The sequence below is a fragment of the Protopterus annectens genome, chromosome 9.part0 (genome assembly GCF_019279795.1).
Source record: "Protopterus annectens isolate FY-2018-M chromosome 9.part0, PAN1.0, whole genome shotgun sequence".
Classification (NCBI taxonomy): Eukaryota; Metazoa; Chordata; order Ceratodontiformes; family Protopteridae; genus Protopterus; species Protopterus annectens.
This window is the reverse complement of record NC_056743.1, coordinates 871354396-871498574: the sequence shown is the minus strand read 5'-3', so window position 1 is coordinate 871498574 and position 144179 is coordinate 871354396. Positions and strand designations below refer to the sequence as shown.

General features: G+C 38.5%; 1 protein-coding gene across 1 annotated transcript; it reads right to left on the bottom strand.

Annotated features, from left to right (window-relative positions):
* Positions 1 to 34702: 34702 nt before the first annotated feature.
* Positions 34703 to 122129, bottom strand: LOC122810915 (chymotrypsin-like elastase family member 2A). Its single transcript, XM_044082457.1, has 8 exons — positions 122043 to 122129; positions 51651 to 51739; positions 51259 to 51356; positions 49038 to 49166; positions 41660 to 41796; positions 40256 to 40401; positions 37057 to 37209; positions 34703 to 34846 (listed from the first exon to the last, which is right to left on the bottom strand). The coding sequence occupies exons 1-8, from the start codon at positions 122077 to 122079 to the stop codon at positions 34829 to 34831; spliced, it is 807 nt and encodes a 268-aa protein (XP_043938392.1). The 5' UTR covers positions 122080 to 122129; the 3' UTR covers positions 34703 to 34828.
* Positions 122130 to 144179: the final 22050 nt, after the last annotated feature.

Sequence of the window (144179 nt, the reverse complement as noted above, 5' to 3'; positions counted from 1 at the left end):
AGACTCACCTGACACAGTAAGCAGTGGTGAACATGCAGGTGTAATCAATAATTATTAAACCACAGGTGGAAAACCAGCTGCTGTCTTTGTAATACCATAGAAAACCCTGTAAAAAGAAACTTATCAAGATAATTTCAGAAATATAATGTATAGAACATTATTTCCAAGCAGAAAACAAGGCAAAGGTCACATTATACTACAATGTGGAAGTCTAACCTTTCTGTAGCTCCAAACATAAGAATTCAGAGACATTAGTCTGACCATCTATACAATATCTAACAATTAAAATAATTTCTTAAGTAACACTACCCATATATGACTATAAAATCCATTTGCAGCTTTAGCTAAGCATGGACATGACCAGGTATGCAACATCTATCTGTGCCAGAATGTATTCTTTTAATGGAATTTATTTATCTAGGAGCATCTTCCTGACATGTCTGCCAGCCATCAATCTCTGTCATAGGCCCAGCGTATTGATTCCTCTTCCTGACTATTTCCCAGTGAGGGAAAGGGGCAGCCATCTTATAGGCAGACATTGGAATATTTAAATCACTGTCAACATCCTGACCATGACTACATATTTATTTTGGCTCTAGTACTGCTGCTGCTGGCTGAAGCATGTATCTGCATCACCACAGGGCTATTCTTTGCCTTCACTCATGCACCGGCTCTTATTCAAACACCAAGGAAAAATACCATCACTGGCTTAGACTCTCCAAGCATATATCCCCCAGGTCCTTTTGCCACTTGTAACATGCAAGCTTCTACTTGTATAGAAGCAGACTGGTCTAACCATGGCAACCATCTCCATCACAGCAGGATGAGCAAGTCAATGTAAGCTGCACACTCCCATAATCCCTTGCCCAGATGTTCAAGCACATGGTTCATAGTCAGGGTTTCATCACCTGCAGTACGCAGATGGACTACATGTATTGTGGTTTATGATTATAGTTGCTTAAGTTCTTTTTGGTTAAATCCATCAGTTCAGCAGTTCATTAGCAGTGAAAAGGTGAACTGTCCAGAAATATACTTGAGGGGGACTACACTTGGGGCAGAAGAAACCTCACGTACACCAACCATTCTAAAGCACAGATCCTCTGTCAAAAAAACACAAAATACATAGCAGCACTACTTTGCAAGTGATCAAGGGGGCCATAAGATGCCTAGCCACATGAACCTTTATGTAAACACACTTGAAAGTTCTTATTTCCCTTTTCATGCAAGTGTTAGTGCTCGCCTCCCAAATCAAGTAGGAAGGTGCATGATAATTGTGGCTTCAGTTGGTGTCTACTCTTCCAATCATCAAGACTATCCTTAAAGGTAGACAAAGTAGTACTTTGTTTAATCCATAGGCTGGGAATAGGCTGAGATAGGAACGTATCCCTTCAGTAAGTCTTATTTATTTGTCAGTGTAGATTTAGGTCCACCACTGGCTTTCTAAAGAAATAGGACATTAAATAGCACCGGGGCATTCATGGCTTAAAAGTCAAGACAAGAAAAAGTAAGTATTACAGAAAAGCTTATGTCCACCGTGAACAGTAAGGCTAGCAGACAGCCATGTCAGTGGCATACAGCCCTTAGATAGGGTGAGGAACACTGTTTGTAAACATGCCCACCTCCTTACATTTGTGCAGAACCTGTCCCAACTTTTCAGTGGGGGAAGAAACTGTCTCAGTTATATAACAACTGATGAACCTCATCCCTTACATGAAAGAGTATATGTAATGTCACACTCCAACATAGTCCTGTAACATGCTAATATGTGTTATTATTGGTATACATTTCATACATGCCAGGGCTAACTGGTTGGTTTTGCTTTTGCTTCAACAACCCCACCAATTTGGGATCCATTAGGTGGACAGATGGGCACTCCAAAGAGAATGCTAAACAGAAACAAGTCAGTTCTTAGATTCCATGAGTGTTAGTACTTTTGTATATTAGTCAAGGTAGGAATTTACAAGATCTGCATGAACTTTTGTTTTTTTTTTGGCTTTTGAATTTAACAAATATAGATAAACAATTGGGTATAACTTGCTCGTTTTGTTTTTTAATAATGATGATAATATACATAATGGGGAGATATCAGTCTGACTAATTATTTACTTTGTAAATACATACATGGAAATGCAGAGTTGCTTATACACTCAGGTGTATCTATGGAGCTATGCATTATTGAACACTGGAAAATTTTATTTAATATTTATATGTTACTGGATTATGACTGATGTCTCAGTAGGCCTGATAAAGCCTAAGAAAGGTATGAAATAAATGTAAATAAAAATAAACAGACTAGCACCCTAAATGTTAGTACCATTTCAACACATCTGTAACTAAAATCTGTGCCTATAATGTAAGAGAAATACAGAGGAGATTCACAAGAAGGATAATGAAGTGCCCTTCCATACTGCAAATGAAATAAGATATCTCGCTTAGGCTCCTGGGGAGTGGGCCTTTAGTTGACAAGAGCCATTGTGTAGGTCTTCTACCTTCTCATACTCCAGTGGTAAAGGCCAGTATGACATTGGTATATGTAAGGAAAGGCAGCACTTTATGAAAGGTGGGGATGTGTTGCTATCACTACATAATGTCTTGTTCCTCTTTATAAATCATTCAGGATAATTTAAAGATAATGTTATACCTAGTCTTGTATGCTAACTCTCTCAAAGGGCACAGACCTGATAAAGGCTAGCCAAAGAAAGGTGAAAGATATGAAATATGTGCAGCATAAGCTAGGGTGTAGTCATGCATGTACCATGGCTTATGCTGTACATAAGCCAGGGTGTAGTCATACATGCACCATGGCTTATGCTGTACATAAGCCAGGGTGTAGTCATACATGCACAATGGCCTATGCTGTACATAAGCCAGGTTGTAGTCATACATGCGCCATGGCTTATGCTGTACATAAGCCAGGGTGTAGTCATACATGCGCCATGGCTTATGCTGTACATAAGGCAGGGTGTAGTCATACATGCACCATGGTATATGCTTTACCTAAGCCAGGGTGTAGTCATGCATGCATTATGGCTTATGCTGTACATAAGCCAGGGTGTAGTCATACATGCACAATGACTTATGCTGTACATAAGCCAGGGTGTAGTCATACATGCGCCATGACTTATGTTGTACATAAGGCAGGATGTAGTCATACATGCACCATGGTTTATGCTGCACATAAGCCAGGATGTAGTCATGCATGCACCATGTTGTTGCCTAGATAGGAAGAGTGATCCATGGACCCTTTTTGTCATGATCCAGGCCAAAGGCACTTCAATAGCACATATTTGTAGTACAAATGTATCAGCAACATATAGTTGTTATATATGTATATCTGCCACACATAGTTCCATTACAAGTGTATACCAGTCACATACAGTTCTTATACAAGTTTATGTTAATAGAATATAGTTCAAACACAACTGTACATCAGTCACATATATTTGTAATGCATGTGTACATCTGTCCTTTAGAGTTCGTACATCTGTTCTTTAGAGTTCTAATAAATGTGTACCTCAATTGCATACATGTCTTCTTTAAAACAACCTTTTATTACTTTTAAAACAAAATCTTTAAAAATGTCTTGCAAGACATTGCTTATTAAATAATAATTGGATGACTATACAATCTTGTAAAAATATGTTAGTGATAAAATCAAAATCTCCATGGATTTTCAAACAAAAACATTTTAAAGATAATTGCATGTATTTCTGATACAAGTGTACATAAGTCACATATAGTTTTAAAACAAGTATAATTTAGTCGTGCATATTACTTATAGAAGTCCATATCACTCATACATAGTTTTTATATGTGCACGACACATAATTCAAATGCAAGTGTATATCAGTGGTATACAGTTCTGAGATGTGTACATGTCAGAAATAGTTCTTATAGAAATTGTACATCTGTTACATACAGTTTTAATACAAGATCTTATCACTTTAACAATACTATGTGCCTTCCATGTTGAAGGCACATTAGGTCACAGGTGATAGGATAAGCATTCTGTAGGTTGTATAAAGACGAACAGTACCAGAGAAAAATATCTAGCTATCAACAGATTCACACTGAAGAGGAAAGAAATATATAATTTTGGAAATACAGTAACAGATAATGATAAATTGTAGCCAATGACAATAACTAGATAAATAACATAAATACATACTAGCAGAGCAGAGCAACTTCATAATGAGATTGGAAATAATTCATAAAGATGAATATTAGAGTTAAACAACCTCAGTTCATTTTCTAAATACAGCAGCCAGCCAATTAACCCCTTTCTCTAGAGCACTGATATTTGTATATTGAAGAGAGATATACCACAAAGTCTGAGATGTTTGAATTATTTTTGTTAAGGAACCAACCCTTTGCCTAGTAGAAGGATAGCAAATGTTGCAGGTTCAAGTTCAAATGTAAAACGAAAATGGCGCAGGGCAGCTAGCAATGAAGATCACCATATGCTTGTTTGTCGTATTGTTAGCTATCCAACTTAATCTTCTAATGTAATCATTTTAGTACATGTTGCACTTTCAAGTCCATATTTAGTGTACAAACCACAAAAAAGAGGGATGAGTTTGGTGTGCAGACCAGACATTTCTGGCTATCCCTACTGAAGGTCAGACAACAGTCTGAAAGGTGGTCTATAATTCATATAATCTTGACTACACCTTTGCCATAAGCTTACGGCTCATGAGCCTTAATACATACTACTGGAACAATGCAAAACTGGCAAATCTTAGAAGTATTTAAAGCCTTCAAGAATGTCAGATGCAAGAGTGAAGTGCCTTGAAAATGTTCAGTAAAGTGCTAGTATGCATAAACGGAGTAAGCTTGAAGCAAAAGTACAAAGATCTACACTATAAATGTGTTGTTTTCATTAAGCAGCCATCTGTGAAAGATGCAAGCATTAGCTTCAGTCAGAAATGTATGGAATAGACCTAAAGAATGCTTAAAGAAAAAAATGAGGTAAGATGAGAATCAAAAGAAAGCCCTGATTTGGCTATAGATGACCCAAGTGTAATTAGCAGGCCGAGTGTCTAAAGGAGCCATTGAGTGAGGATGGGAGTGAGTGACTACTGCCAACTCATCTGTCCTGGGGGAAAAGGAGGCAGTTCTGGAACTCTCCATGAGTGACACCTAATGAGAGTTTTAGGTGTTTACCTATTACAGGTATGAGCCAGTAAAGCCCACTATACCACATTGCATTAGTACTCGGCAGTTGAGGGGACATTTGCATGTAGAGGCATGATTCCCCATGGGAAGCAGCCATTGTGGGCTTTGAGGAGCCATGAGGGAGAATGGTGCCCCCAAGGAGAGAAGTTATGCTGCCTCCTAGAACCAGCAAGCTGGCCTGCTCACTACATCCCAGCTCTGACTGCAAAATGGAGGAACAAATAGGTTCATAGATAATTACTAGGCTAATATCCCCTGAGGTTCTTTTTAAGCCTAGCTATGCTTCCTCAATGTATCTGACAGGTTTTGATACCCTAGGATTATTTCAAGGGGTATATATAGCCTTGGGCATGGGTGGTCAAACATTTATAGGCTGCCTCTGTCTACTAGAGATATAAGTGCCTGACCGAATCTTAATTTCCAATTCCCAGTCCACTGGCCCAAGTGATGCTTGAATTGGGTTAGGGAAGAACTATGCTTCACATGGATGGGAAGCTTCTTCCAGAGAAGGAGTAGTCTCTGAGAAACATTCCCATCCCTCCAACATGTCCTCTTTATGTTGAAAAACAGATTTAGGTCCCTAGAATGTATAATTCTGATGCTGATTAATTTGCAGATGTGCAACAGGTCCATCAGAGCAAGATCAGAGGATGCCATAGGATTCTCATCTAACCTGTGAATGTCTGTCACCCATTCCACCAGAACACATTGGACGATTAGGTGAAGGTAGCGAAGGAATCAGATGGGGTCCCGGCGGGGGGAGGTGAAAAATAAAAAAGATCAAAGTCAAAGGAGTCTTTGTGTTTACACTAGAATTAAATGTAAGGCTTATATGATCGGCTAACCCTTTCCATTACCTGTTGCTGGTTGCTGAGCCTTTGCTGTAAACATTTTTAAGTATTTATTCCTATATTTTTTTGCATGAAACCTTATTTCTAGAAATCTATAAACAAACCATTCCGGCTCACTATACTCTAGTCTGAAGAATCAAGAATGGGTGTCATTAATTAGCAATAAGACACAATTATCAATTAAAAACACAGAAAATAGTTCTTGTATAATTTTTCTCAATATTTTATTTTCATTTCTACTTTTAATGCATTTTTTTAATTCTCAAATATCTTAATAAATTATTTTATATTAAAAGATATGTCTAACTTTAAATATTCACCACCAGCAATAACTCTGGGCATCTACCGATCATGGTGCCCCATTGATTCCTTGGATTTTATAGTGTTTGACAATGTGTGATGGTTTGTTTTTTCTATATCTCCTAGGATTATATGATCATAGGAGATTACTAGGTTAATGGCCCTGGGTCCCCTACAAGCCTAGCCAAGAGTTTATCCCCAAAAAAGAAAACCTCAATCAGCTCCTGTTGCCCTTGTCAGTGAGGGACACAGGTGGAACTCCTGGGACAATCCCATCCACTCACCACATTTGAGCTTGAAGAGGGTCAGCAATGTACTTTGTTTGACGTGTATGGGGAGTTTATTCCAGAGAGGGGGCAGCCTCTGGGAGACAAACCTATCTCTCCAGCAGGTTTTGTTAATATCACATATTAGATTTAGGTCTTTCGATCGGGTAATGCGTTAGGAGTTCGACTTATGGATATGAAGCATCTCTAGTAGAGCAGGGTCTGAGTTTGCCTTGTAGGCAAGACACGGATCACCTCTGAGCAATCTGTACAATACCGAGTAGAGTGATAGTGATTTGAGCCTGTCCACATAGGACAGGTGTTGGAGGCCATGGATTCTCTTTGTGAGGTATTTCTCTGGCCTTTCCAGTTGGTGCAGGTGTTTGGAGAGGTACATACCAAACAGAGCATTGTACTCAATTATTGGCCTAATGAGGGAGGAGTACAGAGAGGTAATAACCTCCTTTTTTTGGATGCAGTCCCTTTACTTATGAAATGAGCCAAGTAAAAGGCTTTTCTGACCACTGCCGCTACATAATGGTCAAATGTGAGATTATCAACCTATGTGCCCAGGTCTCTCACCACAGGTTGTGTGCTTAGGTGGTGTCCGTTGATGTGGTAAAAAGTAAGGGCCATGTTTTTGCTGAATGGTATGATAATACATTTTTTTGCATTTACCTTTAGGTGATAACTTTGGCACCAGTCATTTGTTGCTTTGAGACCCTCTTGTAGTATGTTAACATCATTTGGGGAGTCAATGACAGCACCCAACTTACAGTTGTCCACAAATGTGGTCAGCCACAGGCCTTTTGTATTTGCCTGGACCTCTGAGAAGTACATGTCAAACAGTAGGAGTCCCAGGATAGATCCCTGGGGAACACCACTAGTGACAGGTCTGCTGTCAGTGGTGGAGGCACCTGTTTTGACCTTGTGGGTCCTATCAGTTAGCCAGTTGGCCACCCACCTGATGAGATATGGATTTATGCTAAGTTGTGTTAGCTTTTCGATGATGCCCGAGTGGGGAATTGTGTCAAAGGCTTTGGCCAAGTCAAGGTAAGTTGTATATACTGACTTTCCCTCATCCAGTGCCTTGGTGATAGTCTCAAAAAAGTCAACCAGGTTCAACAGTCAAGATCTGCCCTTAACAAATCTGAACTGGGTGGGGTAAAGTGCTTGGAGATTGCCTGTGCCCTTGTTTATGAGGTCCATAATAATACATTCTATGGCTTTACAGATCAGACTTGTTAAGCTAATGGGGTGATAGTTTCCCAGGTCAGTAGTGGCACCACCTTTGTGCAAAGTAATGATAATGGCAGTTCTCCACTCTGCTGGAATAAAGCCTGTACTTAGGCTATGGTTGAAGAGGGTGCTTAATGGTGAGGCTAGTTCTTGCTGGAGATGGCGCAGAATACAGCCTGGCATACTATCAGTTCCCTTGGAAGCTGTGTTCTTTGCCTTGGATAGGGCCTTTAACACTTGATCTATGGAGGTGTGAGGTGCGGGATAAGTATAAAAGATATCAAAGGGGCCTTTGGGGGATGAAGATTGCCCTGAACCTACATGCTAGCAGGTTTGCTAAGTCAACAGGATCAGTGTAAGTGGTATGGTTATGAATTAATTCAGAACAAACCTGGGCTTTTCCATGGAGGTTCCTGACGTAACTGTTGGGTGAGTGTATTAGAGCAGGAATAGTTCACCCAGTCTATGGTGGGGTAGTTGAAGTCATCAAGGATCAGGGTGTTAGGGGGTACCTTGATGGAGTCAAGTAGGTCTAGGTAAAAGGAGTGGGTGTCCTGAGTCATGGAGGGGGGCCTATATCTCTGGCTATAACTTGGATGGGTGTCTTACCAATTGTCAGTTGCACCTGGAGTAGCTCCTGTGCATAATGCTGGCAAACCGGTCTGGAGGTGTGCTTGTCTTTAATGAAAATAGAAACTCCACCACCCTTAGTCTTCCCGGCCTCATTTTGGGGTTGGAATGTGTGGAATGAGGTATAGCCTGGTAAGGCAGGGGGTGCTCTCCGCAGCCTTGAACCAAGTTTCCGTGACTGCACAGATGTCGGCATCTTCCAGTGCGAGGAGAGCCTCCAGTGAGTGCATTTTCAGGTTAAGGTTCCTAGTGTTAAGCAGCATGACTTTCATTTTGCTTTTTGACAGATCTTTTATGTTGGAAGATTTGTCTTTGGGACATTGCCTAAAAAAGGCACAATGGGGAAGGCAAGAGCCTTGGCCAGAATCCGTAATCCCAGGAGTGACAAGTGAAGGCCATCTCTGGCAAAGCTTCAAGGCCTGTCAACCATGTGATCCCAGGAAGACAGATACAGGATCCCCTTGGAATGCCACCAAAAAATAAGCCAATTTTTAAAGTCAATTATTTTTTGTTGGTATTGTGGTATCATTCTTGGTGAAAGTAGGATGTTGCTTAAGGCTAGGGTCATACCTGCCTGGGATACATACTCTGAGAGCTCAATCATGTCTCTCTTCATATAGTCTAGGGAGGTACGTTTCAAGTCGTTCACAACAGCATGAACAATGACAGAGTCATACTTGTACCTGTTGTGGAGAGACTTAAGTGTGTGCATGATGTGGTGGATTCTGGCACCTGATAGACAACTGACTGTGATCTTCTTCTTGTTGAACCTTGTGAGGGGGACATCAGTGAGTCTCACAATTGAGTCACCAATGACTAGTATGTTTGGGTTATTGTTATGCGTTATGGGCTGTGTTTGTGAGACACTGGTGTGTTGTCTGCTGTCTGTGATGTGTTTGGCGTTGTGTGGAATATTTGTGTGTGTTTTGGAAGTCTCTGCTTTTTCGGTAAGTTTTTATTGAGGAACCCTGCATAGGTGAGTATGCATTGTGCTTGGCTGTGTGATGTGGGTGGTGTGGTGTCTGTGCTGGCAATCTCCTCTTTGTCAGGAGTACAGACTGTGGCATGAGAGAGCATGGATACCAGGTTATTGATATAGATGTATTTCTCGCAAGTAGAAGAATTATGTGCTAGGAGAAGAGGGTTGTCAGTGAACATGAGGCAGTTGCTACCCTGTCTCAGTATGCCCATGTCAACCAGGCTGGCAGGTGAAACTGATGGGAATTGTCCAGACATAGCGTTCTGAAACTTGGATGGACTTATGGAGAGAGGGTTTTGATAAGGGTTTATCCACAAGAGTGTAGACCATTAAAACCTTCTTAAATGTAAAATAACTGGCCTGAAGCCCCAGTGCTAAAACCAAAACTAAGAGGATTAGAATAACAGACAAATTTAATTGGGCTACTAACAAGCAGTAGTTAATACTGCAGAATAAAAGCACCTCAACACTGAAGAGCAAGCAGCAGCTACCCACATGCTCACTTCACACACCATCATGCCCCCTAATACCACCCACCCCCCACTGCATCTAGATTTATTCTAGGTACTAACCCCTGCCAATAACCAGCAACCAATCAAAACAATACTAGTAACCTATCTCCTCTGCCACCCACAGTACCCCACCCACTTCTAATCTAACTACTCATCTGACACAGTCATGCTACCTAATGTGCTTACAGTCCTTACCTGCACTCTTCTTGCACACCTTACATCCTACAAGTACTCCATAATAGACACACCCCACAACTATCACTGCACCCTTACTCTCATTCCTATTCATCACCCACCTATTAATTACACTTGTCATACCATCACAATCTCTATCCCAATACGCCCACCATACTAGCAGTCACCTGTTACATTCAAACAAAAAATATCCCTAAAATATGACAGGTTAATTACCAGATTTATAAAACATATGTTTACTGCCCTATCTAAATTAGCCCTCAGTAGTGATATCCACCCTAACCCTGGCCCTACCATTACCAACTCCCCACTTAAAAATCTGCCTAATAGCTGCTTCTTCTCATAACTAACATCCAACAGAAAGCCATCTGACTTCCTGTTCATGTGTCTAAATATCAGAAGTATAACTAATAAAACCCATGTCCTAATTGCCAACATAGCTTTATACTCTCCTGATATTCTCATCCTGACTGTAACCTGGATCAAACCTCACATCAAAAGTGAGGAAATACTCCCAACAGGTTATGACATTCTTCGAGTAGATAGACTATCTAAGAAAGGGGGTGGTGTGGCTCTAATGTTTAAACACCACCTCAACATCCAGATCCTAAACGGATCTGCCCCCACATTGGAAATTAAGAAATACTATATGCCAACCTCAAACTAAACCCAAATAAAACAATCAATATCATAGAATGCTACTTCCCACCTGGTCAAAACATCCCACCCCTGGAAAACCTCCTAACTGGGCTAACCATTCCCTACCCCAGGAAACCATAATCCTAGGTGATTTTAATATCATCTGGCTAACTTGTAGTAACAATCATCCAGCAAAGCACTTAAACCTTCATGGTTTCTCTCAACTAATACAGTCACCTACCCGGATAAATAAAAACTCTAACAAACATACTACTCCCGACTGGATATTAGTCATTAAAGACTCTCACTCATACTTAGCTGGCTGTCTGCCAGACAGCCTCAGTGACCACACTCCAACATTCCTTCTGAGACACCACTTAAATTGTGCTAAACCCATTATCTATAGGCAAATCCGAAAGAGGGTAAACTTTAACCCTCTCTCCTTTATCTCATCCCTTCAAAAATGTGATTGGATACCACTAAAGTACCTCAATCTGGATGAAGACGTCCACTTCTTCAATAGTACCTTCCTAAACATCCTAAACACACATGCCCCCATAACAAATGCCAGAATCAAAACACAGTACTCCCCTTGGCTACAAAAAAGCACCAGATGAAAATCAGAGATAAGGCCTGGAAGCACTGGCGCTTAAATAAAATAACCTCCTCTAGACAGTCATGCCACCCCCTCTTCTAGACAGTCATTCCTAGAGTTGCGCAACAAGGTCGAAAAGCAAATAAAAGATGATAAAACCCAATATTATTAGTCTGCCCTAAACTCCTCCAATCACAACCCTAAGCAGTTCTAGTCCACAATAAACTCCATTCTCCATCAAGTTAAAGTAGGCAACCCCCCACCTACCACTCCCCCTTCCTCCAGCAGTATTACTAACTCATTCAATAAACACTTTACTGAAACCATTCTGTCTTTGACTACCCACCCACTCTACATCAAAACCAAATACTCTGCCACAGTCTTTTCGTTTTCATCAGTGCCTAGCTCCTATATAACAAAAACTTCTGTTGAAACTTAAGCCTACAAAACGTGCAACTGACAATCTCCCCTCTGAATGCCTAAAAATTGCAGCAGAATCCCTAGCTTATCCAGTCTCTATCTTAATTAATCAGTCCTTATCAGAAAGGTATGTCCCTACACTGTGGAAAATATCCCACATCATTTCCCTCCATAAAGGTGACTCCTCCACTGAAGTTTCCAATTACCGCCCCAAAGCCATCCTTTCTCCACTTTCCAAGATACTTGAGAAATACATCCATTATCAAGTCTTAGACTACCTCTTAGCTAATAACTTCCTCTCCAGCACCCAGCATGGCTTCAGGCAGTACCACAGCACTACTACAGCCTTGCTCTCTTTCACTGAAAAAAAAAAAAAAAAAAAAAAATTCTAATTTTTAAGCTTGTTTCCTTGCCTTTCCTGCAAGTCGGCTAGTCCAGATACAGATTTGCTGTATCCAGGACTGTTTGTAAACTTCTGAGCCCCCCAAGCCTTTCTGTGTTGGAGGGAAGCCTTCTAGCTTATCAGTGGGAGTGGTAAGCACTAGGTAACCTATCTACCACAAGAGGAGTGGTTTCTGGCCCAGAAATTGTAGTATATTGGCTATTTGGGCAGTTTTTCCATTTCTTTCAACTTTCTGGTTTAAAAGCCCACGTTTGTACTTTCCCCCCTTTCCTGTAACTAGTCTACTCCAGATACAGATTTGCTGTATCCAGGACTTTATGTAAGCTTCCAAGCCCATCAAGCCTTTCTCTGTTGGAGGGAAGCCTTCTAGCTTATCAGTGGGAGTGGTAAGCACTAGTTAGCCTATCTACCACAAGATGAGTGATTTCTGGCCCAGAAATTGTAGTTTATTGGTCGTTTGGGCAGTTTTTCCATCTCTTTCAACTTTCTGGTTTAAAAGCCTGCATTTGTGCTTGTTACCCATCTTTCCTGTAACCAGTCTAGTCCAGATACAGATTTGCTGTATCCAGGACTGTTTGTAAGCTCCTGAGTGGTGTCATAGTCTGCTCTTCAATTTTTCCCTTAGATCTACTAGTTCCCTCATCTCCTGCACTTTTACTACCTTATTAATCTAGCAATTTACCAGACTTCTTTTTGCAATTATTGTAGCACACAAAAGTGCTATTGGCACTAAATGTTCTACAAGTAAACAGCTCTAGTACTTATTATTAATGCCCACCCCTCCAGGCATGTCTAAAGGTCAGTTCCTTGTGCTTTCTACTATTAACCTGGTGAACTTGGGCATCTTCAGGCAATGTAGCAACTGGCTCATGTACACTGACAACCCTCTCCTCTTACCTCCCAACACTCTGACTTGTGACATTTATATATCGAAATTGGAAGCCACATACTCTCCAGCCAAGACCGGAATAGCTGGTCAAGAGGAGAAGGTCAACACTTGCACCACACCACATGGAACACATAGCCCTCCAGAACACACACCAGCACTGCCTTTACATAAAAAATAAGCCACACACCCAACTTCGGGGAGGCTCTCAATAAAAATCTACCCAAACAGCAGAGACCGCCAAGGCAGAAACACACTCGACCACCACAACACAACACTAATCACGAGATACATAACTCTCCTAAACAGTGTGCCACTCAACCAAAGCCCCTAAGGAAAAACAACATGCCCAACACACTAGTCATAGGTGACTCCATAGTGAGGCACACTGATGTCCCACTCACTAGGCTGAATAAGGAGAAAATAACAGTCAGCTGCCTGTCAGGCACTAGGATCTGCCACATAATGCACGCACTCAGGTCCCTCAACAACAGGTACAAATATGACTCTGTCATTGTACGTGTGGGTGTAAATGACCTGAAATGTACCTCCATAGACTACATGAAAAGAAACATGGAGGAGCTCTCAGATTATGTAGCCCAGGTAGGTATGACCCTAGCCCTGAGCAGTGTCCTACTGTCACCTAGAATGATACCACAGTACAAGCAGAAAATGATTGATTTCAACAATTGGCTAAGTTTATGGTGTCATTCTAAGGGGATCCAGTATCTGTTTGCCTGGGATGACATGATTCACAGACCTCGATGCTTTGCCAGAGATGTTCTGCATTTGTCACCCCTGGGCTTTCGGATACTGGCCAAGGCTCTTGCCACCCCTATAGTGCCTTTTTAGGTGGTGTTCCAAAGACCAAATTACCACCGTAACAGCAACAAACAAATGCAATTTGAGGGTCATGATGCTCAATGTTAAAAGTCTAAATCTCAAAATGCACTCACTCGAAGCACTCCTTAAAATGGAGAACATCGACATTTGTGCTGTAACAGAGACCTGGTTCAAGGCAGCAGAAAGCACCCGTGCACTATCAGGCTATAACTTATTCCACACCTTTCACCCCAGAACTTGGACTGAAGCTTCAAAGGTGGTGGTGTTTCCATATTCATGAAGGATGCACACACCTCCAGACTGGTAGCTCAACATAACACATCTGAGATACTTCAGGTGCAGCTAATATTGGGTAAGACAACAATTCAGGTCATGGCCTGCTATAGGTCCCCAACCATGTCCCAAGACTCACACTCCTTGCTTCTAAGCACCCTGGAGTATATTAGGGTCCAACCTAACACTCTCATACTGGGTGACTTCAACTACCCCTCTATTAACTGGGAAAACTCATGTACCAATACACTTGCCCAATGTTTCCTGGAATTCATTAATTCCAATGCCCTGGACCAGCTCGTTCTTACCCCCACAAGAGGTAGCAACATCCTTGACCTGGTCATTACTAACATGGGCGACCGTTGCTTACACCAATACTCAACTCCTTCCTGGTTAGATCCGACCACAAACTAATCACCTTGGAAATCCACATCCCTCCCACCCCACCCCACCCCACCCCCCTCGCAAAGGTAACCACCATGAAAAACTTCTCGAAAGCTAACTTTGAGCTTCTAAAAACAGAGGTGGCTAAATTCACTACACCTATGCAAATAGAGAATAGTTGCATGACTGCCAAATCATACACCAATGCACTGTACAAACGTATACAAATGCATTTATCTCACCATACCCAATAGAACCAAGACACTCTCCTTCAAAAAAAGGAAGCCAATCTGGTGGTCCCCTGCCATAAACAAACTCTACAACAGAAGGAGGAAACTGATGAGGAATAAGGTGAAGTCCCAGGACTGAAAAATTCCCTTATCAGCCTCAACAAAAAGTTGAGATTCCTCATAAAATCTTCTAAAGCTAGCTATGAAAACAGAATTCCAGCTGATAGTATAAACAACCACAAGGCCTTCTATAGTAATGTAAAGAATCACCACGGCAATATCCATATTTGTTCTGAGCTACTGCACAATGGTACCTTCTATACTGAGCCAACAGATATTGGCAATATACTGGCCAACAGATTCAGTGGCAACTTTACTCCTCTCTCCCCCTTTAAGGGACCAGTCAAAATACCAGTAGATTGCCAGGCACACAGTATTACTGCTGCACAGGTTAAAACAGCAGTGCCCAAGGGCAAGAATACAGCTTCTATGGGACCTGACAATATCATTGGCTGTGTTCTACAGGAACTACAGAGTGAACTGGCACCTCACCTGTGTGCCCTGTTCAATCACAGCCTCATCTCAGGCTTTGTCCCTACCAAATGACATACTGCTACAGTCATCCCTCTCCACAAAGGAGGAGCGACTACACACCCTGGGAACTATCGCCCCATTAACCTGATTAGTCTGATATGCAAAGCTATGGAATGCATCATCATGGACCTAATAAACAAGGCTATAGGGAATCTCCAAACTCTGGATCCCACACAGTTTGGTTTTGTGAAGGGTAGATCATGCCTGCTCAACTTGGTCAACTTCTTTGAGTCACTCACCAGAGCTGTGGATGAAGGCAAGGTGGTTCATACAACCTACCTTGATCTGGCCAAGGCCTTTGTTACCATTCCCCACTCAGGAATCATAGAAAAATTCACTAAGCTAGTCATCAACCCCTATATCACTAGGTGGGTTGCAAACTGGCTCACAAGTAGAACCCACAGTGTGAAAGTAGCTGACTCCAAGTCAGAGTGCCGACCAGTCATGAGTGGAGTCCCACAGGGTTCGGTCCTGGGTCCTCTCCTGTTTGTTATCTACTTCTCTGACGTCCAGGTCAACACGAAGGGACTCTGGCTGACAAAGTTCACAGACGATTACAAGTTGGGAGCTATTATTAACTCCCCAAGTGATGTTGATATTCTACAGAAAGGCCTCATTGAGACCAACGAATGATGTCAGAACCATGGCCTTAAGCTCAATGCCAAAAAATGTTTTGTCATCCCCTTTGGGAAAAACCCAGTTCCCATGAATTACCACATCGATGGTAGTCCACTGAACACAGAAGGCATTATAAGAGATGTGGGAATACAGGTTGACAGCGACCTCTCTTTTGACCACCACATTGCCACTGTGGTCAGAAAGTCCTTCTATGTGGCACATCTCATTACTAAGGGTTTTGCATCCAGGAAGAAAGAGGTAATTGTCTCCCTCTACTCTTCCCTCATTAGGCCATGCATTGAGTACAATGTCCCATTTGTCATGTACCTCACTAAACACCTGCAACAACTGGAGAGGCCTCAAATGTACCTCACAAAGAGGATCCTAGGCTTTAAACATTGTTCCTATATGGACAGACTAAAAAAACTCCAACTATTCTCTCTCTAATATCGTCTATTAAGAGGCGATCTCTGCTTGACTTTCAAAGCCATGTCTGACCCAGCCCTGTTAGAAATGTTACACCTAAAGAAATCCCAATTCCTCCACACCACAGGCTCCAGGGACCTCAACCTCATTACCACAATCAACAGAACATGCTGGAGGGACAGGTTCATAACCTAGAGACTGCCCATGCTATGGAATAGACTTCCCATGCATGTCAAGCAGAGCACCTCACTGGCCTCTTCAAGAGAAATCTTGATGAGTGGATGGGAAATAGAAAATTGACCCCACGGATCACTCCAGTGGCTTTACTCAACAGAGGTTCTGGGAACTAAGGTCGGGTGACACAATGCCAGGGTAATCCTATGGGCTAGGCTTGTAAAGGCTCCAGGGCCTTTAGCTTAGTCCATACCTATGAACCTATGAACTAATGCTATCCTTCATCATAAAATAATGTCCTGTTCTCCTCTGCTATATTTCTGGATCTATCCAAGGCATTTGATATGGTCTCTCACAAACTACTAATGTCTGTTCTCACTAACATCCTTTTCCCAATCAGCTACTGATTGGTTTCATAGCTATCCAACTGGCTGCCAACAATCAGCTGTCTGGCATAATGACTTATCTCCTCGACTTCCTGTAACACTCGCTGTTCCCCAAGGCTCCATCCTTGGTCCCCTATTATTCTCACTCTTCATCAATGATCTATTCACAGTCACCAAGCATGCTTCTCTTATACAGTATGCAGATGACTCCACCCTCATCTGCTCAGCCCCAACTATACCTGAACTTCACAAGATCACACAGGAAGCCTTTTCATCTGTAGAAAGTTGGCTATCTAATGCCCAGTTATTACTCAACCCGAACAAGACTAAACTCCTTATCTTCCAACCCACTAAATTTAACCCAGTTATCCCCCACTTTAATATTATAGCCAAAGACAATACCGCCATCTCCCCAACAGAACTCACCAAACTACTTGGTGTTTTGAGATTGATAGCAATCATAGATTTGGCACTCTCATTTGTCTTACCATAAAAAAGGTTCACAAAAAACTAGGTGCATTGTAGAGAAACAAACAATTCCTCACCAAGACAGCCAGAATATATGCTGCCAATTCCCACCTAATCTCCACTTTATGCCTCTTCTCCTATACTTACATACCTTAGACAAACAGACCTAAACAGGCTCAAGGCTTGCTACAATAGAATTGCTAAATTTGCCACTGGTGCATCTTATAGCAACCACCACTGTATCTTACTTAGAGAACTTGACTGGTTTGAACTCCCTCAACTTCTTTACCTGAATCAACTCTCTCTCACCCACAAGTTAGTAAACCATCCTCTTAAAGTTCCATCCCTTCAAAACCTTCTCCAGCCCTACTGCTCCACAAGACCACTACACTACAGCAGCAAAAATCTACTTCTAGTGATCAAACTCAAGTACTCAGTGGGAGAAGCACTATTCTCCTGCATCATATCCAGATTATGGAACAATCCCCCCCCCCCTCTATAACCACACTACCTTCAATCACGTCAAGACTGCACTAAAACCTCACTTAAAAAGACTGGTTATGCCCACGCACTAATCCCAACTAGTACCCATCCTTTTTACCTCCCCTTCCTCTCCCTTCCCCTAGCCATCATGCCTCACACTGCCTGATCATTGTATTCCTTCCTCTGCAGGCTCTGGCTTACTCTTTACCCTTCCCTTCCCGCCTCACTCAATATCTCAGACCTGTTATAACATGCTTAACTACCTCACTTCATCTCAACTCCAAATACGTATCCAACTGACTTACACCTAGCTTCCTCTCACTACCACGTATACTACTCACTCAGTCCCCTGTCTTACTCCTCTATCTTCCCCTTCCATCCCTTTAGCCCTTCTGGCTTGTTTCAATTTCATGTGGAGCATCTGCTTTATATCTGCTTGAGTTTAGTCCAATATTTGTATATAAGATTTAGGTATATGACTTTAGAACAGTATCTGTTTGAGCTTAGTACTATCTGTATATACATCCTACCTTTATTCCTAGCATTTAGCTAGATATTGGTATATCTGTCCATTGCTATGTTTCATATTGTATGTACAGCTAATGTTTGCTGCAGTATGCGTTATTTGCTATTGTATGTATATTCAATTGTTCTTCATGTACTCTGCTGCTCATTTATTGTTCTGTGGAGCTTTTCTCCCTGGGCCTTCACTGAAAAAGGACCTGTGTCCAGTTGGAATTTCCCAGTAAACAAATGTAAATAAATAAAAAAATAAGAGCAAGCAGCAAGGCAAAATAAGGTAATAAAGTAGGAGCAACACAATTACAGTAAAAGCAGCTGAATAAAAAGTGTACATTTTTTTTAATGGAGACATAGCAGGCATTAGGCACTCACCAAACCGTGGACACAGGGGGCCCCCAGTTATTTCCCAGCATACAAGGTCCCCCATTAACAACGTGCAGCCAACATGCACACAAGCGGCCGTGGGATTCTCCTTCCTCCTTGCCTGGTTCTCACAGACTCATTAGTATGGCAGCATTGCGCGATTTGCTGCACCACCAAATCTTTTTTTAAATTGCCTTCCTGTAAGCTATGATGTCAGCTGAATGCTGCACTCCATCAGGTCCACTTCAGTGAATTAAGGACCCGATTGGTTGCAGCAGCCAAGGAAGTAAGTTGTGTGTTTTCTTTTCTGTTCATGGAAGTGGTCCTTGCAAAGCACTTCCTGTGTCAGTTGCCTTTAAAAAGGCACATGTATAGCAAGCATTCATTTCTCTTGTTCTTCAAGAGAAAAGTTTGCTTTCTACTTGGATTTTCAGGTGATCATTTATTGGATTACTGGTGGCGTGAGGAGGACAAGGACTTTGGAAGAAAGCCTTTCAGCAGCTATCATTGGGACAAGCCAAGGAGTTGCATTATCAACTGCCCTGGTAAGGGCAGTTTTTAAAAGGTCTGAAATATTGTCCTTTTAAGGACAGATTTAAAAAGGCTGAACTGGTCTGTGTGGTAGCAGCCAGGGGTCACTTTTTAATTTAGTGGGAGCAGAGGATTAGTAGCAATTTCCACTACAGTAAAAGTTAAGTTGCTGTGTTTTTTTTAACTTTTTATTTTTTGAGGGGGGGGGGGGACAGGGAGATGAGGATTGTAATATTTTTCCCCAGAATTTTTGGAGGATTGGGGGGGTGAGGGGGTGGAGAGGGGCTTTAGTTTAAATAGTTTCATTTTAGCTTTGTCCAGAATTATTGTGCTAAGAGATGGGGGGGCTTGTCTGTGATAATTAATGCCCAGATTCTAGTTTTTTTAGTCACTCCTATGAAAGAATAGTCATATTTTTTATTTATTTACTTTTGCTTTGTCCACAATTGTGTTGAAAGGTTCGTAGTGGGGTGATAGTGACTGTGTTCTTTGATTTTTTGCTTTGTCCAGAATTGTTGTGCTGAGAGGCTGGGATGGGAGTACGGGCTGTGAGAATGTTGTAGAATATCCTCAGGTCTGCTTGGTATTTTTTGCTCTCTTTCTTGAAAAAATTGAGTTCATGCAATGCAAGCTACTTCAAGACCTTTTCTAGCATCTTTATAAGTTTACTAGGTGAGTGTTTATATGCCTGATGTTAGCCTTTGCCCTACCATTTTTTTTTTTTTGCTTTGTCCAGAATTGCGCTGAATGGTTGTATTGATGGGATAGGAGCTGTGAGAATGTTGCAGAATGCACAAATATAATTTTAATGCAAACCCTGTTCTACAATTTTTTTCTGCATTTATAATAGCAATGTTTAAAACTATGCCTGATGTTCCTCCTTTGTTCTGCAATTATTTTTGGCTTTATCTAGAATTGTTATGCTCAGAGGTTAGGAGGATGGTAGGGGTTGTGACAATGTTGCATGGTGTTCTAATGTTTGTTTAGCATTTTTGGTCTGTTTTCCATTAAAATAATGGTTCAAGCAATGCATGCTACTACAAAATCTGTTATACTAGCATCTTTGTTGGTTCATAAGCCAAGTGTTTTAAATCCCTAATGTTATTCTTTTGTCTTGTTTTTTTTTTTTTTTAATAGGTTCATAGTTACTACTTGGCTAACTGTCGTTGTTGGCCATTTTAAGCCAAGCCAATTACCCCATGTGAGAATCAAACCCTGCACCTCATGTTTGTAAGGTAAACACCTTAACCATTATGCAAACCTCCCACCCAAATATACACAATATATTTTAGGCTCATGGGCCAGTTCTAGGCTAGCTGCCACTGTGGGCCATTTTAAGCCTAACCAGTTTCCCCTGGTGGGAATCAAACCCTATACCTCTTGCCTGTGAGGTAAACACGTTAACCATTATGCCAACCCCCACCTCAACTTATTCTTGCTTCATCCAGAATTATTGTGCTAAGAGATTGGTGGTGAGGGTATGGACATTGAAAAAGCTGTGGGACTGTTTTCTTGATATTTGTGATCTGTCTCTCAAAACAATTTGGTTTTCTAGCAAAACTTTGAGATTGAAGCAAAGTAATTCACCAAATTATGAGAAAACCCATTCAGTCATTTTTATAAGCATTTTTAAATGTTTTCCCTGATGTTTAGCTTTTGTCTTATGCTTTTGTGCTTTGTCCAGAGTTCTTGTTCCGAAGGGGTAGGGGTGGGGGTTGTGACAATGTAGAATGTACAGGAATTATTGTAATGCACTTTAATGGAAAACTTGTTTTATTATCTTTATAAGTTTAAAACAATTGTAAGTTTAAAACAATGTTTAAAACAAAATGCTTAAAGTATCACTAGCATATCTCAGCTCTGCAATTAATTTTGGCTTTAGCTTGAATTATTATGCAGAAACATTGGGAGGTAGGGGCTGTGAGAATTCTGCAGAATGCACTGATGTTTTAATTCAAACGAATGCATACTCTGTTATTCTCATACCTTTGTAAGTTTATAATAGCAATGTTATCTTTGTTATGCCTTTGTTCTGTGATTATTTATAGCTTTGTCTAGAAATGTGCTGAAACATTAGGCGGAGGGGTAGTGGCTATGAGAATGATGTCCAATGTTGAGATGTTGGACTAGTATTTTTGGTCTGTTACCCAGAAAAAAAATGTGGGTTCATGCAATGCATGCGACTGCAAAATCTGTTCTAACATCTTTATTAGCTCAGAAGCCCAGTGTTTTAAAGCCCTAATCTTATATGTGCTGAGAGGGTTGGTGGTAGAGAACATGAGCTTTGAGACTGTTTCAGACTATGCTTTATATTGTACTCTGCCCCTCAAAGCAATTTAGTTTTCAAGCAAACTATGAGTATTGAAGTAAAGGCGGGGGGGGGGGTATGGCCACACCTTACATCCTCCTAGGTAGGGCCCCAACATGAAACTTGCTGGAGGCCCCCAAAATGCTAGCACCGGCCCTGAGTGGAGAGGGAAGAAACCGAAGACAATTCAAGATTAAGAAACTAAATGGGTTGGCCTTCCCAAATGCTCTGTCTGTACACAGTAGAATGAGCTGATGATATGGGACTGGTCCAAAATCAAAGAAGCAAGGGGGTAGTCCTTCCCAAATTATCACACTGTACTCAATGCAGTAAGCAAATGAGATGGGAGTGGGAGGAGCGTCCAAAATCAAATTTACAGTAGGGGTGGGCAATTCCAAAAGCACAAAATTTAAGAATACAATAACACTTGAGCAGGAGGGTGGGGGAAAAACAAAATGTAACTCCTTACACCAGTAGTATAAAAGAAAACTTAAGAGCCTCTGGGAATCAGATAACACAAAAAGTTGTGCTAACACCTTGGATAGGCTGGCTTCAGCAGAAAGTAAACCAACCCCCACTATGAAACCCGCTGAACAGAATCCAGACAGTGACCAGAAATATCAAGCAAATAATTAAATGCAGTACAGTTTTGTGAACTATCAGTAAAACAGAAAAACAAAATGCAGCCACCAAGAAAAGCAATCTCAAACAAATAAATAAATGCAGCACGGTTTTGTTAATATCACTAAAACAGAAAACCAAAATGCAGACACAGAGACCAGCAATATCAAGCAAAAAAGTAAATGCAGCACAGTTTTGTTAACTATTACTGAAACAGATTAAGTGCAAAAAATATAGACACTTTCTGTATCCAGATGGCTATCGAATCAGTCACAGCCAGGCCACAAGGAGCAGATAATCTTGCCAGAGCAGTTGGCACAATTCATGGTACTTTAAACATGTCTAAATACTAAATAAATAAGTAGGCCATTCAATTCTTCAGTATCCAAGAAATTTTGGAACATTATTTATTTTGACCTTATAACAGAGCACCGAGATGGCTTGCAATATGTAGACTCACTTATCACATGCCATGTTCCAAGCCTTAATATTCATGTTACTAGGAAACTGTGTAATTCTATCCATGAGAAGCATGACTATTTTAAATGAGTTATGCAAAACTGCGGAAGAGAATCTGCACTCCATGCATATCGTTCCAGGCCTGACTTTGTTAAAATAAGACTGGCGTTATTTTTAGAAGGGGCCCCACAGTATATCTATATGTTTTCCTTCTACGTCATAATCTGTAATTAATGAAACAACAAAATATCTAGAAAGTTTATATAGAGGCTGCAGCTGGAATAACATGAAAGCAGAACACAGTACAAATGTATTTAGTGTTTTACTCTGCTTTTTTAGATCACATACAGCTAATAAACCCCTATGTCACTGCATAACAAAACTGAGAAGGATTGTCTTAAAATGATCTATTTTCAGCACTCACATTGGACTTCTGGGGGTACTCCAAAATGTACAATTTGGGACAACAGGATTTTTTCTTAGTTCTCAGCAATGCAGCTTTGAAGGTAGCTATGTGAAGAATGTGATGCAAAGATTATAGCCCACGGGAAATAACTTTCTGTTTTGAGGGGTTACAGAGCATGTTGGAATGTCAGTTTTCAGAAATTCTGGAACCTGAGGGCATAATAATTGAAGTATACCACTGAGTAATCTAAAATGTGACTGCCAAACACAGAACATTTTAAAAGGCAGCATTTCTTAATAAGTCTGCAACTGTTATGAGCAGCATTTTTCTAGCAAGCAAGTAGAGAAAACTTGCCTGTGACTATCTCCTGAGAAATAATATGGGTCTGGCATTGTGGTCCGTATCTCTTGAATTCTGTGAGATGACGTGGGAAATCTGAATATAGCTTGCTATGTGCATGGCTTTCAGTGGCTTTACTAGATAGGGCTGTCTGTAACTTCCTCTGAAGTGTATATTGTTGGTTCTTCACAAACTGTCGACTAAAGGTGTCTCAGTGTAGTGACTACTCTGAAGGTTACAGTAATTGCTAACTACTGGTAACTGCATGCATGCTCTCCTGTGAACTGTCCAGTGATTCATGATTGAAGGATCGTGTGTACTGTACCTTCTGTGAAGTGATAATGGTACATGGAATGCAGGCTTCTGTGTGCAGTGAACTTGTAAGTTGAAGGGAGAGAAATAAATACATAATCCACCCTCCTATGTGTAGGCAAAGGTGTGACAATGGATTGCAGAATAATTTAAATCCCTTGGCTAGTTATGGAGAATCTGGAGAAAAGTTTCAGAGAAAAAATGCTCATTTAAGTGCTTCAGGGAGCACACGCCTCAATGTTAGGTGGTGTTAATGGCAGGTATCATGTTTAATGATGTTTAAATCATGTTGGTAATGTATTTGAGTGAGCTTATTTTAATATATGTACGACAGGATGCTGATTGTAAGCATAAATTCTGATTACAGGTAAGGACTACCAGGCCTACACAGTGAGTCCATTGCTGCTCCTGTTCATGTAAACATAAATTCTGATTACAGGTAAGGACTACCGGGCCTACACTGTGAGTCCATTGCTGCTCCTGTTCATGTAAACATAAATTGTAATTACAGGTAAGGATTACCGGGCCTACACTGCAAGTCAATTGCACCAGGCCTACATGGTGAGTCCATTGCTGCTCCTGTTCATGTAAACATAAATTGTGATTACAGGTAAGGACTACCAGGCCTACACTGTGAGTCCATTGCTGCTCCTGTTCAATAAGGTGCTGATTTGTCAGCCATGACAGGACTTCCCTTACCTGTGTCCCATACAAGCTCAAGTTCTTTCTACTATTGTATTTCCTACGACATCTATGAGATACAGGCATACAGTACTGGGATGTTAACAAAGGCATAACTGCCTTCCATTAGCATAGATCCACTACTCCCACCTCAGCTATAGCCTTATTAAGGTCCTTAAATAACTCTTTGTGTATCAATCTAGTCAATCCCTCCTTGTGTACCTCTGCTCAGCATACAATCCCGTCATTCTATCCTAAATTGCACTCACAAATTCACATGCAAACCTACTTTCTTAATTTTCTGTCTTTATTACACTAACATATTCTCAGCGCATGAGTACTTGCTTGTCGACATACATGGTTTCGATGTAAAGGCCTCAGTATTTAGCATGTCAGCTATGGGTGTATTTGTATCGGATATACCCAGACATATATATATATATATATATATATATATATATATATATATACACACACACATATATATCACACAATAATGTGATATATATGTTTATCTATATATATTATATCTTATACTGATCATCTGAAATGTGCACAAAGTAGACCTATTGCTGGGGCTGTTGATGAAAATGTCAAGCTACCGTTGTTTGCTCATTATTCTGGATTTGTGATTTGTGTGAGGCAACTTGCAGTATGTAATGTGTGGGACTGCTTGTGTGGAACAAAAGTGAAACATGTTTTATGACTATCCTGTTTTCTCAGAATCAGACATCTAAACTGTACACTATACTGCTTGGTGTGGGTTGTCTGGATGAGAGAAAGTGACCCTTTTTCATTTGCTTAGTTTAAACATTCTCTCAAAATATAAGGCATAAAATGCATCATAGAACATAAAACTTCATAGCTTCTGTGAGCCTGATTGCCCCGTCACACCAAGGCTGTCTATGTAGATTTTGACATAGCCTTAACAGTGGCTTCTGCACTGAAAAATGAGTCCTTCTCTGAGGTGTGCACAGAAAATCACTCTAACTTGTGTGGGGAACTGGGGATATTGTCATTATTCCTTTAAGTTTCCGCCCAGTCCTCAGATTTGTGAACAACTCTCTTGTGTTCTCTGAGGTGTGCACAGAAAATCACTCTAACTTGTGTGGGGAACTGGGGATATTGTCATTATTCCTTTAAGTTTCCGCCCAGTCCTCAGATTTGTGAACAACTCTCTTGTGTTCTCTGAGGTGTGCACAGAAAATCACTCTAACTTGTGTGGGGAACTGGGGATATTGTCATTATTCCTTTAAGTTTCCTCCCAGTCCTTAGATTTGTGAACAACTCTCTTGTGTTGGGTTGGGCCATGATTTTTTTAATTTTTCTCAAAAAAGTCAGAGGTGTGCACAGAGGCTCACTATAGGTTGTAATTACTAGGAGTAACTTCATTTTTTTTCTTTACCATCAAACATCAGATGCATATACAACAGACTGTCTTTTAGGGAAAGGTTAGAACATGTGCTCTTTATATATGTCTGAAATTAAGATGTTGAAATGTGTTTTATCTTGTTTGGCTTTCCAGTTTCATTCCACTCTGACATCAGACGGGTGCACTGACAATGGCTTTCCTTTTGGGGGTAGAGGTGAAGCGGCGAACTGCAGCTTTGTTAGCTCTGCACATGAGTTAGAATTAGATACAATTTATTCTTCCTTGAAATAAAAAAAGTAATACTGAATTTCTTTCCTTACTCATGAGACCATCATTGGATCAGAAGATTGGAAAGATTGGAAAATTTAGGGAGGTAAAAAGGATACAGCAAAAAAAAAAAAAACAAAGTTAAAAGAGTAAGATTGATTTATTTCCTTTAATCATAATTTTTGTTTTGTCCATCATTGGATGAAAAGGATGTTTAAAATCTCTGAAATACACCTCAGATCATCTAGACCCCAATGGCTTTTGGGGGCCTAGCAGCCCCCAGACCCCTCGCATAATGTAGTTATTTCCTCCAAATTTATTAAATGTCTGTCTTAGTCATTTAGAATGTGTTAAAAAGATGCAGGAAAAGGCAAACGTGAAGAGTGGTGTTGAATTTATTTCAATAATCATGACATTTGTTTATAAGTTCATAGGTGATTGCTAGGCTAGTGGCACAAGAGCCTTTACAAGCCTAGTCAATAATACCCAGGATATGGCAATATTATATCTTAGTTCCACAGATATGGGATGGGATATTATCAGTGTTGTTGGTCTTTGGTGTTGGAGCGGAGACATTTTACAGACTGCCTCTGTCCATAATAGACATGGGCAGTATCCTGGGAGTGAATTTGCAATTTCCCATTCATTTATCCAAATTTTTTGAAGAGTGTGAGGAAAGGGCTTTGTTCTACAAATATGGGAAGTTTATTCCATAGAAGAGGCAGCCTTTGGGATACAAATCTGTCTCTCCAGAAAGATCTGTTATTCACAAATAAGGTTCAGATTCATGGAATACGTAACCCTCGTATAATTTTTCTTTCAAATATGTAACATTTTCATCAGGGCTGAATCAGAGAATGCGTTGTGGGTCGGGCATAAGTCCCCTCTCAATAAACGATATGAGACAGACTAAAGGGATAGGGCCTTTAGTTGGTCTGCGCAAGACACATATCTTACACTTTGTATTTTTTGTGAGATTCTGGGGCTGCTCCAACTGGTGTAAGTTACTTATAAGCTGAGCCACACAAAAGGATTTCCTCACTACTGTAGATACCCGGTTGTCAACATTAAGGTTACTATCTATCTGTGTTCCTAGGTCCCACACCACTGGGTCTATTTTTAAGGGTGTGCTACCAATATTATTTGCAGGGATATCTGATCTACTGAAATGCTATGATTATGCATTTTTTTAGCATATAATCTCAGACCATGATTTTGGCACCAGTCATTTGTCATTTTTAGGCCTGTTTGTAGGATGTAGGATCATCATCTGGGAATTCAATGATTGCTCCCAGCTTACAGTTATCACTGAACTTGATCAGCCAGAGGCCTCCAACATTGGCCTTTACTTCAGTGAAGTATATACCAAACAGTAAGATCTCAACACTGAGTACTGTGAGACACCACTAGTAACAGGTTTCTTATTAGAAGTAAATTCACCTATTGGCTATCCATTTGATGATGCAGGTGTTTATGCCTAACTAAGTTTGTCTATGATCCCAAAGTGGGGAATTGTGTCAAAAGCCTTAACCAGGTCTAGATAAGAGCTGTGTACTATTTTACCTTCATCCATGGCCCTGGTGACTTACTAAAAGAAGTACACCAGACTAAACAGGCAACACCTCTCTTTGACATAGCCAAATTGAGTCTGGTCCAGTTTTTGGAGAGTTCCTATGTTGTTCTTGATCAGGTCCATGATAATTCTCTCCATGGCCTTGCAGATAAGACTGGTCATGGTTATGGGTATGTAGTTCCCTAGGTCAGTTGATGGGCCCCTCTTCTACAGAGGGATGACTGTTGTAGTCCTCCATTACTCTGAGACAAAACCTGTCCAGAGGCTGTGGTTAAAGAGGGTTTCCAGTGGCCCTGATAAATTCTGTTTTATGTTATATAAGAAGTATCCTGGAATGTTGTTGAGAGCCATGGGGGCTGTGTTTTTGGCTTTAGCAAGTGTGTTCCCTGTAATGATCAGTAGGGAGATGATTGTGGGTATTTCTTTGGGTGTGGTAGGAGGCGATGGGGGGTTTGAACTGAACTTGTTGGCTAGCAGTTTTACTATAATTTCAGGTGGATGTAAGTGTTGCCATTAATGATTAACTTGACACACTGCTGAGTGTTTATCCTGAGGTTATGAACATTATGTTAAAAAGACTTATGGTTATCTTTCACCTGTGAGGCTATCTTTCTCTCAGTTTTCTTTGGTAGATTTGACCAGCTTTCTAATTTGTTTGTTTAGACTGGTTAGTATCATTTTGCAATTTTTTGTCTGTTCCTTCTTTGCTTTGGAAAGGATTTTTTTTCTTTTGTTGAATAGACTATTTATTTATGCTAGGGGTCCACCAGGGTAGTTTAATTTTGCCAGTAATAATAGGTTTGACTCTGACAGGTACTGCCTCCTCTATATAACTATGAATGTGGTTGTACACTACTTTTGTGTACATCTCAGAGAAAGCCTCAGTGTCATCCAGGTTCGGAGGGGCTTGGAAGTTTAATAAGCTGTCACTAAGTTTGAGGTAATTGGCCTTACCAAAGTTCTTAACAGGTTTTGAGTTTGGTGGGGGGGGTTCTGCATTGGTTTTAATACTAAAGGAGATAATTTTGTGCTCAGATCTTACCAGAGAGGACTGCTTGTGTGGAACACAAGTGAAATATGTTTTATGACTAACCTGTTTTCTCAGAATCAGACATCTAAACTCTACACTATACTGCTTGGTGTGGGTTGTCTGGATGAGAGTAAGTGACCCTTTTTCATTCCTCCCTCCATGTTTGTGAGTACTAGATCAAGGATATGTGTACCTCTAGTTAAAAAGATTGTTTAAAAACCTCTAACATGTACATCAGAGCCCCTAGCATCCCCATGGCTTATGTGAGGGCCTAATGGTTCCCAGATCTTCAGATTAATGCAGTTATGTCCTGCACAGTTACCAGACTACAGTCCTTAGTTAGGATGTGTTTACTAAATAAAAGAATAAATGAATGGATGCTTGAAAAAAAATCAAGAGTAAAACAAACTGAAAAAGGAAGAAAAAATGTGGATGGAGGGAACCGTGTGGGCTCCAGGTGAAGTGCATTGGGGGAGATATGCTCAGCAGTGGATGGAGGCTGTCATGGAGCATTTCACCTGTGGTGCCAATTTACGTAAGGCCAACTCTGCTTCTGCCTTGGTGATAAGTTATTTTGACTGAGAACTAATCAAGTACAGAGAAGATTTCCCCCACTTATAACTTCTCTATTAGCTTACTAAAGCATGTTACATTGATAACTATTTTATTTTGAATCTTCCTCATGTATGACTAAGACAGCAACTATTTGGTTGCCTTAAACTTCTAGATCATTGTTGTCTTATTATTTTTTAATTGGGCAAATTGGACCTATGTGGCCCATTTTCATTGTGATCTACTTATAAAAAGAGAAACATATATTTCATGTAATTCATGTACAAGGAGTTGTAAAGGACAGTGTATGCACTAATGTACAAAGATCAGTATAACATGACATAGAAATATGGAAAAGGATGCTTTGTACTGTAATACAAATGGCAATACAAATAGCAAAAATGACTATTGTGCAAGAAATAATAACATGCGGCTATTCATTCATTTATTTTCTGATTCCCACTTGATCCTTTTCAGATTAAGAAACTGAATACTGCCCCTCCAAGCAACATGGTAAGATGTGACACACGGAAGTAATCCTGGAGAAGAAGCCAGTTTATCAGAGAATGCATACACATGCACACACATGCGCGCACACACACACTGGCAACTTTGTGTTACCAGTTAGCTTACTGAAAGATAACCAGAAACCCCAGATAGAGGTCATGTGAACAAAGAAGGAACATGGAAGAAGATTCATTATCCTGAAATCAAACTGCTGAATTCTACGCACTGAACCAACAGTGCTAATTAGTACCATACCGTGAACCAGCAATGCTAACTAGCACCATACCGGGAACTAGCAATGCTACATAGTACCATACTGTGAACTAGCAATGCAAACTGGTACAGCACTGTGCCACTATAAAATGTACTAGTACCATACCATGAACCAGCAATGCAGACTGGTACAGCACTGTGCCGCTATAAAATGTACTAGAACCATACCATGAACCAGCAATGCAGACTGGTACAGCACTGTACCTCTATAAAATGTAGTATTAGTGCCATACTGTGAACCAGCAATGCAGACTGGTACAGCACTGTGCCGCTATAAAATGTGGCTATGGTGAGGACATACCATACCATGAACCAGCAATGCAGACTGGTACTGCACTGTGCCACTATAAAATGTGGCTACGGTGAAGATGTACCATACTGTAAACCAGCAATGCAGACTGGTACAGCACTGTGCTATAAAATGTACTAGTGCCATACCATGAACCAGCAATGCAGACTGGTGCAGCACTGTGCCACTATAAAATGTACTAGAACCATACCATGAACCAGCAATGCAGACTGGTACAGCACTGTACCTCTATAAAATGTAGTACTAATGCCATACTGTGAACCAGAAATGCAGACTAGTAAAGCACTGTACCACTATAAAATGTGGCTACAGTGAGGACATACCATCTGTGAACCAGCAATGCAGACTGGTACACCACTGTGCCACTATAAAATGTGGCTATGGTGAGGACATACCATACCATGAACCAGCAATGCAGACTGGTACAGCACTGTGCCACTATAAAATGTACTAGTACCATACCATGAACCAGCAATGCAGACTGGTACAGCACTGTGCCACTCTAAAATGTACTAGTACCATACCATGAACCAGCAATGCAGACTGATACAGCACTGTACCACTATAAAATGTACTAGTACTATACCATGAACCAGCAATGCAGACTGGTACAGCACTGTACCTCTATAAAATGTACTAGTACCATACCATGAACCAGCAATGCAGACTGGTACAGCACTGTCTTCTTCTTCTGGCTTTTCCCGGTTAGGGGTTGCCACAGCGGATCACCTGCCTACTCATGATTGGCAGTGGAGTTTTACAGTGTCGAGTTGCCAGCCCGGCGCCCAACCTTCCACTGAAGGTACACACATACACACACACACACACACACACACACACACACACACACACACACACACACACACACACACACACTCAAACCTAGGGCCAATTTGGAGTGTCCAATCCACCTACAGCATGTCTTTGGGATGTGGGAGGAAACCGGAGCACCTGGAGGAAACCCACGTGACTACAGGGAGGACATGCAGACTCCACACAGGAGGCACCCCAGCTGAGAATCGAACCGGAGAGCCTCTTGCTGTGAGGTGACAATGCTAACCACTGCACCACCGTGGCTGCCCAGACTTGTACAGCACTGTGCCACTATAAAATGTGGCTATGGTGAGGACATACCATCTGTGAACCAGCAATGCAGACTGGTGCAGCATTGTGCTGCTACAAAATGTATTATACCATACCGTGAACCAGCAATGCACACTGGTATAGCACTGTACCACTATAAAATGTGGCTATGGTGAGGATAAACAGTGAAATTAAAAACATATTGTAGAAGTCCTGTGGAAACCCCTGAAGAAATGAAAACTTTACTGTGTGCACATCAGGAGAGGAACTCATGTCTATACGTTTATATTTTTACAGGTAATTTGATATTTTATTTACTGCAAAATGATAGCTGCTGTTTTTATTATTTTCTTAAACCATTACACCTATTAATAGCTACTTATACTTTAGTGGCCTACTAATTTAGTGTCTCGTAACTGGTACCAGATTAACTTTTCTGCAGTCTGGTGAAGCTAATGTATTTGTACTGTATAGCTTATGCACATAGCCACTGTTCTCTTAACGCTTTTGTTCTGTAACATTAATCCATCACTTAGTCTATAATATTAAGTAACAAGTCAGTAATTACACAGGAGTAGTTAAAATATGTATTTGCACCTGGTTTACCCATATTCTATCCATTTTGCTACATCATTGTGCCATGTTGTCTTATATTGTTTTATTACTGTCATTGTATTTTCACAGTGTTGATGTTTCAGTTAATGAACTGTACTGAGTTTGTCTTAAACTTGCCATTCTTACATCTGCATCATTTAATTGCAGAGCAAACAGGAAAATGATTTAAATTTCTTGGACATGCAGCTAACATTTTGTATGGTGTAACAAGACAGAGTATCAATGTTACACACCTTGCACCAGGGGTTGTGTAGTCATGGTACTGGCTTACATTTTGATAATACTTTTGCAGATCTAGTAGCATGCTTAGATTTCTTCTTCTAGCTTTTGTTGTATTGCAAATAGTTTAAAATTCTGATTTTTTTTTCAGAAAGTAACAGATGATGCCAGGTTCTTGTTAGACAGTTATATAAATGAAGTATTAAAAATTATTTCACCAAGGTTTTTGACTTGGTCAGTCAATCTTTTCTACTGTAAGATCTTGCCTGCACAGAAATTGCAAATAAGCCATGTGAATGGTTTACCAGCTACCTGCTGAACCACAAATTCCGGGCCTGTAAATGGAGGTTCCCAAAGTCCTACTACTTGAATCACTGTTACATTTCGTTTTTCTTAACAGTCTTACATCATCATTAATAAATCCAGCATGATAACTTCTGTAGCCTTCCAGGTGGGACTGCAGTAAAATGACATTTTATTCTTATTGCTAAAATCAAGAAGATACCATTTGGCACACATTGTAGGCTTTGCAGAATGCTTATGGACCTCGATAGTTGTGCCACCAGCAGTACCAGGCTAGAAAGAGAGCAAGCATTTCGGACCCTGGGGTTTCCATGCAACTTCTCCCTTAGATTCAGTTGTCACATTCAGAACCTCCATGGTAACATGAAGGTGCAGCACTGTCAGTGCAAGGTATGTCGTGACTGCCACTGAACGTACAGCACTGTCAGTGCAAGGTATATCATGACCGTCACCGAAGGTACAACACTGTCAGTGAGAAGTATATCGTGACTGTCACTGAAGGTACAGCACTGTCAGTGCGAGGTATGTCATGACTGTCACAGAAGGTACAGTACCATCAGTGCGAGGTATGTCGTGACTGTCACTGAAGGTACAGCATTGTCAGTGCGAGGTATGTCATGACTGTCACTGAAGGTACAGTACTGTCAGTGTGAGGTATGTCGTGACTATCACTGAAGGTACAGCACTGTCAGTGTGAGGTATGTCGTGACTGTCACTGAAGGTACAGCATTGTTAGTGTGAGGTATGTCGTAACTGTCACTGAACGTACAGCATTGTCAGTGCGAGGTATGTCGTGACTGTCACTGAAGGTACAGCACTGTCAGTGCAAGGTATGTCGTGACTGTCACCCTGGCAGCAAGGGAGGGAACTGGGAAAGAAATGTTTAAGTTTCAGACTGAATAAAGTCTTCAACTTATCCATACCTCCTTTTTTTGTAACATTACTTTTATGGACGTTAAGTCCTTCAGAATGAGATATGTAGGTTTATAGTGCACCTCTGTGTGCGCCTTGCTAGAAAAAAATGGTTAAAAAATTAGGTTTGAGTTGATATGGTTAGTTTACCTCCTGACTTTGGGGTAATGTCTTATGCTAGCTACTTTGCTCAGTTCCAGGGTACCATATTGCATTAGTGGTAAGGTAACTGGCTTACAGTCGCCCATCACTAGGTTGAGACATGAAGACACTGTTCTAGCTATCATAAGATCCTGGGCTTGGACAGTATGCCTCTTGATCTTCAAAATATGTCTGAGCTCTGTGATTTCAGTACAAAACTCATTCTTATCATACAGGAAATGTCAATATGTGAACACAAGGTGTACAGCTGCCAATGCTGAGTTTGGCTAATGATTTTAAACAAATATCTCTTGTGTTAGCTTTATGTCTTTTGTTTAAGCTTGCCTTCTACGCCTATCCACTTCTCTTTCCTAATCCTTCTCTCTAATGTTAACTTCTTCACTCAGCAGTTTTTCTCACTTCCCCTCTACCCCATCACCTGTATAACATGCTGTTGATTCTAATATTGAAGTAGTTTAGTATTTCTATTACTTATATTTCTGTTAATAATTTCTAAACTTTACTGAATATATGTTCTGTTATATGACAGCACACATTGTTCAAGATCTGTCAGTGTACAGATTTATTTTCTCCTTCCCATTTTTTGGTTGTGGTTGAAAACAATCCTTTAGATTAGTGTATTCTGTATCCAGTTAGCAAACAAACAAACAACATTGCTGTTAATCACCTTACTAACACAAATCATCCGACAAAACACAGGTAATACCTTTTGCTGTTGGAACTAATGTTAAGCTTAGCACTGGTACAGATTTCACTAAATACTGAAAAAGTTACCTTTCAGTCTGTCACCTGCACTACTCAGACATAAAATATGGCAATTTTGTACAACTCTCATAATCTGCCTAATATATTCCTTCACTGACCGAAGCATGTGATCCAGTGCAGAAATGTAACAGTTAAGCAAGTCTTAGCTTTGAGAATTTACTAGAAAGAAGAATGAATTTTAATTTGCACTGCAATTCAATATTTATACATAAGAAATAAGCATTGCAACACTAATTTCATGGTTTGTTTTTAATTCACTTTATTATAACATATAACTGCTCAGTTTCCACTGAATACATACAGCACAGCACTAAATATTTAATTTTCAAAAAGATGGCAGTATTGATGAAGATTCTTTTCAGACTACATTCCTTTCAGTTGCTTGCCATAATCTGTGGAAATAAATTTTAGAAGTGTTAGAAATTCAGTAGTTTGTATAAAAAAAATCATTGTTTTTCACAAAGCATCATTTTGTCTGAATAAATGCAACATTCTCCGTTGTTCGTTGTGTATAATAACCGGAAAACTGAGGAATGTAAGCAGTGAAGTGTAGATGGCATTTTATGAGCTGAACGCATGGTACATTTTGTAAAGATGAGTTTAATTCTTATTGATTTTCTTACACATCACAGCTTCAAGCAAGTCATTCAGTCAGTACAACTGAGTAACTGTTGAGCAGAAGGATTTCAGTTAGCAAGTCTTATCCAGTCACCAAAGATCAAATGCAGTTATCTTATGCTATAAAAAGATTAACATTCTCTATCACTTAAGAATAACACGCGCAAGTGGCGATTTATGAAGGGGACACACTGTAAGAGATGATACATCCTATGACAGCAAATTCCTGTCAGTTTATATTTTTTGTCACTGACTGATTCTATGTAGTTCAAATAATTTTTCGAATATATCTAATGCTGTCAGCCATATAAACCATTTCAAGAATGAATAGGCAATTTCATTTGAATATCATACTCTCAAGACATTTTTCTATATTCACCTTAAGGTGTTTATATTATGACTTTGACAACACAATTAAATATGCTAGGTGAAGGGCAGGGTCCTTGGCATGCTGCTAACCAAGATGCCACTGACAACAAAATTAAATATGCTAGGTGAAGGGCAGGGTCCTTGGCATGCTGCTAACCAAGATGGCCACTGACAACACAATTAAATATGCTAGGTGAAGGGCAGGGTCCTTGGCATGCTGCTAACCAAGATGGCCACAGACAACACAATTAAATATGCTAGGTGAAGGGCAGGGTCCTTGGCATGCTGCTAACCAAGATGGCCACTGACAACACAATTAAATATGCTAGGTGAAGGGCAGGGTCCTTGGCATTCTGCTAAACAAGATGCCACTAACAACACAACTAAATATGCTAGGTGAAGGGCAGGGTCCTTGGCATTCTGCTAACCAAGATGGCCACAGTCTCTGCCAGCTGGAAAGTAGGTGCCATAGGAGAGTATTGCCACAACACTATATTTGAAAAATGGATTTTAGAATTACATTGGGAAACTGCAACAAAGCACATCTCAGTCTTCTTACACCTTTATTTATTTGTACTCTACATAACATTAAGGTTTTGTCTTAATTATATGGAAAAGATATGAGCTCTGTATGACATTGTGCATGTGTTATGTACATATACCCTCCAGTTATTCTCTTGCAGTAATTCCAATAGAAAATATATCTTAAACCTATGGATGCTTACGTCCAGATGGGTCTAACTACATAAAATGTCAAGAAAGGGAAATAAGCAGTATAGAATATTCAATATACAATAAAAAGACATCCCTTCAATAAACAAACTAGTAAATAAACAAACTGAACGTTTTGTAGGAGATAAGCTTACAGCTATACAAATAACTATGAACATTGTGATTACTCAGTTACATTTATACTATAATTTAAGACGTGGTACCAGGAAAAAATGTACCCTTTACATGCGGTTATTCCTGATGTGTTCTAAAAACAGATGCTCAGAGCTGTAGATGCTTGTTTCTAGCTGTATCCTGCAGAGTCTATAGTGTATGACCTAGAAATGTAAAGACTTGTTTTCTGGTGCAGCAGTAATTCATGCAGCACATGATATGCTCAAATACATGTATTCTACAGCAGGAATGATAAGCAGGTTCTCCAAATTAAATACCATGAAGGAGAGTTCAACAAACAGCTTAGTACTTTTACTCTCCCTTAAAACAATGCTGAGGATGATGAAGCACCACAACAACACTGTATGCATATGCCAGACTGCGTGCTTTTAGTAATACACTGTTACATGGCACACTGCCAAAGGTTTGAGCTAATAGCAATTAAAAAGATAGCGGGACAAGCTGCAAAATATTGATCCATGTGATTAACGGTTTTATATGTGGTGTTTGCCTTGGTGTTATTTACTGACAGCAGGAATATCTGTGTTAGTAAACAAGAAAGGGGTAAAAAGAACTGTGACATATAGAACATGGGCTTAGAGGGTACTGTAGACTTGGAAAAGATCTGTGACAAAGAGGGGACATAAAAAGGATGATAATTCAGTCCATAGAACATTCCAGAAATCTGCATACAAAAAACTTAAAAATGAGGCAATTATCATCCCCTTACCTGGCTAATCCAGCTGTTGTATGCAGAGACCCTTGTGAAGACGGATGGTTTCTTTGGATAGTTGCAGCCTAGAGAGGAACCAAAGCTGACAATACCATGAACTTCCCACCTGCCACTGGAGTTTTTGCAGTTCAGGGGTCCACCAGAGTCACCCTGCAATGAAAATATTTGCTATCAGTTATTGCCACTCAACATTACTGCAATAGTTAAAATGACAAACAAATTACACATAGGATATTAGATAGAAGCCAGTGCAGTCAGAGATCCTAAGTTAGCTTATATACTAATTAAAACAGCTGTATTAAAGGATCATTGTGTTGGGACTTAATAATAAATAGCTTTTGCTTAGAAATGTAATACGTTTCCATATTAATGTTTTACAAGTCTGAGAAAGAAAGAACTCCTAGACACATCATGTCACTGTGTCAGTTCTAGACAGAAGATATCTTACGGCATAAGTCATGATTTCTCTGGATTTTCTAAACCATAAATGAAAAATATCTTCCTTTAATTATTAGGTATAACAAAATACTATATTATGCTTGTTTTATCCTTTAGGGAGTTTAAAATATCCATTAAATTTTCAGTGGCCAACATGAACTACTATTTTAAACAAAGCTTTGAGGAGTACATTCAGACTTCCTGGTATATGCATATGTCTTCACTAAGTTAAATTAATAAAACATCTTGTGTTTCTGCGTATGAGAGGGCATTGCATGGACCATTATTCCAGCTTCACTGTTTTAGTTTTGCCTCCCTCACTGTCAGTAACCATCCATCAGATAATGTTGTTTCTTGCCTTTCATCAGTTTCTATATATAACAGGGTGCTGTGTGGACCACTGTTATGAATTTTTGTACTTTTTGCCTTCCTGGCTGTTTGACTGTGTCTCCCCTTATCTTTTCTTCCTTAATGGAGAGGCAGTACGAATGAGGTTTTTTTGGGCAAGTGATCACATTATATTCATGTGTGAGTCGTCCTAATGTTTGTGTCATACTCAGTCTCTAGGTCTGGTATCCTAGCATTAAGGTATGGCTGTTCCCACACCAGCACACCTCGCAGGAAGGTATGTTATGGAACTCATCTGCTAAGATTGGACATATTACCTCCAGCTATTGTAAAAGGTCAGGCATCAAGAAGAAGGACATATACACCTTAACATACCGGTCTTGAACCTGCAGTACCTGTAAGCCACCATTCTCTTCTCACTGTATCTCACCTGTCCCTCCCACCATTATCCTTTACAGCTAGTTAAGCTCCCCACATCCTGTTTCCCAATTTATTTCCCACTATTACTGTTGCATATACATATCTTTTACCTAATGTCACACTATTTCATCATACCTGCTATGCTCTTAATTGCCTCTGTCCGTGTTCTCACTGTTTCCTTTTAGTCCATTTCTGCATGTATGTATTCCACCTTTGTAGAACCTTAGCATGGTCTGCATCCGTACTAGTCTGACCAATTCTACTCTTTATGCTCTCAATCTGTGTTTTTCTTTAAATTTTGTTTCTTTTTTCTCTTCTGTAGTTTGAATTTATAATTTATATTTATATTTAAAGGTCAAAAAGTGACTGGCATATTCAGAAACACCAACCATATTACTAAAGTTATTGGTCGTATAGTAATCAGATTAGAAATGTACTGCGGACCTTGTACTCAAACAGCATAAGACGCTTTCTGCCATTATTTATATTACACTGTGCAATGCACTTCTGTTATTTTCTCCTTCTTCCTTGCATGTAGAATTCTTAACTGCCTGTACATTGCTCTGTGTTTAAAAGAATATTTTCTTCATGAAAAATGTTTTATTGCCCAGCAATGCACTGTGTTAAATGTGCATATTGAAAGTGAGTCTTTTTCCGCAGGTACTCATTAGAAATGGACATTTGCCCAGTAGTGAGTAGCCTGGTCTGGTACGTACTGCTTCTTTTCACATACCTGCTAAAGTTAAATGCTCACTGTTGTTCTTCTTGGAGTTATCAAGTGCTAACACACTAGTGTCACTAATCTGCAATACCCAGGTTTCATAATATCTGCTGTGCAGCCCTCTGGGGTATCAATGACTGATGCTTCGTGGTACCTTCTTATACTATCTGCCACAGCCCTCAGATGATCCACATACAACATTTATAATAAAGGCCTGCTTTCATGTCTTTTAGTCTATGGTGTTACCAACATGTGCTATGTATGTGCTTCCCTTTAAGCTTAAAACTTACCTGTTTTGCTGTTTCCTCTAGCTATGTATCCTCCTGGTCAGAACCCATACATTATGTGGTCTGCTGTCCCAATTCTGGATCAGTCAGAATCTCCATTCTTTAGTATATTATTGTATCTCCCAAAACCTGTCCCCCACATTATTGTCCAAATCTTGTACAGCCACTGCTTTTATTGTTGTACCCAGCCAGAATGATTAAGTATGCAGTAGGAATAATACCCCCACCTCCATCCCTTTACTCCACTTCTAAGGCTACTTAATCTGAATTGCTTTAATCCTGCTGTTGTCTAGAATTTAATACTCACTCATGCTCTCCTGTTAAAAGGTTACACAGTACTAAGCTCTAGAGAGATGGACATCTGTTCATCCACCGCAAAGACCCTTCCACATTAACTCAAATTATTATTGCCTGGAATTATCACATTGACAATTTTGTACATTATCCCAAGAATAATCCAATTTATACCACAGCAAATCCATGCATTTTGTAACCCCTTCTGAGAGTTATAGTAACACTGAGAGTGATCATCATACCCCTCAAAGGTCCAGACTTTTGCCTCATAATTTTGGTGTGTTCCTAATAATGTTTTGGTTTTCTGTTAAATTATTAGGAAATCACTGAGGATGGAGATCAGAAAATGACGACAGGCAATTGAGTTTGAGATTTCATACCCTTCAGACAATTCATGCTAATGGAAAAGTTGTTATTCTATCAACTTTCTAACTTTATAAGAGCAATATTTAAAAATTATCCTACTGTGGGGCCTTTGACCCCCCCCCCTTATTTATGACTTTGTCCAGATTTTTTGCTCTAAGAGGTTGAGAGTTATGGTGGTCATATCATCCAGAAATGTGTTGCACATGCTTATTAGCTTTTATTGAATGCATGCCTCCCCACTTGTAACATTCCCTTTTACATATTAGACTTTTGAAGGCAATTATATATATATGCAAATAAAAAAAATTGAAACTGCACTAACATTGCATGTTGAATAAACTCCATCCCCACCAGCGCAGACCATGGTGCTTTTTACGGTGCTGCCCCACCAGTCTGATCGTGAACAGTTTGCATAATCCACAATGAGTAAACGGACCTGCTGAAGTCTGTCAGGAGAAGAACCGCCAGCTGTGATGGGTTAAAAGGAAAAAGACAAACAATAAGCACAATTTATTATCATGTCTTAGGTGAAATACTTCATATATTTGACCTTTCATTTGCTGTTGTAACTTTCTTACTCTTTATGACAAATGCAAATGTGATGCAAACATAACTTAATAATAAGAACCTGCTCTATGTAATTTTGAAACCATAAGGATGAGCCCTTTATTGTGATGATTTTATTTTGAGTTTTTTTTTTCTTTTTTTCCCCTCGACACACCCCAAACTGGAATATCATCCTAGAAATATGTTTTGGAAGATGTGATATAGATTGCCAAAATAGAAAACAAAGCTAACAAAAAAATATTTTGAAAAATTGTGACATTTGAAAATGGGATCCAGTTTTCCAGTAAATCATGGACCTTGAAAATATCGCTAAACAATAAGACAATGGCTATATCAACACAGAAAAATATGTATATGAACACAAACACACACTTTGAATGTGACTGACTTATTTAATTGTAAACTACATAAGCAAATATTGTTTGGCCGATGCCAGCTGATTAAATGGAACTTTGTTGACAATATTTTTCCTGTGCTGGGCTTTGCCCCACCCATGTAGGGGGGATACCTCCTCTTTAATACAGCTTAATCTGTAGTCAACAAAGTTTGGGCAAATTGCACTATGACTATAGCTCTGTCCAGCTGTCGAGGCAACCAAACAGCCTTTGCTATCTATCTATCTATCTATCTATCTATCTATCTATCTATCTATCTATCTATCTATATCTGTGTGTGTGTGTGTGTGTGTGTGTGTGTGTGTGTGTGTGTGTGTGTGTGTGTGTGTGTGTGTGTGTGTGTTTGTGTGTGTGTGTGTGTGTATATGAAAGAACTAAGATTCTCATAAATGTGAATGTTTCTAACACAGTAAAAGGTTTATTAAATGGAGTCCATTACACCAGTCCTCACATTTTTCATTGTTGTTTGATCAGTTTCTTCCCCGTTGTTGTATATTATTTTTGACACTTTTAAATATTTTTAATCATTATTTCACCAAAAGTCTGGGTTGCTAAAGACAACATGGGCAACCTACTGGTACAGTTAAAAATTATCACCTTTTAAAAAGGACTGCACACCTAATAGGATACCACCTTTTGAGTTCTCCCTAAGTCATACCCAAGTAACTAACGCCATGGAACACAGACATCAGTAAACATAGTGATATCAAACTGCCTAAAGCAGATTGTATTGCATTTTTTTGGCAAGTCCTTCATGCACTTACTTGAAAGTCTTCCCCAGCCTGTAGCATAGCAGCCATAGCCATTTGCCAAAATAGCACCTGATGCTGGGAGACAGATGGTCTGGATTTTGTCGTTCAGTGTCACAGCCTGTGAAAGCTTGATTAAGGCAATGTCATACCTGAAACAAAATGGCAGAAAGTTTTTAAATGTTCTCATATCCTAGTCTGAGTATTATGTTCACATTATTCCTCCTAGCCCTTCCCCACCACACCTAATTTCACTACATCCTGATCACTGATGGCTGATATGATGGGGCCTTAACTAAACAGTTACCAGATGGAAAATATTTACTGATACACCCCACAAAGTCAATATTTCTAGACAGCCACATTTTATTTTCTGAATCAAATAACTTTTTATACTAGTGATTTAAGGAAGTTAATAATGTTGATAAGACTGCACACAGGAGACAAGGCAACATTTAATTTCTTTCAGCTTCTGTGAAGGTTAGCCCTGTTTCTGAAACACAGAGAAGACTTCACTATCCATCACCCTCTCATCCATTTCCAGTTTAGTGTTATTATTTTACTGCACAGTGCTTTTTCCTGTCATTCAACTGGACTGATTATATCACATGATTGGATTTGTTAGCAATGGCTACCAACAAGCAGATCCATATGACTTGTGCTTACAGTTAGCCTTGTATATAGATATCCGGAAGTGGAACATATATGTTGTATGTATGTATTAGCATGTCTGACTTAACTGCTCTCCTCTGCATTTACCCACATCATGGCTGGCTTCATCATCAATGTTACACTCTCCACAGAGCAAACAAGGCAGGCAACAGCACAGCCTTCCTCTTATTTATATGTTCAGTCACCAGCTGGAGGTATACAGATTAGAGCATGTCCAAAAACTAATGCTAAACATAAGATCATAGAAGATTACTAGGTTATCGACCCGGAGGTCATTTTAAGCCTAGCAGTTTCAATCCAATGTAATACCACATAGGTACTAGTCAATACCCAAGATTGCATTTAGTGATGACAGCCCATGTCCAGGAGGGTTGTGGGTGCTATCCATGGTTGTGGGCTCTATCCATGGTAAGAATTTACAGTGCCCCATCCACTCATCCAGATTCCTGTTGAACAGTGTCATAGAGGTGCTCTGTTTTACATGAATTGGTAGCCTGTTCCAAAGATGTGGCAGTTGCTGGGAGATAAATCTGTCCCTCCAGCATGTCCTATTTAAGTTGCAGGCCATACTTAAGTCCCTCGAACGGTAGCCCTAGATCCATTTGATTTATGGATATGCAGTACGTTCAATAGGTTTGGGTCTGGGTTTCTCTATAGGCCAGGCATAAGTCTCCCCTAAGAAGTCTGTATGATACAGAGTATAGTGACACTGATTTTAATTGGACCATGTAAGGCACATGTTGGAGGCCCTTGATCTTCTTTGTTAGAAACCTCTGAGGTCTCTCTAATTGCTGTAGATGCTTAGTATGGTACATACTGAATGGGGCATTATACTCAATTATGTGCCAGATAAGTGCCGAGTATAGGGGGACTATAACTTCTTTTGCTCTCAAGGTGATGCCTTTACTAATCAAGTGAGCTAAGGTGATGCCTTTACTAATCAAGTGAGCTACATGGAAAGCTTTCTTTACAAAGGTAGACACGTGGTGGTCGAAGTTAAGGTTGTAATCAACCTGTGATCCCAGGTCCCCTACCATTTCATGGGTACTTTGGGTATTGTTATTGATGTGATGGTGTGAAGGGACACTGTTTGTGCTGAAGGGAATGATGATGCATTTCTTTGCATTCAGTTTGAGACCATGACTAATACAGCAGTTGTTGGTCTGTGTGAGACCATCCTGGAGTATACTGGCATCATTTGGGGATTCAATGATTGCACCTGGTTTGCAGTCATCTGCAAACTTGGTCAGCCACAACCCTTTAATTTTGACTTCTGAGAAGTATATACCACACAGTAAGGGGCCCAGCACTTACCCCTGTGGCACCCCGCTGGTAACAGGTTTGCTGGTTTATGTGTAGTCACCCACTTTTCTAGTGTCTATCTGGTTTGTGAGCCAGTTGACAACCCATCTTACAATGAAGGGGTTTACATTCAGTTTTCTAAGTTTATCGGTAATGCCTGAATGTGGGATGGTATCGAAAACCTTTGCCAAGTCAAGGTATGCTGTGTGCACAGATTTTCCCTCATCAATGGCCTTGGCCACACTTTCAAACAAATCCACCAGATTTAACAAGCAGTATCTGCCATTTAGAAAGCCGAATTGGGTAGGGTCCAGGGTTTGACGGTCACATATGTCTTTATTTATGAGGTCCATAATGATACATTCCATAGCCTGATAGATGAGGCTGGTCAGGCTTATTGGTCTGTAATTCCCCAGGTCTGTTGCTAGGCCACCTTTGTGGAGGGGAATAACTATAGCTATTCTCCATTCTCCAGGAACAAACTCTGTGGTTAGGCTATGATTGAAAAGGGTACTTACTGATGATGCTAGTTCCTGTTTTAGCCTGTTTAGAAGATAGCCTGGGATGTCATCTGGTCCCATAGAGGCCATGTTCTTTGTCTTGGACAGGTCTATAAGGACCTGCTCTTCAAATATGTAAGGTGGGGTGGGGGTTGGGGAGGGTTTGTTGTATGTTAGGAGGGGATAAGGGAGTGGAATTTTCATCAAACCTATTTGCTATCAGGTCGCTATCTCTGTGGGGTCAGTGTGTATAATACCATTGGTCACCACTTCTGCACATGCTTGGGTCCTACCCTTTAGGTTATGTACATAGCTGTAAAAGGCCTTATGGTTATCTTTGGTAGTACTTGCTCAGTTTCTCTCAAAGGAGGTCTTGGACGATTTGACAAGTTGTCTTATTTGCCTGTTAAGGCTGAGTTGGGTGCTTTACCATTGTTGGGTCCTTGTCTTTGGTTTCTTAGACAGCAACCTTTTGCATTTATCGCAGAGTTTGTTGATGCTGGAAGTCCACCATGGCAGCTTGGTTTTACTTGGGGCTCTGGACTTGATTCTGTCTGATACAGCCGAGTTTATACACTTATGCAAGTGATTGTACAAGGCTTTAGTGTAATCCTCAGTGTAGTTACCACTTTTAGCTTGGTGTGGGGCTTGGAATGCATTTATACCTTCACCTAGGAATATATAGCGTGCCTTGGTGAAGTTTTTTAGTCTGATTTCACCCTTTGTGAGTTCTGGTGTTAGTGTCAGTTCGAAAGTAACTGATTTGTGGTCAGTTTTAGGTCCAACAGTTCAAGCAGTGCACCTATTTGACATGTTGGTGAGAACCAGATCTAGAATGTTTGTTCCTCTTTTCGGGATATGGACAATTTGCTTCAGGGCATTTGAATTCACAAAGTCAAGGAACTTTAGTGCAAGTGAGTTTGGGCTAGAGTAGGTTTCCCAGTTGATGGTGGGATAATTGAAATCCCCCATAACCAGTGTGTTCGGTAAAATATGAATTGTCTTCAGTTTGGATAAGTAGACTTTGTGGGTGTTTTGATCCATGGAGAGGATTTATCACTGGCTAGTACTTGAATGGGGGTCTTACCCACTCCAACCTGGACCTGGAGTAACACCATGGAGTTGTCCAGTCTAAGTAGATGTGAGGTGAATTTATCTCTAACATAGATTGAAACACCACCTCCTTTGGTTTTCGCATGTTCCTTTTGTGGTCTAAAGGTGTAGACGGCATTGTAGCCTTGCAGGGCTGGGGTACTTGGAGGCCTTAAACAAGGGTTCTGTGACTGCACAAACATCTGCATCTTCTAGTGATGGAAGTGCTTCCAGGGAGTGCAGTTTTTGGTTTAAGCTCCTAGAAGTGAGCAGAATGACCTTAATTTTGTTCTGATTGGTTAATTTCACACTGGTAATGTTGTTTTTGAGACCTTGCCTAAAAAAGGCACTATGGGCAGCCAAAAGCCTAGGGGTGCCAGGTGCAAACTGTCTCTGGCAAAGCAGTGAGATTTCTCAACCATGGCTTCCCAGGCAGAGAGGAATTGGATCCCCTTGGAATGACTCATTTGTGTGGGGTGACTACTTGTTCTCCATGTTCACTGTTTCAACATGAAATCCTTAGCAAAACATGGCTCAATGGTAGAGAGAGAGTGCTCTGAATGCAGCACCGGTGACCTGGGGTTACATAGCCAGCCATGGTGCTTAACAAGATGGCCTGAAGTCAAAGTGAGCTTATTCATCCCAGGGTCAGAGGTTACAACTGAAGTTCATCACATGCATGAGACCTGGTGGTGTGCAGGAAGAACCAGGAGCATAGCCCCTGCTAGAGAATCCATGGAGCTGTGGAAGAGTTCACCTAAATTTTGCACTGGGCCATGTTGGCAATGTCTGCATAAAAAGGAAAAGAAAAATTCAGCACAAGGACACAAATTTAAATTGTAAGATGATGGCCAGGAGCACTGAGGTCATCACCTACCCAGTCTGCTTAAATATGGGTCCTCCTTCCAAAATGGGGACCTTGTGGCTAATATGAAGTGCTTACATCAGAAAGGATCGGGGATTGAGTGACCATAGTGGAAGCAAACAAGTACTGATATTCAGTAGGTAGTCAAGACCAAAACTATTATTTAAAAAAAAAAAACAATTCTTAACAGCTGTGGAATACTGTTTGTAAAATAAGCTATTTAAAAAGGTAGTAAAATTAAGTTAAAATATGGTTATACATGTATTACAAATATACCTACTATAAAACCACGTGAAGTTGTGCCAGGGTATGGGTTATAGGTGTCTCATCTAGCGCTTACACAAGTACATCATTTGGCTAAATTAGAGAGAACATGCCATGAGCAGTGGTATCTCCGCAGTGATTAACACTCTGTTATGGATTACTTTATCCCCCCTTTTTATTTTTATAATCCCTAGCAATCTCTTCATATCCATTCATAGATTTTGCTAACGTATCCTTACAGAAAGCAGTCATAGATTGGAGTTGGCATGGTTTGAAGTCCCACAAACCATAGTTTCAGATGTGAAACTGAAGAGAATCCTGAGAACATTCTATACCACTGGCCCTCTTCTTCTTTTGGCTTTTCCCGGTTAGGGGTCACCACAGCAGATCACCTGTCCGCTCATGATTGGCAGTGCATTTTTTTGCGGTGTTGAGTTGGCAGCCCGGCGCCCAACCTTCCACAGAAGGCACACACATGCAAACAATCACGCCTAGGGCCAATTTAGAGTGCCCAATCCACCTGCAGCATGTCTTTGGGATGTGGGAGGAAACTGGAGCACCAAGAGGAAACCCACATGACCACAGGGAGGACATGCAGACTCTGCACAGAAGGCACCCCAGCTGAAGATCGAACCAGAGAACCTCTTGCTGTGAGGCGACAACGCTAACTGCTGCACCACCATGGCCACCCTATACCACTGCCCCTCTGCTTTTGCATTAAGGCAACAGCACTGGGAGTTGGGGAGGCTGGACCCCATACTTCACATTGGCTGTGTTTAGAAGCAGACATTGGCTGATTAAAAGACAGCTTTACCATATAATACAGTTAACCACATCTCAGAGCTACTTTTTCCTACCTTATGATGAAGTTTATTACCTCCTGCACTTTAGTACCTCTTAATTTCTACAAATCCATTTTTTTCTGCAACAGCTGTTAAAGGTCTTGAATTTGTTCCCCTATTCTGAACTGGTATCTTTCCAGAAAGGATTTTTTAAGTCTGTATAACATACAGGAGACTATATCCTCCCTATAAAGTTAAAGAGGTGACTACCTACAATCCTTTGTGTGTGTCTTGTTAAGGTCAGTAAAGTGTTGTAACATCCATTGCTAAAGTAAAACTGTTTTAAACAGTTATTTGAGAAATCATTATATGCAGAGGAGGGGGTCATTTCTACATCACTGCACAAACTTTTAAGAACTCTCATTACTGGCATCCATATAATTAATGGTAAAAACATAAGAACTGTATCCAATGCATCTTGCAGCATGAAAGCAGAACTTAAAACAAGCAAAAGTAATGCATCCATCTGCAGATATACAGTGAGCAGTGATGTTTCCTGACCATCTGCAGCTATACAGTGACCATCTGCAGATATACAGTGAGCAGTGATGTTTCCTGACCATCTACAGATATGCAGTGACATTTCCTGACCATCTGCAGATATACAGTGACCATCTGCAGATATACAGTGAACAGTGACGTTTCCTGACCATCTGCAGATATACAGTGAGCAGTGACGTTTCCTGACCATCTGCAGATATACAGTGAGCAGTGACATTTCCTGACCATCTGCAGATATACAGTAAGCAGTGACGTTTCCTGACCATCTGCAGATATATAGTAAGCAGTGACATTTCCTGACCATCTGCAGATATACAGTAAGCAGTGACGTTTCCTGACCATCTGCAGATATACAGTGAGCAGTGACGTTTCCTGACCATCTGCAGTTATACAGTAAGCAGTGATGTTTCCTGACCATCTGCAGATATACAGTAAGCAGTGACGTTTCCTGACCATCTGCAGATATACAGTAAGCAGTGACGTTTCCTGACCATCTGCAGATATACAGTGAGCAGTGATGTTTCCTGACCATCTGCAGATATACAGTGAGCAGTGACGTTTCCTGACCATCTGCAGATATACAGTGAACAGTGATGTTTCCTGACCATCTGCAGATATACAGTGAGCAGTAACGTTTCCTGACTGACGTACAGTGATAGAGTGATAGATATAGTAGCCTATGATATCACTCAAGTTGAGTGACGCCCCCCTACTAAATTGTTAAACACTAAAATATTTTCAGTCTACTACAATATCACTGTCAGCATCTCATCTGGGACATGCTTTTCTCTTCTTGTATATATATATATATATATATATATATATATATATATATATATATATATATATATATATATACCCCTTTTTGTATTAACCAATCTTCTCTCTCATATCTGACACTGTCAGTTTATTAATTTCTCAACTACCCACTGTCTCTCTTTATCTGAGTTCATGTATTTTCCCTGTTTATCTTACCTTTATTTTTGACTTTCTCTGTTCACATCTTCCAATTTAAACTAATTAACCTTAGTTCTCTCACTAGGCAATATTATTTCTTTGCTTACTCCATATTAGATTTTATTGTGTAAAACTGCAAAAATGACAAAACTTTACAACTCTGTTGTATTATATTGTACTTGTAAATATGTTAATGCATATTGAATGCTTATATTTGCTGCATTCTACTATTTGCCTTTTGTATAATATTTTGGAGCTTTTCTCCCTAGGTCTCTGTTAAAAACAAGTTATTGCCAACTCAAATTTTGCCAGTAAAGTTATGTCAATAAATACATCAATTAATACATTTATAAATGCCATACAGACATTCATGTAGACAGTACAACAACCTGACTTACCCACTTGCAACACTGTTATTGTTCCAGTTTGAATGGACTAAGATTTTTGAGGCACTAATAAAAGCTGAGTTTGCTTCAGACGAGCTCAGACTGTGTTTTCCAAGTCCAACTCTATAGGATCGGCCAGAACTGAGAGGACAAAGAAGAAACCAGAGCTTATGAGTTAAATGTTTTACAGTATGGCAGACAAAAACAGTTTTCAAATCATATGAAAATGAGTATATTTTGAAAATAAGTAAATCACAATTGAACACCATGTGGCACACCTGTTTTTTTTTTTTAATGGAAGTAGAAAGTTTGTGTAAAACTACTTTTTCAGTGAATAATACTGCTTCCCTTAGCACAGTTCTTAAAAGTGAACCATTTGCGTTTCATATTTTTTTTTTTTGGGAGGGGGTGGAACTTTGCAATCTAAAGGTAATTTTAACAAGATAATTAGATGTACTGTGATTCAACCAATCCTGTTTTCCAAGCATGAGCATAACCATTTTAAACACAGCGTCAGAGTTTAAAACTTGGGATGTACTATATATGTATAATTGCATTCTGCTGTGTATTAAATAAATGGCCAGTATTACGTTATTATATTAGTTTCTGTAAAGTGAATTTCAAATGAATGTGTGAATGTTTGCCAGAAAAAAAGTTGGTTGCATTTTTGTACTTTGTTCAGTAAAAGGTAATCTCAAATTAATGGTTTCAGTTTGCAATGAAATAATGCATTTAAATATAGCAAGCAGACCACATTAAAATCTGGTAGACGTCTTAAGGCTAAGTAAGCTTTAGATATATATAAATCTGCAGAGTCTATAATAAATCATGATTGTTTGTGCAAGGTGCTTTGCAGCTGCATATGAAATTATATTTACAACAGTGTGCTGCTTGTATAACCTTTTGTATACTTTTATATTTGTGTTTTGTATCTGTGTTGAGTTGCCACATTCCTGTTCCAGGACATACCTGAAATTGTTTTCTTGGCTAAGGTTATATACCCAGCTAAGAAATAAAATATTTTGGAAACAAACTTTGTGTAATGTGCCACTGGTATACTTGACTCATAAAGTACAAAATAACAGTGATCACATTTATAGTTTGTGTGGAATTGGCCTAGTTTTCACAGGGAAAATTCACCAAGTGCAAATGAAAAGTTTCCATGGCGACAGGAAGGTATCATAGAGTGATTCATGGAAGACGTACTTACCCCCACCATAACTCTCTTAAGCAACAATAGAATATGACAAATGCACAATAAGAAGACTAGATATAAGTTAAGTGCAGGTCAGGCCAATGATATGGGACAGGGACAATTAGCCAAATACAACTCATTCATTAGACAGCAGAAGAAAGCAACCACATCACGTGATAATTCAACCACTGTTAGCACCAAATACCTGGCACTGCACAAAATAATATATTAATTGAGATGTATGTATGAGCTGAGTATGTGTATAAAATATAGCAGGCTCTTTTACATCTACAAAAGGACTGTGGCCACACTTGCAACATGCTTGGACACATCTAAACATCCATTCTGTTGTCTCCTATAGATGTAACAGCTACTGTGAATCTGAAAAAATACACACACACACACATACACTCACTTTACTTTATCTTCTTCTTCCTCTTTCGGCTTTTCCCATTAGGGGTTGCCACAGTGGATCATCAGTCCACACAACAATTGGCAGTGGAGGTTTTATGGTGTCGAGTTGCCAGCCCACAGCCCAGTCTTCACAGAAGGCATGCATATGTACACATTGACACCCATGGCCAGTTTGAGAAAGTCCAATAATGAAAGAAGTGCATATTATTTGTTGATGAACCCGCAAACTTAATATCCTATGAGTAAGCTCCTGCAAATAAGTTTTATTGTTTAATTGATTAATTAGATGATTGATTTAAATTATTTTGAGTTTCAATCCTGTTAGATTGATGTTTTGCTGTACCTATTTTTGTACATATATGTGTGTTTATGTGTGTGTGTCTGTGTGTTATCATGCCAGGTATCCCAAAAAGCAAGTAATCCTCTAAGCTTTCTAATACTTTTTCACCTGAAACAAGTCTTTTTTGTTTGTTTGTTTCATCGATCCATTGCTTTAAACAAATAGATCAATACAAGAACAAAAAATAAAATGAAACTGCTATTTGTTTTAGTTGATAAATGTATTCATTTTATGACTATTTCCCAGGATCAACAGGTGACCATGACAGTTTTTTGCAGACTCACCTGATGCAGTGAGCAGCGGTGAGCACCCAGGAACGATCGATAAGTATTGCACCACAGGTGTGAAACCAGCTGCTGCCTGTGTAGTACTGAAGGGAGACCTGTAAACGAAAAACAAATATCAAGTCAAAGTGAGAAATAAGAAAAGAAGCAGCCATGATTCACAAATGTAAGTAAAGGTTTCTTTCAAAATGCTGCATGCACGAGCCTAAACTTCTTACAGAAGCTAGTCTGTTTGTACACTGCTTTACTACTGGAAAACCTTTGCATGTGTGCCCATAAATTCATGATTCCCCTGTGTGTATTGAGTCTTTCTTTCCTGCACCGGCATGTACACTAACCATTTTGCAACTCTACTACCAACTTACACGTTGTAATACTGTTGGTTTTCTTACCTGCCAGGGCCAGCTATTTGGCCTTGCTTCGACACCCCCAACTATTTTGGATGCATTAGGTGGGTAGGTGGGCACTCCACAAGAGAATGCTAAACAGAAATAAGAAAGTTCATTGTTAATAAATTTGTGAGTGCTATAATCTGTCAGAATTAAAATGCAACAATGTGCTTTTACGTGAAATAAACAAACTGTTGAGTCTTCCTTGTTATTTTTGAGTGGGCAGTTCTGATAATCTGAATGCCAGCAGGTTTCTTCTTAACAATGGGTACAATACACAGATGTCAAAGACAGGCATGTAGATATATTAGGATGTATACATTTGCACATATGGTTTAGTGAACAATGGTTTATTCTATTTATAACCGAGCTTTAAGTTTGTTGTATGAGTAATGCCTTATCAGGCCTTTTTGAAACCTAAGGAAAATATCAGACATTCAAACAGAATAAACCGAATGTCTCTAGTTATTTGCAAAAAGGAAGAGAGAAACCAACTTGACATATTTTAACTAAAGCTTTTCTGCTCGTAATGTAAGTACAAGAATTCTAGCTAGCTGGATTGGAAATTGTGTATTTGGAATGAGGTCATTCAACTTTATTTGTGGAACATCAGCTGGTTACATTTCTGAACTATTCTTACACTATATAAAACTTTCATGAGAATTCACCGAAGATGTTGCACCTGGTCTTAGATGCTTACCTTCTAGAAGAAAAGAAATAAAAAGAGGTTGTCCAGAAGAATGTGACAGAACATTTTAAAGGATCTATAACACAACCTGTATGAAGTCCAGCAGAGTGACTTTAATGCGCACTAATAAGGACAAAGAGAAAACAGAAACATGCTAGAAATATTTAAATACTCAAGAGTGTCAGTGAGATATGTAGCGGAAATGCTGAACAAAATGTCTGCATGTGAAAATGAAATATGTTCACATTAAGCAGACTGATGATGTTCTTAACTGGAAGGTTGATGTTGTATGAAGCAGTCCTCTGCGCTCCAAATACACATATTAGTTTAATTCAAACATTCCTGGCATAAGCCTAATGGATCCTGAAAGTCAAATATTGATCGCGTGCATAGTAGAACATTCCCATTACCTGCCATTTCTTTCTATATGTTTTGCTGTACCCTTTCTTAATTGTGAATTATTGTACATCTTTCAAATTAATAATTCATTCACAGAAAAATGAACATGGAGAATTTTGTGTCAGATTGTAGTATTCAGTATGCAGTATCCAAAATGGGACTAACTAGCCAGCATGAAGTAACACTTATCAATGACCAGTAAAGGAATATTAGATTTAATTATTTTTTCAGAATTTTCAGTTTTCCATTTTCAGATATAGTTTTTATCAATTCTCAAATTTCTTGGTACATTTTGCTATAATCAGAGACATGTTTAGTTTTAAATACTCACCACCAGCGATGAGAACTGCAGCTACAATGAGTCTGAGCATTTTGCCGATTGTGGCTCCCTGTTGATGCCTTCAGTATTTATAGTGTCTGACAAGATGTGGTGGCTTGATTTCCCACTATCAAGCACAATAAATCATGTCAGTGCTGTTGGCACAAGGCATGGTACATTACATTGATGTTGTAGCATTTACCTGCTAATTGTGTGAATTTGCCATTCGTTTCTCCAGTATCTCACTAATTTTGGAACACTACCTTGACCTTATAATAGAGCTTGCTTGGTGATAAATATACCAACTTATTGCACTGTATTTTCAAAACTTAAATATTAATGTACAGCAAGTGACTATTCAGTGCTGTCCTGAAGAGACCTATCCATATAAAACCATTTATCCAACCTAATGCAACTGTGCATATTATACAAATTATTTATTTTTACTCCACTATTTACTCAAAATTTTGTTATATTCTTGGGGATGTGTAGTCCACTTATTTTATAAATCATTTTTTTTTAAATATCCTTCATATTTTGTTCTCATAACTTGTAGTCTCACAATACTGAAGCACGGAAAACATCTAATTTCCTTTAAAAGAAGACAGAATCAGAATAATATGGGTAGATAACACAATATTGAGTATTTATATCAAATGCACAGATATAGCAAGGTGAGGAAGGGAATAATGGATTCTGGGGTGTACTGCAGAAGTTACACTTTGAGATAAGTGAGATCCTGCTTATCTGTCAACAGCCATGCAACTCCTTGGAAGCACCTGGTTAGAGTGCGGGGTATACAAAGAGCCCCGCATGTGAAGTAAATCTGTGATTTGGGGATATGAAGGTATGCTAGTGGTTTGGATTTTCAAGAATGTTGGGGTTGAGAATTTCTGTCATCTAATTAAGGACAGCTGACAGCACTTTCCTTTTTGTAGTTCCCTGGTGAATGCTGACTGCAGGCTTCTGTTTACAGTGACACGTATGTGATTACTATGGAAGTGCGACCGCAGACTCCTGTGTTCAATTAATGCTTAAGGATTAAGTGGATACACTTACACTGGCTGCTTTGTGTGAATCTGAATAAATGATTTGGATATAGCTCGTTTGGCTTCAGTTTCATCTCAAGCACTCTTTATTATTTAAGTGGATACCTTATTTCATCCACCACTGACTTTCCTATGAATACTTAGGATAGGGAGGCCTAACAGTGGGTTTTAGCATGTTTAAAGCTAAAAGCCTGTGGCTTTAATTTTAAATTGGACTGACGTTCTTATGTATAGATAGGATAGGGAGGTCTGAGAGTGGATTTCTAGCATGTTTCAGTTGTGTAATTATATTAACTTGTCCTGACCTTATGGATAGACAGGACAGAGAGGTTACACAATGGGTGTTCACATGTTACAGTGCAAGGTGCAGCTACAGTTAATGGCTCATGCAAGTGGTGCAGGGAGCACAGGTCCCACTGTAATGTGGAAGTAGAAGTGGTTGCTATGGTGGTCAGAATAGAAAAGCATAGTATCAGATAACGAAGGTGTTCTATCAAAATAATATAATGAAAAGTGATTTCAGTGGGTGTATTACAGAAAGATGATTAGAAAGAAAATAGATTTTTAAGGCAGATAATGATTGCTTTGCCTACCATGCTGACCCATTTCCCTCCCTTTTTGATGGGGTGCTGCTGTACTTAACTCAGAGTTTATTTATTTTTGCACCCCTAAAATGAATCACCTTATATTCCATGCATTCTAGAATTATGCTACCATTTTGACACTCCTGTCTCTGGAAAGATTGTTCTACTTATTCACCACTGCTCTGTAAAACATCCCCATTATTCTTACGTAATACAGAAAGTGTCTTCAGATTATGGTAACTTCTAGACATACATTACTTTTTTGAGAGATGGCACCCACTTGAACAGTTCCTATTTTCTCACCTTTCATGTGTTGTTTCTTCAAAATTATTTATGTTAAACTCCAGTATGTTTTCATGTGACTTTTACTACAAATCCCACAACCAGGGTTTGGGGTTCATACAATGGTTAAGGCGTTTACCTATATAGATACAAGATACAGGGTTTCATTATCATCCTTGAAAGGGAAAATGGCTAGGCTTTAAATGTCCCACAATGGTAACTAGCCTAGTACTTACCTATGAACCTATGCTTTTGTTAATCTCTGGATTACCTCCAATATCCATTTCAGCTATGATCTTTGAAAATACTGTGCCCAAAAAAGGGCACGGTGCTCTATATGGTGATCTTACTACTTGTCTAAACAGTGCAAAATAATGTCTCATTTTCAATAATACTGTGCCCAAAAAAGGGCACGGTGCTCTATATGGTGATCTTACTACTTGTCTAAACAGTGGAAAATAATGTCTCATTTTCTAGTAATACTGTGCCCAAAAAAGGGCACGGTGCTCTATATGGTGATCTTACTACTTGTCTAAACAGTGCAAAATAATGTCTCATTTTCTAGTAATACTGTGCCCAAAAAAGGGCACGGTGCTCTATATGGTGATCTTACTACTTGTCTAAACAGTGCAAAATAATGTCTCATTTTCAATAATACTGTGCCCAAAAAAGGGCACAGTGCTCTATATGGTGATCTTACTACTTGTCTAAACAGTGGAAAATAATATCTCATTTTCAGTAATATTGTGCCCAAAAAAGGGCACGGTGCTCTATATGGTGATCTTACTACTTGTCTAAACAGTGGAAAATAATGTCTCATTTTCTAGTAATGAAAGCTCTTAGCTGTATCACTTTTCTGACAGACGTCCCAGCTCACTCACATTATTTGCTTCCTTTTAGATCATTTAATGCAAGAACCGCCACATCCCTTTCTTCATTTAGTGTTGCATCTGTTTCCTTCAACATATGTACTCCCTTCCTAGAATTTTTCTTTTTATTTACATTAGTTTGCAACTTTTCTCAATTAATTTAAGCTACCATTCCTCAGTCTTGACAATTTTCTGGTTTTATTTCTGCACTGTCTTATCTATCCGTTCCGTAATGACTTAACACAGTACCGAGTACTCGATTACTTATCCTTTCATGTAGATGGACTCCCTTTATTATGAATATCTATCTTCTACTGCCTTGCCAATGTCTTAGCCACCTTACCACCTACTCAAAGTTTTTTATCCACTAGCCTGCTGTGTGCACTGTACAAAATGTCCAGCTATACTCAAAGGCCACATCTACACCCCCTTCCATACTCACTCCGCATGTAAAGAAATAATGTGTGATCTGTAATTAGAAGACTATTCAGCACTTGTTACAAGACTCAGTTATGAGCTTTCTTATTCAGGGATAATTCTGCACCAGTTAGTTGTGTTCAAAAAAGGGCACTAGGGTCATTTAATAAAGGAAAGGAACTGAAAAATAAGTAGGGTAGTTTGATGTTTTGTTATGAATAATAGCATTCTGGAACAGTCATCACTGACTGCTACTACAAACTCATCAGGAAGGTTGAATTTTACTGGTTAATTAGTTATTTTGTTAGTGACAACTATGGTTTCCAGTGACTATGCTGGAAAAGTCAGGTGCTGTTAGAAAAGACTTGAATAAGGGAAAATCTAGAGAGCATGTTTCCATTTGAGTACTAAAGAAATAATTAAATGGCGATTATTCTCAAATGTTATGTTTTTCTCCTTGCAATATGTTTAGCATTCCCTTTAAGCTATGCAAAGAAAATTAAGTATTGATGCTTCTGTTTCCTCTTAAAATCTTTTCCTGCATTGTTTCTCCAAGTCATTTTGGATTTTTGTGAAGTTGTGTGTTATTCTAATAAAGTGTTTGCCATAACACATTTTACATCATGTATTTGTTCAGTCTGAATATGGGAGGGGTAGTTACATCTAAGAAATGTTCTGCTTCAAGAAAAAAAGTAATTAGGTATGTCACTGATTCAATTCCAATAAATGGTGTGATAAAATTTCATAAATGTAAGTGAAGTCTGCAAAGTCAGATTTTTCTTTGCTGTGGTGTTGTCATATGGTGTTGTCATATTGTCAGGCACAGATGACCAGCTTTACCCCACAGCTATAAAGTAAGACCTGGAGTTACAGTTCTACTCCTGAACAAAAGCAAATCCATTAGTAACTGCTTCAAGCTTAGCATTCAGCAATAACTGAAAAAGGTTCAAAGGATATGGTAGCAAAAAGAAATAAAGGGGTTTAGTGAAGTAGAACAAATGGCACTTGCCAGATGCAGCTAAAACAGCAAGAAGCCGCAGTAAACACACTCTAAGTGAACAGAGGTAAAAGACTGCAGAAAGTTTTTTTTTCTCTGTCACTTTGTGGGGACAGATAGGGAGTACTGAAATCTTGTCAGCATAACAGCTTCTATAGGGCCATTTTTGTGGGTCTAACAAATAAAAAAAAAACTTAAATAGTGTAAGGACGTAAGTAAGTCAACAAAGATTAAGATAACATAAAAAATGTTTTTATTACTTTTTCAGTTTGGTTGTCCTTTTTTTAGTCTCCCAGTATAATGGCATATTTCATCAGAAGGAGCTCAGTACTGTGACATGTGGCAAATGCAGAGGTTTCCATCATCAAATTGTCAAAGCCGCAATGATCAAGCTATGAATTTTCAAGCTTGGCAATCAGTAGAAGATCATTGGATTTGCCCCTTCCAGACTCGTGGTAAAGTGCATCCAGGAAGTGATTGCAAGTTGAATGTGAGCGATGTTACCCTGCAGAATCCCTGACAAAGCCTGGCTTGGAGATGTGACAGATTGTGGTTTGATCATATGCCTTTTATCACTTGCAGTTCAATCAAATGATATATAGTATACTCAAATGCAGAACGTGAAGCTGGGCAAGTGGCTTGAAGAGCATCTCCTCTATGAACTTGTGATGATCACCAATTATGTACTTCGAAACGATCCAGTTATATTTGATCTCAGTAGGATTAGGTGAGACAGCAGCAAAATAACATTTTTATGATGTGACAGACACAACGCAGTCACCTGAATGAATGCTCGGCCTATCATTTTAGGACATAAATAAAAAATATAGTTAAATAAAAGAGAATGGTGCTTTAGCCAGGATTCTAAGATGTGCTCAATTTGAGGTTTGTACAGTGAACACTAAGTTTTCATCTCAACTTTCGAGTGAATTTCTTGTAGAGCTGCCTGTCAAAAGTAGGACATTTTTATGGTAACATGATATTTTGTAGGGCAAACCATACCTACAATTAGTGCAAAGGACTGGAATTTACATTTTTGCAAAAATAAAATCTAATTCTTATAGAATGTCAGTTGTCTGCTGTTTCACACAATAGTTTGGCATTTCAGGTACAAAATAACCTTTCAGAGGAAATTAAATCTCATAGCATTTGCCTTTTTTCAAGTTTTTTTTTCATGGGACACATCGGCCCACATAGGAACTGTCCCACTTAGAGAGGGACAGGTGGTAACCCTAATTTCCTGGGCTTATGTGCCAAATGTCTGTGCAAAGTATTCTCTCTTCCTGTAGAAGAAGGATACGGTGTCTAAGGGGGGTGGCCATCTTACTTGGACTTACTTGGAGAATGACTCATGTCTGAAGAAGCAGGACTGAAAATAATATTTTCCTGAATCTCAGCCCCTGGACAGTTAGTTGTTTTTGGATTTCTGTACTGTGTAAATCATGGATTGAGCAATGATTTTTTCCTGGCATTATGATTAGGTGAGACTGCAGATAAAAAAAACATTTTATAATGGGACAGCAATGGCAGAACACCATTTTTAAACACAAGGAGACTCATAAGTGCGCATAGTGTTGCTATATATATTGCCGAAGGTCACTTTCTAAACTTTGTTATTATGTTGTTAGTCCTGAGGATGTTTGGTTTTTATACTCAGGTGAAGAAAGGGGAAGATATTTTAATTGATCACCTGTTGGTGGTGATTTGGATTTTCCAAATGGAGCATGACCCATATAGAGCAAGAAAACCCATAATTAGTTGTTTGTTTCTATTAGGCATGCTGGTGGAAATCTCTTGGTGAGATGAGCTTCTACGTTTGTGAAGACTTAGGTTATGCTTGCAGTAAGACTGGGCAAGACCTCAGTCATTCAAGTGGCAGCCTGTAGCAGAAGGAAGTTGGTGTTTATCTTTTTGGTGGTACAAAAGTCTGCTGGTGAATACCCATGGTAAGAAAAAAACTGTTAAGATGAAACAGATGATCTTCTGAGTAATGTTTACATAGGGATCTCCTGATTTAACTGATAGGTCAGTATTTATGACCTACTGATTTATCTCTGGCAGCCTATGTTTAGGGTACAAAGCAAGAGATGACCAGTGCTGAGAACAAAACTGGGATCAATGTTATATATGAAAATGGAAAACTCCTTAGAAATAGCAATCGCTGTTTTTAGTTAATGCAACTAGGAGGAGGGGGAAGTTTGTTTTCCAGCTTCATAGTCAGTTATTGTAACAACTCCCTCTATCCATTGGGTGTTCACAATTAGTTACCTGTTTGCAGCAAGTTAAACTCATAGATTTGTCCAGAGGTCTTTTCTACAAGAAGGATGAAAACACTCTTTCACGTTGGCCATTTGGCCAGAACAGAGTTTGTTTTTAAACAATTCAGCTATGAAAAATGCTGCAGTGACGGCAAGTGCTGAAGTAAAAGCCTGAACATGGTAGGACTTTGATGAGGATGCAGAGAAGAATTATCAGCTGGTTTGGGAAAGAATTTGGAAAACAGTTTTGTACTTCAGAGAGGGAAGGTGGGGGATTAATCAGTTGTGTTAAACTAGTGTAAGAAGTGTTAAAGGAACTTTTGAGCAATTCTCTAGCCTAGTAAACATTCCATCCTATCAAAAGGCAGGGCCTGAAATTTCTGGTGGGCTTGGTTCTGTTGCTGTAGATTAAATCATTATACACAAGGACCTAGCCAGTTCTAGCACTGCAGGTGTGTACAAAATGCATCTGAAGATATTCAAGGCACTGGACAGGACTGGGTAAGGGGTGAACACACCACTTTAATGTTGTCTGCAAGGTACATCTGGACTGCTGAACTAGAGTAGAATGCCCTTTCTTTATGAAAGAAGATCATTAGGTGTGTTCCAACTGCAGGAAAATAAGGCTTTTCAACACCCTTAGAAAGTCTATACTAGGCTGCTGGAGAAGGGGGTCAGGAAGGAATTATTGAGGGAATAGTCAAATCTTAGAATGAGGAGCGATAATTCATTTGCCAACTTGGCTGTAGAACACTCAACCAGCTTACAATTTTGCATAGTTATGTGATGGGTTATTATAGCTTGCAAATCCAGTCTATATATCCTTTGTTAGCTTACAGAAGAATAGTGTTTCCATACCCTGCCACTTACTGTGGACATTCTGAAGCAGTATGGGATACCAGGCCATTGCACCACACCAACTAGCCCCTTGTAGAATTGATTTTCTTCACCCATTAAATCTCCATACAAACCCTCCATATCACTTGATCTCAGCCTTGTTTACTCTTAGTACCTGTGTGATTCTGATACTAAGATATCTTACTCTTGACTACTTGTACCACCACTTACAATTTACCTTTATCCCCTTTACACTCTGTCCTTTCATCCTTTACTACCTCAAACATTCATAGCATCCAGTTCAACCCTGGACAGTCACCATACACCTGCCCCCATATTTCCCAAATAACCTCCCACCTATGCTTTTATATTCCCACCACATATGCCTGTAATCTTCTCCATTTATCGTCTACACTTCATATCTCCTCAAATACCCTTCTAGATGCTCTACAACACCCAAGCAACTCTTTCCAACAATGCATATGCCAACCCCACTACTGTTAAACTCTTAAGCAAATTCCAAGAATCCTTCCAGACATCCTCCAACTCCTCCTGTCTTTCATCTTCCTTAATCCACCTACTGTATAATCTCTTGAAAATCTTAACAGCATTCCTTCTCCCACACTCTTGTAAATCTTCCCAGTTTGCCTGTAATCTTTTTCCAGCCACACTCTAATAAATTACCCATTAATTTCCCCTTTACCTTTTCCACCCCCACCATACTTACCATAAACATTCCCCCATACAACATTAATCACACTTTACAATAGCTAACTCTTTCATATATCATAGTTTCCTTTAATCTGTTGTTTTCCCTGGAATATCTCACTCTGTATTATCAAATATCAGATACTCAACCAATTGTAATTCCCATATCCTTTCAACACTTCCCCAAACTTCTTCCTAATATTCTCACTTAACGTTTCCCTTAATCTCCAGCTCTTCCTGACCTCATATTCCGCATTCCACCTCATCAACTGCTTCACCTTTCACTATTCTTCTGTTCTCTAGCCATCACTAGTCTTCAGTTCTCTAGCCACCATCTCCTGACTGTCCTCTTCTATATTGACCTCCCAGTTCACCCTGATTAACTCTTCATTCTTAATCCTCCATGTCATATCAATAATAACCACTACAGTATACAAGCAAAAATCAGGCATACCTTAACCTTCTGTCTCATCATCTTCCCTAAATCTATCCTTCCCTTTTTTATCCCTTTTCCCATCTCATACTAATTCTTAGCATCTATTCTATTCTTTTCTTCATTCGTGCAAACATAAACATATGCTTCTAATTACCGAAGGGAGAACCATCATCCTAATCACCCTGGGCCTCACTCCCAAGGTCTGGACCATACCTGAGTGTGTATCCAATATACTATTTTATCTAATCTTCTATTGCAATATATACCTTTGGCAATGTTATACAAGCTTCTTAATTCTGTATTGTAGTTCCCTAGACGTTGTGGAAATTAGTCCACAATGGATCAGCTGTTTCCTCTTCACAGGGGGAGAAAGAAAAATTAAGTGAAAACACTTTTTAAATCAGTATGACAAGGACATGGGATGCCTTGATCGCTATGATGGCTTTAACCCTTATCTAAGAAAGTCAGGAGACGGTCAGGAGGAGATACGTAGACCAGTGAATGAGGAGAGGCAGAAGGTCCACTGATAGTCAGCTGAGGCAGAGAAAAAAAATAGGAAAAAATGCTACCACTACTTTCTACTTTCCCTTTACCTTCTAGAGTTTATCTTATCTATGTCAACATTTCTGTCACCAAAATAAAAGTACCTGGTAAGAGATGGAACCTCTGCCATGTAGTCTTTTTTAACCAGACCCTCTACGACAGTCCTCTATTCACAGCTGTGCATGCAGATTAATCTTTATATAATGCATTCACCAGATCAAAGAACTCTTCCCTTTTCTAGAATATGCTCTCCATTAAGCTATTACAATTACAGTAGAGAGTCGATTATCTGAATGTTGATTACTCGAACGCAGCCTTCCAAAGTTTTCGGGTAGGAAAATCATAAAGTCTGAATATGTAAACATTATAAGTATTTGTTTTTTGAGCTTGTATTACAATAATACTCTATCATTTTGTAATTAAAGTATTTTTTTTTATTTTCTTGTTTAATGTTCATAAAAAACATTTTTAGAAAATTTTTATCCAGTTCAATTATATGTTTGATTACCTGAACAGTTTGATTATCTGAACTACCCTAGGTCCCAATTAATTGATTTTCTACTGTAACCATAGCAAATGCTTTTGGATTATGTAGTAATATCATTCCTGCCTTCCCCTTCCCATTTCTCTTCCTCCTTTTATGCCCCAGCTACTAAATTGAATAACACCTTCCAATGATCCCCTGATGACCTTCCCGTTACAATTTCAATCTCTACCTGCTGTAATACCTGAAGAATATTCTCTCCATTTTAACTGCCATAACCCTCACTAATACCTTGGCATCAGCATTACAGAGGAAAATGAGGCAAAACTTTACAGGGTGCTCAGGATCCCCCTTTTTTGAAAGCACCATTGTTGAGGTCTCGCTCATAGATTCTGGTAATACCTCATCTGTTATGCTGTTAAGTATTGCAGTCATCTTACTGGCCATCTCAAAGCCTAAAAGTTTATAGAAGTCAGTAGGAAAACTATCTGATTGTCACTGATTCTATCTCTTCATGTGCTTATCAGCTGATACCACTTTGCAAAATGCTGCTTCTTTAAACTCCTCTTTCCTTCAACCATAGACTGAAGGCATTCATTTTCTAAATTTCCTACCCTGTCTCCCCATTCTAGCATATAGCTCATTATAAAAAGACCTAAACAGTTCTGTTATCACCTCACTTCTGCATATCCTATTATCCTCTGCATCTTTAATCTCTAAAATCCAAATCCTTTTCCTCATGTCTTTTGGCCTACAAGCAATATATTTAAAATCACATCTGCTTTCCCCTACCACTGTGCCGTCATCTGAGTGCTAACCTCTTAGAACTGTCCTCTAAATTTCTTACCTGCGTCACCCTTCCTACATCCTCCTCCACAAAATCCTCCTGGAATTGCCTCAACATCTTCTCTGATTGTATCTTTCCTCAGCCTTTTCCTTCTCCCTAGTTAAAACATATTTCTTCTCTCCATACCACCTTTACTCTATCGCACTCTTTTATGACGTTAAAAAACACCGTCTCCCACATTTTCACTGACCACCGGTCCTACCACACCCTTTAACCATCTAACTCAGACCATTTCCACTTTCCCAGGGTACATTTCCTTCCTTTCCTCTCTATCTTTCACCCTCCACTCTACTACCATAGCATGATCAGAGATTGCCCTCTCTAATACGTCCATTGCACCAGGGAAGTAAACTATTCAGCCATGACCTAAGTCACAAGCAAATACAAAAGAGGCATATCAGAGACACACATGTAATTATATATTCCTCAACGAATACTATAACATCATTAAAAGTAGTACATAATCCAAATATCAGTACAGACATAACACTAAACTGTCATAAATGTCATTACCAACAATATCATTTTAATCTACTGATAATCAGCCAGAGTAAGACTAAGTAATGTCTGTCACCATTTAACAGGAAGGAGACTTTAATGTAAAAGATGAAAACCATAATTTTATTACGTAATAGTACTTAGCAGCTCATATGGGAGTTGTTAGTTAAATTATACTATCAAACAATGCTGAAATGTTAACCCCAATACTAACAAATGAAAGATCTACACGTGATTACAAACTAACAGAAGTAGCAAACATATGTTTATATACAAAAAGAAGGATAAAAAGAATGCTCTTAAGTGAATTGCAAGCGATCTGAAAAAAAACTCTCTGTACTCTGAAATTATAACAAGCTGCCACAAATGTGACAAACAGCTTACTACAGTTATATCACCATACAGTGAGCACTTCAGCTGTGACCACATATGCCAGAACTGCACTTTTGCACTATTGTCATTTGCCAATCATGCTCCCTAGCAGCTTGTACTCTGGGCAGCTGCACTTTTTACCCATATCTATCTGCAGCTTTTATCTTCAGTTTTTTCTTGAAGCTGCTTAGTCTCCTTCTCATTCAAATAATCTCTGAGATAGTGCTATGATGATGATGATGATTACTATTTATTATTATTATTATTACTATTATTATTGTTGTTATTTTCTTGACCAGGTTAGTCCCACTATGTCAGTTTCCTCTTTTCAAAAGACACTCAAGGTAGTATTTGTACAAATTAGGGGAAATTTGACCATGGCACTGGAGAACTTTCCCTACTCTGTTAGCGTATGGGAACGTCTTTTCTGGTTGTACTTCTTGCTTCCCTTATGGGAGTGGAGACAGCTCAGAGAAGCAGGGAGACAACATTGAAATAATAACAAAGAAAGATGGAAGTAGTAGTGAGGCATGAATTAAGTGAATATGGAGTCAACAACATGGTTGTTGATACAAATGAGGTTGTTGTGGTGGAAGTGTGCAAGGATGGTGAGTCTTTCATAAAGTGAGTTGATGGTGTTGCTGAATTGGAAAAGGCTGTCAATCATTTTCAAGAGCAAGAGATGGATGTACAAAGAAAGGCAGTAATGCCTTTATGTGTTTCGGAAGATCATCTTTCAGCAAAACCTCTTTATTGAAGCCGTGGAATTAATTCTTATGGCTATGGTAGAACTGAGTGAACCTGAGAGTGGCAAAGATATATCATGGGCAAGCTAATGGACAAAATTCAGAGAGAAGAGTTTCAACAAAAAGAAAAAATAGTGGTGAAAGGAAAATCATTTGAGGAGATGGTTGAGGTTAATTGTTTACTGTATGACTTGAAAATAAGGAAGACTCTGAAGTGGAAAAATATAAGGTATGCAACAAAGTAGTTACACCATTAGGAGTTAAAGCAAGCAAGGTAAGAGCTTTTATACATATAAGTAGAGAGACATTTTGTGATATTATTTTTGAGACTGGTTAAGTAATTCTTATAAGAATATGAAAAAAAGAAAAACTGTATGTCATGGTATTTATACGTATTTAAAACTTTTTATAGAGAGACAAAGAAAGATTAATATACAATTTAGGACTTAAGTTAATAAAAATACTTTAAAAGGACATTTATTAAAGTTGTGTAAAGATGGACATGTCAAAAGTATATGATAGACGTTTGTGGACTGGGGTGTGGAACTGCAATGTGATTTTGAAAATTGAAAATGAGAGTATTGTACATATTTCTAGCATTATAAGTATTGAAGGGGACAAAGGCATTGTAAAATATTGGGGGCAGCTGAAAATGTTTTCTATGTGGAAAAACTGATTATTTGATTAATAATTGTGTTGAAAGATGGTGTTTTTTTATGTGGAAAGACAGGGCATTATATGAGGAATTGTGAATTGAAATGTTATGAATGTAATAAAAAGGGTCATTTAGGTATGGAATGTGAGGAAAATGCAAATGAGATAGAGTCAGGAATAATAGAGAATTCAATGGATTTAAATCAAAACACAGATAATTTAGAGAAAGTATTATTAATAGGGGATATACAAGGTGAACAGGAAAAATCAAGTACAATAAACAGAGCAAGAATCTCAAAAAGGATTTGATATAGAGAAAAAAGGTGAGGAAAAAGGAAAGGTTGAGTGATAGGATTTGAAATGGAATTTAGTCAAACAAAAGAGGAATACTATTGGTAAAAGGGTGCAAGAGAGAAAAAAAAAGAAAATGTATAGAAGGGTACAAAAAAGAAAGAGAATGGTTGAATATGTTGGTAATTATGCAGCATTAAATGTAAAATCTTAGCATTAAATTTTAGTAGTTTGAAAAAGTTAGTAAGAAGAATAGGAGGTTTAGAATAGTGTAAAAAGCAGGAAAGTGATATTATATTAGAAGACATTAGATTTTTAACATGAAGAGAAATGTCAAACAGAAGTATGGTGGAGAAAATGTGGTTTGGAATTTAGGAGGAGATTTGCTCTGGGATACTTATTCTTTTTAGAGCTACAACAACAATTTAGATACTATACTTGTTATAGTAGGTAGAGCAGCAGTTTTTGATGTAACATGGAAAAAAACAAATTTTTAGAATAATCACAATTTATGCATATGTGACAAAAAGACAGAAATGTTTAGAAACATTATTTAATATGTTGCAATAAATATGGAAATAGTTGTAGAAGGGGATTTTAACTGTAATTTAAGAATGCAGAAAAAGAGGGTGTATGATGGTTAAGTTGGTGTGGGACATTATAAAATATGAACAATTAAGAATTTAGAAGAAAAATACCTGGACATATAGCAGAGGTTAGGAAAAAAAATGGGAAAATATTATTTTTTTAATTTCATTTGGTAATTAATAATACAAGAAGGAGTGTTGATGATGTTTTTTTTTTCCAGATCACAAGGCAATTTGGATTGTGTTAAAAGGAAATTCTGAGTATAAATGAATAGTGAATGGGGTTAAAAAGAGTAAATAAGGTGAAATGGAATGATAAATGGAAATCTGATGTAGTAGATCTATGGCAGGATCATCTAGAAATGAGAGAATTTTATAAGGATTGGTATGAATGGTGGTTGAGCTTTAAACAGAAGTATAAAATGAGTTATTTAATTTGGAAGAAAAGAAAACTAAGAAGTGGTAAAATAAAATATAAGATATTAAGTAATGATACTATGTATAGTTTAGAAAAAATGACATTTTTTGTCAAAGAACAAGAGTTATACGAGTTAAATAAAAAATTGAATATTTGCTACATAAGTAAATATATTTTTTGCAGAGAAAAAAGAGGAAACAGCTCCATATTTGAGTAAAATAATTAAAGAGAATAATACTGTTATGACAAATATAAAAGCCACATCATACAATATACACAAGAATAATTTATGGGAATTGTAAAAGAATATATTATGACAACATTTAAGAAATAGAAAATAGGTACATTTTTGGATAACAATAATGAAGAGCTAGAAAAGAAAATTGGGATAGAAAACCTAGAGTATATATTAAGAACAGTTAATTTAGAATTGGCAGCAGGTCCAGATGGAATAGAATATGGATTGTATAAAAATGTATTACATTTAAAAATGGTTCCTAAGGGTGTTAAATGAATGGCTAGACATATGTGATAAATGTGAGATAAATAATTGGAGACCAATAGTATTGAATAATATGTAGTATAAAATGTTATGACAATTATTAAAAAAAGAATGCAAGAGAAAGTATGTAAAGTTATAAATTAGTGCATATATCATATAAAAGGGAAAAAAGTCCAAGACTTATTATTGGCAATAAGAGACTTAGTAGATTGTCTATTATATAGAACCATCCAAGCTAAAATGATTGTAAGCAGTTTAAGTAAAGCTTTTGATTCAATTCAGCATAAGATTTTATATGAAATATTTGAAGCATATAATATAAGTAAAAAGACAAAACATATTTGTATTATAGCATGTTGGTTTAATATACTCAAGGCATTAGTAAATGGTTGGTTAAGTGAAGATGTATTACTTGAGAAAGGTATAATGCAAGGGTGTCTATTAAGTGGTATAATATTTGTGTTTGTAATGAATGTTATTTCAATACTTGTTAATGAAGAAATGGGGAGTATGAGTTATATTTCTAATGAAGGAATAAGGATGTCAATCTTGTTAAATTATGTGGATTAAGTCATTCTTGTTACTAAAGATAAGATAGGAATGAGGAAAGCAATAAAATATTTACATGAGGTTATACAAGTAATATGATTTTCTATAAATAAAGGAAAAAAGCAAGGGTTAGGTTTTGAAGGTGTGATAGAAGGCATTCAATTTACTATGACAAAGATAAAGGTACTTGGAATAAGTTTTCAGAAACAAGAAAATACAGAGATGATATGGAAAGAAAAGCTAAAAATAGCTGTTTATTTTGGAAATCTTTTAGATTGCCATTTAAGAAAAATATATAATTGAGTAATTCAATTGTATTGTCTACAACTGCTTTGTTTAGCAAGTGTGTTCAGTATTCCAGAAAGAAGTATATAGTATACTGTCTTCCTTTCCTTGGGGGGGGGGTCTAGATTGAACCCTCTTAAAAGACGAGGTTTGCATGTTAATAAGGAAGAAAGACGTTTAAGTTTAATAAACCCTATAGTTTATGCAGCCTCTTTAAATTAATATAGAGTGATAAAATGTTTAAGGGGATGATGGGTCCATTTTAACAAAGATATTATATTTAAAATATGAAAAGAAATGGTTGAATTTTTAACTTAAAAATAAAAAGAGAATGTTATAATAATGAAATACAAAATTATCAAAATAAAATTATACTTTGGAAAATAAACATGAATGAGATTGAAAGTGACAGGAAATTCTTGCATAATAATATTATAGAAATGTATTTTCAGATATATCCATGGAAAGAGTTAAACAAAGGAAAAAAGATTGCAATTAAAGCAAGAATAGAAAGATGTAAAGATACATTGGAATGTTGAGATGTTTATGAAGATTGTCAATACAGAAATTCTCAGTGAAGGTGAATATGCCTTATGAAAGTAAAAAGGATAGATATTGTATTTTTTGTAAAAACTGAAAGTAGTGAGCATGTATTTTTGAGGTGTAAAAGAGTTAATACTTTATGGAAAAATATTTTTGAGTTAAATTATTTGGAGGGTGTCATATAGGTAAACTGAATATGGATATCACTGAATTTAATTATAAGAACAAAGGTTGACATTATATAAAAATAATTTATAACAAACATTGTTTTGTATAATATGGTTGATTTGGAATCAAAGAGTAAAAAAAACATGTTCAATGAAAGATGGGATTGGGCTAACATATTAAAAAAATAAGGTTTTGGTTGTGGAAGTTGGAGTGGGCATCAGACAGAAAGAAAAGATTAATGTTATTCATTTTTGAAGTTGTTGAAAAAGGTAATTGTTGCAATATGTAAAACGTGTAAATAATGTAAGTATTGTATATTGTGCACATTGTGTATATGGATTGTAAATAAGTGTTATAAAATAAAGGACCCCTACTATTTTCAAGTAAAGGAAGTAAATCACTGTTTGGAGCTACTACTACAACTAGATTCTTCTAACCCAACTTGAGTACTTGCCTTCCTCTTGTATCATCTGCATCCAAAAGAAACTCTACTACCATCCAAACAATCTCCAACTCTATCTGCTGCTTCATTATCCTTTCCATGAAGTATGAATACCACTATCTTACACTTGTCAAAGCCAGTTGGCTGCTTATTCAGCTATGAGCCAATCTACTCCTTGGCTATCAACTTTAATGGCTCATGATAGAAAACTCCTACCCTTCTTTTTCTTCTAGCTAACTTAGATAGCCTTCCTCATATAATCTTAGATCTCTTAGCCATTCCAGGCATCAAAAACCAGACTACAGTCATTTAACCATTCCCTTTCGGCCCTAAGACCCAAGCTCTGGAGGGATCTTCCCTCAAATCTTAAAAACCTCTCTAACTACTACTCTTACATTTCACAGTGCAAGTTGCTTGTAAATGCTCTGCTTCAAGTCAAATAACCCAATCTTCATAATCTGCCTATCATTTTCACTACAGCATCTCTTCTATAAATCCTAAGATGTCTCTACTCTAACTTCTATTGTATGTACCTTTGCTTTTAGTATGATTTTTTTTATTGTATTAATTATTTTTATTTTTTTCCACTTGATGTATTTATCATTTTCGGCTGAGACTGAAATTGTTACAATGGGATCAGTTCTTCGCTCCAGATAAAAAATGTATAAATAAATGCACTGTATTACACAAATACGTTGGAAACAAAATCTGGTAGTAACATGTGTGAAGCCACTGAAGACCATGGGAGCAGAGATCACATAAAACAAAAAAACTTTTCTAATGCCTATAGGTACAGCCATGGAGGGTTAAATTTCATGTTTTGAAGATGTACATAGTTTTGTGTGTTTGTTCCAAGTTAATAGCGGTTGGGGTTTTGCATTTAGCCTTTTGTTTGAGAGTTTTCATTAAAACAAAAAGTCTTGAAAATGTGACATAGGTACAAATGGAGATAAGTAGAAGCAACTGTACAAAAGTTCAGCCTGCCAAACATTACCATATACAGTACTTGAAACATAAATGCTGGACTTGCACATTAAAAAAAAAGTCATGTAATTTGTGGGAAACAATAGCTTTTTATCATGATGTCCATAGTATCATGGAATGTGAATGACATGATAAAAAGGAAATAGTATTGAATTATATTAAGAAATGCAGAGTGCAAATAACAATTCTGCGGGAGACGCATTTGGAAAGAAATGAGCATGTGAATTTGACTAAGAAAGGATTTCAGAATGGATATTCAGCAGAATATCAGGGACAAAGAAAAGGGGGGTATTTATACTAATTAGTTGATGGGCTCCAATAGTGATAGATGAGGGGGGAAAAAGACAAAAATGGTAGATTTGTTGTAATAAGGGACTGTTGGCAAGGGAGCAAGATTACAATGGCATGTATTTATTTTCCACCCAAATCTGCTATTATGGAGCTTAAGAAAATGTTGGGAGAAATAATTAGCTTTCAGCAGGGAATATTATTTATAGGTGGGGTCTAGAATTTGATTTTCAATATTGCCAGGGGCCCTAGAAGGGACAATATAATAAAAGAGAGTAGATTTTTGAAGAACGTTATGAAAACATTTGGTATGTAAGATGTGAATTTAGCAGTTTATCGGACAGAATTTGCATATTATTCCCCATGATGCAATAACTGGGCTAGACTAAATAGAAATTGTATTTCTCAGGAACATGCACATTTAGTTGAAAACTTTGACACATATCCAATAACTATCTCTGATCATGCACCAATAGAAACTAAGATAAAAATGCCGGGTAATGAAATAAAAATCAGACACTAGCAGTTTCCCACCTACCTGTTAAAAAGAGAGGAATTTAAGGAATGGTTAGTGGAAATTATTCAAGAGTTATTAGAGAACATAGAAATATCTTCAAAAGTTATAGCTAGTGACTTGGATAAAATGAAAATGGAAATTAAAATAGGTTTGAAATATAAGACAAAGAGATATGGTTAAAAAATAATAGATACCACAAAGAGGGGCTGACAAAGGTTAAAGTATTGCAGAATAAGGGGAATCTCCCAGAACAAGAGGAGGATCAAATGCAGAGTACTAAGGAGAAAATAAGGGAGTATCTGAATAGTATGCATGAGTTTAGAATGATTGCAGTTAAGCAACTATTTATTTTATAACAACTCCAGAGCACAAACATTTCAGCACGACTTAAGCAAAAGAAAGTTTAGAGGGTTGTTACCAAACTTAGGGAACCTATAACAAGAAAAATAACTTGAGATCATGTAGAGGTTTTAGAGATATTTCATAATTTTTATAAACCTTTGTATAAAGCAGAAAACTGTAAAAATCAAGAAAGAGTACAAATGGAAATATTTTATGGAAGACTTAATTATGCCAAGGTTAGAGGTCGATGATGCTCAACAGTTAACAGTTAAGATAGGAGATGATGAGCTAAAAACAGTGATGTATAATGGCTCTTCAAGAAAGCCTCAGGAACAGAATGGAATTCCTGTTGAACTTTGAAAATTAGAAGGGAAGAAAGTGATAAAGATTTGGAAATTTTTATTTAACACAATTTTAAAAGGAAGGAAAACACCAACAACTTGGAAGATGGTTGTGGTATCTGTGTTACCTAAAGATGAAAAAAAAGCTTCAGACCCAGCTTCATACAGTTCCATTAAACTTTTAAATGAATGATTATAATTTTTATGTCAGTATTAGATAAAAGAATGGCAAATGTGTTGCCAAAATTGATAGATATGGATCACTATGAGTTTGTGGAGGGGAAGGAAACATTTGACAAAATTAATAGAACAATGATGATCCAGAGGGAAGCAGAATGTAAAAAAAAAATATCTCTGCTGTTGGTGAGTCTTGATGCAGAGAAAGCATTTCACACAGTAAGCTGGAGTTTTATGAGTAGGGCAATGGAAGCAGTTGCATTCCCTGTTACAATACTAAGGTTAATTAGAAGGATATATGAAGGATCAGAGGCAAGAATTAAAGTGGGAAGATTCCTCTCAAATAAGCTGTGTTTGAACAGGAACCAGGCGGGGATTCTTTCCCCTTTGTTATTTGCTTTATATTTAGAGCCATTAGCAAAGAAAAGAAGGATTTAGAAATATAAGGATATAATTGGTATAGTAATTAAGAAAAATATGCTTTATTTACAGATGATATTATTTCGCAGCTGATTAATCCAGAAAAGGACGCCTCAGTGTTGTGAAACATTTTGAGATAGTTTCAAGTCTTTTCAGGATATAAAATTAATGAAGAAAAAACAAAGGCTATAGCCATAAATTATATATCCACACACAAAACTGGTTCAGCAATACACATATTTATGGGGACACAAGAAGATGAAGTATTTAGGAGTAGTAGGGTTGCCACCTTTCGGTGTGGCTAAAACCAGAGTAAAGCCATACCCCTCGCATCACCAGTAGCCCTGCCCACCCCACCTCTCTCCTTACCATATTCCACCCATTGTGTGATACAATGATGACATCACATGCCAGGGAACACCCTCTTTTTCCATTCCTGCTGCCTGTTTTCAGCGGATTTACTATGCTTTTCTGTAAAAAAGCATAGTAAATCAGCCAATTTACAAACTCCAATAGTCTGTTTCCTTTTTTGAAACAGAATACCGAAGTTTGTACAGTGTTTTCCAGACTACCGGAGAATCAGTTTGATTTCTGGATAGCCCAGAAAGAAAAAACAGAGGGGTGGAAACCTGAAGGAGTATGGACTAATAAGGCTTCTGTTATGGCAGCTAAAGATATCTGGGAAGAGACTAAAATGATAATACAAAAATTTAGAAAATGGAAACTCTTATTTATGGATATGAATAGTAAGATAGAAGCAGTGAAACTGTTTTTAGTCTTGTAGACAGGTCAGGCATGCTTTTATCAACTTGAAAAGAAGTTGTGGACAAGTATTAATAAATAATCAAAGGAATTTACCTGGGAGGGGAAGAGGGCAAGCGATAAGTTGGATAAGTTGATCCTTCCAATACAACAAGGTGGTTTAAGTTTACCTGATTTAAAGGGATATTTTAAAGCTACACAATTAAGGCTCACATATGTAATATAAGGAGAAGGTTATAATTCAAAGTGAAAAGGAATGACGATGAAGCAAGGGGGAAGCTCAAGAAATATATAGAGAGAGTGATTTTGGACGCATGTTTTTAAGGAAAACAAGAACTATACACAATATTATATTCATAAAGTAGGAGAAAGTATTCTAAAAACTAAGTCAGTACAAGAATGGAGAAAGGAGATTTTGCCAATAGAGGTGACTGCAAGTAGGGGTAGAGAAAATAGGCAACAGGGGGCTGGAAATTACTGGAGAAACCTGGCAAAGGGACCAAGATGCTGGGGGCAAAATGACTCAAACAAGAAAGGTAACAGAGTGTGATGAGGTCAAAAAGACATTTCACTGTCTAGAGGAAAACAGTTTCTAGTACTTAACAAATAAGCACCTATCCAGGTATGTCTAAGGGTCAGCTCCTAGTGTTTTCTCCTGTCTACCTGATGAATCTGGGCATCTTGGGGCAATGCAGTAATTGCCTCATGTACACAGACAAACCTCTCCTCCTACCACCCAACACTACAACCTGTCAGAGATGCACTTATATAGCCAAACTGGAAGCAAAACTCTCTTCACCCAAGCCTGGACTAGACAGTGAAGAGGAGAATGTAAACACTTGCACCACACCACACTCAGCACATAGTCCCTCAAAACCTACACCACCAAAACACACACATAGAAACACAAAACACACACCTACATTCACGGAGGCTCTCAGTAAAAACCTGCCCAAGCAACAGGGACCTCCAAAGCAGAAACACAAGCAACCTCCACACCCCCAATGCAACCCAAATGATACATAGCCCACAAACTCAGTGTGCCACTCAACCACAGCCCATAAGGCATAACAATGTACCCAACACTCTAGTCATAGGTGACTCTATAGTCAGGCACACTGATGTTCCACTCACCAGGCTAAACAAGGAGAAAGTTACTGTCAGCTGCCTGTCAGGTGCCAGGATCCGCCACATAACACATGCACTCATGTCACTCCACAACATGTACAAATATGACTCTGTCATTGTCCATATTGGTGTGAATGACCTGAGACGTATCTCCTTGGACTACATGAAAAGGGACATGGAGGAGCTGTCCGATCTTATAGCCCAGGCAAGTATGACCCTAGCCCTGAGTAGCATCCTGCCATCACCCAGAATGATACCACAGTACAAGGACAAAATTATTGACTTCAACAATTGGCTAAGCTTCTGGTGTCATTCTAAAGGGATCCAGTATCTGTCTGCCTGGGATGACATGATTGACAAGCCACAATGCTTTACCAGAGATGGCCTGCACCTGTCACCCCTGGGATTCCGGGTACTGGCTAAGGCTCTAGCCACCCCTATAGTGCCTTTTTTAGGCAAGGTTCAAATGACAAATTCACCACCCTAACAGGTACAGGTAAGAAGAATCTGAGGGTATTGCTACTCAATGCTAGAAGTCTAAACCTCAAAATGCACTCTCCTGAGGCACTCCTTAAAATGGAGAACACCAACATCTGTGCAGTGATAGAGACCTGGTTCAAGGCTCCAGAGAGTACCCATGCATTACCAGGCTATAATTCATACCACACCTTTCGGCCACCTAACCTGGACTGAAACACTAAAGGCGGAGGCATGTCCATATTCATTAAGGATATCCACACATCCAGGCTAGTTGCTCAGCATAATGCATCCAAGATTATCCAAGTGCAACTAACTCTGAGCAAGACCGCAATCCAAATTGTAGATTGCTACAGATCCCCCACCATGCCCCAGGATTCCCACTCCTCATTTCTTAATACACTGGAAAATATTAGGGTACAACTTAACACCCTAATAACGGGTGATTTCAACTACCCTACCATTAACTGGGAAAACTACTCGTGTACCAACTCTTGCGCTCAATGTTTTCTGGAATTCATAAATTCCAGTGCCATGGATCAACTTATCCACACCCACACCAGGGGCAGCAATATCCTAGACCTGGTTATTACCAACATGGGCAACCGGTGCTCCACACCAGAGGTCAATTCCTCGTTGGTCAGATCCGACCACAAGCTAATCACCCTAGACATCCACATCCCTCCCCCACCCCCCATTAGGGAAACCACAGTAAAAAATTTCTCCAAAGCCAACTTAACGCTTCTTAAGACAGAAGTGGCAAACTTCACGACACCCATGCTGACGGACAATAGAGGTATGACTGCTGAATCCTACACAAATGCACTTTATAAGCACTTACACAAGTGCATGGATCATGCAATCCCTAACAGAACCAAGATGCTATCCTCCAAAAAAAGGAAGCCAATCTGGTGGTCCCCTGCCGTAAACAAACTCTACAACAGAAGAAAGAACCTGTTTCAAAAAAGAGTAAAATCCCATGATTGGAGAAACTCCCTGGTCAGCCTCAGTAAGAAACTGAGATCCCTCATAAAATCCTCCAAAGCTAGTTATGAAAACAAAATTGCCACTGACTCTAAAGACAACCACAAAGCATTCTATAGCTATGTCAAGAATCTCAGTGGCAACACTCAGATCTGCTCTGAGTTACAGAACAATGGCACTAAATATACAGAACCAACTGATATTGCCAACATCCTGGCAAATGTTCAATGCTAACTTTACCCCCCTGTCATCCCCTAAAGGGCCCATCTCTATACCAGAAGAATGCAAAGTTCCTGTAATCATAGCTGCACAGGTAAAAAACACACTATCCAAAGCCAAGAACACAGCATCTATGGGACCTGATGACATCCCAGGCTGTGTTCTACATGAACTACAGAACAAACTTGCACCCCACCTAAATACCATGTTCAATCATAGCCACACCTCAGGCTATGTGCCCACTGAATGGTGCACAGCGACAGTTATCCCACTCCACAAAGGGGGAGCCACCACAGACCCTGGAAGCTACCACCCCATTAGCCTAACGAGCCTGGTCTGCAAGGCTATGGAGCGTATCATCATGGAACTTATAATCAATGACATTTGTAATCTCCAAAATCAGGACCCTACCCAGTTCAGGTTTGTAAAAGGCAGATCATGTCTCCTAAACCTGATATACTTCTTTGAAGCAGTCACCAAAGCCGTAGATGAGGGTGAGATGGTTCACACAGCCTATCTAGATCTCGCCAAGGCTTTTGACACCATCCCCCACTCTGGAATTATAGATAAACTCACTAAACTAGGTAAAAATCCATATGTCACAAGATGGGTTGCCAGCTGGCTCACTGACAGAACCCACACTGTGAAGGTAGCAGACTCCAAATCTAACTTCAGACCAGTGACAAGTGGAGTACCACAGGGTTCAGTCCTGGGTCCTCTCCTGTTTGCTATCTACTTCTCTGAAGAACAGGCCAACACAGAAGGTCTTTGGCTAACGAAGTTCGCAGATGACTGCAAACTAGGATCCATAATCAAAACTCCAAAAGATGTGGACATCCTACATAAGGGCCTCACTGATACAGATGCCTGGTATAAAAGCCATGGCCTCAAGCTCAATGCCAAAAAGTGCACTGTCATCCCTTTTGGTAAAAACTCAGTACCCATGAACTACCACATAGGTGGTAGTCTACTTAACACTGAAAGTGTGATAAGAGACCTTGGGACACAGGTGGACAGTAGTCTCTCCTTTGATAATCACATCGCCACAGTAGTCAGGAAATCCTTCTATGTGGCACACCTCATCGCAAAAGGTTTCTCATCCAGGAAAAAAAGAGGTCATTGTTCCCCTCTACTCGTCACTCATTAGACCCATTATAGAGTACAATACCCCTTTTGGTATGTACCTCACAAGACATCTACAACTGGAAAGGCCACAAAAATACCTCACAAAGAGGATTACCGGCCTCAAAGAGATGCCCTATGCAAACCATCTCAAAAAACTGCAGCTTTACCCCTTTTCATATCGCCTACTCAGAGGCGATCTCTGCCTAACACACAAAGCTATGTCAAACCCAGAGCTTTTAGACATGCTCCACTTAAAGAAATCCCAATCTCTACGAGCTACACGCTCTAGGGACCTAAACCTCATCACCACAATAAACAGAACATGCTGGAGGGATTGATTCCTGTCCCAGAGACTTCCCATACTCTGGAACAAACTACCTATCTATATCAAACAAAGCTCCTCATTAGCACTCTTCAAGAAAAATCTTGATGATTGGATGGGAGATAGGAAATTCACCCCGGGGATCACTTCTGTGACTCTGCTTGACAGGGGCTCAGGAAAATAATTTTCTTGGGTGGTGAAAGCCAGGGTACCTTTGGCTAGGCTTATATAGGCCCCAGGGCCAATAGCCTAGTACCTACCTATGAACCTATGAACCTATAAGACATATGTGTGGCTCCTAAGTATGCAGCCTAGTCCAGAAGGTTTAGGATCTTGGATTGGAAGTATATGCATGGGTATATGTATATCGCAAGTAGACTTCAAAGATTTTTTTTCCTCAGGTAGCCAGGAAATGTTGGAGGTATGATGGAGAAAAAAGAGGTAACTGGGAACATATGTTTTGGGAGTGCAATGAGTTGGTGGAGTTTAAAAATTCTCCACAGAGTGCTCTTTCAGAAATAGTGGGTAAGCAAGGATCTGATTCTTTTGAACTGGGATACAGGATCTGAATTGCCTAAACATAGTTAGGCCTTATTAAGTTTATTTCTGTTTGCTACCAAGAAAGCAATTACTAGAAAATGGAAATCAGTCTATACCAGCAGTATAGAAGGTATTAAATGTTATAGAAGAGATAAAATGACTATTTTAGGGATATTTAGAAAAGAGGAGAAAATTACCTAGAAGTAAATGGAAACTGTGGGAACAATACATTCATAATAATGGTCAGGAGGAGGAGGAGTGAAGTTTAAGGGAAGGCAGGATTTTTTTTGTAATGTGGGACTGATGATAGTACCAAAGAAAATATATGTGATGTATATTGTATTGAAATGGAAAAAATGTTTAAATGGTTTGCTTTCTTTTCTTTTAATGTATGTTTGCCTATGTCTTAAGTGATAATTTAATAAGGGTATTAAAAAAATAATAATAATTTGACACATGGCTCTTTACATTGAATAGCATATAACAATGAGTTATGAATACACATTTATACATTTAATGTGTATAGTGATAGATCTAAAAAATGTCACTGTTATCCTTTTTTAAACTCCTAGTCACTAAATTTCATTGCTAATTGCTGGTTTATCTGACAAATGTAAAACAAGTAACTACAGAGCATTAGATTTTTCCTTCAGCTGTGCTATTTTTATTTGCACACAGCAAACATAATGTTAATGTGTTACAGAAGCTGAAGCTATAGGTTACCTACAGACAGCTCAAACAGCTGTTTTTGACTGGCAACTTCTCAAATCTAGTATTTGGTTTCTTTCCCTCAGCATGACTATCGATATGTGATATAGTTATACCTACACAATTTCCCTAAATTTCTGTTAAAATACTATGATGTGAGTCATAAATGGTTTAGATTTTTATAAAATGGCACTGATAAAGTTCAGTTTTGTGTTTTATTTCAATAATGTAAGGACAAAAATATTTCCATATAACAGCTACATTTGGAAAGAAATTAAATTTTTGAGATTGGTTTATGATGAAATTGCTTTGTAGTGCTTTGGCTGTGACCACATTCTTTTCACAAGAATGATTTGTGACAAAACAGCCCATTACTTTATTATATCCCTGAAACAAGATTTACAGCAATGTGTTGCACAAAGGCATCAGAGAGAGCACCAGAACCACAAGTGAAATGAGCTCCTTTATTCAGCAGCCTATGAGTGCATGTGTGTGTGTTTGTGTTTGTATGTGTACATGCTCTTCTTTGTGTCAGTGACATTCCCTAAGTTATCAGCCCATAGCATATTCTGTGGTTGCACGTGTCCGTGTGTGTATGACATAGAATGTGTGTGCGTGTGTGTGTGTGTGTGTGTGTGTGTGTGTGTGTGTGTGTGTATATACATTTGTGTATCATTGAATTGATTATCAGCTTATAACATGTTCTACAGAACATTTAGAAAATATTTGCACTTTATGGCAATAACTCAGAATTTCTACTGCAGTCATCTCTTTTGACATAGACAGATAAAACCGTGGCTACCAAACTCCAGCAACCTGAGCTCAATTAGGTAATCAGGGGTATCCTGGAGATGGCTGGGGATGGACCATCTTGCATCTCTCATGGTGGAGGTTGTGGAGACATGTGCCCGGGGTACACCATTCTATTCTCCCCACTGGAGACCAGAGACCACATGGGAGTGCTGGATCCTAGGAGGAGCATGACAGTCTTGAGAAGTTACATCACTATCATAAGTGACATCATGGCATCACCAATGCCAACTGCATACCAAACCCTGTAGCGTATAGCATATGCCATAGGATTATGGTTAAAATAAGAAAATCCCTGATGGTTGCCTGAATGCTGGTTCCTCACCATCAGATCTTGAGTCTGGTGAATTCACAATTAATGAACCAGTTTGGCTTAGTGCAGTAGGGCGCTGAATGACAACAAGCAGTGGGGGAGAAAAAAACTGACGGAAAAAATAACTGAAATAACAGAAAAAAAGAACATATACTGCTGACATACAAATAAAGAAAAATAAAAGCTAAATTAAACCAATAAATAACTTTAAATAATTCCATTTTACTGATTAAAATTCAAGCTTTTGTGCCTTCTGGAACTCTGTCAGGCAAAACTCAGAGGTAGATTGTTTCCATAAATTGCCAACTGATTTAAATAATCTGATCATAAACTGCTGTCTGCCTATATTAAATCTGAAAATGAGAAGCAGCAGATTTCCTTCAGTAAGTCTCAAATAATGACGTGTATCTGTGAAAGGTAAATTAGCTCTTTCCTTCCAGAAAAGATTTTCCAGGCTTACCAATCAGTATAATTATCTATTTGATAAAATACCTAGTATATGAGAAAACACAATTTTGTACACACAGTTTCTAAAAATAATGCAACTTTGCTATGTACTTGCCTTTATTAAATCTACATTGCATTCTTTTGAGTTTGATTGGGAAGAAGGTCTTTGATGCAGAGCAAGTAAAGTGGAGATTTCTGTCAAAGCTGATTGTTGTTGTGTCAGTATTCCAGAGAGACTCAATAAGCTTTAGAAAAAAACATTTTTAGAGTTCTTTGATTGAAAGGGCGGCCACAGTGGTGCAGTGGTTTGCATTGTTGCCTCACAGCAAGAGGTTCTCCGGTTCGATCCTCGGCTGGGGTGCCTTCTGTGTGGAGTCTGCATGTCCTCCCTGTGGTTGCGTGGGTTTCCTCCGGGTGCTCCGAATTCCGCCCACATCCCAAAGACATGAGTGCGTGTGTGTGCCTTCTGTGGAAGGTTGGGCGCCGTGCTGGCAACTCGTCACTGTAAAACTTCACTGCCAATCATGAGCGGACAGGTGATCCGCTGTGGCGACCTCTAACCGGGAAAAGCCGAAAGAAGAAGAGTTCTTTGATTGAAAAATGCAGAAAGATTTTTACCTTTACGAAATGAAAAGAGGCATCTATCCCCCAGCAGTTCATTTAGTCTGGAATCACATGTCAAAATATTCCAGTTTTGTTGGACAATATTCATTAATGGTTTGGTGTTGTGCCCATAGGTGGTGATTAGTCTGGGTGGGCCCACCTGTTATCTGATTCTTTTCTTTGTAGAGAAGGAGGTTGTCCCACTCCATGTTGTCCACTACATGTCTGGTATGTAAGACCTGACCCATTTTATAACCTGTCCCTGAATCTAAGAACCAAATCATCTCTGAATGTTTGTAAGTATTGTTATCAGAACAAATGTGTTTCATTCGCATAAATTGAGATTTAGGAATGTTCTTAAAAATATGGGGTGGATGGAAGCTGGTGGCATGGAGAAGCAAATTGTTTTCGGGAAATTTCCGATATACTTCAGTTGTCAACATATGGTCAGATGCACGGGAAACCAAAACATCCAAAAAAATTATTTTATTTTTGTCATAGTTGACAGTAAATTCAATTCCCCATTTGTTTTCATTTAAATATGTAATGAATTCCAAAAGGTATTCCGTATCCGCTCTCCATACCAACCAGCAGTCGTCCAAATATCTTCTCCAGATATCCATTTCATCTATGTATATGTTATGGGAGTTATCATAAATAGTCTGTTCTTCAATGTATGCCATAAATAAATCTGCATATATTGGTGCAAAACATAGCTGTGCCCTTTATTTGTAAGAAGCATTTGTCCTGATAAAAGAAGATGTTCTTTGTAAGAACATGTTCGGTCAGGCACAATAAAAGTGTTGAAACCAGGTTTGTACATTTCTGTCTTGTTTAATCAATATTCCAAGGCTTCTAATCCTGCCCAATGTGGAATATTGGTGTAGAGAGATGTAACATCTAGTGTGCACAGCAACCAATCTGATTCTAATTGTACCTCAGAGATAATCTGAAGGAATTCTGTGGTGTCCCTGATGCGTGCTCTGACACATTTTAGAAGAGGTTGCAAGTATTTGGTTAGAAAGAGGGATAGAGGTTCAGTAAGTGAATTTCTGCCAGAGACAATGGGTCTGCATGGTGGGTTCTTGAGATCATTATGAATTTTGGGCAAAAAGTATAAATATTGTGGACATGGGTTGGTTATAATTAGTTGTATTCTAGTGTTGTTACTGATGATACCCTCTTCTACTGCTAAAGAAAGAAATTCATCAATTTTTTGTTTAAAGAAAGGGGTGGGGTCGATACTTAGGTGGGTGTAGTAGCGTGTGTCAGACAACTGTCTGTTAGCTTCTTTGTCGTACTGTTCCCAATCCTGTATAACTACAGCTCCACCCTTATCGGCCCCAATTATGACTAACTCATGGTTATTAGCTAGGTTAATAATATTGTCCATAGATGTTTTAGATATATTATTAGCCATGGGGTTATATGTCCTAAACTGAAAATGAAGATATTTGATAATGGCATTTTGAAACATAGATACATTCTGATTCATAGGGGGCATAAAGGAAGATTTATGGTATTTGAAGTCATTAGTGATCTTTGAGGGTGTCTGTTCCTGAAAAAATAATTTTAAATTAAGACTCCTGCAAAATGAAAGAATATCATTAACAAAATTTTCTTCAGAAATAAAAAAAACAGGCATGAATGATAAACCTTTATTTAGGATTTCAGTATCAAAGCAGGAGAGGGCATAAGAAGAAATTATGGTTATGTTTACATTTGTTCTTTATGTACAAACATTTGTAGTAAGCTCTTCATATTGTCTACCTCTACGATGTTTCCTGCCCCCCTCCCCTCCTCCTTGGTGTAAATCCTGTAAGGCTATGGAATTCCTTCTTTTCATGGCTGGTGAGCCTGTGGCACCCACTGAATCTGTATCTAAGCCTGAGGATGATTCCTCACCTGATGTGTCAGTACTATGTATGGCTCCCTTTTTTAAAATAGATTTTGTGCGTTTCCTTTTGAAAGGTGTCCGATTTTGTTGGGTAAATCGGACATGTTTTTCTTTACCAAAGTTAAATTTATTGTAGTCCCCTAAATCCCTAAGGAACTTCTTTTTCTTTCTTTTCTTCAGCTGTGTTTCTAGAGTCAACAGTTCCTTACTTAGATTTTTAATACTACTGCGGTATGTGGGTTGTCCTTCATACTTTTTTGCCATATCACTTAGCTGGGTAATGGATTCTATCTCTTGATCTATAATCCTGTTGTGGTGATTAGCTAATATCTCTACAAATTTGAGAGATGTTTCCTGTTGTATTTCACCCCATTGTTTCAATAAAAGGTCGTCAGGATTACTGACAAGTGGTTGTGTGCGAACATGTAAACCACGTGGAGTGATACCTTTAGTTAAGTCAGCCCAGAAAAGCTTATAATGCCAAACATTGTTACGTAATGAGCGCATATGTTTATTTAAATTCAGAAAAATTGTCTCACAACTTTCAAATTTGGGTACGGCATCAGTGCTTTCCACATTCTCTCCAAGTTTTCCAAATCCAAAGACTGATAGGTCCTCCCTATCAGACGCAAGGCCCTTTAATAAATTGCCCAATTCCATATTGTATCTGGAATGTAAGTGACTGGCTAAAAGGCCCAAAATTAAATCAAAAAGGTTAATGAGCTAAGTGTACCACTAATGAATGAATGGTTTTAAAAACTGCTAAAGATTTACATCTATCTTTCTGAGCGTGGCAGCAATAAAGAAAACACCAGAACATTGCTACTTCATTTGTAGCAGCATTGTTTAAGTCATGCCTTATATTTCAGAAAGCCAACTTACATTTCAGGGATGTCACTATCACAATTCAGCTTGGAAAAGTTCAGAACATATATAGTTTGATAAAAAAATCATCTAGATTATTCTTCTCATGCGAGTGTGCTTCTGTTTGTGTGTGTGTGTGTGTGTGTGTGTGTGTGTGTGTGTGTGTGTGTGTGTGTGTGTGTGTGTGTGTGTGTGTGTGCTGTTGGGGTGTTGGGGGCGTTGGCGGTAAGTATGCATTTTTTAAAGCAGCCACGACATTTATTTGCATGCCTTAGTCATATTGTGACTGCATTGAAATGTCACTATCCATTACTCAATGCCTACCGTAAGTACTACCCATATGATTATGTGTTTCTTTGTCTTTCTTTGTGGAAGGTAATATTATGATTTGGAACCATACTACCATTAAATCACTGATACACTGAAAGATGGAAAATATAATAAACATGTCTGTGAAAGCAGCAAACATTGCTAGGAAAAATTTTACAAGCGGATTATGAATAGGGAATGGATGGTCAAATAAATCTTTTGGCTTTTCACGATTAGGGGTCACCACAGCAGAATTCCAGTCTGCTCATGATTGGCAGTGGATTTTACGGTGCCGAGTTGCCAGCCCGATGCCCAACCTTCAACGAAGGCACGCCCATTCACGCTCGCACCTACTTGCATGCCTTTAATGTCACTCGACCACAGGGAGGGCATGCAAACTCCACACTCGACCACAGGGAGGGCATGCAAACTCCACACAGAAGGCGCTCCAGCCGAGAATGAAACAGAAGAACCTCTTGCTGTGAGGCGACAATGCTAACCACTGCACCACCGTGATAGTCAAAGAGAAATGATAACTGAAATTTTGTTGATAAGGGTAAAACTGCAGATGGTGAGTCCTTACTGGCAGTATATACTGAAAACGGGAATGCTTGAGGAAAATTAGAGTCTGGATTAATCCTATACTGAATCATGCTAGTCAAAACAAGAATGCTATAGCCAAAGCAAATAAAACATTGAGATTACTGAAAGGAAATACTGATGTGAAAGATAATTACACAATGTTTTCGTTTAACATATCAGTACTATACTTAGTTCCGTATCCCTTTTAAACATTGCTTGACCACCCCCACCTCTGTTATACAGCTGAGTTTCTAGCATTAACATCTTTGCAGAAGGCCAACCTTTTTCATGTCATATTAAAAACTGACAGTTTTCTATCTAGTATGACTGTCATTCATTACATTCTGCAGCAAGAATTGGAAATGTCATGGGTACAAGGAATAAATTGCAATGTGTGGTTCTCCCAAGGTCATTACTCAGTCCACATCAGTTTTACTGGTCTGTTGTCATCTTGGAATACCAATTAAGTATGTGGACAACTTAAAAGTAGTGGTCACATAGTGGTTCAGCCAAAGATTATAGTTTGGAACTTGTTTATTTACTAACATTTGGTGATGGGGAAAGTCCGACTGGGTCAGGAACCCATCTTTAGCAGTGGCCCGGGGAGAAAAGCTCCAAAAACAATGCATGCATAAATGATTTAACCGTTAAAGCTAAATATTGTATAGATTCTAACACAAATTCAAACATTAGCAGTTTTTACAGTTAACATAAGCATACATATATCTCTAGACAGAATGTACTTTGTAATGAAGATAGGTAACAAGTGCAGCAAATTATAGAAGTTCAGTCTAAAATTTTGCTCTGAGATGAGCATTACAGGCAGAGCAGATTTATTTCTATAAAAGACATAAAATATATTAGTTTTGCTTTGAGTGTATGAGGGCAGAAGTTAAGTAATGATGGAAGGAAGACACAGGGAGGAGAAAATGATTGTATAAAGATAGTAGTAGTAGTAGACGTAAGTTAGTTTAGTTAGTTTCAGTCTTTCATATTGTAGCAAAGATTCAGGTTCTCAAGACTGATAACTCAAGATCTGAAGCAGTACAGGAGAGCTGGATAAACAAGAGATCGGCACATGCCAGGACTTACAAATGAGATAGCAGTAGAATGGATGCTGTCATACACACAGGCAGCATTGTCTTCAAAGCTTGTAAAACCTTTGCAGCTCTGCACCTCTGAGATACTGGTTCCAGTGTATGCCAGTTTAAGATTAAAGCTACACTATAAAATAAAGTGTGTATATAAAAGAAAAACTAGAAAGTATCTGAAGGAAATTCAAGGAGAGATTTCAGGATATCAATTATTTTCACAGAATGAAACATTTAAATTACTTCATCTTTTCAGTCCAAACTACTTTAGACTACATGGTCTCATTTAATTATATAGGGCTTTCAGAAATAACTACAGCCTTCCCAATCTGGGGTTGTAATGAGCAGGTGTGAGGAGTGTGACATTAGACTACTAGGTCAGCAATGGATCTTTCCAGAAACACTATAATGGAATAGTATTAACCAAGTGGCATATTTAAAGAGGTATATATTTAAAAGGCTGGCAATTTAAACTGTTTTAAGAAGTCATTTGATGATTACATTGGACTGAGGAAGTATGATTATAGGTAACACTATGATCATAGTGGATTTTATTGCCTTTTGCTTTAATATACAACTCTCAGAAAGTTCTGGCTGGGTAATAAGTTCATAGGTGTATGCTAGGCTAACAACTATTATAGCCTTTACTAGGCAACTCAAATGCATCCCACAAGTTTCTGAGGTTACGTTAAGGGGTGTATGTCAGTTAGGGCATGTTTTGATAACTACATCTGTGCATCAGAGACATATGTGTCACACCAGGGCAAATTTCTGATTTCCCATCCACTGGTTCTGGTTGCACTTGAATACGTTTAGGGAAGGGCTCTGCTTCAAATGGATGGGAAGTCCTTTACAGACAATAGACATTCTCTGAGATTCGTATTTGTCCCTCCAGTATGTCCTATTTAAGTTGCAAGCAAAGTTTAAATCCTTAGATTGAATAGTTCTGATGCTGTTCTTTTTGTGGAAATGCAAAAGGTCCATCAGAGTGGAACACAATGGTGCCTTGGATGCCAGACGTAACTCACTTGTCAGCCCTCAAACAGACTACAGAGTTAGGGCCTTGAGGTGATCCGCACAAGACATTGTGTTTACTCTCTGTATTCTCTTTATGAGGAACCTCTGTGGATGTTCCAGTTGTTGCATGTGCCTGCTCAGGCACATGCCAAAGGGGCATTATACTCAATAATAGGTCTGATGAGGGCTGAGTACAGTGGCAAAATGACTTCCCTGGACCTAAATGCCATGAAATTATTTATAAGTTGGGTGACATAGAATGAGTTTCTCTCAACCTTAGACACATGTTGGTTGAATGACAGGTTACTTTCTACATGAATCCCCAAATCCCTGACTACTGGGTCTATTTTTAGGGGTGTTTTATCAATGAGGTAGTTTCCCTTGGTGGCTGACTTCCCAAAATGCACTATTATACATCTGTTGGCATTGAGTTTAAAGTTGTGGCTTTGACACCAATCTTTGGTGGTTTCTATGATTGCTCTTAGCTTGCAATCATTTGCAAGCTTGGTAAGCCAGAGGCCCTTGACATTGGCCTTGACTTCTGAAAAATAAATGCCAAAGAGGAGTGGACCCAGCACAGAGCTCTGGGGAATTCAGTGGTGATCAGCTACTTTGTGGAGGTGTTTTTTCCAATACTTACTTCCTGAGTCCTGTGTTTGAAATGGCTGGCTATCCAACAAGTTACTTAAGGGGTTTATACCTAATTCTTTGAGTTTGTTTACAATGCCAGCATGGGGTATTGTATCAAATGCCTTAGCTAGGTGAAGATAGGCAGTATGTACCATTTTGTCCTCATCCATTGCCTTGGTGACCTTCTCAAAGAAGTCCACCAACTTCAGTAAGCATGACCTGCCTTTGACAAAACTAAACTGGGTTGGGTCCATTGTCTGAAGGTCTCCTGTGTCATTCTTAATCATTTCCATGATAATTCTTTCCATGGCTTTGCTTATGAGATTAGCCTGACTAATGTATCTGTAGTTCCCTGGATCTGTTGGTAGTCCACCCTTGTGTGCCTCTTCCAGTCCTCCGTTCACGTGGTATGAAGCCTGTGAAAAGACTATGGGTGAATATTGGCCCCAGTGGCTCTGACAAGGAATACTTCAGGCTATTTAGGGCACATCCTGAAATATTATCAGGGCCCATTGAAGCTATATTCTTGGTCTAAGACAGAGCATCTAAAACTTGCTCCCTTCTGATAGTTGGAGGGATTATGTTAGGTGGTATTTCCTGGGGGATGGCTGGGAAGGTAAAGTTGGAGCTAAATTTGTCAGTCAGAAGATTTGCTATATCTCCTGGCTCTGTAAACATGGCTGCATTTTCCACTAGTTCAACATACTGTTGTTTACTGCCTTTGACATTTCCAACATAGGTAAAGAAGACCTTATGGTTGTCCTTGGCCTATATATTATTTTGCCTCAAAATTTGCTTTGCTGAGCATAATTACTCCTCTTTGTTTTATGTGACAGTTTTTATCTTTTTTTTTTTGTGTTACACATTCATTTTATCCATGATTTTTTTTCTGTTTTTATACAACCTGTTTAATTTTGAGTTAGTTTTGGGCTTACTTGTTGTAGCCACAGCAGCCTAAATGCAATCACTGACATGGTTGTACAGACCTTCATCCAAGTAATTCCACATAGGCTGCTATGTTGTCTGAGTTTGAAGGGGCTTGAAATTTGGCAGGTTATCACTTAATAAAAGCTAACTTAACTTGGAGTAGTTTCTAACTGCTACAAGGTTTGCTGGATTACAGAACTGATTCTTATTTCAAAGGAGTCTGCTTTGTAGTCTGAGCTTGCCAGAAAGGACACAACACTAGGGGAACTGCAGTGTTTTCCCATATTTGTGAGTACCAGCTCCAGTATGTTTATACCTATATCAGGCATATGCACTAAGTGGTCCAGGGTATTTGTTTTTATAAAGGCTTGGGGTCATGTGGGATTCCCAGTTTATACAGGGGTAATTAAAGTCCCCCATGAGTATGGTATTTGCTTGAATGGTGAGTGTCACCAATGGGTCTAGATATGAGCTATGGGTTTCATTGGACATAGGGGGTGGTGTATAGCTTGCTAGGATATGGTGTGGGACTTTATGGTAACCTGGATGAGGAGGAGCTCCAGTGTGTCATCCTGTTTAACCAATCAAGAGGTATGCTTGTTGTTGATGTTGTAGATACAGACACCTCCACCAGTATTCCCTGTCTGTGCAATTGCTGGTCTAAATGAGTGGAAGGCACTGAAGTTTTGTACTGCTGGTGTACTCCCTGCGGCTTTAAAACATGTCTCAGTAACCGCATAAATGTCTGCATTCTCCAAGGTGAGGGAAGCTTGGAGGGAGTGAAACTTCTTGTTTAAACTTCTGGAATTTAGCAGTAACACCTTTAGACCTCCTTGGGTAGATTTTGCTGTGTTGGAAGATTTGACAGCTTGGCATTTCCTAAAAATGTTCTATGGGACAGGACAATGTTTTAGCCAATATCTGAAAGCCTAGATGGAAAAGGGGAAGACCATCCTTGACAAAGCTTGTACACCCAGAGTTACAGACAAAGCAGAGACAAATACATAAATCAAACAAAATAATTAGGGAAAAGGTCCCAAATTCTGGACACTTTTTTAATGTTTAGAACTTTTTAAAAGAATGCTTAATCTTAGGAGAGAGAGAGTAAAAGTGTGAAAGCAAATTAAAGGTGTCCGACTCCCTCCAAAATCTAGAAAATTGAGAGGTATGTCTGGATGTAAGAAAGGATAAACTTCTTCTTAACCAATATTTTGTTTTCAATTTCTTGTGCTCAAATGTATCAGATTAATGCAGATGGTTTTCCTGTAAATGTATAACAATAGGACCACACTTACTTCTTTCCCTTAGCAGTGTATATTAGTTAATAGACTCTTCAGACCATTTATACTGCATGAGGACATTATACGTCATTGTTTTTGTCTATTAATTTATAGACATCAGCCAGATAAGTGAATGCTATGAATCTTATTGTGTAATTTATTTCTTTATCACAGCTCCCATGATTCTACACTGTTTCCATATCAAGTGAAATATACTTGAAATGTTTGCCTCTTTCCTGCCGAGTGAGTGCCAAAATGATCATGTTCATACCCCATCTAATGAAGTAACATGTTTCATGAACTACATGATATATGCCTGTATCCACAACACAGCTAAATATACTGCACTGATAAACACAACATTATTTATACAAAACTGATTTGCATAATGAGTTTGCATTCCTATAGTAGAAGAATAAATGCAATACCTACCATATCTCCCTGCATATTAGATGTGGGAGGGTAATAACTCCAAATAAACTATCCATATGGTTTTACATCATAGTATATAATATTCATTGTATATTATGAGAGTCACCAGCCTGTTGTCTCTTCCTATATTAGTTACTGTGACTCTAAATGAAACAGCATATGCACACTATGACATTGTTTTCAAGTTCTGTTTTTAAGGAGCAATGCATCTGTATCATTCCCATCAATATAGTTTGACCATCATTTCTCCTTTTTTTAAACATTCTAACCCCCACACACACACACACACACACACACACACACACACACACATTTTTCTTTTTAAGTTTGGTCTGCCCTTATGCTTCAGAAGTTCCATCCCAGAAACCAGTGCGGCTAAGAAAATGTCCCTTCATACCCCAAGCTACTGGTCTGTGGCACATTTTCTAGCTCCCACTGATGTTATTACAAAGGCACTGTGATGATGTGATTGGAGTGGTTTCCTAGGAGACTGATCAGTAATCATCCTTTTAAGTGTTACCTTTTAAGTCATTCAGTCACTCTAAATGGTGTGCAGTTCTGCTCACTGATGTTATTACAAAGGCACTATGATCACGTGACTGGAATGGTTTCCTAGTAAAGTAATCGATGATCATACTGTAAGTGTTACGCCCTCAGTCATTCAGTCACTCTAAATGGTGTGCAGTTCTGCTCATTAATGTTATGTAACACTTAACAGGATGATTACTGATCACTTTACTAGGAAACCGTTCCAGTCATGTAGTCACAGTGCATTTATAACATCAATAAGCAGAACTGTACAACATTTAGCGTGACTGAGGGTGTAACATTTACAGAATGATCACTGATTACTTTATTATGAAACCATTACAATCATGTGATCAAAGAGCATTTGGATAGTACAGTGGTGCAGCGGTAGCATTGTCGCCTCACAGCAAGAAGTTCTCCAGTTCGATTCTCGGCTGGGGTGCTTTCTGTGTGGAGTCTGCATGTCCTCCCTGCGTTCTTCTGGGTTTCCTCCGGGTGGTCCGGTTTCCTCCCACATTATAAAGACTCGCGTCTGGAGTGTTTCTCCCTGGCCCTCCACTGAAAATTGGCTTTGTTCCAAGTCAGACTTTCCCCAGTTAACAAATGTTAAATAAATAAATATGTCTTTCTTTTATTAAGTCTAGATCTAAATATCTTGGGTCTTTTGAAGGTAATATTTCCTGTCTCCAAAACAGCATTAATCTGGCCAGGTAGAACATTCTGACTGTAGTCATCACTATCCTTATTGCATAGATTGCTGATAGCAGTATATGTTATTGTAGGGAAATCAATATCTAAGGAGTCATAGTCAGAAAACAATTTGGCTGTTTAGAAAGTAGGCATCTTCTTTGTATGAACAACATGTAAAATCAACATTTTATTTTCGTAGTGGGCTAATTTTTGCAGAGACAGAGTTGGGCATTATGCAGAAAATGTTGGCCTCAGAAGGAATGCCATGCAGTACCATTCTACTTCGTTCAGCGCACTATTCCATGATGTTTTTATTATGGGAGTAACACATTTGCAAGTGCCCCCTGATTCTTATCCCTCAAGAAAGCAATAAGTGTAAATGTTTTCTCTCTGTCTCTAGAAATGCACCTCTGATACAAACCAGACACTTTGTAAGAAGGATCATTATACAGTCCTTTTAATTTCTATCAGCTGGATCTTATCTTAGATCTTATCTTTGTTCCATGCAAATGCCAACCTCATATATTATTAAGGTCACTCATTTTAGTTTATCATCTGTATTACTTTATATCCTGTATTATATGCTCAAATTAGTTACTCTTAAACTTTGAATTCTAAAAAAATCTGTAGTCATCTCTGAATGGAACACACTAACCAGGAATTTTGTCTCTCAAAGAGCTCTTCTGGCTGTAAGTAATAGTTTTTCATCTAAGGTTGCTGAAGTCTATAAAAGACTTTTATGACTCTGCCTTTCTCTTGTTTATGCTGCTGACATATTGTGGGTTCTAGAAATTATTTGGGGTGATTTGGGAGAACATAATCTGTTGAAGAATCGGAGTTACCCTCAGAATTTGAGCATGAAAAGTCCTTCAAAAATCATAATGAGTAACTCATTCTTATGTTGTTTCAGAATGGATAATCTTAAGATAAAATATCCCATACATTTGATGATATGGAAATCAATCAGCGCTATACCTAAATCATAGCACTTGAGAAGTCACCAAGAAATCCTGCATCTCTTTCAGTGATGTTAAATTAAAAAGAGAAACAGTATGGTGCTGTATTAAGGCAGATGGAGGCTTTAGGAATATTTTATTTTACTACCTGCTGGGTTTTGAATCTTGTAAGACCAAGGATGTTCACTTAGTGTGACGATACATTGACAGAGATCAATAAACTTAAAAATCATAATAAAATGAGGTCAAACAAGAAACAAACAGCCTTCACTGCAAGTATAGTTTCAAATGACAAGCAACAGCTTTTTCATTTTTTCTGTAGGGATATTGTAGGAACTACAGAAAAACAATACCACTTGTAATTAATATTTTATGCTATAAAAATAAGTACTTTCTTTAAATAACTTTTTGAAGCACTAAACATAAACATCACCACCCCTTTTATAAATGTGTGTGTTATTGTTACTTTTTTTCCACCAGAAAATTAAACCATAATTAAACATCATTAAAATTTAAAAGGGGTGTATATTTTTTAACACAGGTGTATGAAAAGAATGACTCAGTTTTGAAATTTGGGCAGTACTCTTACCTTGATTAAAAAAAAAACGGCTTCAGAAAGCAACCAGTTGTTTTAAAGTGCATAAAGCGCTTTTCGTTTAATAAAATCAAACTTCTTCAGATGCAAACTTTCAAGGTACAAGTTTCAGTTAAATAAAATAACAGGAAGTGCTTGAGCCTGTCAGTTCACATGCTGTGATGACATCAGCAACAATAGTTAACCCATCCTGTTCCACACACTATGAAAAAATACTGTTTAAAACTAAAATGTTGTTTAATGGATGTTTAAGTGTGAATCCTGCAACTTTTGTAAATTCATTGAGGTAGGAAACACATTTGAGGTGAACGAACATGTCTTTAAATTAAAAGACCGATATAACTGTAATACCAAATTAGTAGTATGTTTAGCAAATTGCCAGTCTTGCCCAGTATTTTATTTAGGAAAGACTGAGCGTAAGCTCCGGGAGCGAGTGTACGAACACCAGTATGCTATAATTAAAAAGAAAATGGAGAATGCATTGGCTAAACATACAGGAATATTTCCAAACCTTAAATTTAAGTTCAAGATTATTGACCATGTCAAATCCGACATTAGGGGTGGTCCGATCTCCCTTAGACTTGAGGAACATGAACTTTACTGGCAAATTCACCTCAATGCATACTATTACCCAGGTATGAATGACATGTGCTCGATTAGATGACAGAATCTCCCTTCTGGCTATGTAACACAAAAAATAATTTTTATAATAATTTTTATATTAATTTTATATTAATATCATGAATAATATTCATCTCTAATAGTAACTTATGTTAGTAAACATGATACCAGGATATTCAGCCTTAATTCTCCTTAAGGTCATAGTTATATTGTGTATATATATATATATATATATATATATATATATATATATATATATATATATATATATATATATATTTTTTTTTTTAAATATTATTTTTATATAATGAATGCCATATTGTGGAATTAAGTGCATGGCATAGCATAGTATGAATGCTATAGATTTAGTAATATGGTCATCATAGTTAGTTAAAATTATGTACTAACATCAAGTTAATTTCTTGCATGGCAATTTTAGTCACTGTTAATGGTGCCCAGATTTATTTCTCGAACTGCCAGCTGAGTTATATTTTTGGGCTAGGCGATTAGCTATGAACCAGTATGAAATGCTGTAGTAAAAAAAGTTCGTAGTGTAGAATTTCAACAGTGTAATAGTAATTCCTTATAGGTAACCTTATTTTATATACTTATTTGATCTTGTTGTTTAAAGTACACCCATCGGCATACTTTATTTTTAAACCTTAGCTTCAATCTTCCTTGTTCATGGTTGTCAGCATTGTTTTAGTTTTAAACAGTATTTTTTCATAGTGTGTAGAACAGGATGGGTTAACGATTATTGCTGATGCCATCACAGCATGTGAGCTGACAGGCTCAAGCACTTCCCATCAGAAATATCTGCTCTGCTGGCAAACAACTTATAAACATACCCAAACCCAATAAAAGAGCTGGCCAGTGTCTCTACTCCTATACCATAGCTAAACTATGGAACAGACTACCAAGCAATATTACAATTATATGTAATACCAAAAAGTTCAAGCATACTCTAAAAACTACATATTCAACTCATGGATCTGCTCAGCCCCTCAACAAATATCTAACCCCCACCTTCCTATTTTTCTTTGACTCTCTCCACTCATCTTTCTCTCTACCCTCCTAGTTGCACTACTAACTTTTTTCTCCTTTCACCCCCTCATATCTGTCTCTCTCTCTCTCTACTTTTCCCTTCCCACTAATGCCTAACTTCTTAAGATAATGCATTCAAAATCTCCCTAACAACTTAACCTTACAGTAAATATCACTTTTACTTCCATCCTTCGACTCATTTTGCTTCACCAGTTTTCCTTAAGATTAACACCTTCCCTCTAAAACTAACACATCTGTGCTTATTCTAGTGCCTACTATCCAACTTATTTGTTATATAAAAGACTTTCGGATTTTCACGGTTAGGGGTCACCACAGCAGAACCAGTCCGCTCATGATTGACAGTGAATTTTTACGGTGCCGAGTTACCAGCCAACCGCCCAACCTTCAACGAAGGCATGCCCATTCACACTCGCACCTACCTGCATGTCTTTAATGTCACTTGACCACGGGGAGGACATGCAGATGCCACACAGAAGGCACTCCAGCTGAAAATCGAATGGGAGAACCTCTTTCTGTGAGGTGGCAACACTAACCTCTGCACCACTGTGGCTTAAATATATTAGTGATGTTATTTTTTTTATCCAAAATGTTAATTTATATGTACTGTCTTAGTGATATTAAGTTTATCTAACCTAAATGTTAATTATATATGTACTTTTTAACCTCCTATTGTACCTCATACATCTACCCAGTGCTATTTTAATTTTTAATTTAATGTAAATGTTTTACTGCTTGGATTCATTTTTCTAATGACTGCTGGAACTTTTCTCCGCGGGCCTCCGTGAAAATGAGTCTCTGACCCAGTCGGACTTTACCGACTACCAATATATACACACTAAGAGAAATAGAATAAGGCAACACCCACAAATAAAAATAGAAGCACGTTAAAACCTAATATTTGGCATTTTTTTTTTTATATTTTTGGGTTACACTGCATTTATCTAGTAACAAATGGCAGCAGTAATCATATTAAGTTTTCCCTTTAAACACTTTCAAAAAGTCTATCTTCTCTCTACCTCTTATTCCCCATCACCCTATCTATACCTGTCCCATGCATTCTTGACTGCCCCCATGGATGGCTTCTGTGCCACCCACTCAGCTAGTCCATTCAGTGGATCCATTCTACAACTCTCTCTCTCTGGACAACAACGTTGCCATTCTTTTCATGCTTTTTCTCTATCATGCATTAGCATTCTACTCTTTTTGGACAGCCAAATCACAGTATTTGTTTTCATTCTCTTCCTTCTTGGAGGTGCAAGGCTATTTAGGACATTTAGAAAAGTTGTACTGAATTCAATTACAGCATTGTCTAAGGGAAGGATTTTTAGAAAGTTACACTTAGATGATAGTGTAGTGACAAACATGTCTGGCTTAAGCTTGTTAAGTTTATGTGTTGTTTTATAACTATGTTGTTTAACTGGATGTGTGAGATGTCTAGGCATATAGACTGGGAGGTGATTACTGAGAGAGTCTGACATACCTCTGATGGAATATTTGCTAGGGTCTGATACTAGGATCTAGTCTAATAGAGAATTTGATGCCTTGCTATAATGTGTGTGGCTATTAATTACTTGTGTGAAATCATATATGTTCATCCAGTATAGCTTTATGGTCACCAGGAGGGATATAAAGGACAGTAAAACGTATTTATTTATAATTGTTTATTTTGAGGAAAGCGATAAGAAGCTCTGCTGAACTGGATTTTGGTACTGGTTTGCTGTAAGGGAAATGTGGTAGGTACTGGTAAATATTAAAGCAATACCACCATTTTTCCTCTTTATGTGGTCATTACGGGTGACATTATAGCTGGAGGTATAACTTCAGAGTTCTTTATGCTGTGTTTAAGCCAAGTTTCAGTTACACCGGGAACATCAGGATTATGTTGGGTAATCCAGACATGAACTTCAGCAGTTTTATTTCTTATGATTCTAACGTTTATTGCAGCACAAATTAGATCAACAGAGTTGGGGATTGGCTGCTGTTGGGTTAGAAAAGTGTGTGAGAGAGAATTATATTTGTTCATTGTAATAGGTGGGGCCAGAATTAGGGTGTATATCTCCTCCTAGAAGGATTTTGGTATATCAGGAAATTATGCATACTTGTTTTTGGAGAGATTTCTTGCACTTGATTTTGTTTTGGTTTGAGTTGAAGTGTAATTAAACATCCTATATTTGAAGTAAAGGTGAGGGGCAATATTAAATAGGATTGGTGAAATGAGTGGCGAGTGTAAAGAGGAAGTATGGATAGGTGGTTGAGACAGAGCTGGAAAGATGCTGTGGTGTATTATTGAATTGTGGCAGGATGAAAGATGGCACAGTAGGAGGAATAGAACAGAGGATAAGCTGAAGAGTAGCACAATTAAGTACAGGAAGTAGCAATAAGAAGGAAACAAGGAGTTTCAGGACAGCAGGATAGTCAGTGATGGTGGATGCTGAAAGAGGATAGGCAAGGCGAGAAGTATTTTCTCTAAAAGAAGAGGTACGTTGCCCTGATAACTTCTCTGAAATGTAAGGAAAAGAGGGGTATTAAAGGCTATAATATAATAATGTAGTCGATATAAGAAGAAATGAGGGTTTATTTGGGAAAAGAAAGAACTACAATGTGGAATAGATAGGTACTATTAGAGAGGGTTGTGATTATAAATGGATGTAGTGCAAAGCAGTATGGAAGGGAGAAGAATAGTTGGAAATGGGCCTAAAAATTAAATAGAGATTGGGAAATAGGAAATAAGAAACAGAAGTATATGTATAGAGAATTAGTAAAGTCATTTGGGGAGGGTTTTGGAATAAGAGTCACTACTACGGTTGCCACCCCTCCATTTTTTCCGGACTATCCTGAAATCAAACTGATTCTCCGGTAGTCTGGAAACACTGTACAAACTCTGGTATTCTGTTTCAAAAAAGGAAACAAACTATCGGAGGTTGTAAATTGGCTGATTTACTATGCTTTTCCATAAAAAAAGCATAGTAAATCAGCCAAAAACAGGCAGCAGAAGCAGGAAAAGGGGGTACTTCCCACTAAGTGATGTCACCATGATGTCACAAAATGGGCGGAATGTGGGCGGGAGAGTGCTTGGGTGGGCGGGGTTACTGGTGATGCGTGGGGTTTGGCTTTACTCCGGTTTTAGCCACAACGAAAAGTGGCAACCCTAGTCACAACTGGAATATGTATGTAGGAAGTATATTACAGTAAGAGGGGGTGGGTGGAAACTGGAGGAGGTAGTGAAGTGAAATGAAGCCATGCATAGTGGGTTTCCCACCCTCAGGTCACTTTATAACTCCGAGCAATCAATTTATAGCCAGAACAAAGCAATTAACAAAGAGATGCAAGTAAAACAGGTTGTCTGTCATTTCCTGAAAGTAAATAACAGGCATATGTAGAAAAGTCTACTGGTCAAGCAAAAGGGGACACTAGCCAACTTAGTGAGAGGTCCTTAGCATGCACAGATTATTTCACAGAGACTTTCAATCACAAAGCAGGCATGTATTTAACGGATTAAAGTTAATGCACAACAAGGTTCTTCATGATAAATATGCTTGTATTAAACACTGACAAATTTCTTAGTAAACTTGTAGGTATAGGGCCTTGTTGCAGAGCTCCTGCAATATCAAGGTCAGATGTAGTGACTGCAGGATATTAAACACTGACACATTTCTCAGCAAACTTGTAGGTATAGGGCCTTGTGGCAGAGCTCCTGAAATATTGAGGTCAGATGTAGTGACTGCAGGCTCTGTTCTATGAAGGAAGATAGTGACTGAGTGTAAGAGGAGACAACACTTCCTAATAAATACAAATGTTAAATGTGATTGCATACTCCATTAATACATGTATACGTAACAACTTAACAGGCTGTGCCTTAGTCCCATAGCTGTAGTGTTGACCTGTCTTGCACTATCAAAAAACATTGCAGTGAACACAGTTTGCTGGAAAAACATTCAACAAAAAACATACAACCAGAATCCCACCATGCCCAAAGGCAGAACTCTGTCCTCTCTAATATAATCAGCACTGTTGTCTCTGCATTGTAGAAAACAATAGTATTTACTTAAGGGGTACATTAAGATACTTTTTTTTCTGTCACGTTCAGTGACATGTATATCATCCAACTAATGACTACTCACAAACTTTTGATTTTGTTTTGGATAAATTAATCTTCATGTCCAAGACACTATTTAAATAACAGTGCATACATTGTTTCCTTGTGTCACTGATAATTTGCTTCCTTCTCATGCAAAATGACTGGTATTGCTTAAGTAAAGTGTCTGTATGCCAAAGTTATTGCATGTAAATCATAGTGTAAGAATGACCTGTAAAATCAACACATAGTCCAGAAATCATAATACAATTGCATAATTTTCTCTGTATAATCATATTTATGCTAAACTAGCACTGCATACATTGCTTCTTATATAATCAGTAATTTATTATGGGAGAATTCATTTGGTGCTGCTTTTAAGTAAATGCAATTATTTCTTTGAGTCCACTATGAAAATTGTGTCTCATTTAATTGACAAATAATTGTTTGACCCCAAAACATATAAAACCTTGGGAGGTCACTAGTTAAATCAGCAACACTCCCAAGATTGCAAAATATAAAAAAATATATTTTTACAAGGGTACAAGCCCCCACTCCCCAGACTATAAGGGAGGAAACACCCATACCCCAAACTCTCTAAGTTAGTATATATAATTAGCAGGTGGTGTCAGGAGTGAAGGGGGATTGCCCCTGCAAAAACTAATGTTTAATTGCTCAGTGCATGCATTGCAGCGTTTCAACACTGGCGGTTCGGACTTTTTGAGATTTGGGTGGTGCATTCATTTTAAATAGATACATACATATAGATAGATAGATAGATAGATAGATAGATAGATAGATAGATAGATAGAGATATTACAACTCTGAGATCACACAGACTTCCACAGGAGAGAGAAAAAGAGGGAAATGCACTCTCTTGTTCTTGTTCTTCCCAAGTCTAGCCCCAGTGACAGGATGCCATCGATCATTTAGGTTCAACATTCTGAACACTGGAAACTTCTCTGACCAGTCCTTTAGTTTTCAGAAATTCTCTTCTCTCTAGTGTGTGTGTGTGTGTGTGTGTGTGTGTGTGTGTGTGTGTGTGTGTGTGTGTGTGTGTGTGTGTGTGTATGAGTATGAGATAATGGAGCTGATGTATGTAAATCTGATAGTGTGGGGAGCTTGGGCCTGACCAAAAAAGAAAATAAAAATAAACTTAACATTAAATATTTTTTTTGTTAAGCCAAGTTCCTGATGAGATGAACTTGATGAGTTGAAACATCATCAAATTATATCAAGGATTCATAAGTGAAACATGTCTGTGTCTAGATATCTATATATATTTTACACAGCCTTTCACTATGTGAAAATTTAATGACAAACCAGTTTTATATTAATCATTTGTGTACCTAAATCACTTTATGCAAAAGGTTTTATTTATTTATTATGTATTTATTTGTCTTCATTTACTGGGAAAGTCTGACTGAGTAATATCCATTTTCAGTAAATGCTTGGGGAGAAAAGCTCTATTTGCTTACATTGCATTATACTAACTTTCAGTTAAACACAGTAGTTGCATTTATATTTACATTTATGTACAAACAGTAGTTATATTTATACAGTCTAAGATTTTTTGGAGGTGGAAGTTATGAAAGAGAAAGCCTATGTGCAACTTAATGGATAGTACAGACAGCAGTTATGTATAAAAATTGTTTTGTCATTTCATTGAGAGGTTGAGAATATTATGTTTAAGTAGAGAATTTGGAGAGAATTGTACTTTGAACACAAAGTCTTATCCTTATGATGAACATGTGCATGACCAGGAATGGTTAAGATGTTGTTTAAGCAGTGGTTTAAAACTACTGAGTTTGCCAGAGAATTTAATTTGTGTGGGGATACTATTCCAGAGTTTAGCAACATATTGGGAGAAGTGTGAGTCTCCTGCAACATTATTTGACTTATTTGTTATAAGAATTTGATAATAGAGTGAAGGTCCCTTGCTGGACACTAAGTAGTACTCATAAATCACGTTTAGTACGTAGCCTCCTAAAACTCAGTTTGTGATATTTCTACATAAATTATTTTATGTCTCAAATTTCTTTGCATAAATCATTCCTTAACATTATTGTTGATTAGCCTTTTACTATTCAAAAATCACTTTTTGGCCTTAATTCTTGGTTCCCTACAGAACCACACACTTCTACCATCATGAAGTTATCATTGTTCCATTTTTTTTCTACTCATTTTGTTGTTAGGAGCCCTGGAACTATTTCTGCACACATAAGCCAGCCTCATTGCTAAGTGATGTATCTATACTTTTATAGTTACACCTCTCGTTATTTAAGGAATAATACAAGGAACCAGATTTAGCCTATGCGGTTACTTGCTGTTCAACATGGTATGACCAGGAAGGCATACTCATTCCAGGCACATACCTGGTGTAAGCCAGATCCATTACATGAAGCCCAGAGCAAAGTGCTGTACCTGCAATGCAGTCACATGGTGGCATAACAACCAGTGTCCTCCTTCCTGCCATCTGATATTACTACACCCAGATATCTGAACTGCGTACATGATTCTCTAAACACTCTCACATTATATATCACATATATGCAGTCACATGGTGGCATAACAACCAGTGTCCTCCTTCCTGCCATCTGATATTACTACACCCAGATATCTGAACTATGCATGATTCTCTAAACACTCTCACATTATATATCACATATATGCAGTCACATGGTGGCATAACAACCAGTGTCCTCCTTCCTGCCATCTGATATTACTACACCCAGATATCTGAACTGCGTACATGATTCTCTAAACACTCTCACATTATATATCACATATGTGCAGTCACATGGTGGCATAACAACCAGTGTCCTCCTTCCTGCCATCTGATATTACTACACCCAGATATCTGAACTGCGTACATGATTCTCTAAACACTCTCACATTATATATCACATATATGCAGTCACATGGTGGCATAACAACCAGTGTCCTCCTTCCTGCCATCTGATATTACTACACCCAGATATCTGAACTGCGTACATGATTCTCTAAACACTCTCACATTATATATCACATATGTGCAGTCACATGGTGGCATAACAACCAGTGTCCTCCTTCCTGCCATCTGATATTACTACACCCAGATATCTGAACTGCGTACATGATTCTCTAAACACTCTCACATTATATATCATCTTGACTTTTAAGACTCTAGTCCTCAGTGGGTAAGCACACATTAATACCTGATATGAATTGTCATGCCTGACATCACTGCAAAGATTTATAAACTAAATTCCAGCCTGCCAAAAATTTAGCTCAGATTAGATTTAATAGAGTTCATACATGAAACCACTTGCCACCAGTTTTAGTTAACTTACTATTTATTTTATATATAAAATTTTAATAAAGCTTCAGAATTTTAAGTATGTTGCTTATGTTTTATTTAAATGGCCATTGTAGATGATCTTACAGCCAGTATATACATCAGTCATAGATGTATTTGAAGACTGACTTTCACAGGACGATATCTAAATGTCATCTCTGCTAATGTAGTGTTTTAATTTCCCGTTCCTCATACTCTGCAGTTCCTGGGTTTCTTTTCTGAGCCCCACTTATATACAATTAGTAATGGAACCTCCATTACTAATCACATGTTCACTTCCTATGGATTATTTCATGATGTCCTTTGCCCTGAGGGAGCCTCTCTTCCCTTTAACCATTTTCTGACTGTCCACTTGCACAGTATACTGACAACATTTCCCTCTCATCTCTCACAATCAGGAATAGCTGCCCCAGGCCACTTCCTCTCTCAACACACTTGGTATTTTGCTTAATGGGTTTGACCTTGTGCTGTCTTCTTAACATAGTGCTCTAGCTGCTTGGTTTTTCACACCCCTTCCCTTTCACCATGAGTTGATCTTGATACCATTTTTTTTGCATAATTTTTAATAGGCTCTCATTAAGAATGCAGTTCATCTATAAGCATGTGACGTTTCTATTTAACATTCTTTGTCTCTCTTCTTTTCCCATTGGCCAGGTGCTCTGGGACAGCTTTCATGTTACTGTTTTTACATACTGTTTCTACTGTTTTTCTCCATATTCTCTTTCCTCAATTCCTTTCTTAGCCAAACCTCCTTTTCCTTGTTTTTTTCTCTCTTAAGCACAATAAGCCATCTTGATTTCATTTGAATGTTTTTTTTTTTCATTCTTGTTGAGTACCTCTTAGCAAACACAATGGCTTATTTACAGAAATAAGAACAATTAATGACATTCTGATTATAATATGACTCAGTCATAACCTGCTTAAAGAGATGCAGGACTGCTTATTTAATTTCTGTTTAAGCAGGAGCAATTTCACAAAAAATGATATGTACATTTGCAAGAGTGTTAAGTTTGTTTGCATGTATGTGTGTGAGAGAGATATGGTGCATAATACTGAAGGGTTGCATGCAGTTTTCTAAATCTAGGAGAGTCTGTATGGCATTTTAAGGGCAAAATAGTCATTTTCTTAAAAATTCTGTGGTTTGGTTAATGCATGGCTACATTAAACATAAGTGAAGTGTTTCCAGGTGTATACTGGAAAAGTAACCACAGTACAGTAACAGATGTGAATAACAATTTTGTCTGTGACTTAAATAGAACATGCTATAGAGACAAATATGTGTTCCAGAAACTTCCTGTCCTATGGAGCAGTTTCCCATCCACGTGAAGCTGAGTTTGTCTTATTACCCAGTTTAAGTGCAACCTAGACCAGTGGATGGGATTAGGAAATTTAGATCGGGCCTGGCACCCATGTCCCTTATGGACAGAGGTAGCACATAAATGCCTGGCCCTCAATGTCCTGCTTTCATATTTGGATACAGACCATCATTATTCTTTTGGGAAAACTTGGCTAGGCTTAGAAAGACCAGCCGCTAGCCTAGTAATAGGCTATGAATCTACAAGTGAGTACAACTAATTAGGATGCAATTACTAGAATAAAACAAAAAAAAAAATGAAGATACAAGTAGCAGCAAGCATTTAAGTGACATAACTTGTAAAAGGCAAGGTTCTTCCAGATAAAACTTCAGTTCATATCTAATGCATTTCACATCGGCAGCTCCCCGTTGTGTGCAGAATGAATAGCCATTTTAAGGAAATTAAATTAGACATAACAATAAAGCTACTACATTAAAGCTTTATACTAAAACAAATCTATTGGGTGTCAAAAGATCTAGAAAGTAGCAGTAAGGACACAAAGGATTAAAGCTATGACTATGACTCAGGCGACCCAGGTTCGATTAGCAGCTTGGTTATCTGAGGCACTGTCAGGTCCTTGGAGGGGAGGAGGGAGTTCTTTCCCCACATTCATGTGGCACAGAACACAATTCATCTTCCCTGGCAGAGGTTGGGGAAACACCTGTGAAGTGCTTCCTCAGGGTGGGCAGGCTGACATGCCAGCATCAGTCCTTTGTGGAGGTCGGGGCCGTGTCTACGGTCTGATCATTGCAATCCCCACCCACAGAGTGTTACTGAGTATGCACCGGATAAGGACAAACAGGAAATCAGGGCATGAGACAAAACCCTTCCCAGCTTTAACAAGACACTGCACCAAGATGCCTTGTTCTCCTCACTGGTCCAAAGCATCTGTAAGAGTAAGTCCAGGCGCGATAAGGAGAGCCCAGTACGCCCAGTGTATAAGGAGAGGTACCGGGGAAGCCAATGATCAGCTCTGGGGTGCAGTGCAGTTCAAAGCAAACAAAAAAAGATCTACAAAGAAATTTTCACTTAAACTGGAAATAGAGTGAACTTTCTAACAGCAAACCTTTCATTCTGCCAAGCACAAGAGTAACAACCTACATTCCATCCAGTTTGAGTGCGACTTGTTTTCAGCTACTGTGCTGTTCCTTTGAAACCATTATTAGAAACAAGCCTTACATACTTCTGGATACAATGATTTCCTTGTCTATATTTATAGCATGTCTGTCACACACACGCAAAAAAAAATCTCAGAAATAAGTTACCTTTAAAAGCCAGTGTTGTTAACTGGAACATTCTTTATAAAACATTGTGAAGCAACTTAACAGATCTCAGGAACTGGAAGTCAAATGTTAAATGAAAATATTAGATAAACAGAATTTTATTTATTTCCATATTTGTCAACCAACTAAAACCCACTAGGTACAACTTCCTAATTTCAGTGGTGGTCTGATACATTTGGGCTGGTTAAGTAATTTGAAAACATATATTTATGTAAACTAGAAGTGCTGGACTCAAACCCAAGTTTGCAAAACATGCCTCATTCAGTTTACAACCTTATTAATTTAGTAATTCTGCCAGCCATATTGTTTAAAGAAATCAAAAGAACAAGAAAAATATCTTGATCACAGCTCTTGCATATTATGAATTTTGCGGATCTCTCTCTCTCTCTGTCTATTTCTATCTCTCTTTTGTATGATCTTATATTATCCTGTAGCTGGATGTTACTGCAGCTATGCCTTTATCTGAGTTTTGGTAGTTGGGAATGGCCCACACAGATACATATTTCTGTTTTGAAAGTAGCCCAGGCTTACCTCTCAACCTTTTAGTCAAAGAAATCTAATCAAAGCCTAAAATAATAGCTTGGCAAAGGCACAAAAATAGGCACAGATTTCAAATATTTTTCTTATAAACTTAGAAAGTCAATAGAATAACACTGTTTTAGCATGCATTTTCTGAAGGACATGAAGTGTGAAACTCAAATGTGTCTCATTATTTATTAACTTAAATCCTCTGTGATTTACTAGAAAAATAGACCTAAAATATGAGGCTAAAAATCTGAACATTCTGTGAAAATTGGAACAGTTGAGAGAAATGAGCCCAAGAAAGAAGCACAAGAAAGTTTTTTTTTCTAAATCATTTTTTATACATAACATCAATACAGTACATTTGTTGCAATGCTAACCTTATTAATTAACAAATGTTGACATTACCGCATATCATATTCCTATTGAACATATCCACATTTACGAACAACTTCATAAAATAAGATAGATACAATTATAAATGAGATCTGTATACAATGTCGTATTCACTCTACAACAGAAAACATTCACAAAAATCATCCAATCCCCCATACCTGCGCTCACTCACAAGCATAAAATGAGGCTCCAGTATCACATCAAAATCCCCTACCCCTAACCTACATTCCTCACACCCCTCCCACACCCCTCATTCACTGCCCTAGCTACATCACTATCATAGTGCTATACAGTATGACATATACCATAAATCTCCATGCATTTTTACTGTTATAAAGGGACACCCCTCCCCTTTCCTTCAACTCTTCTTCCTCCAACCATTAACTCCGCAGCCCTATCTCCAAGTCTCTTCACTTCTCCCTTTCATTATCCTATGTACTTAGTAAACCACTTCCCATAACATTCCCTTAAAAGCCCTGCCCAGCTCCCTCTTTCCAGTGGTTAGCCATCTCAGTCTTAACCCATCTTACAATCAACAGCAACTCCACATACTTATTTCTCTTTCGCCCCGGAATATATTATTCACCCCACACAAAGATCCATAGACTTCACTTCCCCTTCTGTAAACTTCCACACAAAGCATCCGATCCATCTGCCCCAAGTCTCCCATCTCATTACATTTGCACCAAGTGTGCAACTAGTCCTCACGAAGGTATGCACATGTCCTATGGTATCCATTATGTTCACTAGCCTTCAAGAGTAAGAGACCACTAATGAGCAATGTGCATGCACAACTGCTACATCAACCCTACCACCCTCAGTCCTTGATGTAGGCTAACCAATTCAGAGGCAGACTCATCACCACAGTGCCCTTCCTCAGCCCTAGCCCAAATATTTTGCTATCTACATCATCCCCACTCCCACAAACCCCATATATACACCCAGCCCTCTCTTTCCACAAACGCCCAACTATTTGTATAACTAATGTCTTCATTACCATAATCTGCACTTTTTTCATGCTTTGTGGTACTTCATAACACCTCATAAATCATTCAGTCACACTTTGTAATGCCTAATATCCTGGAGGTCTCCTCAAACTCCATTAGCTCCTCTGCTATTCTACCCACCTCCAGCTTCTGCTGTTGTCCTGCTCTGTTGTTCCACTTAGTCAACAATTACTCAAGTTTTCCCTTTCTTCACTCATATAATAGCTGATCTTTCCACCATTCCACTCACATTCCACCCTTTTCAAACCATTCTGCAGCTTATTTGTTTCCTCTAGCTATATATAGTCTCATTGCCACATACACTCCTCACTCCTTCCCTACTATCTTATTCTGAGCTATGCATCTGTCCAGCTCACTGCAATAACATGATTCCAAAAATATATACCTTCATCCTCTGCTCTTACGAGTTATTCTAAGTCTTACTTTTCCTGTAACAGTCTTTCCCTGCCAGACAGCTCTATCACAAACCTTCTGATATTCTTTACTCTTCTTGTCTGTTACCAGTATTGGAACATGAGGGCTCTGCTATACAGCTTAATTGTACTACCATCATTCTCACCACATGTGTATCCCCTGACGACACTAACTCACCAACGTCTTGCCCAACAAAGAATGACTGTTTTCAGTTCTACCTATTAGGTTACTGTCTCATGATTCTTGTTATGACAGGCATAATTAAAGACCTAAGTATTTTTCCCAATTTCTGACTATTGGCAAACTTTGTCAAAGTTTGTTTGCCTTCTCTAAAGGAACATCCACAGAACTGATTTTATGAAACCATAGTCTTGCTTTCTTACCAGTCTCTCTATATGATGGGCCTGTGGATATCCATCTGGGCACTGCACCTCCTTAGGATCATAGGAAGTTACTAGGCTATTGGCCCTGAGGCCCTTACAAGCCTAGCCAGGAATTTAGCCCATGTTCCGACAAGTCAGCACCCGATTCCCCTGTCCAGCAGGGACACAGGTGGAATCCCAGGGATATATTTTCAGTTCCTCATCCAGTTATCCAGGTTGCGATTAAAAAGGGTTAATGAGCTGTCCTTCCCACCATTCAACTCATTCCACTATTTTTCTCAAACCATTCTGCAGGCTATGCTAACGGATTTTATTTAATCACTTAACATGGATATATATATATAATGATTCATGTGCATTTCATCAGCTATGATCTGGGTCATAAGTGCAAGGACAAATGTAATATACATGGACAATTTGAAATAGGCAACCAACTAGTATGTCAGAAGTCCACAAAATGAAGGAAACCGAGGCTTTGATCCACACCAAACGATATTTATTTAGCGCTTTCCTCTCAAAAAATGGAGACTTCCTCAGAATACAAACTGACGTTGACCAAATGTCTTAAACACACATATCTTAATTGTCAAGCAATTAAAAAGGTCCACCTCCTTAAAGGCATAAAACAATTTTCTTAAGAATACATGACTAGGACAATATATACTTAAACTAGACATTCTTTAAAATAACTCACAGATAAACAACAGGCAAGGCTAACATTTCTCCAATTTCCATAAAAACACCTAATATTAAAACACTAATAAGAAAAGCTTATAGAACAACATTGGCTTTTAATCTAAGTATTGGACTAATGGATACAGTGTCATTTAGCCCTGGATACATAGTAGCATGCGTCTGGAGCTGCCATCTAAGTTCTTTAACTTCCAAATAGTCATTTATTGGGCCCCCTCTTTCTCCTATTTCCACTTGTTCTATTACAAATTTAAAGGAATGCCCATCTTGGTCTAAAGTATGTCTGGCCAATGCATTCTTAGTGTCTTTTTTAGATATATCATAATAATGTTGATAAACTCAGGTTCTGAGGGGGTTCTTAGTTTTTCCTATGCAGAAGCATTGGCATTTGGTACATAATGCCAAATACACAACTCCCTTACTATTATAACTAACTCTTTTGTGGAGCTTGTAACTTCCAAAATTAGGTATATCGATCTCATTAGTTTCGATCATATAGTTGCATTGAGGGCAGTGGACACTAAGAATGCGTTGGCCAGACATACTTTAGACCAAGATGAGCCTTCCTTTAAATTTGTAATAATAGAACAAGTAGAAATATGAGAAAGAGAGGGCCCAATAAATGAGGCAGAGCTGCAATGGTGAATGTAGCCACAGCTTTGATCTTCCTCTAGAGAGACCTGGAACATGCAGTGATTATAGTGTCTACCTCCCCCAATATAGAACTGACAGCAGATGTTAGGTAGTATTGTCTGCTTCTGATACTCTGTCCTCTGAATTTACACCCCCTAAGCTATCAGTTCCAGTTAAGGAAAATCATGGCTGGAGGCTCAATCCTTACTGCTTTAGTTGGCTTTGTGCTGATTCAAATTAATTCCCAAACACATGTTTCTGGACTTGCACACAGAAATTCAGTTACTCCACTTGTAGGTCAACTATATTCTGTTAAGAGTGAGCAGCTAACTACTTTCACTAACAATATAACTTCTAAGGGGCTCTCCCTTCTAGACCATTACCTCACTTCCTCACTGCTCATCCATTTTTTTCCATCACTGATGGCTGTAGCAACACAGTCAGATAGGGTGAGAAATAGGCCAAGAAAATTTGACATTCTCAAGTGGTTCTAATTTTTTTATGTGATACCTTATGTCTTGCTCCATGCTTGTCGTACAAGGACAAAAATGTGTCAAGCTGTGGACTATCTATCAGTGCTGACCCCCTTTATTTGCAGCAGGGCTAGAGGCCTCAGTATCCGGACAAGACTATAGCATTCAGTAAAAATTCTGTTCCAGTAACAGTTGTATAATTTACTTTGTAAAGCCCTAAATGTGGGTCACTTGTTCTATACTAAAGACTATGCCAGAAACTTCAGAAGGAAAGAATAATGTATCTGTGATCTGAAAATATCAGTTCTAAATCTTGAAAACTACCAGAAAGGAAAGAACAGGGTCAGATTTCAGACTCTGAAAACATGTCTGCTCTTGATTATAGCAGAAAGTAGCTTGCTGTTGGAATATGTAGAATAGTTGTATCTAACTTTGGCACTATGTGTTATGTGTAATAACATGGAGATTTCTCCAGTATAGAGAGTCAAAGAAACAGGTAGCGCTCTGGTATCTGTCAGTGTAAAGTCATAAAACTACCTGTCTGAATGATGAATGTTTCTATAAACGCTTTATGTAAGCCAAAATAGGGCTCCTCCAAGAGATAAATGAACACCCAGCTCTGAATCAGAAGTTTTAAGTATATGTGGTGAAGTTTATAAAACTGGTCTAACAGCTTTTGCGTTATCTGATTGCTTCAAGGCTTGCTGATTTAAAAATAGTTTCTGTTTGTAAATTCCCGCATACACTGTTGGAAACTCCTGGTGTTTTGGCTGCAGTGTGATTCTCAATCTGGAAATATATCGCAGATTGATAAGTATATTTCTTGGTATTTTAACCTTTCAGAGTTCTGCATTGTCTTAATTTTGCTGAATGAATTATTTTATTTATTTTCTGGCATTGTTTTCTGTTTCTCATCTGTCCTGAAACTGTTTTTTCCCCCTCCCTCCCACCCTGTTCTTGTAGAGTTGCTATAGTTGGTGGCTTTGCAGTTGCCTGCCCCTATTGTAAATTTGATCTGAGACACCCCTCCCAGTCTGGTGTTCACTCTACTTAATACAGAGATAACATGTGAGAGTGCCAACCCACTTAGGTTCTTAACCTTGAATTTATTTTCTGCTCCTTCTTCCGATCTCTCCTTGCACTTTACTGAAAAAAAAAATATTGCACTTTATTTTGCTTTAGCCTCTTCTTAAAAGTACTCAATTGTATTTATTCTGCTCCATTTATTACTGCTTGGTAGTAGCCTGATTAAAATTGTAATTGTTACTCTAAGCCTTTTGGTTTAAGCACTTGGGCTCCAGACCAGTTGTTTTACATTAATAAGGTTTGTGGTCTGCACTGTTGTGGCAGGACAGGTAGCTTATATCCTTCTAAGTTGGGAATTGCTGATTGAAGGCTCAGTGTCCGTTATTCTAAAAGAGTATTAGTTCTGGTTAAATCATTTGGTGGCTTTGCAGTTGCCTGCCCCTATTGTAAATTTGATCTGAGACACCCCTCCCAGTCTGGTGTTCACTCTACTTAATACAGAGATAACATCTGAGAGTGCCAACCCACTTAGGTTCTTAACCTTGAATTTATTTTCTGCTCCTTCTTCCGATCTCTCCTTGCACTTTACTGAAAAAAAAAATATTGCACTTTATTTTGCTTTAGCCTCTTCTTAAAAGTACTCAATTGTATTTATTCTGCTCCATTTATTACTGCTTGGTAGTAGCCTGATTAAAATTGTAATTGTTACTCTAAGCCTTTTGGTTTAAGCACTCGGGCTCCAGACCAGTTGTTTTACATTAATAAGGTTTGTGGTCTGCACTGTTGTGGCAGGACAGGTAGCTTATATCCTTCTAAGTTGGGAATTGCTGATTGAAGGCTCAGTGTCTGTTATTCTAAAAGAGTATTAGTTCTGGTTAAATCATTTGGGCTTCAGGCCAGTTATTTTTCATTAAGAAGGTTTGTGGTCTGCACTCTTGTGGGAGGAGAGGCTAGAGTCTGCCCTTCTGAGCTGAGAATTTCTGGTTAAAGGCTTATATATATATATATATATATATATATATATATATATACACTTTATGCATCGCCACTTAGCTAGGGTTAAACTATTCCCAGCGCCATAAAGTCTGCTCTTCAAATTTTCCTTTAGAATTAGCCAGTTTTTTTAATTTTAGCACTAAAATCTGTTTCTCTAAGCTCAGCACTTGTTCAGAACTCATTGTAAGCACTAAATAAGCTACACATTACTACAGCACTCAACTTTCCTCACTTGTCTAGAGGAAAACAGTTTTTAGTACTTAATAAATAAGCACCTATCCAGACATGTCTAAGGGTCAGCTCCCAGTGTTTTCTCCTGTCTACCTGATGAATTTGGGCATCTTGGGGCAATACAGCAATTGCCTCATGTACACAGACAACCCTCTCCTCCTACAACCCAACACTACAACCTGTCAGAGATGCACTTATATAGCCAAACTGGAAGCAAACCTCTCTTCACCCAAGACTGGACTAGACAGTTAAGAGGAGAAGGTAAACACTTGCACCACACCACACTCATCACATAGTCCCTCAAAACATACACCACTAAAACACACACATAGAAACACAAAACACACACCTACATTTGTGGAGGCTCTCAATAAAAATCTGCTCAAGCAACAGAGACCTCCAAAGCAGAAACACAAGCAACCTCCACTCCCCATCACAACCCAAATGACACATAGCCCACAAACTCAGTGTGCCACTCAACCACAGCCCATAAAGCATAACAATGTACCCAACACTCTAAGTCATAGGTGACTCTATAGTCAGGCACACTGATGTTCTACTCACCAGGCTAAACAAGGAGAAAGTTACTGTCAGCTGCCTGAGGGGTGCCAGGATCTGCCACATAGCACACACACTCAGGTCACCCCACAACAAGTACAAATATGACTATGTCATTGTCCATGTTGGTGTGAATGACCTGAAATGTACCTCCCTGGACTACATGAAAAGATACATGGAGGAGCTCTCCATTCATGTAGCCCAGGCAGGTATGACCCTAGCCCTGAGTAGCATCCTACCATCACCCAGAATGATACCACAGTACAAGGACAAAATGATTGACTTCAGCAATTGGCTAAGCTTCTGGTGTCATTCTGAGGGGATACAGTATCTGTCTGCCTGAGATGACATGATTGACAGACCACGATGCTTTGCCAGAGATGGCCTGCACCTGTTGCCCTTGGGATTCTGGATACTGGCTAAGGCTCTTGCCACCCTTATAGTGCCTTTTTTAGGCAAGGTTCAAATGACAAATTCACCACCTTAACAGGTACAAGCAAGAAAAATCTGAGGATAATGTTACTCAATGCTAGAAGTCTAAACCTCAAAATGCATTCAGTCGAGGCACTCCCTAAAATGGCCCACCTAAACCCAGCCATTAAAATACCCACCCCCAATTATTCAATTAACATTTTCATTTTGATTAAAAGCAATACACCAAGATATAAATTTCCACATTCCTTAACTCTTATAGTGTATTCAATAATGTGCAAATATTGTTTTACATACATTGAATTAACAGCAGTTAGTGAAGGATGAACAAGGTTGTATTTTAGATGTCCATTTAGATGTTATGGAGCTGAGATGGCAGTTGTATTTTAATGCCTCCCAGTATCCTGGCATCAATGAAACCATTAGTATTGCTAGTGTTTTAAAGCTCGATCAAATTTCAAGTTAGGTCTGGGTTTTTATGGAAGGACAAATTGTCTTATCTTTATATTAGATTGTTTTATGGTTCAAAAGAATTCATAGTTTGGTTATATTTATTTTTTATACTGTGGATTCCCCCCCCCCCCCCCCCATGGGAAACCATCGTAAAAAATTTCTCCAAAGCCAACTTCACGCTACTAAAGAGAGAAGTGGCAAACTTCACGACACCCATGCAGATGGACAATAGTGGTACGACTGCTGAATCCTACACAAATGCACTTTATAAGCACTTAAACAAGTGCATGGATCGTGCTATCCCTAACAGAACCAAGATGCTATCCTCCAAAAACAGGAAGCCAATTTGGTGGTCCCCTGCCATAAACAAACTCTACAACAGAAGAAAGAAACTGTTGCAAAAAAGAGTAAAATCCCATGATTAGAGGAACTCCCTGGTCAGCCACAGTAAGAAGCTAAGATCCCTCATAAAATCCTCTAAAGTTAGTTATGAAAACAAAATTGCCAATGATTCTAAAGACAACCACAAAGCATTATATAGCTATGTCAAGAATCTCCCTGGTCAGTCACAGTAAGAAGCTAAGATCCCTCATAAAATCCTCTAAAGTTAGTTATGAAAACAAGATTGCCACTGATTCTAAAGACAACCACAAAGCATTCTATAGCTATGTCAAGAATCTCAATTCCTCTGAGTTACAGCACAATGGCACTAAATATACAGAACCAACTGATATTGCCAACATCCTGGCAGATAGGTTCAGTGCTAACTTTACCCCCTCTCACCCCCTCTATACCAGAAGAATGCAAAGTTCCTGTAATCATGGCTGCACAGGTAAAAACCACACTCTCCAAAGCCAAGAACACAGCATCCATGGGACCTGACAACATCCCAGGCTGCGTTTTACATGAACTGCAGAATGAACTGACACCCCACCTAAGCACCATGTTCAGTCATAGGCTCACCTCAGGCTTTGTGCCCACTGAATGGCACACAGCAACGGTTATCCCACTTCCCAAAGGGGGAGCCACCATGGACCCTGGGAACTACCACCCCATTAGCCTAATGAGTCAAGTCTGCAAAGCCATGGAACGTATCATCATGGATCTTATACATAAAGACATTGGTAATCTCCAAACTCTGGACCCCACCAAGTTCAGGTTTGTAAAAGGCAGATCATGTCTCCTAAACCTGATAGACTTCTTTGAAGCAGTCACCAAAGCCGTAGCTGAGGGTAAGGTGGTTCACACAGCCTATCTAGATCTCACCAAGGCTTTTAACACCATCCCCCACTCTGGGATTATAGATAAATGCACTAAACTTTGTATACATCCCTATGTCACAAGATGGGTTGCCAACTGGCTCACTGACAGAACCCATACTGTGAAAGTAGCAGACTTCAAATCCGACTTCAGAACAGTGACAAGTGGAGTACCACAGGGTTCAGTCCTGTGTCCTCTCCTGTTTGGTATCTACTTTTCTGAAGTACAGGCTAACACTGAAGGTCTTTGGCTAACGAAGTTCGTAGATGACTGCAAACTAGAAGCCATAATCGAAACTCCTAACGATGTGGATATCCTGCAAATGGGCCTCATGGAGACAGATGCCTGGTGTCAAAGCCATGGCCTCAAGCTCAATGCCAAAAAGTGCATTGTCATCTCCTTTGGTAAAAACTCTGTACCTATGAGTTACCACATAGGTGGTAGTCTACTTAACACCGAAAGTGTGATAAGAGACCTTGGGACACAGGTGGACAGTAGTCTTTCCTTTGATAATCACATCGCCACAGTAGTCGGGAAGTCCTTCTACATGGCACACCTCATCACAAAAGGTTTCTCATCCAGGAAAAAAAGAGGTCATTGTTCCCCTCTACTCATCACTCATTAGACCCATTATAGAGTACAACGCCCCTTTTGGTATGTACCTCACAAGACATCTACAACAACTGGAAAGGTCACAGAAATACCTCACAAAGAGGATTACCAGCCTAAAACAGATGCGCTACGCAGACCGTCTCAAAAAAATCCAGCTTTACTCCATCACATGTCGCCTACTCAGATGCGATCTCTGCCTAACATACAAAGCTATGTCAAACCCAGAGCTGCTGGACATGCTCCACTTAAAGAAATCCCAATCCCTCTGAGTTGCACGCTCTAGGGACCTAAACCTTGTCACTACAATAAACAGAACATGCTGGAGGGATAGATTCCTCTCCCAGAGACTTCCCATACTCTGGAACAAGCTACCTATCTATATTAAACAAAGCTCCTCATTAGCACTCTTCAAAAAAATCTTGATGATTAGATGGGAAATAGGAAATTCACCCCGGGGATCACCTCTGTGTCTCTGCTTGACAGGGACACAGGAAAATAATTTTCTTGGGTGGAAAATGCCAGGGCACCTTCTTGGCTAGGCTTATATAGGCCCTAGGGCCAATAGCCTAGTACCTACCTATGAACCTATGAACATATATATATATATATATATATATATATATATGGGTCTACCTGACTTGGTCGACATTTCATTTGATTGACAGTTCATTTTGACATTTCATTTGATCGACAAGCATTTGCCCCTTCCCCAATGTTGTGCAACCCGGGAGTTGATATATATAGTTAGGGGTGGGGGCACAGCCCCACATTGGGGTGTGGCTAAGCCCCCACTTAAAATGCTTGTCGATCAAATGAACTGTCGACCAAATGAATATTCGATCATATAAAATGTCGACCAAGTGAGGTAGATCCATGTATATATATATATATATATATATATATATATATATATATATATATATATATGGGTCTACTTCTTTTGACCTAACTTTCATTTGCCTGACACTCATTTGCCCGACACTTCATTTGCCCGACAAGTATTATTAGCAAGAAAATGGCCACTGCAGTGCGACCCTGGAGTTAGAATATATAGTTGGAGGGGGTGTGGGGGGCAAAGCCCCCCAGTTACTTTTCTGTTACTAAGCAATATTACATCAAAAGTTAACAATATCATATGAAATGAAGATGGGGGGCTTCGCCCTCCACACCCCCCCTAACTATATATTCTAACTCCAGGGTCGCACTGCAGTGGGGAAGGGGGCATATTCCATTTTCTTGCTAATAATACTTGTCGGTCAAATGAAGTGTCAGGCAAATGAAATTTCAGTCAAATGGGGTCAGGAAAATGAGTGTCAGGCAAATGAAAGTTAGGTCAAAAGAAGTAGACCCATGTATATATATATATATATATATATATATATATATATATATATATATATATATATATATATATATTAGACTTATGGTTACTTTAAAATGCCACAGGAATCCACTAGGGGCAAATATAAACAGCATCATGGTTAGAACAACTGCATACAGTAAGGAATATTTTCTTTTGTTTGCTTATCTTGCTTTTATTTTTATTTTTTATTTTTATTATACATTTGTTGACCAGGATAGCCGACTGGATACATGTCCATTTTCAGCGGAGGCCCAGGGAGAAAAGCTCCAAAGGAAATAATACAAGGAAATAATACAGGCAAAACTGACATAGTACACACTAAAGAACAATTACAAGCAATTTAAACACAGTCTTATAGCCACATGGAGTGTAGGTTATATAATCTAACATTCTTATCATCTGGTTAACTAAATTACAAAACAGTAGATTTAAATTAACAATATAACACTGGTACACCAGTGTTACCAAATATTTAGTCAGGCTTGGCGCAAGGGCATAGCCGTTGAGTCTTGAAGTACTGCTTGAGGTCTTTCTTGAATTGAAATGGAGTTGTGTATATTGTAATATCAGCAGGTAGCGAGTTTCAAGTTTTGCCTACACTGTTAGCAAACATGGAGTCCCCGGCTGAGTTGTTGGGTTTGGTGGTTTGTATTACAAGTCTATTGGAAGAGGGAAGTGGTCTGAGGCTGGTGTGTGGATAGTTGATGTTTTTCAAAGCAGGTGTATTTTCAGGTTGGTCAAGTATTTTGTGATCCACAAAAAGATGGTTATACTGAATCTGCCTAGATAGCTCTAGCCATCCTAGATTTTTTAGGTTTATGCAGTGATGTGTACTGTAGGGCAGGCCAGTGGCAAATCTAGCTATTCTATTGTAGCAGGCAGAGAGTCTGTTAAGTTCAGTTTTATTTAAGTTGGCAAGTATAGGGGAAGCATAGAAGAGGGTGGAGAGCAGATTGGAGTGGGCGATGGCAGTCCTAGCAGGTGGGGTTAGGAATGGTTTTATTCTATACAGTGAGCCCAGTTTTTTATTAATGGATTTTATCATTTTATTAACATGAGCATCAAATCTGAGATTGTTGTCTATCCCAAGGAGTTTCGTGTAAACATCTGGAGAGATTATGGTGCCATTGTTAGACTTAATGGAGAAAGATATCACCAGGGATTTTTGGATGTGGAAGAAAAGTAGTAGCTTTGTTTTGTTTAGATTTAGAAATGACATCTGTCAGCAAGCCAATTTTCAACTAGGTTGATAGTACACTGAGTACTTAACTGCATCTCAGCCTGGGTGGTGCCAGTGCAGATCAACGTGAAGTCGTCTGCATACTGAATGCAGTTAGCATATGGGATGACAGCATGGAAATCATTAATATATATGGAAAACAGCAGTGGTCCCAGAATAGACCCCTGGGGGACACCTAGGGTTCTGGTAGGAGGTTGGATAGATTGTTCTGCCATAGTACGGCTTGTTGTCTATTCTGGAGATAGGATTAGAACCATTGAAGGGAGTGATGACCTAGGGACATTTTTGTCAGGGTTTGGATAAGTAGATGGTGGTTAACCATATCAAAAGCTTTAGAGAGGTCCAAAAAAAGGGCTGAGGATAGCTTGTTATTGTTTCTGTTATGGTTTATATCATTAGTAAAGGAGAGGAGGGCTGTGGTGGTACTGCGATGTGGTCTAAAGCCATGCTGAGATTTAGCCAGTAGATTGTTCTGTGTTAGGAAGTACAGAAGTTGTTTGTGGATGCACTTTTCCATGATTTTTGCCAATGGTGACAAGATGGCTATGGGTTTATAGTTAGATAATTCAGTAGAGCTGCTACCGTTATGGAGAGGTATGACACAAGATATTTTCCAGATAGAGGGGACTTTGGCTTCAGATATGGACTGATTAATTAGAATGGAAATGGGGAATGCTATAGAATCTATGGCTTTTTTGTAAATATTCAGCAGGGAGACGATCAGTGGCTAGGGTGGTAGGTTTTAGTTTTTTGATTAGATTACGAATGAAAGATGTGGAGACAGGGTGGAAGCTAAAGGAGGACTGGGTACTGAGACTGGTATCCTGAGTGCTAATGGAGTTCAAGGGTAGCTGGCTAGCTAGGGCTTGGATAGTTTCCGTAAAGAAACTATTAAAGGTGTTAGCAACATCCTGTGGTAGTTTATCAGTAGAGGCTGAGGGAGGTGGAGTGGTGGTTTGCCCTGGGTGCAGTAGTTTCTTTATGCCTGCCTAGAATTTTTGAGGAGTATTTTCATTTCCTTGCTGGAGATTAAAGTAACAGTTTTTTTATCCAATAAGATGGATCTTTTAGTCTCATTTCTTATTTGCCAAAATTTAATTTGATCTATAGGAGTTTTTGTGGCACGCCAGGTAGCCCATGCCTTATTCCTGATTATAATTGTTGATTTTGTTTCTTTAGATAGCCATGGGGAAACTTTAGTATTAATCCTAGTGGAGCGAGCAGGTACATGAAAATCAAGGATGGAGAGGAACTTATTGTTAAAGTAGGCAATCGCTTCGTCTGGGAGGCAGATGTTTTAGGATAGACCAGTTGCATGATTTAAGTTCATCCTGAAATTTTTTGAGGTTAAAGTTTTTATTATTTCTAAGCAGTTCTATAGGTGGGCTGATTGGAGTTATAGGTTTTGTGTTTACAAATGAAGGTGAGAAAGTGATCACGGAGGTCGTAAGGGTTGGTCCCTGATGTATACATTTGGGGGTGGCTATTGATTACTATCCAGTCTAGTATACTTTCTTTTTGGTTATGTTTACCTAATCTGGTGAGGGTGGATATGACCTGTGTGAACACATACAAGTTTACATGGGTGGTAGGAGACTGTGAGGAGCAGGTGTTCCAAAAAATAAAGGAGCCAGCACAACTCTGTGTGGAAAATAGTGTATTAAAAATACACATCAATTCATTTATTCACATAAGACTCCAGACCAGTTTCGGCTAAACAGACTTCTTCAGTGAACAAAAACAAACAACACACCCTACCAGCAGATGCTGTATAAATACATACTTTGATTAGCCAATTTTATTAAAAAACCTCATTTAATTAATTAATTTAAAAATATTCATTAAGGCCAGGTGGAAAAAGCCCTCCTAGCTTAGCAATCCACTTTTTTTCTTTCAAATTTAATATTTCATGTAGACCAGCCCTGTCCTGTGTTTTGTTCAAAATACAATCAATGATGGTAAAGCTAAATGTGCCAGTTTTATGTTTGCAAATGTGTTTGTATAAAGCACTTGACTGTTTGTGGTTCTTTATATCACTGATGTTCACTTATTCTCAGTCTTAAAGGCCTGGATGTTTGCCCAACATAAAAGGCCGAGCATGTAAAACTGGCCAGATAAGTCACACAACTAGTGCTACAGTTCCCTAAAAAAGTTAGATTATATACTATAGGTGTATTCTTACTACTAAAGCTTTTCATCTTAAGCACCCTGGGACAATGAGAACAATGGCCACAAGGGTTGCAACCAACCAGTCTATCACCAGTAATGGTTCTCTGACTGATATTTGTATCCTGGACCTGGCATCTTTTGTAGTGGCTAAATAGGGACCCTAGAGAGTGACCCTTCTGAAAGGAGTATGAACATTTCTCTCCCAAAAATTCACCAAGTGCACCCTCACCCTGAAATATATTCCAATGTCTTGAGATTATATTCATAAATGAATATGTGTTCTTATCATAGGTCATTACTAATCTGACCTGATTTTTATTATCAGGAGGATCTCCTCTATACTCACGTAATCCGGATCTCTCCTGCTGGGTGGCAAACCGGCTAGCCCTACAGATGTCACCAACCCTGTATCCACAATCTTTAAACCTGGTCACAAGATCCTGTTCATAATGGCTATATCTGGAGGGGCTAGAACAAATTCTCTTGACCCAGAGAAATTGAGACTTGGGGATGTATTAACCTTGGCAGGACGTTTAGTTAGAGGGGCAGCTCAAGGCAGATATGCTGTATTTAAAGTCAGCATTTTAGTGTCCTTCTGTTTTGCAGGACTGCTGTTTGAGGGAGTGGTTCCTGGTGGGTAAAAATAATTAAATAGGTATGAGTGACTAGCTTAGTAAAAAGCAGTTACCATAGTTTATATGAGTCCCAGTGCCCCAATGTTTAGATTAAAACATTAATTCAAGCAACATTCATTCCTAGTCAGATAACCTTGTTAGACATTAAGCATTAAAACACAATGGCTAGCTTGCACGCCTATTTGTTAAAAAAGCATAATTTCAACATGCTGTTATACAAACAGCCGACAAAAAAAAATGTTAAACAGTTAGTTGCTATTTGCTCAGGTAAACATGCTATTCATAAAGTCCTTTTGCCATTGCTGTGGAGTTTAATCAGCAATTTCTAACAAGCAACAGCAATGAACAACAGTAAAATATGTGCTTATACTCTTAGTTCCTTAGATAGAAGCTGGTAAGCATGCCGTAGCACATTCTGCAGTTACGTTAGGCCGATTAAATTGAAATAACAGTAGCTAACTGCTTTTAAGCAGTCTGTGATGTTTTAATACATGCAGATAGCCTTAGTTCCTTAGTTAGATGCTTTTAAGCAAATCTAAACACATTCTGCAGTTACACTAGCCAGATTATATTAAAATAATAGTAGCTAGCTGCTTTTAAGCAGTCCGTGATACTTTAACACAGTCAGACCGGGCAGAATCAAGTGCAGTAACAGCTTTTTAGACAAAAACAGTGATAGTTACTTTAAACATTTGTTGCAGTAAACACAATAATAGCATTAACAGTAGTTACATACCACGAGGGAGAGGGCCACCAACTTGGTCTAGGAACATTAGTAACTTAAAAAATGGTGGTTTGCTAGGTTCCTTTCTAACCTCGCATACGTTTCAGTGCAGGGGGAGGTATCCGAGGTATGACAGGCTTACCAGACTCAAGGATCTTGGAACCTGCAGTTATATGCCTGGAGTTTATTTTAAAGGCAAGGCTTTTTATGTGAAATAGACTTTTTATATTTGTAAAATTGAACAGTTTCAGGTGAACCTTTTTCAAGTTAGGGGCATGCAGTTCACTTATATTTAGCTTCCAATTTTTGTTAGAATTTAGTAAATACTTTCTTATTTCCTTCCAATTTCTGGTAGCGGGGAGTACTTTAGTTTGTCCAAACTGGTTTAGTTTTAGGGGTTGTTTAGATAAAATGGGATAAATGGGCTATCATAATGTGCTGTAGATCCAGGCAAGCAACTGTGGTATTCACAGAGAGAATTAGGATGTATTAACCTTGGCAGGACGTTTAGTTCGAGGGCAGCTCAAGGCAGATATATGCTGTATTTAGTCAGCTTTTTAGCGTCCTTCTGTTTTGCAGGACTGCTATTAGAGGGGGTGGTTCCTGGTGGGTAAAAATAATTAAATAGGTATGAGTGACTAGCTTAGTAAAAAGCAGTTACCATAGTTTATAGGAGTCCCAGTGCCCCAATGTTTAGATTAAAACATTAATTCAAGCAACATTCATTCCTAGTCAGATAACCTTGTTAGACATTAAGCATTAAAACACAATGGCTAGCTTGCACGCCTATTTGTTAAAAAAGCATAATTTCAACATGCTGTTATACAAACAGCCGGAAAAAAAAACGTTAGTCGCTAGCTCTGTAGAGCTCCTCTGTTTGCTCAGACAAACATGCTAGTCATACAGTCCTTTCGCCATTGCTGTGGAGCTTAATTGGCGATTTCTAACAAGCAACAGCAATGAACAACAGTAAAATATGTGCTTATAGCCTTAGTTCTTAGACAGAAGCTGGTAAGCATGCCGTAGCACATTCTGCAGTCACGCTAGGTTGATTAAATTGAAATAACAGTAGCTAGCTGCTTTTAAGCAGTCCGTGATGTTTTAACACATTCAGACCGGGCAGATAGCCTTAGTTCCTTAGTAAGAAGATTTTAAGCAAATCTAAACACATTCTGCAGTTACACTAGCCAGATTATATTAAAATAATAGTAGCTAGCTCCTTTTAAGCAGTCCATGATACTTTAACACAGTCAGACTGGGCAGAATCAAATGCAGTAACAGCTTTTTAGACAAAAACAGTGATAGTTACTTTAAACACTTGTTGCAGTAAACACAATAATAGCATTAACAGTAGTTACATACCACGAGGGAGAGGGCCGCCAACTTGGTCTAGGAACATTAGTAACTTAAAAAATGGCGGTTTCCTAGGTTCCTTTCTAACCTCGCATACGTTTCAGTGCAGGGGGAGGTATCCGAGGTATGATAGGCTTACCAGACTCAAGGATCTTGGAACCTGCAGTTATATGCCTGGAGTTTATTTTATAGGCAAGGCTTTTTATGTGAAATAGACTTTTTATATTTGTAAAATTGAACAGTTTCAGGTGAACCTTTTTCAAGTTAGAGGCAGAGTACACTTATTTTTAGCTTCCAATTTTTGTTAGAATTTAGTGAATACTTTCTTATTTCCTTCCAATTTCTGGTAGAGGAGAGTACTTTAGTTTGTCCAAACTGGTTTAGTTTTAGGGGTCGGTTAGGTAAAATGGGATAGATGGACTATCTAAATGTGCTATAGACCCAGGCAAGCAACTGTGGTATTCACAGAGAGAATTAGGATGTATTATACAATGCCCTCCATTAATATTCAAAAACGTGCACGCTGATTGGTCAGAGTGCACGTTGTAAATCCGAGTTATAGTAATGAGAAAGGTCCGGTTGCCCAGACTTTTTCCATTACTATGACTCTTACAGCAACGAGTTTAACATAGCGAGACAGCTTTAAAAAAAGGAACGGAAATTCTCCGTTGCTTTTTTTAATGCTGTCTCACTATGTTAAATGGGTTTAACATAGTGAGACAGCTTTAAAATAAGCAACGGAGATTGTCTGTTGCTTTTTTTAAAGCTGTCTCGCTATGTTAAACCCACTTAACATAGCGAAACAGTTTGTAAAAAGCAACGGAGATCTTGCTTTATCCGTTGCTTTTTTCAAAATTGTCTCGCTATGTTAAATGGGTTTAACATAGCAAGACAGCTTTAAAAAAAGCAACGGAAATTCTCCGTTGCTTTTTTTAAAGCTGTCTCGCTATGTTAAACCCATTTAACATAGCGAGAGAGTTTGTAAAAAGCAACGGAGATCTTGTTTCTCCATTGCTTTTGCCCACAGCTCTGATTTACGGTGTAGGCATACGCATGTGCAGTACATCAGAACTGCCGCAGAATACCAGACAGCTGCATAAGGGCAGCAAGGAGGCATTATACAATGCCATTATTTAAGAAAAGTAATTATTTTTTTTCTTAAATAATGTCATTGTATAATAGCAATAACCCACTTCTGGGTGTGGGTAATGCTGGATTTACCCACGGTTGGCTTTGTCTGGCCACACCAACCATGGGTAAATCCAGCATTGCCCACACCCAGGCGTGGGTTATTGCTATATTAACCTTGGCAGGATGTTAAGTTCGAGGGGCAGCTCAAGGCAGATATGCTGTATTCAAATTCAGCTTTTTAGCGTCCTTCTGTTTTTCAGCACTGATGTTGGAGGGGGTGGTTCCTTGGCAGGACATTTAGTTCGAGGGGCAGCTCAGGGCAGATATGTTTGTTTAAATACTTCTCTTTCTGAAAATTGTTTCTAAAGTAACCCATAACCTATACTGCCTCTATGAGATTTGTATGCCTTTTTCTGTCAGAAGTATGTATTATGCAGGGTACATATTCCAGGAAAATGATTCCAATGCTAGTATTACAAAGGAAGCAATGCAATACAGTGCATTGTACTGACAAAAGACACTAAACATTGATACCTGTGTCTCATTATTTCCGAATTGATCCTAAAAAATTTGCGTAGGCACACACTTATTTTGCCACAATGTGTATTTCTTGGTTCTTGTTAATACTTCCCTCTTTCCTTTAAAAGTTATTAAATGATGTAATTAATTATACTGAATGATATACTCACAAAATAATATCTTAAACATTGCTTTTAATTTCTATTTTAGTTCATGTGTAACATGATAACTATGCCAATTAAACCATTTGAGAATCACTTCTTTCCCTTTATCTCAACTCCACATCTCATCTTTCATCACTTCTGAATATTCAAAAAAAAAAAACAAACACATTTCTGAAAACAGAAATCAGTATTACATGGCAGGGCATTATCACAGTTGTCAAACCTTCAATACTCCTTGGCAGCATTTATGAATTAAATAGTACCTTGTGTTGCACACACTCACACTTTATATAATGGCATGTGCCGTAGGTCATTTGTACCTTAATTATTTTTAAGGAACATTTCAATATTTGCCAGTGTCATTCTGCTATAATGATTACTGACTAACTAGGCACTGAGAAGCAAAACATAGCACAAAATATAAAGAAATGCAAAGACCATATCATTTTTCAAATGTGAGCAGTGTTTGAGATTCTTGCTAGTTGTGAAACTTAGTATTTTACCAAGCATAATCAACATGTTCTTTAGTCAGAATGATGCAATGTGAGATCTAAGCACTGGGAAACGCTGATTTATTTTGATAAAATGTAAATTTTTTTCATTTGTGATACCTAAAATGAAGACCATGATTTCAGTCTGTGCAGACCTGATTCATCAAAAGAAAATAAGAAATGAATCCTAGAGTATTAATCCAGATTATAAAGAAAATGCAGTAGAATGCCATTTAAAATGCATACCATTTAGGACAGACTCACTATGAAGGGTGTACAGGACTCTGATTCATCAGTTAAACATGCAGGTTCAAGTCCCATAGTCTCATGCCGAAGTTGTGAGCTGCTAGGCATGCCACGAATAAAGGAAAGCTTTAATTTCATTGGCAGAGATGGGAAAGACTTTAGGAAAAGGAGACAACAGATTGGGAAGGTTGGCTATCCAGCATCGATGGAGTATCTGCCAGTCATATCTAAATATGATTTAAGAGAGTATTATTTTAAGGGAGTTCAGTGTCACCATCTGACCTCTAACAAGGTAGAATACAAAATTACTTAAAATAGAAAAATTATGTGGTTACCAAAATAATAATGGTATGACACAAAACAGAGTCTGATTTCAAAATTGTCCTCCTTTGATTTTCTGTCTCCTAAAAATCATAGTTATAGTATACAAACAAATAAATGGGACATAAAATTAATGTCATGGAAAAATCAAAGAAAACAAATTGTCACTTTCAAATACACATTAGCATCAGCCATAGACAAAGCTGGCAAATTTCCTGAACCAATATTGAAAAAAAAACAAAAAGGCAAACTTCTGGCAGCATGAAGACAATTAAACAAATAAGCCATTCAATGGCACACACAAAGCCACCTGTGTCTGAGGTGAAGTGTCCCTACTCCTAGCCCCTTACCTTTCCCTAGGCCTTTCTGTGATCTTCCCTCACTGGGGATTCCGATTACAATAATTATGTTTGCTTACTGACAGATACATGTGCAATCTGCTTAACCAGGATTATGCCTAAGAAAGCTCCAGAAGTCTTGAACACTACGTACTTACACATTGCTTTCAGTTCTGAAATACCTTGACTGTGTTACTTTAAAATTTAGTTACAGTGTTTAATAATGTAGCCCCTGTTTACATATATTTCTTTTATAGTACTAGCAGTCTTTTGATAAACTTTGCAGGCTTCTTTGAGTCAGAAACATGTAACTATTTCAGTTTTCCTAGTTTTAGTCTAAATTACAAGCTTGCCATATGATGTGTCGAAACCAGTCTTGGGGTTCAGATGGGACAAGACTAGTGTAGGCTACCTGTGCTCTTGGCTAAGGAAGACACAGTAAGGAATAATGAGTACATCTGGGTCGAAGGCACTAAATTAAAAGGCTGATATAATGGGATAATATGAAGTAAGTACGTTTGTCAGTGTATCTGTCTCCTTATCAGAAGTGTGTAAGGCCCTATGCTGGGAGTTTTGGCACTTTCAAAAATAAATGGTGATACAAACAAAAACAAAGCATTCCAGCATTCATTGCTATACCTTTTAAACATATTTCAGAAGGTCCCCATGTTCATCACATCCCTGCTGTTTATATATACGAATGCTCGGATCACAGTACCTTTTTGTAGTAAGAAATGTTCTTTTGACTGCATCCTCAGAGGTAGCATATATTCCATCACATTCACTCTTGTAATTTAACAGTCTGATGAAGTCTAAAGATTGCATTTATGATTCTAGTAATTTTAACTGAGACTTTCTCCAATTTATTTATTTATTCCTTTCTCACTTGGGTGCCCATTAGTGCTACACAGGGTTGCGGGAAAGAGTAAAGGGAGATTAGCTAGGAATTCATAACCAAATCTGGATATATGTTTTTCATGCTTCAGAAAATCATTGTACCATACAAACAAATAAACTGTGGAAACACAGTTTCTTTGAAATATAGGTTTACCAGACAGATCACTGTATCTTAATGTCACTAATATTGTTTTCAAGCAAAGATGAAATAAGGTGTTACACCCATAAAACATGAACAACATGCAAAAATGTAAAATAATTATGTGGTTACTTGACTAGAATATCAATGCATCTGTGTTTCATGATTGCTGTGTACGTAGGCTTGTACATTTGTGGTTATGTGTCATGTTAAACTTGTGATTGTGAAAGAAAACATGTCTATTAGACAATGAATAATTTTCTAATGGTGTCATACAGCAGAAATGAAACCACGGTGGTTATGCATATGCCTGTATAAAGTCATAACCATACTAAGTCAATGTGGAGCTTTTCTCCCCAGCATCTGCTGAAAATGGGATACTATCTCATTTGGATATTCCCGGTTAAAAACATCAAATAAATAAATAAAAATTTCAATAAATAAATATCCAGCTATATACTGAATGTGAAATCATTTATTTGTACCACTTTGGCTCATTTTCCTGTATTGCAATTCTATGTTTTAAACTTAGTCAGTGTCAGTGACTCAAGTAGCACACTTCTGTTTGGTGCTGGAAGATCAGAAGGCTGTGGGTTCTATTCCAACTCCAAGTGCTTGTATTATTTTTCCAGTTTTGCCACTACAGTGCAGCATAAGGGGACACTGTTCTCCTAAGTGTGCTGTTCTTCAGATGAGACGTTAAACCAAGATCTCATCCACCTGAGGTGGTGGTAGCTCATGTGGATATAAAAAAAATCCCTCAGGAATCATAAAAATGAGTTGAGGTTTATTTATTGTATTTACACTTTTACAATTTCCTTTCATTATTTACACATCCATTATATTTACTCTTCGTATCACATTTTATCTTATAAGACACTTAGCATGTATTCACTTTCCTAAATATATTATACAACCTTTTCAATTCCCTCTCCCACCCCTTCTACCATAACCATTTTTTAATATCACATATTATGTCCTTGTCATCTTTTCTTTTGTTGTACAGCATTTTTTTCACATCTTCTTTTCCATAAACACCAAATAGCAATGAATATTATTTTATCCCATTTTCAATTTATTTTTCGCTCCCAACCTTTTATTCCCACAGAGCACTATGCTTATATCAATGTTTTAAATATTTTCCAGTCGTAAACATCTTTGAATAATTTCCAAAAACATTCATTTTTTTTTTTACAATTCAAAAACAAATATTGGAGTGTCTCTTAAATATTGCAACTACTGCACATTCTTTCTTCTGTCATTTTATATTTCATTTTAAGTTTCACTGGAAGTTAGTCCAACAAGAAACACTACAGAATCACTAGCTTCAAAAAAGATTCAAATATTTCCCTTATTGCTTTCTTGTATTCATCTCCATTTTCCCAAATGATCAACATGGTAGCTGTCTTTCATTATTCTTATACCATTCTTTCTATTCCTACTTCACTTATGTCACTTTTCCATGTCTTTATTTTTCTTTCATATTCATTCTCTTCCAAACTTTTAGTTTCTCTTTTTCTTTTCTTACCCCACCTATCCACATATATTTATATTTCTCAAATGGCAATTTTTTTTAATTCTTTTTTAAACATGGTTTTTAATACCCAAACCATATTTAATTTTATAGCCTATCCATCAATCTATCCTCAACCCCTTTTTTCACATTTTTTCACATGGGGTCGGGGTATAAAAACTTTAAATCAATTATTTGCATATTCATTTGTTACATTAAAATTAAAATTATCTACAAATTATTAATTAAACAGTTCCATTTCTTTCATTATCTTTTTGTTTATATTTACCCCCTGTCATACAACCATTTTCTCATTTCAGCTAATACATTATCCTCTTCCATTTTCTTTTTATATTACAAACGTTCACATCTTTTTTTCACAGCACCCATGCTGTTACAAACAGTACTTTATCCCATTTATCACTATCACATTTCTTTTATCATATTTTCCATATAATACCATATTCATATATACATTGAAACCCTTCCTATCTATATTAATTTTCACATTTTTATTCTTTTTGCAATCCAAAAAACAGTCTTATTGTTTCTTCTTCACTACAATCAATGCATTCTTTCCTCCATCATCTTATATTTCATATTAATTCCTCACAAAAACTCCTCGGCTACATAAAAAAAAAATCAATTTTTTCCTTCTTCTGTCTTTTATTGACTTTTTCCATCTTATTTTAATTTTTTTCATGGGTACACCATTTTTTAAATCATATTATACCATTTTCCCCATCGACCTCTTTCAGTTTCCATACTTTCATGTTTTATCTTATTCTCTTTCTTCCATGGTGTCCCTCTTTTCTTTTTTCCACTGTTTTTCCTCCCCATAAATTTTTTATATTTTTCATATAGCATCTACCTATCATTGCTTTTTGTCTTTATTTTACCTTTCTTATTACACAAAACAAATACTTAGATGCTAACTGTGCCACTAGATTTCTTAAATTCAACCCACCATCTTCTTTTTAGTATAAATTATTCCTTTTCTCACTGATTTCAGCCTCAAGCCCCAAATAAAAAATCTCTAGTAATTCTTTTTTCTTTTTTAGAGGGAAACATATATATCTACATACATATGGAAATTTTTCCTAATGCATAGGTATTAGGCATACATGTTTTTTTTCTGAAATCATAAGTAAAACTTTTCCACTACACTAACAATTTGTATTTGTTCCATTATCCCTCTTCATTGACTTATTACACTTTCATACTCACCAAATGTCACTCTAAAAATCTTTACTTCCTTTCTTGTGAAATATATTCCATTTTTTTCATCTCATCAAATTCCTGCTTGCATAGGTTCATAGGAGAGTACTAAGCTAATAGTCCATGAGCCCTTACAGGCCTAGCCATATTTAGCCTGAGTTTCCCCATTTTCAATATCTAGGTGAACGAAGTTCACAGAGGTATGAGCCTATGTTATGGTATCTAATACTGACTGCCTGTGTCCATCAGAGACATGGGAACCACCCTAGGAGTAAATTTATAATCACCCATCCACTGATCACCATTCTGTTTGAAGAAGTCAGGGAAGAGTTTTACTTCATTTGAATGGGAAGCTTGTTCCAGAGAAGGCGTAGTCTCTGAGAGAGGTATCCATCTCTCCAACATGATTTATTTATGTCAGAGGCTAGGTTAAGATTCCTTGAATGAGTGACCCTCATGCAATTTGGCTTATGAATGTGTAACATTTCCATCAGGGCTGGATTGGAGACTGCTCTGTCATCCAGTCACAGATCTTCCCTTAGTAGTCTGTAGGAGACAGAATACAGGAAAAGGGTTTTCAATCTTTCCTTGTAGGATTTGTTTTTTTATACCGTGTATCTTCCAGGTGAGAAAACTCTGGGGTCACTCCAGCTGTTGCAGATGTCTGGTGAGGTACATGCAAAAGGATGCATTGTACTCAATTACTGGTCTGATGAGGGCTGAGTACAATGGAATTATAATGTCCTTTGATCTGGATGCCATGCCACATAGAAGGGCTTTCCCACCACTGTGGACACATGGTGGTTGAAGTTCAGAATACTATCAACCTGAGTACACAGATCATGTACCCCTGGGTCTACTCTTACTCATTTTGTTTAACTGCAGGCCAGATTTTTAACAGCTTTTCAATCCTTATTACAACCTGACTTATCCATCCCTTGTTTTTTGTTATTAGAACTAAATCATCTGCATATGTCATACATATTGGTAATTTAACATTTCCTTCCATCTCACGTCTTGCCTTCTTCAGTTCATACATGCATGTCTGTAGTACTGCATTAATTACTAATGCAAACAAGCATACCTGTCAACCTCTATGGTCAAAAAATCTGGACAAAGCTAAAATAATGAGGAAACAAAGGCCCAAAATCAGGGACAATTTTAAATATTGCTCTTATGAGCATAGAGTTATAGGTTTTGCATTAGCATGAATTTTCTAAAGCATATGAAATAGGAAACTAAAATGTGTGTCATTATTTTATGACATCAGTCCTCAATGATTTGGCAGAAAACCACCAATTTTGTGAGGAAAAGACCAAAAATAGGAGTCAATAATCTGGACATTCTGAAAAATCTGGACATTTGAGAGGTATGCAAATAAGCACATACTCATAGGGCATCCCTATTGTACTCCTTTTTTTAACTCTTTTTTCCCATCTATCCATTTATTATAACTTGGATCCATGAATATTTATAACATTTCTTCATTTCATTAATATGTTTCCCCTATGTCACATTCCTCTAAAATCTGATTCATTGTTTAATGGCTGACTTTATCAAATACTTTAGCTATGTCATATGCTATCAGAATTACTTCTTTATTTCTTTCAGTATCATCTGATGCTGACATTTGTGCAGTCACTGAAATCTGGTTCAAAGTTGCAGAGAGCACCCCAGCCTTACCAGGTTACTCATCCTACCATACTTTCAGACCCAAATGGAGGACTACAAAGCCAAAGGAAGTGGAATTCCAATATTTATCAAAGACATACACAAGTCCAGGCTGGTCAAATGGTATGATGCACAGGAGACGCTCCAAGTGTAGTTAACTGTTGACAAAACACCTATTCACATCATAGCTAGCTACAGACCTCCAACCATGACTGAGGACACCCAGTCCACCTATCTGTACTTACTTGAATCCATCAAGATTTAGCCCTCTACCATGATCCTGGGTGACTTTAACTACCTAGCCATAGAGTGAAAGGTGTATTCTAGCCCAAACATGAATGGCCAGAGATTCCTCAACTTTGCCAATGCATTGGATCAGCTGCCCAACACCCCTATGAGAGGTAAAAATATCCTGGACACGGTCCTAACCAACATGAGTAGCCAATGTAGCACCCCTACAGTGTCACCCTCTTTGGAAAGATCCAACCATAAAGCGTTCTCTTTCGAAGTCACCATCTCCCCTGACCCCCCCCCCCCATCAGTGTCAAACAAAAATACTTTTCCAAAGCTGACTACAATCTCCTGAGAGCAAGTATAAGTAGCTTCACAGCCACCATCCCTTCAGTTGGAACTAGCACTAATGTCTAAGCCTACACCAAAAAACTATATGAGCACCTACATAGCTGTATGGACTCAGTAATACCTGACAGGACCAAATCATCTTCCTCAAGGAAGAGTAAACCTGTCTGGTGGACAGCAGCAATAAAAAACTCTATAATAAATGGAAAAATGTGCTGTCCAGGACCAAGAAGGAGCAGGTACCAAGTTGGAAGCAATCTCGCCTTTGCCTGAACAAGCAAATAATGTCACTGGTGAAATCCTTTAAGGCTAACTTCAAGTCCAAATTGGCCACATCCACTAAGAACAATCACAAGACCTTCTTCACATACGTCTGCAATCTCAAAGGCAACACCCAAATCTGCTCTGAACTGGTGGTCAATGACATCATGTACATAAATGCTGTAGATGTAGCCAACCTGCTGGCAGACAGGCTCAGTGAAAACTTTACCCCTGTCCCCCCATCAGTAAACCAGGACACCCCCATCACCTGCCTCCTTCCCTCCATCACCAGGAAGCTGGTCTTCAATGCCTTCTCAAAGGCAAAAAATACAGTCTCCATGGGACCCGACAACATCCCTGGCTGAATCCTACATGAACTCAGGCATGAGCTTTCAGCTCCATTAGGCACCCTTTTCAACCAAAGCCTGAGCACTGGCTTCATCCCAGCCAAATGGAGGACAGCCACTGTCATCCCTGTACACAAAGGTGGAGCATCCACTGACCCAGGCAACTGTAGACCCATCAGCCTAACTAGCCTGATCTGCAAGGCCATGGAACACATTATCATGGACCTTATAAACAAGGACATTGGCAACCTCTAAATGTTTGACCCACACAGTTTGGTTTTGTCAAAGGGAGAGCATGCCTGTTAAACTTGGTTGACTTCTTCAAAACAGTCACCAAAGTCAACAAAGCCATGGACGAGGGGAAGATGGTGCACACTGCCTACATTGACCTAGCCAAAGCCTTCAACATTATTCCCCACTCAGGCATAATAGATAAACTCTCCCAGCTAGGCATCAACCCGTATGTTACCAGATGGGTAGCTAACTGCCTGACTGATAGAAGCCATTCAGTCAAAATAGGGGAAGCCACCTCTACTAGTAAACCTGTAATGAGAGGAGTACCCCAAGAATCAGTCTTGGAGCCTTTACTGTTTGGGATATAATTTTCTGAGGTGCAAGCCAAAAATAGTGGTTTGTGGCTGACCAAGTTTACAGATGACAGGACAAACTCTCCAAGAACTGCTAAAGCAGTTACAAACTCACTGGGAACTGCTAAAGCTCAACTTGTGTGTCTGCTCACTAAGTTTGCAGATGACTGCAAGCTGGGTACTATCTTAAATTCCCCTAGTGATGTGAACATCCTCCAAGGGGGCCTTACCCAAACTAATGACTAATGCCAGAAGCATGGCCTCAAACTGAATGCAAAGAAATGCACCAGTATCCCCTTTGGGGAAAATGGCACCCCCATTAATTATCACATTAATAACGACATACTAAGCATGCAATCAGTCATGAGGGACTTGGGCACCCAGGTTGATAGCAACCTGACTTTTGACCACTACATTCCCTCCATTGTACAGAAGGCTTTCTACATGGCCCACCTCATAAGTAAGGGTATTTCATCCAGGAACAAGGAGGTCATAACATCCCTGTACTCTTCCCTTGTCAGACTCATTATCGAGTACAATGCTCCCCTTTGGCATGTACCTCACCAAGCACATGCAGCAGCTGGAGACCACAGAGGTTCCTGACAGGAAAATACAGGGTCTCAAACACCTATCCTATACAGATAGGCTAAAAGCCCTGTCCCTGCTCAGAGGTGACCTGTGTCTGGCATACAAGGTCATCTCAGACCCAGCCTTGATGGAGTTGCTGCATATCCATAAGTCAAACTCCCCTCGGGCAACCCACATGCAAGGCCTCAACCTGGTCTGTGACATTAACAGAACTTGGCAGCGGGATAGGTTTGTGCCCAAAGACTCCCCAATCTGCAGAATAGACTCCTTCTCCATGTCAAGCAGAGTACCTCTCTAGCCCACCTTAAGAGGAACCTGGACAATTGGATGAGAAACAGAAAATACACCCCTGGGATCCCACCTGTGTCCCTGATGGACAGGGGAAACAGGTGCTGACTTAGAGGGAAAATGGTCGAAATTCTTGGCTAGGCTTATAAGAGCCTCTGGGCCAATAGCCTAGTATCATCCTATTAACTTATGAGCCTATGAATCTCTACAACTTCTTTCAGTCCAGTTTTTATGAAATGGTTTAATTGTCATATGATCTTTCCAAAAAAATTCTTTCTTTCTTATTATTTCTTCCCCCTTTTTAAACTCTGCAATTAAACTGTTATTATTTTGCTTCCTTCCCCCATTCTAGCCCATATTGCTCTATGCTGTGAAAACTCTGCCATCTGTACTCCCTGTGTTACTTCTTTCATGTCGTTAAACTGTATAATCAATTTCTGTCTTAAAAATTCCCCCTTTATATGTCCACTATCTATTCTTTCCTACTTTTAAATCTCCATATTTTTTAATCCCCTTATCATAATACCCTGTGTTATTTTTCCCTTTTCTTTCCCCAGGTTACAGTTAAAATCTCCTACCATCACTACTGACATATTTGCTAACACAATTATTTGATTTCTTCAAGCAACTGTTTCTTTCCATCATTTTGTACATGCATAAATCACTGTTTAATGTTATATATTTTGATTTTGTCTCTTTCTCACATCACATATCATTACCCTTCCTGGTACTGCTATTATTATATCTAAAATTCTTATTTCTTCATTATTTATACGAATTTCAATTCCAGAGCATGTCTCATTTCCATCTGACCGATTCCCCCCAAGCCCATACTTGCTGCAGTCTTTTCCCTTTTTCCTCCTTGATACATCTAGCAAACAAAAAGTATCCATTTTTACTTTTATACCATTCCACCACCACTAAACCTCGTATTTCATTACTAACGCTATTCACATTTAATGCTAAAATCCTTATATTATGCTTTTTCCTTTTTTGTAAGTGTTTTACTTCCATATCTTATTTTTCTATTCCTTCTCCTAAGACTTCCACCAAGTGATTGTTAAATCTCTTGTTCTTGTTCTTCTCCTGTCTCCTTTACTCCTATTTTCCAAAATCTGGTCTCTTCCTGTTTATTAATAACCTAATTTTAAACTATAACTTCTTCTCTAACTACCTCTTCTGTGTTTAAAGTTTCTTCAGTATCCTTTTCCCCATACCCCCACCCTCTCTTTCAACATCTTCTGTATTAATATTTTCTGCTGTTTGAGTTTCTTCCCAGCTTTCACCTTGCTCTACTCTTTCCTTTACTAATATGGAACAGCCAAACCAGACGTGTCCAAATTATTTGCATTTTCTACAAAAAGGCATACATTTTTTGCTGCATGTCCCCTCTGCCCACAATGGTCACACATTTGTTTGTTTACAGTGTTATACTAAATTATTCTCATTCCCACTGAAATAACATGCTTTTTGTTTGTCCTAGTACCTAACAAATCCTTTCTTACAATTTGCAATTATTCTATTTGAATTGTATTTGAAATATAAAAGTCCACATGCAAGTGAAGTGAATGGCTGTAAAATATATCACTCTCAGTCTTCAAAGAATTGGTTCCTTGTTCCAAACCACGATAAGAACACCAACACGCACAATTCCAGTAAAAAAGGATTTATTGTATGCTAGCACTGTCAGTAAGCGCTTTCACCTCCACGGCTTTATCAAACTACAAAGTGCATAGTCAGTAAAAACATTTAAATACAATGAGATCAAACCCAATAGGTTCAAAATAAAACAATTAAAAATGACATCATTAAATGAGGACACACCTTTCCTGAGTTAACCCTTAGTGGTAAACATATATTATGGTCTAAATATCCTCTTCCTCTTAAGGGCAGGTTGCACTTGCACCTTGTCATTAATGCCAGGGATTTTATCTGCCCTGAGCCTAATAATCCATTTAAGTTCACATTCTAAAAGGCAAGTATCTACATCCCCTCCCCTAATATTGGTCTTTAATTGTTGCAGTACACTAAATACAAACTCATGCTCAGCTCCCATTATTCTAATGTGTTTCGCTAAAGCATTATTGTCAGATCCAGTTCTGACTGCATATACATGTTCACGTATACGTTCCCTGAGCTGCCTACTGGTCTTCCCAACGTAGAACGCTGTGCAGGAAACGCAACGGGCCAAATAGACTACATATGTACTAATACAACTTGTATCTGTAGTGAACACATACTCTACTTTTGTTAATGGGTGTTGAAAATCTTTCCTGTCATCTATAAAATGACACTGATTACAATTATTACAAGGGACCGTGTTACGTTGCTCCCTCACCATCATATTTCTGGTTAGTGGTCTATTACACAGCTTACTTTTCAAGTTCTGTTTATTCTTATACGTAAACCGTGGACCTTCTCCCACCAACTTACTCAGACTTTCATCTAAATTCAACACCTGCCAATGCTGTCTAACGATGTCTGTGATCTTATTTACATCCCTGGTATAAAATAATGGAAACCTTAAGACATCCTGTGCTGACGCATGGCATAACCTAATATCCTCATTTCTTGCTGAGAAGTAAGGTTTCGCTAAACCTTCCCTTATTGCATCCACTTCCATCATATGTTTCATTATGTCCTTTGGATCATACCCCCTCTCAATCAACCTATTCTTAAGGCTTCATACTTCTAATTCATACCCTTGGGGGCTGGGGTTCAATCTAGATGCCCTCATGGACTGACCTCTCATAATATTAGCAAAAACATAATTTGGGTGCATTGAACGTCTATGTAAAAGGCTATTCCTAAAACAGGATTTCCTATATATGGACGTATTCAAAAGTCCACTTGGTAATCTAATAATGTTTACATCTAAGAATGGAAGCTCATCTCTGGAATAATTCAAGACGAACTTCAAATAACCACTAACCTCATTGATCTTATCAACAAACATTGTTAGATCTGACAATAATGCTTTAGCGAAACACATTAGAATAATGGGAGCTGAGCATGAGTTTGTATTTAGTGTACTGCAACAATTAAAGACCAATATTAGGGGAGGGGATGTAGATACTTGCCTTTTAGAATGTGAACTTAAATGGATTATTAGGCTCAGGGCAGATAAAATCCCTGGCATTAATGACAAGGTGCAAGTGCAACCTGCCCTTAAGAGGAAGAGGATATTTAGACCATAATATATGTTTACCACTAAGGGTTAACTCAGGAAAGGTGTGTCCTCATTTAATGATGTCATTTTTAATTGTTTTATTTTGAACCTATTGGGTTTGATCTCATTGTATTTAAATGTTTTTACTGACTATGCACTTTGTAGTTTGATAAAGCCGTGGAGGTGAAAGCGCTTACTGACAGTGCTAGCATACAATAAATCCTTTTTTACTGGAATTGTGCGTGTTGGTGTTCTTATCGTGGTTTGGAACAAGGAACCAATTCTTTGAAGACTGAGAGTGATATATTTTACAGCCATTCACTTCACTTGCATGTGGACTTTTATTTTTGACTTTTTATTTCAAGTTGCAGTGAAGTTAATCTGTCTGGTGGTTTGTGTTGGCTGTTTTATTGTTATTATATCGTTAGACCACCAGAGGGAGATGGCTGTACCTGAAGCAAGTACTGAGCTGGAGTTGCCTTACAGGCCAGATGAACCGGAAGTGTTAGAGCGGAGTGTATCCAGGTTTGAAGATTGCCTGAACTCGAAGGAGAATTTGCTGCTGGCGTATGAACCAGATTCGTTTTCGGATGGGTCGAATAACTTGGATATTGCAGTGGAGCTAGGGGAAGTCTTAAATCGATTGGAATTGGACTTTGTTAAGCTGAAAAAGCTACAGTTGCAGCGTCAACACTTTGAAGCATGCATTTTGAAACGCGTAGTTCCTCGTGGACTTCGCGTATTCAAAATGCCAACTTCAGGTAACACTTATCCTTCTTTGCTACAGAAGTGGCAGCAACTCAACTTGAACTTGAGTTTTGACTATATGAAACTCTTGAATGAGTTTCATTTGAAAGAAGAACAAGAACTGCGTTTGAAAGTGAATGAACAGTATAATAATGTGTTACTGAAGTATAAGGGACTGAATGCTTCAAACGGTATTGAGAGGCTGTTGGACAATGTGAAATTGTTTGAGAAGCGCTTACTTGAGCAAAAGCGCAGTAAACTTTTAAGAGATATTACGGATTTTAAATGTGGCCAAGTCTTTACTTGGCCTCGTGTGAGTGATACACGCTCCGATGCACGGAGCAGTGTGAATACTTTTAATGGTAATATAAGGGGTAGGAGGGATTGGTCTAATAATGTAAGTGATGTTAATAATGTATGTTTAAATGAAAATGTTGTTAATGTGCCTACTGAGATTAATGAGGGCATACGTAATACAGCTAACTTGCACCTGAATGAGATTGATGTAGTGAACTCTAATAATAGGAATACCCTGAGCAACAAGGTTGTTATTAATAATCCTAATAATACTGATATTTTGAATGTGGGACCTGGGGGCATTAATGTATCTGATGGTAGTACCAGTTCGTCCAATGATGTGGTGTCAACAGAAGTATTGAAACAAGTGAGAAATGATGATGTACCCGTTGTTAGAAGGAAGGTAATGAGTAATGGAGGTAATTCCTTCCCACAGGTATTTCCCGCTGCGTCCGTAAATGGTACGAACACACCAGCCCCTTTCCCAATAGCCAGCAATGGACAATTAGGGAGACGGAGGTCGCAGAGCAGGGGACGGAACAAGAGGAAAGGTTCAGGAGGGGAGCATACAGGACCTACCCTCAAGAGGATGTGGGAAAGGGTAGGGGGTCCCTAGTAATGAACCTCTCAAAGCGTGATCTCACTAGGTATGAAGAAGAGGTGTTAGATAGAGGCCTGAGTTTCATACCAACCAGAGACAGTGACATAACTGATTCGATAATAGACCTAAAACTATTTCTAAGGAAAGTACAGTTAAGAATGGACTATGGAGGGAATAATGAGAGGTTGGAAGGGATAGATAGATTTCGTCCCAACAGCTTGTATATACCCCCTTTGCATCCGTTGTTAGAAACCTTTTATAAGTTGGTGGAGAATGATTTGCATATGTATTATAATGATATGAAAAAGGGAATGAATAAAAATGTTAAGTACAACCTTACTTATATGCAAAGGAAGGCTCTGAATGGTTTAATGGAAGATAGTGACATTGTCATTAGACCCTCAGATAAGGGAGGACCGGTAGTGGTCCTAGATAAAGAGGAGTATGTACGTAGCATGACTAGTTTGTTGGAAGATGAGGGATTTTATACTAAGATAAGTTTGAATGAGGTTGGTATGAAGTTATTTCAAGTGTTTGATGTATTGGATGATTTATATCAGAGTAAGATGATCCCTGATTCGTTGTTTAACTATCTGAAGGTTAGGAACCCTAAGATACCAGAAATAAAAGGCCTCCCTAAGGTACATAAGTCGATTATTCACCCACCCATGCGCCCGATAGTGGCAGGACAGGGATGGTTTACGGAACCTTTCTCCATCCTAGTGGAGTATTTCCTGAGGCCTTTGGTTGAGAAGAATAAGTATGTTTTGAAGGACAGTAAACAATTCTTGATAGAACTGTATGAATATACGAGAGAGCTACATGAACATGAGGAGTATATCTTAGTGACTTTGGATGTAGTTAGCCTCTTCACAGTTATCCCTAATATTGAAGGGATTATTAGGTGTCAGAACTATATGAGGAGGAATGGTGATTTTGAAGAGACATTTATAGAAATACTAACTTTATTTTTGGAGATAGTATTGGAGAATAATGTTTTCCTTTTCGGTGAAGAGTTGTATCTGCAAAAAGATGGCGTAGCTATGGGCACATCATGTGCCCATAGCTACGCCAATATAGTAATGGCAGAATGGGAAGAAGAGGTGTTGTTCAAGATGGATTTGTTTGTAGAGAAAGTGGGGTTTTACAGACGTTTCGTGGACGATCTTTTCTTTGTATGGAAAGACGATGAGGCATCTCTAACAATGTTTGTTGATAAGATCAATGAGGTTAGTGGTTATTTGAAGTTCGTCTTGAATTATTCCAGAGATGAGCTTCCATTCTTAGATGTAAACATTATTAGATTACCAAGTGGACTTTTGAATACGTCCATATATAGGAAATCCTGTTTTAGGAATAGCCTTTTACATAGACGTTCAATGCACCCAAATTATGTTTTTGCTAATATTATGAGAGGTCAGTCCATGAGGGCATCTAGATTGAACCCCAGCCCCCAAGGGTATGAATTAGAAGTACGAAGCCTTAAGAATAGGTTGATTGAGAGGGGGTATGATCCAAAGGACATAATGAAACATATGATGGAAGTGGATGCAATAAGGGAAGGTTTAGCGAAACCTTACTTCTCAGCAAGAAATGAGGATATTAGGTTATGCCATGCGTCAGCACAGGATGTCTTAAGGTTTCCATTATTTTATACCAGGGATGTAAATAAGATCACAGACATCGTTAGACAGCATTGGCAGGTGTTGAATTTAGATGAAAGTCTGAGTAAGTTGGTGGGAGAAGGTCCACGGTTTACGTATAAGAATAAACAGAACTTGAAAAGTAAGCTGTGTAATAGACCACTAACCAGAAATATGATGGTGAGGGAGCAACGTAACACGGTCCCTTGTAATAATTGTAATCAGTGTCATTTTATAGATGACAGGAAAGATTTTCAACACCCATTAACAAAAGTAGAGTATGTGTTCACTACAGATACAAGTTGTATTAGTACATATGTAGTCTATTTGGCCCGTTCCGTTTCCTGCACAGCGTTCTACGTTGGGAAGACCAGTAGGCAGCTCAGGGAACGTATACGTGAACATGTATATGCAGTCAGAACTGGATCTGACAATAATGCTTTAGCGAAACACATTAGAATAATGGGAGCTGAGCATGAGTTTGTATTTAGTGTACTGCAACAATTAAAGACCAATATTAGGGGAGGGGATGTAGATACTTGCCTTTTAGAATGTGAACTTAAATGGATTATTAGGCTCAGGGCAGATAAAATCCCTGGCATTAATGACAAGGTGCAAGTGCAACCTGCCCTTAAGAGGAAGAGGATATTTAGACCATAATATATGTTTACCACTAAGGGTTAACTCAGGAAAGGTGTGCCCTCATTTAATGATGTCATTTTTAATTGTTTTATTTTGAACCTATTGGGTTTGATCTCATTGTATTTAAATGTTTTTACTGACTATGCACTTTGTAGTTTGATAAAGCCGTGGAGGTGAAAGCGCTTACTGACAGTGCTAGCATACAATAAATCCTTTTTTACTGGAATTGTGCGTGTTGGTGTTCTTATCGTGGTTTGGAACAAGGAACCAATTCTTTGAAGACTGAGAGTGATATATTTTACAGCCATTCACTTCACTTGCATGTGGACTTTTATTTTTGACTTTTTATTTCAAGTTGCAGTGAAGTTAATCTGTCTGGTGGTTTGTGTTGGCTGTTTTATTGTATTTGAAATATGCTGAATTTTCCCAACCTTAACATCCATTTTTACCTACACTTCCCAACCACCAGTCCATACATTTTTTGTCATGTTTATTTTAATTCCTATACTTTACTACACAGTGAAAGAAAAAAAAAACAGTTTTAAATCATGCTCATCCATATCTGAAGTCCTAATTTACATATTTGTTTTCTTTTTAGTGGAAATCCCAAATTCTGAAATAAATAGCCTTTCCATGGTTCTACTGCATTTCTTTTTTCAGTCTCAGTCATACATTTTTCCAGCAAGTTAAAGCTTTCAGATGTCACTTTACAAACATTTTCAGCTCACAAATGAATTAATGCTCTTACTTTTTCAATATTCCATCCTAGTGGCAAAACAGTACTGTCCATAAGGTCATAGCTGTTCACACTGCCATGAGTTTTACTTTTTATACTTACCACTGACTGTCTTCTCTGTGGCTGTTGAGAAACTGCAGCTGCTTGTTCCTTCTCATCTCCTTCTCCCAGTCTTCCTTGCTTTGCTGCATCTGCATAACTTCTTTTTTCTTGTAACAAGAAACCCATTTGCAGAGGTAAATCCTGAAAACTTGCTACTCCTCTTGCTGAGAATATGTCCATTGTTTTCCTTTCACCAGCTGTTGTTTACATTTCCAGTCTTTCTCCCTTAATGCTGTCTCCACCATGTCACTCCATCTTCCTCCTGCTTCCTTTGCTCTTGCTGGTTCATCAGATTTATCCACACGTGTGTCTGCAGTACTTCATTTTCCAACTCCAGTTATTTCCTCTCCCTCTCAGTAAGCTTTCTCCTGCTCTCCTCTCCAGTTCTTCTGCACTCTCCTCCATCATGGATTTCTGCAACTGCAGTAGTAGCCCTCCAGCACTACCTAACAGTTCCAGAGAGTGCTTCCCTTCCTCTACTCCAAAGAAGGGGGAAGTTCCTGGTGCCCCGGCCAAATTTAATCTAGTAAATAGGAATACCACCTCAGGTCTCCCCTGAAAAGAGATCACTGGCCGAGTGGGACTAACCCAGTCAACAAAGAAAAAAAATACATCTGAATTAAAAAATAAAGCTTAGCTTATTCAGTATTTCTAACTGCATTTTAAAAGTGCAGTTTCCATGACTGACATCTGTGAAGACATTTTAATAGCTTTTTATCACTGTTTATCTGCCAATGATCTTTTCAACCACAGTTTGCTAAACATCATCCTCATGCACAGTGATGTTCTAAAGTTGTACTGTAGCATAAGTTTGCATATTTCTGACATATGTAATTAGAGAATTTCTTAAATGAATATCTAGTAATCCACCATTCTTGTAGAAATTCTGTTTAATGCCAAGTACTTGTATGGGGATTTGTGTTCTCTGTTCAGGAAGAACAGTTGCTAGTAGATATATGGCCTTTGTCACTTTTAAACATAGGTCAGCAACGTGTGTCTTGCATGTTTCCATGTCATGTATTGCTGTATGAGCTGCCTGCATGCCACTGGCCTAGGCTTTTGCTGAAAAGGGCCCACTTATCTCGTTAGTAGATAAATAGATACATAGAAATGGGTTCCCTACGTTAGACCGAAAGCTCGGAAGATCGACAATCACATCACCGACGCCAGAAGACCGACGGACCAGATAACTGACAACTTGTAATCCCGACAGTGAAAACACCGACATGGGAAATGTGTGAGCATGACTCGGTAAGTGTGCGATAGTGAGGGATTTAGGGTTAGGGTGCAGGTAAGGTGAGTGTGCGATAGTGAGGGACATAGGGTTAGGGTGCGGGTAAGGTAAGTGTGCGATGGTGAGGGATTTAGGGTTAGGGTGCGGGTAATGTGTGTGTGCAATAGTGAGGGATTTAGGGTTAGGGTGCGTGTAAGGTAAGTGTGCGATAGTGAGGGACTTAGAGTTAGGGGCGGATTAAGTGGGTTAGGGTGCAGGTAAGGTAAGTGTGCGATAGTGACGGACCTTGGTTTGGGTTAAGGTTAGTGCATAGATAGTTGTGTGTAAGGTGTAGTGTAGGTTTTTAGGTTGTTGGTGTGCTTGTGTTGTGTGTGTGTTGTGTGGAACAGCGAACTTTTTGTTTTGTTAACTGTCGGAACTGTAGTTTGTTGAGCATGTGAACTTTCGTGTTTTGGCGGTTTCGTTCTTGTGGTGTCGGTGTTGTGGTTGTCGGTGTTGTGTACTGTCGGTTTAGTGTAGTAGACCCACATAGAAATATATGTAGGCAACTGAAGTATAGCCAAATCTGCATTAAATTAATGATTGTCTCCTTCATTTAAAAAGAAATTGCAATATTGATCCTAAGCAGTTTTAATCAAGAATTCCAAAATGTCCTTATGTATCCATCTCAAAATTCAAAAGCCTCCCTAATAATTATTTGACATAGCATTTCTGTTTATATATGTCCTAATAATACACATGAATATCAGGGATTACCAGTGTCACTTACAGGCCCTGAGACAAACAGGTATACAGCTTTTCAGAAAACTCCCTTGGTGTTATGAATAATAGTTGAGAGGAGTGAATAGTGATAATCCTGTGTCTCTACAGATTGTAATCTCTAAGAAGGAGCTTGATAATTAACTACTGGCCAGTTTCACCTCCATTCCTGGAAAGGTTATGCAAAGAATGCAGCAGAGAAGTCTAAAAACACACTATGCAGCAGATGAGTAGCAACACAGATTCATACAGGAGCAGTCTTGTCAATCTGGGCTGATTCAGCTAAGGCCGACAGGGAGAATGTGGGCAGTAAATTTAATTAACTGACAGGAGGCAAAATGTACAGTCTGGGGGGATGTGCTGCATCAGAAGCCAGTGGCCTGCACAAGTTGCAGTATTTGGTGCTAGAGTTAGTCCTCATAATGATGCTAGAAAATAAGCTTTTCTCTTGATACATAATAACAATGTTTGAGTAATGCCTGACAATGGGACATTGTCTCTCTTTATGCAGAGTGTGTGGTTCAGCCTCATTTTAAATATTTTCAGAACTGGATGATATATTAGAATAGTGAAACCAAAGAAAATAAAAGTATATAATGGAGAGCTGACAAGATTGTAAGTGGAAGGGGATAAGAGCAGAAGGATGCATACAATGTATGAAAGAAGGGGCAGGTGTGATAAAGATGTGCTGCATGGCCAAGGAGCAGGTACATGATGGAAATATGAAGGTGAAACAATGGGGATAGAATCTGATGTACCACATGGCCAAGGAGCAGGTACATAATGGAAATATGAAGGCGAAACAATGGGGATAGAATCTGATGTACCACATGGCCAAGGAGCAGGTACATGATGGAAATATGAAGATGAAACAATGGGGATAGAATCTGATGTACCACATGGCCAAGGAGCAGGTAC

What these genes read in the sequence shown, in the direction of transcription:
- LOC122810915 (XM_044082457.1), bottom strand. Translation starts at nt 122,079, where the DNA reads ATGTTCCTAGACCAAGTTGGCGGCCCTCTCCCTCGTG. An exon ending in CAAATAGCTGGCCCTGGCAG is followed by an intron (nt 51,357 to 51,650) that starts GTAAGAAAACCA and finishes TTTCGTTTACAG; the next exon opens with GTCTCCCTTCAGTACTACAC. An exon ending in ACCGCTGCTCACTGCATCAG is followed by an intron (nt 49,167 to 51,258) that starts GTGAGTCTGCAA and finishes TTGTCCTCTCAG; the next exon opens with TTCTGGCCGATCCTATAGAG.